General features: G+C 43.5%; 2 protein-coding genes, 1 long non-coding RNA gene and 1 pseudogene across 8 annotated transcripts; 2 read left to right on the top strand and 2 right to left on the bottom strand.

The window, feature by feature from the left end:
* Positions 1-38514: 38514 nt before the first annotated feature.
* On the bottom strand, positions 38515-62323 carry LOC106579858 (indoleamine 2,3-dioxygenase 2-like). 3 transcript variants are annotated; one of them, XM_014160153.3, is made up of 10 exons: positions 62112-62323; positions 61067-61162; positions 60552-60671; positions 42006-42124; positions 41618-41632; positions 41309-41408; positions 41108-41225; positions 40967-41018; positions 40684-40832; positions 38515-40372 (listed from the first exon to the last, which is right to left on the bottom strand). In XM_014160153.3, the coding sequence occupies exons 1-10, from the start codon at positions 62202-62204 to the stop codon at positions 39909-39911; spliced, it is 1326 nt and encodes a 441-aa protein (XP_014015628.1). In that variant the 5' UTR covers positions 62205-62323; the 3' UTR covers positions 38515-39908. The 3 variants fall into 3 exon arrangements, with proteins under 3 accessions (XP_014015628.1, XP_014015629.1, XP_014015631.1); XM_014160154.3 differs by having other exon boundaries at positions 61067-61275; positions 62112-62316; XM_014160156.3 differs by lacking the exons at positions 60552-60671; positions 61067-61162 and having other exon boundaries at positions 62112-62321.
* A 2927-nt stretch (positions 62324-65250) lies between these two features.
* On the top strand, positions 65251-74118 carry LOC106579859 (uncharacterized). Of its 2 annotated transcripts, none has more exons than XR_014381822.1 (5): positions 65251-65400; positions 65896-66588; positions 72419-72724; positions 72895-73058; positions 73629-74118. It is a non-coding gene; the product is annotated as an uncharacterized LOC106579859 (long non-coding RNA). The 2 variants fall into 2 exon arrangements; XR_014381823.1 differs by having other exon boundaries at positions 72471-72724.
* A 3744-nt stretch (positions 74119-77862) lies between these two features.
* Positions 77863-78636, bottom strand: LOC145862471 (general transcription factor II-I repeat domain-containing protein 2A-like; annotated as a pseudogene).
* A 3075-nt stretch (positions 78637-81711) lies between these two features.
* Positions 81712-98175, top strand: rhobtb2a (Rho related BTB domain containing 2a). 3 transcript variants are annotated; one of them, XM_014160152.3, is made up of 10 exons: positions 81712-82086; positions 86774-86975; positions 87326-87429; positions 87541-87726; positions 87962-88905; positions 89087-89205; positions 89398-89548; positions 89811-89899; positions 90079-90189; positions 90354-98175. In XM_014160152.3, exons 1-10 carry the CDS (start codon positions 82025-82027, stop codon positions 90402-90404), a joined length of 2019 nt encoding a protein of 672 aa, XP_014015627.1. In that variant the 5' UTR covers positions 81712-82024; the 3' UTR covers positions 90405-98175. The 3 variants fall into 3 exon arrangements, with proteins under 3 accessions (XP_014015627.1, XP_014015620.3, XP_014015622.3); XM_014160145.3 differs by having other exon boundaries at positions 81716-82086; positions 90079-90184; XM_014160147.3 differs by lacking the exon at positions 81712-82086 and adding an exon at positions 82693-83791 and having other exon boundaries at positions 90079-90184.
* Positions 98176-144179: the final 46004 nt, after the last annotated feature.

The raw sequence follows: 144179 nt of genomic DNA on the forward strand, positions 1-144179 counted from the left end.
TATGCAAAAAAAGCTTGTTCTTGGTAAAAATACAAAAGAAAAGATTAAAGCCACTTAATTAGTTAGGAAATGTAATTTTACATTGAACTTAATGTCCTTTTAATTTGGGGTTTTACTTTAGATTTCTCAGTGAAATGTGAATTCTTTCAGAGGGCAGATTATATTGTGGCGCAGCGGTAGAGAATGGGAGTTTATAGCTGTATGTGTTTCATCACTAGCCCAAACAGTCAGATGAATGGTAGAGCTATTTGAGCTTGGCCTTCACTTTAGTGGTGGCCTCTGTGATGGCAGCTTTCATAAAGAAAAGGATCGAGAACATTTGGACTGGTCTGTTGATCCCATGAGAAGGCCACAGTCTTTCTGAAAGTGTGAATAACACTCTTAAACCCTGTTGTCTCTGTCAAAGTTTCATAAAATGAAGCAATGAAAAGAGTAAAGTTTGGAACAGAAAAAAATGAAAGCACCAATTAAGGATAGTTATCTTTTTTGCACTTGAAACAATGCATTAATTTACTTAATTTGTATTCATGAACTTTTTAAACATGCTTTATGAAATGTCACTTATTTTATAACATTTTTTACATAAGAAGAACTGAAATAGCTTAATTACATAATCTTTGCATTTAATACATTTAGCTACTGCATTATACTGGTTTGCTGCTGCTGGCACTAGCAGTGATAAAGGACTTGGAGGAGACACAATAGCTTGAAGGAAGCTTTAATTTAAAATGGCACAAATTTAAAAAAGTGGTTTTATGTGGAAAAGGAGAGGTGTGCTTGCAGAAACAGACCCCTGCACTGGCTGGGACTTTATTTGGGCAAATATTTTCCATTAAGAAAATCACGAGCTTGTAAACACCTCTGTTCTGGAAAGCTTGTTGTGTCTGGGATGATAACCAGTCTGTTTGGATAGAAATATCACTCATTTTATTTTAACTGCCATACTTCTCCCATTGTGTCCCCAAAGGTTCTGAATGCTTCTACCCCAAAGCCATAAGACTGCTGAACAGTTAATCAAATGGCTACCCTGATTATTTGCATTGACCTGCTTTTTTTTTTGCACTGACATTCTTGCACTGGCTCTTTGCACACTCACTGGACTCTACCCACACATACTACACTAACACAAAACACACACATGCATATTAACACCACTTATACTAAGAGCAAAGGTAACTGAACTAAATGACTATCGCCCCATAGCACTCACTTCTGTCATAGTGAAGTGCTTTGAGAGACTTTAAGGATCATATCACCTCTACCTTACCTGACACCCTAGACCCACTTCAATTTGCTTACTGCCCCAATAGATCCACAGATGATGCAATCGCCATTGCACTGTGTAACCGATGTGAAATGGCTAGTTAGTTAGTGGTGGTGCGCGCTAATAGCATTTCAATCAGTGACGTCACTCGCTCTGAGACTTGAAGTAGGGTTTCCCCTTGCGTTGCAAGGGCCGCGGCTTTTGTGGCGCGATGGGTAACGATGCTTCGTGGGGTGTCAGTTGTTGATGTGTGCAAGGGTCCCTGGTTCGAGCCCGGGTTGGGGCGAAGAGAGGAACGGAACCTACACTGTTACATTGGTGCCGTGACCCGGATCATTGGTTGCTGCGGAAAAGGAGGAGGTCAAAGGGGGGGGGGGGTGAGTGTAACCGATGTGAAATGGCTAGTTAGTTAGCGGTGGTGCGCGCTAATAGCATTTCAATCAGTGACGTCACTCGCTCTGAGACTTGAAGTAGGGTTTCCCCTTGCGTTGCAAGGGCCGCGGCTTTTGTGGCGCGATGGGTAACGATGCTTCGGTGGGTGTCAGTTGTTGATGTGTGCAAGGGTCCCTGGTTTGAGCCTGGGTTGGGGCGAAGAGAGGGACGGTACTTACAACTGCACACTGCCCTATCCCACCTGGACAAGAGGAATACCTATGTAAGAATGCTGTTAATTGACTCTAGATCAGCCTTCAACACCATAGTATCCTCCAAGCTCATCATTAAGCTCGGGGCCCTGGGTCTGAACACCGCCCTGTGCAACTGGGTCCTGGACTTCCTGTCAGGGCGCCCCCAGGTGGTGAAGGTAGGATACAACACTTTCACTTCGCTGATCCTCAACGCACCCTTGTGATCCTCACAAGGGTGCGTGCTCAGCCTTCTCCTATACTCATTGTTCACCCACGACTGCATGGCCACACACGCCTCCAACTCAATCATCAAGTTTGCAGACGACACAACAGCTGTAGGCCTGATTACCAACAATGATGAGACACCTTCTCTCTGTAAGCCGAGGGCCCTGACAGAGTGGTGCCAGGAAAATAACCTCTCCCTCAACGTCAACAAAATGAGCTAGCTGATCATGGACTTCAGGAAACAGTGAAGGGAACACGCCCCGGTACACATCGACGGGACCCCAGTGGAGAAAGTGAAAAGCCTCAAGTTCCTCGGCATACACATCACTGACAATCTGCAATGGTCCACCCACACAGACAGTGTGGTGAAGAAGGTGCAACAGCACCTCTTCAACCTCAGGAGGCTGAAGAAACTTGGCTTGGCCCCTAACACCCTCACAAACTTTTACAGATGCACAATTGAGAGCATCCTGTCGTCTGTATCACCGTCTGGTACTGCACTGATCAGGGTCAGGGGCAGGCCGAGTGTTCAGGCAGGCGGGCTCAGTCAGGCCAGGCAAGGGTCAAAACCAGGAGGGTGAGAAAAAGAGAGAATGGGAAAAGCAGGAGCTGAGAACAAAAACGCTGGTTGACTTGACAAACAAGACGAACTGGCAACAGACAAACAGAGAACACAGGTATAAATACACAGGGGATAATTGGGAAGATGGGTGACGCCTGGAGAGGGGTGTAGACAATCACAAAGACAGGTGAAACAGATCAGGGTGAGACAGTCACGGCCTGTTGACCCCGCTATCATCCAGAAGGCGAGGTCAGTACAGGTGCATCAAAGCTGGGACCGAGAGACTGAAAAACAGCTTCTATCTCAATGTCATCAGACTGTTAAATAGCCATCACTAGCCGGCTTCCACCCGATTACTCAACCATGCACCTTAGAGGCTGCTGCCCTATGTAAATAGACATGGAATCACTTGCCACTTTAATAATGGAACACTAGTCACTTTAATAATGTTTACATACTGCTTTACTCATTTCATATGTGTATATACTGTATTTTATTCCACTGTATGCCACTCTATGCCACTCTGACATTGCTCGTCCTAATATTATTTATTTCTTAATTCCATTCTTTTACTTTTAGATTTGTGTGTATTATTGTGACTTGTTAGATACAGTATTACTGCACTGTTGGAGCTAGGAACACAAGCATTTCGCTACACCCACAATAACATCTGATAAATCAATCAAATGTATTTATAAAGCCCTTACTACATCAGCTGATGTCACAAAGTGCTGTACAGAAACCCAGCCTAAAACCCCAAACAGCAAGCGATGCAGGTGTAGAAGCACAGTGGCTAGGAAAAACTCCCTAGAAAGTCCAAAACTTAGGATGAAACCTTGAGAGGAACCAGGCTATGAGGGGTGGCCAGTCCTCTTCTGGCTGTGCCGGGTGGAGATTATAACAGAACATGGCCAAGATGTTCAAACGTTCATAGATGACCAGCAGGGTCAAATAATAATAATCACAGTGGTTGTAAAGGGTGAAACAGGTCAGCACCTCAGGAGTAAATGTCAGTTGGCTTTTCATTCACAGTATCTCTACCGCTCTTCCATTCTCTAGAGATTTGAAAACACCAGGTCTGGGACAAGGTAGCATGTCTGGTGAACAGGTCAGGGTTCCATAGCCACAGGCAGAACAGTTGAAACTGGACCAGTTGGACTGGGGACAGCAAGGAGTCATCAGGCCAGGTAGTCCTGAGACATGGTCCTAGGGCTCAGGTCCTCCGCGAGAGAGAGAGAATTAGAGAGAACATACTTAAATTCACACAGGACTGTTATTTGTTTTATTTTATATTATTTTATTTCACACACTTTCACACTCTTCACACATGCTGCTGCTAGTCTGTTTATTATCTATCCTGATTGCCTAGTCACTTTTACCCACACCTACATGTACATATTACCTCAATTACCTCAACTACCTAGTACCCCTGCACATTGACAGAGTACCAGAACTCCTTGTATATAGCCTCGTTATTGTTATTTTATTGTATTACTATTTCCTTTTTCCACTAATTTCCTTTTTACCTCTGCATTGTTGGGAAAGGGCTCGTAAGTGAGCATTTCACGGTAAAGTCTGCACCTGTTCGTATTCAGAGCATGTAACAAATTAAATTTGATTTTGATTTGTATTTGCTCAAGAACAGCTCTCAAGCACCTACCTGTAAAAACATACTACCCCTAGCCACAACCTTACCTCCAACCCCACATTCTGTTGTATTGTTACTCCTATTGAAAAACTATACACTTGCCCTGGCTGTACTAAGGTTGTAGTTGGGGTTTGTAGTTTGCTGGTGAAAACTTGGGTAGGTTTGGTCTTCAGGTGCATATGGGGCCCTTGTCTGGTAATTATGACTCTACAATGTCACTTGTCAGCTCTGCACTTTTATAGTGGATGTTTGCTAACTTTAAAGTGCCTCCTGTGAGCACCCATTCAGCTGCCATTGTGCCAATGAGTTGAGTCACACACTTTGACATACGGCTGGTTGCATTTTCCAACATTAGCTGTCCTTTAAATATTTTCTGTGTTACTTTAATTTCTTCTCCCTTTCAAACTGAATTTAAAAAGCCTCGACTGGGGGTTTTCCTTTATTTGCAGACCACTATGCTAAATGTGATGTGTTTTAATCAAAATACCTTGGGTGAAGTTGTTACATTTTAGATTTTCTTGACTCTCTGCTATAATGTTTACTGTATTTCAAAACTATGTTCTGATTTCTGTTTGGCGAGAAAGGTTGTCAAGTGTTTAGGTCTTTAATTTAAAACAAATCACAATGTGTTGTACTAACTCTGTAATACTTTCGTATTACAGAGTTTAAACAGAACATTATTTCTTCAGTTTACGGTATTCATTTCCTGTACCATGTTCCCTTTACAGGGTGTGAAAGTCTGGAATTCATTTTCTGTTCCCAATCAGAATGGTCCAATCCAAAGGTTATATAACTTCATGTTACTGGAAAGCAACGTTTTTTTATGTGTAAAACTGTTACATTTTTATCTTTCAGCGAATGTCCTTGATTGTAAATATTAAGACCATAGTAATTTAATTATCTGTCTCATAAACACATCTTAGGTTTGCGAAAGCTGGATTTTATTTTGTATGACATTACTTAGGTTGAATAAGTTATTTTTCTCCTATGAAAATAAATACTTGAACTGAATAACACATTTGAATTCTTTAATAGTGGCATATTTTTTTTTATTAAAAAGGTCACATTTGCCTGGTTAACCTCAGTGCCTCACCCCTGATTGTAATAAGCAATGTGTGGCAATATCAAGAGTTTGAATGTTAGCCTTCAACTCTGAACATGAACTTTACGTGTCTGAATGCATTAGGACTGGGAGCTTACTCTGTTATGTTTTCTGTCTCATGACTATGTGTAGCCTCCCAGGCCTCCTTGCTTCTCCTTTTGTGAATCATTTACAGTAGAAACTGTTTTGGGTACAGTCAATATTTAAATGGCTGTGCTAATAGCAAGAAACTACTCCTATGAACACCTGCCCTCTGGAGCACTCAGTCATCAACGCTAATCATCCACAGCTTGCACAGGAAGCTGCTGAACTTCCTGTTCACTTGATTTCATTTCCCCGCCTGTTGCTGTTGCCTCATTGTTTTCCCTTGTGTTTCTTCCTCCATAAGCTTATTTTCTGTTCACACGCATATTTATTCTGTCTTATGAGGCTGCTCAGCCCTCCTGATTGGGAATATTGATTGTGCAGCACAGTTTAAATGGCCAACCCTCTAATCTGTATTAAATTGCCTTTCCCTTTCACACTTCACTTAATGGGTTCCCATGTGTTTGGAAAGCAGCTCAATCCTCACCTGCTCATATTTGGATCCATCAGAGGCTATTAGCACCCCAACGGCTGACTCTGTCTCCAATCTACCCAGGACATGCAGCTGCTTTCTGCACTCCACTTGACGATAACATTAGATTTAGCCCCTGTTTACTTAGTGCTGAAAACTGGACTATTATATCTAGAACTGTCAGGGCCCCTGGTGGTTCAGGGACAGTCTATAGATAGCATAGGGGGTTTAGGATTCCCTTAAGTAGATCATGGGGCAGTGGAGTGGTGTGAACATGTGACAGTGGTGATGTTGTGGAGATGCAGTATAGGAGCCGTATGTTGCAACTGCTGCCTTATCAAGTACTGTCTACAGGTAGAGGAAGTTCAATCATTGTGAAGTTTCTCTGCGTAAAGATACTCACAGTAATGAATGATGAGTTGGGTTTGTTTGGAAGGAAATTAAACTGGGAGAAAAGTAATTACACATGCACTTTGACACAATGTCTCAGTAAAAGGTTTGGAGTGAGTAACCAATGTGTCAGAGGCTCAGAGAACAATAGCCTGGCTATCATCTGGCAAGCGTTCTGTATAGGAGAGCACATGTTCTGTATGATGACAACTGTTCTTACACACATTAGAGACTCTAGGGTTGAAACAGGAAAGGATCGTGGCTTACTGTACTTTATCTTGGCCAAACAGTGCTTCCGACAAAACTATGATGAGTAATTTGTAAATGGGAAAGATGCCAATCCTTCCCTGTGGTTCCTTTCATCACTTGTGACTCAACATCTCTCATGTTGCATTATGGTGGATGTGGTGGAAGGCTACATGGATGGGTGACTTCCTACGAGTCATGAGTGAGGATGTTTGGCAAGTGTAAGTGCGTTTAACAATACCCGCTCTCATTCAAATCTGCCAAACAAGTCATTGTTAGATTTTTGCAGCCACTCTACCACTGTGCAAAGCCTCACATAATTTACTCATTATATACTGCTCAAAAAAATAAAGGGAACACTTAAACAACACATCATAGATCTGAATGAAAGAAATAATCTTATTAAATACTTTTTTCTTTACATAGTTGAATGTGCTGACAACAAAATCACACTAAAATAATCAATGGAAATCCAATTTATCAACCCATGGAGGTCTGGAGTCACACTTAAAATTAAAGTGGAAAACCACACTACAGGCTGATCCAACTTTGATGTAATGTCCTTAAAACAAGTCAAAATGAGGCTCAGTAGTGTGTGTGGCCTCCACGTGCCTGTATGACCTCCCTACAACGCCTGGGCATCCTCCTGATGAGGTGGCGGATGGTCTCCTGAGGGATCTCCTCCCAGACCTGGACTAAAGCATCCTCCAACTCCTGGACAGTCTGTGGTGCAACGTGGCGTTGGTGGATGGAGCGAGGCATGATGTCCCAGATGTGCTCAATTGGATTCAGGTCTGGGGAACGGGCGGGCCAGTCCATAGCATCAATGCCTTCCTCTTGCAGGAACTGCTGACACACTCCAGCCACATGAGGTCTAGCATTGTCTTGCATTAGGAGGAACCCAGGGCCAACCGCACCAGCATATGGTCTCACAAGGGGTCTGAGGATCTCATCTCGGTACCTAATGGCAGTCAGGCTACCTCTGGCGAGCACATGGAGGGCTGTGCGGCCCCCCAAAGAAATACCACCCCACACCATGACTGACCCACCGCCAAACCGGTCATGCTGGAGGATGTTGCAGGCAGCAGAACGTTCTCCACGGCGACTCCAGACTCTGTCACGTCTGTCACATGTGCTCAGTGTGAACCTGCTTTCATCTGTGAAGAGCACAGGGTGCCAGTGGCGAATTTGCCAATCTTGGTGTTCTCTGGCAAATGCCAAACGTCCTGCACGGTGTTGGGCTGTAAGCACAACCCCCACCTGTGGACGTCGGGCCCTCATACCACCCTCATGAGGTCTGTTTCTGACCGTTTGAGCAGACACATGCACATTTGTGGCTTGCTGGAGGTCATTTTGTAGGGCTCTGGCAGTGCTCCTCCTGCTCCTCCTTGCACAAAGGCAGAGGTAGCGGTCCTGCTGCTGGGTTGTTGGCCTCCTACGGCCTCCTCCACGTCTCCTGATGTACTGGCCTGTCTCCTGGTAGCGCCTTCATGCTCTGGACAATACGCTGACAGACACAGCAAACCTTCTTGCCACAGCTCGCATTGATGTGCCATCTTGGATGAGCTGCACTACCTGAGCCACTTGTGTAGGTTGTAGACTCCGTCTCATGCTACCACTAGAGTGAAAGCACCGCCAGCATTCAAAAGTGACCAAAACATCAGCCAGGAAGCATAGGAACTGAGAAATGGTCTGTGGTCCCCACCTGTAGAACCACTCCTTTATTGGGGGTGTCTTGCTAATTGCCTATAATTTCCACCTGTTGTCTATTCCATTTGCACAACAGCATGTGAAATGTATTGTCAATCAGTGTTGCTTCCTAAGTGGACAGTTTGATTTCACAGAAGTGTGATTGACTTGGAGTTACATTGTGTTGTTTAAGTGTTCCCTTAATTTTTTTGAGCAGTGTATATTGTTTGTAGTACTTTCCTATCTGCTTTCTCTCATACTTGGACTCAACTCAAGAACGTTGGTTCAACTCTAAGATAAATTGGATTCATCCATGAGCTAAGTATAGTAGACAACACAAACAGCAGCCTGAGATGTTTCCATTGTCTGTAGATTTTCTAATGGAGTTCAGGGGAACTTGAGCACACACAATGGTATTAATCTCTTTGTATTTGAAGGCCATGGAACTTCACTAAACTTCAGATATTTCTGAATGCTTCTTATATTTCTGATAGTAAAGGGTTTTGATAGAGGGCTAGGTCAACTACAATAAGAACATGCATTTATTTAAAACAGACCTGAAGATGTCCTCAACAATGTATTCTCCTTTTTGGCAATCCTTACTTGCAAATCACTTTCTAAGTAATACCCTCCATCAAATATGACTAGACACTATTGTAACCCAAATTAACAATATTATTTGTGTTAGCCAAATAATTAAAAGCTACTTTTGGCATGTCTAGCAAGGGTAAAAATATACTTTTAGTTCCAATGAATTGAGGTAGTGTACAGTGTTTTCTCTGTGTGGCAGTTCAGATCTACCTGATTCTAAGGTTGCTATTAGCAGCACTAATAAAGGCCATATTGTGGGAAAACTGGTTGCTAATGTGACCCGGCTGTGCCTTACTGACAGACGTTTCCACCAGCGGTGAAGGACCGAGGGGCAGCTCCACTTTTCTTTCTGAAGGAAAAATGGCATCAGCTCCCACAGTGCTGTAGACTCTTTACCTGCACTATTTTTAATAGCCTCACTATCTTGATGTCAAAGACAACTACATTCACTGGCTCCCAGAATGAACATGAGGCCTTGGATTTTCATTGACTCTGCAGCATGTGACTCAGCAAATATGCATTCAAATGTGCATTAGTCTTCTGGCATAATGCACAAAGTCCATGTGTTGTGTGTCCACCTCTACTTTTACAGTAGTTCTCTGCACCCATTGAGTTTTTCCATGCCGCCTTTGATGGTTCCTGTCAGTGTAGGTGTGATATTTACAAAACATCTCAGAAGTTGCAGGTATTAGCCTAATAAGATTTCCAGGTTGAAATCTAGATTCATGTGGGTTTCAGCTGTATACTTTCATTCTTTCGCTAATCCCAATGGGCACATCAAACAGAGAAGACTCTGAGGTGCTACAGTGGCCACTCTAACTCGTGCTAGTTAGACAATGTCCACCTTAATTACATTTCAACCCTCTAATTAACATCCAGCTCTTTAGCTTAAAGCCCGAGACACAACAGGAGTGCCTACCTTGGAACATGCCGGCCTCCAACCCACTCTAATGAAACAATCTTGTCTGCCGTGAGACCATCTACTTCAAACTGCTGCCGAGCTACTGCGTGACGGGCAATTTCTACTGGGCCTGCTTGGTGCCAGAGCAGCAGGTAAGGGGTGGGAAAAGAGCAGACTGGGCAGTGTGTGCACACAGCCGTAGCATCCTGCCCAGTAGGATAAAAAGGCCTTGCCCCTCACCCTTAAAAGCATAAAAGCAACTCTCCCTCCAACCACTTTGCTAATGATTCCTGTTTTATCCCTTTGTCCATCAAAATCTAAAGAATCTTATTTGAACCATATTTCAGCAGCACAGAATCTAGTGAGAGACATATTATTTTATTCATAATGAGAACAAAAATAGCTGTCAAATCCATTTGTGTCCCAGTGATTTTGAATGGCACCCTCTATGCTACATAGAAATGAGGCATGAGTCTCTTATCTAAGAGGGCATTTAGAATTGGGTTTGAACTGTCTGACCTTAACTGTCCTTCATTTGAAAGAAGCAAAATTACAAGAAAATCACAACGCAGTATAAACAAAAGTATCAGGAAGCTAAAACCCAAGGGAATTTCAAAATCTTAGTAGTTATGTGGGGTGGAGCAGGTGAACTCAAGTGCAGACTCAGACGAGGAGACCGGGATTAGTTAATCAAGGTATTTATTGAAAAGCAGGGGGAGATGGGGTGCAGGCCAGGGGGAGCTCATGCGGGTAGCAGGGAACCAGGAACTGAGGCTACGGCCAGGGCAAGGGGAGTAGGGGCAGGGTAAGCAGGTCCGGAGTAGAATCCAAGGCTGGGAAGCCGGAATGACGAGACGAGGGACTGGATACAGCGACCAGAGTCAGAGCGGACAGAACTGTGCAGAGAGAAACGCCGCATCAGGCTAGGGAAAACACCACAGGATAACAAGCTCTATGCAGGAACAAATGGCTTGCAATGCAAACTGACTGAGCAGAGGCCACAATCTGGCAGTGTGGAAGTGGCAGGGCTGAATATTTGTAGAGGTCTTGATTATTGAACAGGTTGCAGCTGGTGGGGATCTGCTCTGGCGCCAACAAACATCTCCACTCACACAATCAGATACACCCACACACAGAGGGAGAGGGAGAGAGCACTGGGGGAGTGGTGGCAGGTTAGGGAGACACAAGATGAGAAGTAGAGGGCGTGGCAGGGGCAGGCATAACACTTAGTTTCCAATACTAATATAACGCACTCCCTTTCTCTGAAAGCAATGGTTTTCATGCTGCAGTCCAGGGGGACATTCATTTACTGTACTGTAATTCCAAATGAATAGTTGTGTCTTCAGTAAGCATGTTTAACACCTTGTTAAATATTCTGGAAGGTAACATGTTGCTACTCTTAAATCTCTTCTATGAAAGGATAGCTGCCTAATACCCCCACAAACACTTGTGTCCCATGATCCACTGCTTAGGGAGTTCATAGTGTAGCTGAGGATCTCATTAGAGCTAGCATCTCAGTGGGACAATGTACTTTAGCATAATATCAACAAAAGAGCATCTGCCTTCACACTGCTACATACTCGACAACCTAGTTACAGTATGTGCAGGCCATGTGCTATAAATGGATCCATTTGTCACAGTTGTTTGAAAGAGCAGACCAAGATGCAGCGTTTTTGTAGTTCCACATGTTTTATTTAAATCAGTGAAACCGAATGCAACAATTAAACACTTTAAGTAAATACAAAACAACAAACCGTGATGCTGGAGGAACATAAACCTCAAAGAACAATCACCCACAAACACCTGTGGAACAAACCTAACTTAAATAGGACCTCCAATTAGAGACAACGACAACCTGCTGCCTCTAATTGGAGGTCATGACAAATAACATCAACATAGAAATACAAACCCTAGAACCAAAACATAGACATACAAAAACCAGACAAACACCCCCTGTCACGCCCTGACCTAATCTACCATAGAAAATAACAGTCACTATGGTCAGGACGTGACAGTACCCCCCCCAAAGGTGCGGACTCCGACCGCGCCTAAAAAAAAACAATACAAAGGGAGGGTAGGGTGGGTGACAACTGTCTATGGTGGCGGCTTTGGTTCCGGGCGTGGTAACCCCACTGCCCGCTGATCCCCCCGCTTCTGTATGACTGGGGGAACCATACCATGGGTTCTTGTCGAATGCTTCGGACCACCAACTGCCGCTGATGACTCCAGGCTGCAGATCGCCGCTGATGATTCCGGGCTGCAGACCGCTGCTGATGACTCCGGGCTGCGGACCGCCGCTGATGACTCCGGACTGCGGACCGCCGCTGATGACTCCGGGCTGCAGACCGCCGCTGATGACTCCGGGCTGCAGACCGCCGCTGATGACTCGAGGCTGCAGGCCGCCGTTGGTGGCGCCGGTCTGGGGAGCGTCGCTGGAGGCTCCGGACTGGGAGGTGTCGCTGGAGGCTCCGGACTGGGAGGCGTCGCTGGATGCTCCGGGCTGAGGAGCGTTGCTGGAGGCTCCGGGCTGAGGAGCATCGCTGGAGGCTTCGGGCTGAGGAGCGTCGCTGGAGGCTCCGCGCTGAAGAGCGTCTCTGTAGGTTCCGGACTGGGGACCTTCGCTGCAGGCTCCGTGCCATGGATCATCACTACTGGTTCCACACCATGGATAATCACTGGAGGCTTTGTGCCATGGATCATCACTGGAGGCTCCGGGACATGGGTTATCACTGGAGGCTTCGTGCCATGGATCATCCCTACAAGCTCCGGGCCATGGATCATCACTGGAGGCTTCGTGCCTTGGATCATCCTTACGGGCTCCGGGCCATGGATCATCACTAGAGGCTTCGTGCCATGGATTAACACTGCAGGCTCCGGGCCATGGATCATCACTGGAGGCTTCATGCCATGGATTATCGCTGGAGACGTCAGACCATTGACCATCATTAGAGGCTTCCTTCGGGGCGCTGGAACTGGTCTCACCGGACTGGGGAGACGTACTTCGAACCGCGTGCCCACAGCAGGCACCGGCCTTATCGGGCTATGGTGGCGCACTGGAGGTCTGCTACGTGGGGCTGGCATAGGAGGCGCCAGGCTAGTCACACACACCTTCAGGCTAGTGCGGGGAGCAGGAACAGGACGTACTGGGCTCTGGTGATGCACTGGAGGTTTGCTACGTGGGACTGGTATAGGAGGCGCCAGGCTAGTACCACATACCTTCGGGCTAGTGCGGGGAGCAGGAACAGGGCGTACTGGGCTATGGTGGCGCACTGGAGGTAGAGTGTGCGGAGCAGGCACAGGGTACACTGGGTCTTGGAGTAACACTGGAGGTCTGGAGCGCACGGCCTGCACAACCCGCCCTGGCTGGATACTCAACTCCGCTCGATCACTGCGGGGTGCGGGCACAGTTCGCACCGGCCTTTGTATGCGCCCTGACGACACAGTGCGCGTCACCGCAAAATACGGTGTCTGCTCCATCACTTGCTCCTCATAGTAAGCCCGGGAAGTTGTCTCAGGACTCCATCCTGACCCTGCCCAACTCCCCTTGTGCTCCCCCCAATTCTTTGGGGGGGCTGCCTCTCAGTCTTGCCTTTAGGTGCATTTAGAGCCTCCTCTCGTCGCTGCTCTGCTCTTACTGCCTCCACTTCTTCCCATGGACGGCGATTCCATCCCTTCTGGATCTCCTCCCATGTTCAGGATCCCTTGCCGTCCAATATCTGCTCCCATGTCCATTCCTCCTGCTGCTCCTTCTTACGCTGCTTGGTCCTTCTTTGGTGGGTGATTCTGTCACGGTTGTTTGAAAGAGCGGACCAAGATGCAGTGTTTTCGTAGTTCCACATCTTTTATTTAAATCAGTGAAACCGAATGCAACAATTAACACTAAGTAAATACAAAACAACAAACCGTGACGCTGGAGGAACATAAGCCTCACGAAGAACAATCACCCACAAACACCTGTGGAACAAACCTAACTTAAATAGGACCTCCAATTAGAGACAACGACAACCTGCTGCCTCTAATTGGAGGTCATGCCAAATAACACCAACATAGAAATACAAACCCTAGAACCAAAACATAGACATACAAAAAACAGACAAACACCACCTGTCACGCCCTGAACTAATCTACCATAGAAAATAACACTCACTATGGTCAGGACGTGACACCATTTGAAATGGCTTTACTGGAATTCCAGAACAGATTGTTCTGTCGTTACTGCTGTTTTCACTCCAGTCGTTTTGTTAATCCCACAAATCTTGACAAATAATTTTCCATTGGAGTAAATGAGATAAATTGTCGGAAACAGATTTGTCCTGCATAGTGGATGAATGGAATTTGGGAGAGCTAGTTGAGTGTTGGATTTATGACAGTAAAAAAAAAAAAAAAAAAAGTTGCACACAGGTCACAGTACACTGCCGTGTTACAAGAATCTGTTCAGAGTAATTACATTTTATAGATCTTCTTTGCTTGAAGACTGGGGTTGGAAAGTGAAGATTCTGGCCCCTGCTGTGTGTGTGTGTATGCGTGTGCGTGTGTGAGAGAGTTGGAGAGCGAGAGAAACAGGGAGAGGGAGGTGCAAATACCAAGCATGTTAACTTGTCTACTCATTTTACCATTAGGCCATTTTAAATTAGTGTGTTGGGTCTGGCCAGACACACTGTCTTAATATTACTGGACAATGGAGGATCATTTTAGAGAATTATTTTGGGAAAATGGTCTCATTAAAATGAGAACAATAAACATGAAAGTATGGGCTGCAGAATATCAGGCAAGGAGAGTGGTGTGGTGTTGGATACACTGTGTGGAGGGCAAGAGTAAACTGCTGGAAGCCATAAATTAGGACACTTTATTTAGTGAGTGAGTCTCTTTAAGGAGTAAATGAGAGTTCTCTTTCTGTTCATCATAATTTATTTAATTAAATAAAACTGGTTTGTGGACATCATTGTGGGAACTCTTTCTGCTTCAGGTTTTTTAAATTAAGATCCCCATTAGCCAACAATGGCCACAGCTAGTCTTTCTCGGGTCCGGCACATAAATAAAAGATACAGTGCCTTCAGAAAGTAATCATAACCCTTGTCTTGAGTTATTCCATATTTTGTAGTGTTACAGCATGAATTCAAAAAGGAGTAAATATATGTTTTTCTCACCCATCTACACACAATACCTCATAATGATGATGTAAAAACATATTTAAATACAGAAATATGTAATTTACATAAGTATTCACACCCCTGAGTCAATACACGTGAGAATCACCTTTGGCAGCGATAAAAGCTGTGAGTCTTTCTGGGTAAGTCTCTAAGAGCTTTGCACACCAGGATTGTACAATACATTTTTTCAAGCTCTGTCAAGTTGGTTGTTGATCATTGCTTGACAGCCATTTTCAAGTCTCTCCATAGATTTCAAGAAGATAACTAGGCCACCCTGGAACATTCAATGCCATCTTGGTAAGCAACTCCAGTGTATATTTGGCCTTGTGTTTTATGTTATTGTACTGCTGAAAGGTACATATTTCTCCCAGTCTCTGTTGGAAAGCAGACTGAACCGAGTTTCCATCTAGGATTTTGCCTGTTCTTAGCTCTTTTCAGTTTATTTTTATCCCCCCCAAAAACCTCCCTAGTCCTTGCCGATGACAAGCATATCCATAACATGATGCAGCCATGGTTTGTGTTGCTTGCCCTAAACATACTTTGTATGCAGGACATAAAATGTGTTATCTCTTTGTCACATTTTTGGGCAGTTTTACTTTAGTGCCTTACTGCAAACAGGATGCATGTTTTGGAATATTTTTATTCTGTACAGGCTTCCTTCTTTTCACTCTGTCATTTAGGTTAATATTGTGGAGTAACTAAAATGTTGTTGATCTATCCTCAGTTTTCTCCTATCACAGCCACTAAACTCAAGACACAATTGGCCTCATGGTGAAATCCCTGAGCGGTTTCGTTCCTCTCCGGCAACTGAGTTAGGAAAGATATATTTGTAGTGACTGGGTGTATTGATAGACCATCCAAAGTGTAATTAATAACTTCATCATTCTCAAACAGATATTCAATGTCTGCTTTTTTACATTTTTACCCCTCTACCAACAGGTGGCTTTCTTTGCGAGGATGGAAAACCTCCCTGTTCTTTGTCGTTGAATCCACTTTGACATTATGGGGGGTGTAGGCCAGTGAAACCAAATCTCAATTTAATCTGTTTTTAAATTCAAGCTGTAATACCATTTTTGGGGTAAAAAGTCAAGGGGTGTGAATTTATTTGCATTTCTTTCTGTTGTTTGTAACTTATTTTTTTACTTATTTTGTACATAGTGTTGCCGCTACCATCTCTTATGACCAAAAATAACTTCTGGACATCAGGACTGCGATTAGTCACCACGGACTGGCAGAATCCTTTTTATCCTTTAACGAGTCTGGCGAGCCTGACGCGAATGATATACTGCTTTCTCGGGAACAGGCCCAGATCCCCGTGGATTGTGTGAAGAGGAGGCGGAGAAAAAGGGGCCAGAGGGCGGGCTGCCTTCTGAGAATTCGTAGGCGATCAAATAAACCCCCACTTCCTTCCATTCTGCTAGCAAACGTGCAATCTTTGGAGAATAAAATCGATGACCTACGCGGAAGACTAAACTACCAACGGGACATTCAACTGTAAAATCTTATACTTCACGGAGTTGTGGCTGAACGACGACACTATCAACATACAGCTGGCTGGTTATACGCTGTACCGGCAGGATAGAACAGCAATGTCTGGTAAGACAAGGGGCGGTGGGCTAAGTATTGTTGTAAATAACAGCTGGTGCACGATGTCTAAGGAAGTCTCGAGCTATTGCTCGCCCGAGGTAGAGTATCTCATGATAAACTGTAGACCTCACTATCTACCCAGAGAGTTTTCATCTGTATTTTTCGTAGCTGTTTACATACCACCACAGACTGAGGCTGGCGCTAAGACAGCATTGACTGAGCTGTATTCCACCATAAGCAAACAAGAAAACACTCACACAGAGGCGGTGCTCCTAGCAGCCGGGGAATTTAATACAGGGAAACTTAAATCCGTTTTACCACATTTCTATCAGCATGTTAATGTGCAACCAGAGGGAAAAAACTCTGGACAACCTTTACTCCACACACAGAGACTGATACAAAGCTCTCCCTCTCCATCCATTTGGCAAATCTGACCATAATTCTCTCCTCCTGATTCGTGCATACAAGCAAAAATTAAATCCGGAAGCACCAGTGACTAGATCAATAAAAAAGTGGTCAGATAAAGCAGATGCTAAGCTACAGGACTGTTTTGCTAGCACAGACTGGAATATGTTCCGGGATTACTCCGATGGCATTGAGGAGTACACCACATCAGTCATTGGCTTCATCAACAAGTGCATCGATGATGTCATCCCCACAGTGACCATATGTACATACGCCAACTAGAAGCCATGAATTACAGGAAACATCTGCACTGAGCGAAAGGCTCAGTGCGGAGTCCCGCTTTAGAGTCTCGCTTTCAAGGAGCGGGACTCTAACCCTGAAGATTTTAAGAAATCCCGCTATGTCCTCTGAGGAACCATCAAACAGGCAAAGCGTCAATATAGGACTAAGATTGAATCATACTACACCGGCTCTGATGCTCGTCGGATGTGGCAGGGCTTGCAAACCATTACAGACTACAAAGGGAAGCACAGCCGAGAGCTGCCCAGTGACACGAGCCTACCAGACGAGCTAAACTACTTCTATGCTCGCTTCGAGGCAAATAACACTGAAACATGCATGAGAGCACCAGCTGTTCTGGAAGACTGTGTGATCACGCCTATCTGCAGCCAATGTGAGTAAGACCTTTAAACAAGGCCGCAGGGCCAGACGGATTACCAGTATGTGTACTTCGAGCATGCGCTAACCAACTGTGTCCAAGTGTCTCCAATGACATTTTCAACCTCTCCCTGTCCGAGTCTGTAATACCAACATGTTTCAAGCAGACCACCATAGTGCCTGGGCCCAAGAACACTAAGGTAACCTGCCTAAATGACTACCGACCCGTAGCACTCATGTCTGTAGCCATAAAGTACTTTGAAAGGCTGTTAATGGCTCACATCAACACCATTATAATAGAAACCCTAGACCCACTCCAATTTGCATACCGCACCAACAGATCCACAGATGATGCAATCTCTATTGCACTCCACACTGCCCTTTCCCACCTGGACTAAAGGAACACCAGTGTGAGAATGCTATTCATTGACTACAGCTCAGCGTTCGACACCATAGTGCCCTCAAAGCTCATCAATAAACTAAGGACCCTGGGACTAAACACCTCCCTCTGCAACTGGATCCTGGACTTCCTGACGGGCTGCTCCCAGGTAGTAAGGGTAGATAACAACACATCCGCCACACTGATCCTCAACACATGGGCCCTTCAGTGGTGCGTGCTCAGTCCCCTCATGTACTCCCTGTTCACTCATGACTGCACGGCCAGGCACAACTCCGACACCATCATTAAGTTTTCCGATGACGCAACAGTTGTAGGTCTGATCACCGACAACTACGAGACAGCCTTCAGGGAGGAGGTCAGAGACCTGGCCGTGTGGTGCCAGGACAACAACCTCTCCCTCAACGTAATCAAGACAATGGAGATGATTGTGGACTACAGGAAAAGGAGGACCGAGCACGTCCCCATTCTCATCGACGGGGCTGCAGTGGAGCAGGTTGAGAGCTTCAAGTTCCTTGGTGTCGACATCACCAACTAATTAACATGGTCCAAGCACACCAAGACAGTCGTGAAGAGGGCACGACAAAACCTATTCCCCCCAGGAGACTGAAAATATTTGGCATGGGTCCTCAGATCCTCAAAAGGTTCTAAAGTTGAACCATCGAGAGCATCCTGACTGGTTGCATCACTGCCTGGTATGGAAACTGCTCGGCCTTCGACCGCAAGGCACTACAGAGGGTAGTGTGTACGACCCAGTACATCACCGGGGCCGAGCTTCCTGCCATCCAGGACCTCTATACCAGGCGGTGTCAGAGGAAGGCCCTAAAAATTGTCAAACACTCCAGTCAACCAAGTCATAGACTGTTCTTTCTGCTACAGCACGGCAAGCGGTACCGGAGCACCAAGTCAAAGTCCAAGATGCTTCTAAACAGCTTCTACCCCCAAGTCATAAGACTCCTGAACATCTAATCAAATGGGTACCCAGACTATTTGCATTGACCCCTCTCCTCTCCCTTTTTTACAACGCTGCTAGTCTCTGTTGTTATCATCTTTGCATAGTCACATTAATAACTCTACCTGCATGTACATATTAACTCAACTAACCGGTGCACCAGCACATTGACTCTGTACCGGTACTCCCCTGTATATAGTCTCGCTATTGTTATTTTACTGCTGCTCTTTAATTACTTGTTACTTTTATTTCTTATTCTTATCCGTAAGTAAGCATTTCACTGTAAGGTCTACTACACCTGTTGTATTCAGCACATGTGACTAATGCAATTTGATTTGATTAGAGGTCTTCACGGTTTCAAGAGACCCAAGTTTCCAAGATCTGAGCTGGGACCTGAGTGGATCCTATATTCTGACTGTTTTCTCGGAACTGGGTTGGGTCTGCTATACAGTGCTTTCAGAAAGTATTCAGACCCCTTGACTTTTTCCATATTTTGTTTCGTTATAGCCTTATTCTACAATGGATTCAATTGTATTTTTTCCCCTCATCAACCTACTGTACACACAATACCCCATAATGACAAAGCAAAATCAGTTTATTTGAAATTTTTGTGAAAATGTACATAACATTTTTTTTTTATATCACATTAACAGAAGTATTCAGACCCTTTACTCAGTAATTTGTTCAAGCACCTTTGGCAGCGACTACAGCCTTGTCTTCTTGGGTATTATGCTACAAGCTTGGCACACCTGTATTTGGGGTGTTTCTCCCATTATTCTCTGCAGATCCCCTCAAGCTCGGCCAGGTTGGATGGGGAGCGTAGCTGCACCGCTATTTTCAGGTCTCTCCAGAGATGTTCAATTGGGTTCACGTCCTGGCTCTGGCTGAGGCGCTCAAGGACATTCAGAGACTTGTCCTGAAGCCACTCCTGTGTTGTCTTGGCTGTGTGCATAAGGTCGTTGTCCTGTTGGAAGGTGAACCTTTGCCCCAGTCTGAGGTCCTGAGTGCTCTGGAGCAGGTTTTCATCAAGGATCTCTCTGTACATTGCTCCGTTCATTTTTCCCTCGATCCTGACTAGTCTCCCAGTCCCTGCCGCTAAAAAACCTCCCCACAGCATGATGCTGCCACCACCATGCTTCACCGTAGGGATGGTGCCAGGGTTCCTCCAGACGTGACACTTGGCGTTCAGGCCAGAGAGTTCAATCTTTGCTTCATCAGACCAGAGAATCTTGTTTCTCATGGTCTGAGAACTCTTTAGGTGCCATTTGGCAAATTCCAAGTGGACTATCATCTGCCTTTTACTGCGGGGTGGCTTCTGTCTGGCCACTACACCATAAAGGCCTGATTGGTGGAGTGCTGCAGAGATGGTTGTCCTTCTGGAAGGTTCTCTCAACTCCACAGAGGAACTCTGGAAATCTGTCATAGTGACCATCAGGTTCTTGGTCACCTCCCTGACCAATGCCCTTCTCTTCCGATTGCTCAGTTTGGCCAGATGGCCAGCTCTAGGAAGAGTCTTGGTGGTTCCAAACTTCTTCCATTTAAGAATGAAGGAGACCATTGTGTTCTTGGGAACCTTCAATGCTGCAGATATTCTTTGGTACCCTTCCCCAGATCTGTGCCTCGACACACCCTGCCTTGGAACTCTACGGACAATTCCTTCGACCTCATGGCTTGGCTTTTGCTCTGACTTGCATTGTCATCCATGGGACCTTATAGACAGGTGTGTGCCTTTCCAAATCATGTCCAATCAATTGAATTTACCATAGGTGGACTCCAATGAAGTTGGAGAAACATCTCAAGGATGATCAATGGAAACAGGATGCACTTTAGCTCAATTTTTTGTCTCATAGCAAAGGCTCTGAATACTTATGTAAATAAGGTATTTCAACGTTTTTTTATACATTTGCAAACATTTCTAAAAACACGTTTTCATTTTGTCATTATGGGGTATTGTGTGTAGAATGAGGATTTGTATTTATTTTATCCATTTTAGAATAAAGCTGTAACATAACAAAATATGGAAAAAGTTTTATTATCACCTTTGTTGATAATTAATGTAATGTATAGTAACCTCCAATATAATAACCTGTTCATATTTTCCCTATAAACAATAACTTGACTTGCTTCTAAAATGTCCTAAATAAATTGAATCAACTTTTGTGAAGGTTTGGTGTGGTATGGCTATTATTAGGCTTAGCTACTGCAGGCCTATGAAGGTTGTGTGCACCGGCACTCTCTCTGACAGTTGAACTTGAGGTGAGGAAGAATGTTTTAGGCCTACCAGAGTTACTTCTCTAATCTAACAATATAGTGCTTATCTTTAAAAAATATATTCTGTTCAAAAGTTAATGAATTAGCCTCCATCTGTACGCCTATATCTTTATAGCAAATACCTCGGCAAGACGGAGCTGCTCTTCCTCCCGGGGAAGGACTGCCCGTTCCATGATCTCGCCATCACGGTTGACAACTCCCTTGTGTCTTCCTCCCAGAGTGCTAAGAACCTTGGCGTGATCCTGGACAACACCCTGTCGTTCTCCACTAACATCAAGGCGGTGACCCGATCCTGTAGGTTCATGCTCTACAACATTCGCAGAGTACGACCCTGCCTCACACAGGAAGCGGCGCAGGTCCTAATCCAGGCACTTGTCATCTCCCGTCTAGATTACTGCAACTCGCTGTTGGCTGGGCTCCCTGCCTGTGCCATTAAACCCCTACAACTCATCCAGAATGCCGCAGCCCGTCTGGTGTTCAACCTTCCCAAGTTCTCTCATGTCACCCCGCTCCTCCGCTCTCTCCACTGGCTTCCAGTTGAAGCTCGCATCCGCTACAAGACCATGGTGATTGCCTACGGAGCTGTGAAGGGAACGGCACCTCCATACCTTCAGGCTCTGATCAGGCCCTACACCCAAACAAGGGCACTGCGTTCATCCACCTCTGGCCTGCTGGCCCCCCTACCTCTGAGGAAGCACAGTTCCCGCTCAGCCCAGTCAAAACTGTTCGCTGCTCTGGCACCCCAATGGTGGAACAAGCTCCCTCACGACGCCAGGACAGCGGAGTCAATCACCACCTTCCGGAGACACCTGAAACCCCACCTCTTTAAGGAATACCTAGGATAGGATAAAGTAATCCTTCTAACCCCCCCCCCCCCCCCCCCCCCCCCCCTTAAAAGATTTAGATGCACTATTGTAAAGTGGTTGTTCCACTGGATATCATAAGGTGAATGCACCAATTTGTAAGTCGCTCTGGATAAGAGCGTCTACTAAATGACTTAAATGTAAATGTAAATGTAAATGTAAATAGCAGTAGTAGCCTATCTGAGAAGTATAAAGAAACGCATGTCAATTTCGGGCCTAAGCTTGTCTCCTTTTTAAGATTACATTTTTTAACATGAATATCTTACAGTGGACGCCTAGACCAGGCTTATAGGCTTATAGGCTTATATGCATGCAATGCCCTGATGCATTTATCGCTCAAATCTCGGACTGAACCGTGATGTAGACAACTATTGTTTTAGGAAAGTAAAAAACAATAAAACAATAACAATAACATTTTGAATATGCTACACATCGAAACACAACAATATTTTTTTTCAATTTGTTATAGGCAGTTAAGGTCAATATCTCTTGTTTATTGCCTGCGCTGGCAGTGCCCAGTTGGAGGTTTCATTCTCTCTCTCTCTCTCAGATCTGAAAGGGTCTCTCGGATCCGAACCAGCAGGTCTTTTTTGGAAGGGGTCTGACTGTCCTCGGGTCCATTCAAAATGTCTCTCCGTTTAATTTTATTTTATTTATGCGTATCGGGTCGGGTAGGAAAGCCACCCGATTCAACTTTAAAGACCATTTACATACATTTAAAACATTAACATAGACAATACAGACATATATACAGTACCAGTCAAAAGTTTGGACACACCTACTCAGGATAAGTTCATTAGAGTTACCAGCCTCAGAAATTGCAGTCAAAATATATGCTTCACAGAGAAACAGACACATCTCAACACAACTGTTCAGAGAAGACTGTGTGAATCAGGCCTTCATGGTCGAAAAATAACCACTACTAAAGGACACCAAAAAGAAGAAGAGACCTGCTTGGGCAAAGAAACACGAGCAAAAGACATTAGACCGTTGGAAATCTGTCCTTTGGTCTGATGAGACAAATTTGAGATTTTTGGTTCCAACTGCCATGTCTTTGACTGACGCAGAGTAGGTGACCGGATGATACCCGCATGTTTAGTTCCCACCGTGAAGCATGGAGGAGGAGGTGTGATGGTGCTTTGCTTATGACACTGTGGGTGATTTATTTAGAATTCAAGGCACACTTAACCAGCATGGATACCACAGTATTCTGCAGAGATACGCCATCCCACCTGGTTTGCATTTAGTAGCACTATCATTTGTTTTCAACAGGACAATGAACTAACACACATCCAGGCTGTGTAAGGTCTTTTTGACCAAGAAGGAAAGTGATGAAGTGCTGCATCAGTTGACCTGGCCTCCACAATCACCTGACCTCAACCCAATTGAGATGGTTTGGAATAAGTTGGACAGCAGAGTGAAGGAAAAGCAGCCAACAAGTACTCAGCATAGGTGGGAACTCCTTCATGACTGTTGGAAAAGCATTCCAGGTGAAGCTGGTTGAGAGAATGCCAAGAGTGTGCAAAGCTGTCATCAAGGAAAAGGGTGGCAACTTTGAAGAATCTAATATCTAAAATATGTTTTGATTTGTTTAAGACTTTTTTGGTTACTACATGATTCCATATGTTATTTCATAGTTGTGATGTCTTCACTATTATTCTACAATGTAGAAAATTGTAAAAATTAAGAAAAACCCTGTAATGAGTAGGTGTGTCCAAACCTTTGACTGGTACTCTATGTCATGAGCACAGCCAAGCTAAATGCAGTAGGCCACAGATGGGTTGGGGAACTGTCAGACTTTAGGTTCGACATCAAGTACAGACCAGGCAAAGTCAATATAGATGCAGACACACTATCCCTTTTGCCCCTTGACATGTATGTAGCTCAATGTACAGCAGAATTGTCAGGTGAAGCTGTTCGTGCAACATGGCAAAGGAGTTAGGCAGCGCAGGGAAAATATTTAGCATGGGCCGCAGTCTCGCACTTGCCACAAGACCACGTGGAGGAACTGTATACTCGTGGACCCCTGTCGACTATCGACCACGGCAAGCTAGAAAAAAACGAATGATATCATCAAGCCATTGGAGAACTAATGAGACTAAAAGGAAAAAAAAACGGAATACTTACCAGGGAGGAAAGACAAGGAGTAAGTGCCGCTACCAAGAAACTGATGCATTGAATGGGGAAAAACTACACATTGACAATTGACTGGTTTTCCGGTACAGGAGTCCAAGACGCCAGCTAGTCTTACCAGTCCAGTACAAACAGATGGTGTTGAAACAACATCTTCATGATGACATGGGTCATGTTGGTACAGAGAGAGTGCTCAGGTCTGGCAAGGTTCAACTGGCCATTTATGAAGAGTGACATTGAGGAATATGTAACCAGGTGCTGCCACTGTATCAAGCAAAATAAGCCAGTCACACATATAAGAGCACTGATGGACAGCATCACCACATGTTCACCCCTAGAGGTAGTCTCTATCAACTACATGCATCTGGATGCCAGCAGAGGTGGCTTCAAGTACATACTGGTCATAATAGACCATTTAACAAGATTCGCACAAGCGTATCCAACCAAGAACAAGTCTGAAAGAACAGCAGCCGAAAATGTATTCAATGACTTCATCCCAAGGTTTGGATATCGCTCCAAGTTGCACCACAATCAAGGTCAAGAGTTTGAAAACAAACTCTTCAAAACACTGCAGCAAATGACAGGAGTGGGTCACTCATAGACATCTCCCTATCACCCTCAGGGTAACCTGACCGAAAGATTCAATAGGACCCTACTTCAGATGCGAGGAAAAGGAGATGGACAGGTGGAAAAAGCATCTTCCACAAGTTGTACATGCCTACAATTACACCAGACACGAAGTGACTGGTTACTTACCTTTCTACCTACTGTATGGTCACCACCCGCTCTTACCTGTGGACATGCTGTTTGGTCCGTCAAAAAAAGTGGGTTGAGAGAATGACCGAAGCATACAGAATTGCAACCGAGAACAGCAAACAGTCAATTGCAAGAGGCAAAACGTACTATGACCATCATTTGAGGGGAGTGGGTCTGCAACATGGATCTCCACCACCTAGTCAACTTCCCTGCAGACTTACTGCCACAGCCCGCACAGACAAATCCACCTAAAGAGAAAAGGCAAAAAAGCAGAAACAAAAGAGCTGAACAAGAGAGGGCGAAAGATGACCCTAACAATGATACGAAAGTTCAGGAGCACATTACTGGCTGAGAATACCTTTAAGAAAAGAGCAAAGAACAGACAATGTGAGACTTACCTGTGATCCTCAGAGAAATCCAGCCCGTGTAAGACCCACACAAGACACTGTACCGACCCAAGTTGTTGCACCTGAAATAGGAATCCAAAGACCAAAAGAATCCAAAGGAGAACAAGAAGAAGAATACTTACCTGCTGAACCAATACGGTCAGACACAGGAGATGGAAATGGACGAAAAACACATGTAGAAGAGAAAATACCCATATTGAACCGTGAGACAAGGCATGCACAGACACTTACTTACCAGACACTAAGTCAGCCATCCTTCCAGCCTCACACCGCAATCAACACTGTAGAGGTTTATGGGGTATCACCTATGCCAGTCTGGGGAATTACACTTTACCACATTACACAGCCTTACCAAACCCTACCCTACCCCAGACTAGTGCCTTACCATATTCCCACTTATGTGTACTAGGAAAGTAAGAAATAATCTAAAGTGAAGCACTTACTTGAGATGTAAATAAGGGTCAAATGTCAGGAGCCAATTTCCTTTTGTCAGGGAGCGTGTGATGCACACAAATATGTATGGTCATATATTTTATGTTTTATTTTGTTTGTTATTTTATGGAGCCATCCCTTTTATGGAGCCATCCGTATAATTTTCTAGGCCTCCCAGGTATTTGCATTGCAGGTAATGTATATGATTACTTCCGCTAGAGGGAGCTGTGACGTAAAATGAGGAGCGTTAGTGGGATTGTGAGGTCTTGGATGTTGCTTCTTTAATCTTGGAGAATGCTTACTACTGAACGCTACTAACTTTTCTCCATCTCATCATTCCATCCTGTTAATTCAGGTATATATTGTGCAAAAGTGCAATATGACTCACAAAATATTGGGATAACACGGTTAACTATATAATCCACGAGTTTGGTGATGTTTAAAGACAACTGAAAGGAGTTTTAACCAAGTGAAAAACTGGTTGGAAAGTAATGGAGGTTCACTAGGTTGGGAATACGGATATGCATCTGTTGGTAACAGATAAAGTTGAAGTCGGAAGTTTATGTACACCTTAGCCAAATACATTTAAACTCAGTTTTAAACAATTTCTGACATTTAATACTAGTAAAAATTCCGTCTTAGGTCAGTTAGGATCACCACTTTATTTTAAGATTGTGAAATGTCAGAATAATAGTAGAGAGAATGATTTATTTCAGCTTTTATTTATTTCATCACATTTCCAGTGGGTCAGAAGTTTACATACACTCAATTAGTATTTGGTAGCATTGCCTTTAAATTGTTTAACTTGGGTCAAACATTTTGGGTAGCCTTCCACAAGCTTCCCACAATAAATTGGGTGAATTTTAGCCCATTCCTCTTGACAGAGCTGGTGTAACTGGGTCAGGTTTGTAGGCCTCCTTGCTTGCACATGCTTTTTCAGTTCTGCCCACACATTTTCTACAGGGTTGAGGTCAGGGCTTTTTGATGGCCACTCCAATACCTTGACTTTGTTGTCCTTAAGACATTTTGCCACAACTTTGGAAGTATGCTTGGGGTCATTGTCCATTTGGAAGACCCATTTGTGACCAAGCTTTAACTTCCTGACTGATATCTTGAGATGTTGCTTCAATATATCCACAATTTTCCATCCTCATGAAGCCATCTATTTTGTGAAGTGCACCAGTCCCTCCTGCAGCAAAGCACCCTCACAACATGATGCTGCCACCCCTGTGCTCCACGGTTGGGATGGTGTTTTTCGGCTTGCAAGCCTCCCCCTTTTTCCTCCAAACATAACGATGGTCATTATGGCCAAACGGTTCTATTTTTGTTTCATCAGACCAGAGGACATTTCTCCAAAAAGTACGATATTTGTCCTCATGTGCAGTTGCAAACCGTAGTCTGGATTTTTCATGGCGGTTCTGGAGCAGTGGCTTCTTCCTTGCTGAGCGGCCTTTCAGGTTATGTCGATATCGGCCTCATTTTTCTGTGGATATAGATACTTTTGTACCTGTTTCCTCCAGCATCTTGACAAGGTCCTTTGCTGTTGTTCTGGGATTGATTTGCACTTTTCGCACCAAAGTACGTTCATTTCTAGGACAGAACACTTAACCTTCCTGAGCGGTATGATGGCTGCGTGGTCCCATGGTGTTTATACTTGCGTACTATTGTTTGTACAGATGAACGTGGTACCTTCAGGCGTTTGGGAATTGCTCCCAAGGACGAACCAGACTTGTGGAGGTCTACAATTTTTTTATGAGGTCTTGGCTGATTTCTTTAGATTTTCCCATGATGTCAAGCAAAGAGGCACTGAGTTTGTAGGCCTTGAAATACATCCACGGGTACACCTCCAATTGACTCAAATTATGTTAATCAGAATCTTCTAAAGCCATGACATAATTTTCTGGAATTTTCCAAGCTGTTTAAAGGCACAGTCAACTTAGTGTTTGTAAACTTCTGACCCACTGGAATTGTGATACAGTGAATTCTAAGTGAAATAATCTGTCTGTAAACAATTGTTGGGAAATTTACTTGTGTCATGCACAAAGTAGATGTCCTAACCAACTTGCCAAACTATAGTTTGTTAACAAGTAATTTGTGGAGTGGTTGAAAAACAAGTTTTAATGACTCCAACCTAAGTATGTAAACTTCTGACTTCAACTGTATGTGTGGGGTACATAGATGAGCTAATTAAAAAACACACTATTATTGCACAGAAAGTGAGTCCATGCAACTTATTAGGTGAGTATTTACTCCTGAATTTAACACAACAAAGGGGTTGAATACTTATTGACTGAAGACATTTCAGCTTTTCATTGATTTGTAAAAATGTCTAAACATAATTCTACTTTGAAATTATGGGGTATTGTGTTAGGCATCTAGTTGGATAGCCATGGGAGGTATCTTGTCCAAAAGCCATGTTTCAGAAAAACAGAGAAGATTGTAATTACAAAAGTCCAATTGATAGCAAATCCGAGATAAGAGCTCATCCATCTTATTGTCAAGTGACTGTAAATTGGCCAATAGAATGGAGGGAAGTGGTGGTTGGTTTTCCCTTCGCCGTTTCCCTTTTGCTTCTTTTTCACCAGTGTTTCGTATTGGGTAGCCCGAAGATTGGATCGGAGGTACATAAAGAGCCCAGGGCGGATGAGTCGAAGTTGAAGCCGAAATTGAGGTTACTGCCGATCTGATGTTCAAAAGTTTTTCTTGGTCATAAAAAAGGATAGCGGATACATTTTGTGCGAAGAAAATGAAGATAAACTTGCATAAGTTGGGTTGGAGCTCTTAAGACGGCAGCCATAGAGTACGGCGCTGTCTTGGCATAACTTCAGTGCTGAAGTAGTATTTCAGTTGGATTTCTCATTTTCTGTCCTGCAAGATCATTTCTGTAACAATTTTGTAATATGCTTATAACATCACCGTGGTAAGTCACAATATATGGTTTCCAGATATAGGGACTTGTAAATTGGCTGGCATAATATTAAAGTTTGATTTTTCATTTGGTTGTGTTTGGCCTGAGTGGAGGACATGTTTTGGCAGAATAGCAACTTAGAGTTCTCTGTAAATATGTTTCCATGACCTTAGGATTTGTCCAGGGAGCCTCTGAAGGAAGAGCATCATTTTTTTACACTGGCACTACATACTTCAAATACACTTAAAAACGTCTTAGGGATAAGGGGCAGTATTCGGACGTTTGGATGACTGAGGTGCCCAAAGTAAACTGTCTGTTACTCAGGCCCAGAAGCTAGGATATGCATATAATAAGTAGTATTTATTAGAAAACTCTAAAATGTCTAAAACTGTTAAAATAATGTCTGTGAGTATAACAGAACTGATAGAGCAGGCAAAAACCAGAGGAGAATCCATCAGGAATTTTTTGTTGAGGTCACCACTGATTGAAATGGCTGTCTATGGGAAGGAATACCTCCCAGATTGCAGTTCCTAGGGCTTCCAGTAGATGTCAACAGTCTTTAGAAAGAGTTTCAGTCTTGTTTTTTGAAAAATGAGCCAGAATTTGTAGTTTTTATAGTTGGCTCCCATTTTGGCTGTAGTATTGTGGCTCGCGTGGATGAGGGCACGCTCTTCGGTATTTGTCTCTGGTAATGAACATACTATTCTCCGTCTTAAATTGGATCATTTATTTACATAGTAGGGTACCTGAGGATTGATTAGAAACGTTGTTTGGACGAAGTTTATTGGTAACTTTTGGGATTCCTTTCTATGCATTTTGAACAAGGGAAACCGGTGGATTACTGAATCAAGCGCACCAATTAAACTGACTTTTTTGGGATATAAAGAAGGACTTTATCGAACAAAACTACAATTATTTATGTAGCAGGGACCCTTGCGATTTCAAACAGAGGAAGATCTTCAAAGGTAAGGGATTTATTTTATCGCTATTTCTGACTTTCGTGACGCCTCTGCTTGTTTGGAAAATGTTTGTAAATGCTTTTGTACGCGGGGCGCTGTCCTCAGATAATTGCATGGTATGCTTTCGCCGTAAAGCCTTTTTGAAATCTGACAAAGCGGCTGGATTAACAACAAGTTAAGCTTTCAAACGTTGCAAGACACTTGTATTTTCATGAATGTTTAATATTAAAAATTTTGTATTTTGAATTTCGCGCTCTGCAATTTCGCCAGATGTTGTCGAGGTGGGGCGCTAGCGGCACGCCTAGCCCAAAGAGGGTAATTACCTAGGTGGGTTTACAAAGCATGGCTTGGTCTAACCAACGTACCAAGCTATTGTCACACTATACCCATTAATATGTTCTTTGAATGCGAGTGTCCTTTTAGAGTTGGAGAAAAGTGCATCAACATATGTGCTCCCCTCCTCAGGGTCTTCAGGTCTACAGTGTATCTGCAGTGCACTTCTCTAGCATCCCCTTGTCCTGTCGTGTGCAGCCCATCCTCATCCTGCCGTGGCACAACGGACGTCCTGATACCCTGCAAGGAAGTGTAACGGCTGTCGTGAGAGAGAGTAGACCAAAGTGCAGCGGAGTTAGTGTTCATCATTGCATTTAATAACAGAAAGAACACTATACTAAAGAAAACCGACTGCCAAACAGTCCTGTCAGGTGCAAAACACTAACAGAAACAATTACCCACAAAACCCAAAGGAAAAACATGCTCCTTATGTGTGACTCCCAATCAACAACAACGAACTTCAGCTGTGCCTGATTGGGAGCCACACACACACACGGCCCAAAACAAAGAAATACAAAAACATAGAAAAAGGAACATGGAACACCCACCCAATGTAACACCCTGGCCTAACCAAAATAAAGAACAAAAAACCCCTCTCTATGGCCAGGGCGTTACAGGAAGAGGAATATTTTCCCAGGGAAGTTTGGGATGACCCCTGCGGCATGTTCTTACAATACCATCTCACTGTAGTTCCACTCTAAAGAACCCATCCCTTACATAAATAAGACATCACTATGGATTAATGAGGTTTATCATTACCACGCAGAAAAGCTAACTGTACAGTGTGTCCTTACAGTGCACAATGTTCTTGACTGTGCGTGCACCACCATGGATGCCTTTTCTCTGTCTGGAGTTAGAATCACTACATCCTCTCTCTCTCTCCTGTCCTAGGGTTTATTATCAAACTTTTCGTCATATATCGTCAAGGCAATATATTACACTAAGCTATTATATCAGTGATTTCTAGATTCATATACACTCAACAAAAATATAAACGCAACACGTAACAATTTCAAACATTTTACTGAGTTAGAGTTCATATAAGGAAATTAGTCAATTTAAATAAATGCATTAGGCCGTAATCTATGGATTTCACGACTGGAATACAAATATGCATCTGTTGGTCACAGATACCTTAAAAAAAAAGCTAGGGGCGTGGATCAGAAAACCAGTCAGTATCCAGTGTGACCACCATTTGCCTCATGCAGCGCAACACATCTCCTTTGCATAAGACTTCGCATCAGGCTGCTGTTTGGGGCCTGTGGAATGTTGTCCCACTCCTCTTCAATGGCTGTGCGAAGTTGGTAGGAACACGCAGTCGTGCACGTCAATCCAGAGCATCCCAAACGTGCTCAATGGGTGACATGTCTGAGTATGCAGGCCATGGAAGAATGGATATTTTCAGCTATCAGGAATTTTGTACAGATCCTCGTGACATGGGATGGTGCATTATCATGCTGAAACAGGAGGTGATGGCGGCGGATGAATGGCTCAACAATGGGCCTCGGGATCTCATCACGGTGTCTCTGTGCATTCAAATTTCCATCGATAAAATGCAATTGTGTTCATTATCCATAGCTTATGTCTGCCCATACCATAACCCCACTGCCACCATGGAGCACTCTGTTCACAACTTTGACATCAGCAAACCACTCGCCCTCACAACGCCATACACGCTGTCTACCATCTTCCCGGTACAGTTGAAAACTTCATCCATGAAGAGCACACTTCTCCAGCGTGCCAGTGGCAACCAAAGGTGAGCATTTGCCCACTGAAGTCGGTTAGAATGACGAGCACACAAATTAATTTACCAGACGATCCCACAGGTGAAGAAGCCGGATGTGGAGGTCCTGGGCTGGCGTGGTTACATGGTTGTGCAGTTGTGAGGCTGGTTGAGCGTACTGCCAAATTCTCTAAAACGACATTGGAGACAGCTTAGGGTAGAGAAATATACATTCAAATCTTTGGCACAGCTTTGGTGGACAATCCTGTAGTCAGCATGCCAATTGCACACTTCCTCAACATGAGACATCTGTGGCATTGTGTTGTGTGACAAAACTAAATATTTTAGAGTGGCCTTTTATTGTCCCCAGGTGATCATGCTGTTTAATCAGCTTATTGAATTGCCACACCTGTCAGGTGGATGGATTATCTTGGCAAAGGAGAAATGCTCACTAACAGGGATGTAAATAAATTTGTGCACAGAATTTAAGAGAAATAACATTTTTGTGCATAAGAAACATTCCTGGGGTCATTTATTTCAGCTCATGAAAAATTGGACCAACACTTTAATTAAATGTTGCGTTTATATTTTTGTCCAGTACTTTCTGATCAGTGATATAAGCATATGCTCTATATGCACAGGGATGTATTTTTGTTTAGTTTATTTTTTTATAGCTAAGTCTTGTATAAATGGGCCACAGCTCTAAACAGATGTCACTCAACCTGAAGCACAGCCACAACATGACTTGGTTTGGAACAGGCAGGTGTTTAAACACAGCCTAATGTTGATAGATATCTCTGGTTCTTGAGTATTTGCAAATTCATTACCCCCACAGATGATTGGTATTTATCTTCCATTACATACTGTGTAATCTACCCAGTTTCTACCCTATCTCACAGTCATGCTCTCCATATTAAGCTATGCATCTTTTAGTGTATCTGTGTACAATACTTGTAGGCGTGTGGGGGCGTGTGAGAGATAGAGAGAGAATGAGAGAGACAGAGAGATATTGGAGAGATGAACATTCCCTCTCAATGCTGGAGAGCCCCCGGGAGCTTCCTGTAAGTTTGTTAAAAACCCGGATGAGAAGCTTTTGATAACATAATTGTGTGGGCGCCAGCAGGGAAGGTGACATTAGGTGCAACCTTTAGTGGAAGAGGAAGTCAATCAGTGGAGCAGGAGGGAGGTGGACAGGCAGCAGTAAAACGAGTGATGGGACAGAGGAGGAAGTTCAGTGGGATTGCACATGGGAATCTCTGGCTATAGGTCAGACAGAGCACTATGCAGGTAGTCACAGGTGTTATGACTAGAGAGTCATGTGACTGTGTGTGTGTGTGTGGGGGGGGGGGGTAGTGTTTGTGTGTATTAAACTGTGTGTGTTGCTGGCGGGGGGGTCGACGAGCTTCATTAGCCATGATTTTTTTTTATGACAGGAAATTTGCTTTAAAACTACACAATTTTCTCCCAACCTCATGGTAAAATGTGTGGAATGTCAGGAAATTAGCTCAGGGATTCTTGAAAGTTGTGATAATCCTTGTCCTTGTTCATTTTTATAGTATAACATTTTTATTTTGTTGCATTATTTGACTTTAAGGAACAGATTGGTACAAAAAAAATGGCAATAATGGATATTAACTGAAACATTCTCATATGTACTTTCTTGCAATAGCCCTCTGTGATTTTTAATAATATTTATCTCAAAACTGTGATTCCTAAAAGATGTGTCCGGAGATTTGGTCAACACTGTAAGATTTCTCTAAAATCCTAAATTAATATTAAGACAAATATTTGTGGGTAAAACAGGTGAGATTGTCCTGTCTTTAAAGATTACCTGAACTATAAAACAGCAAAAACAAATCCCATCCTCATGGCAAAATTTGTAAAATAGCATGAGATTAGCTATAAATCTGATTTCGTGCATGAGATTAGCTATAAATCTGATTTCGTGCATGAGATTAGCTATAAATCTGATTTCGCAAATAAAAACGATTTGTGAAACTGTGCTAGGCTACGTGTGTGTGGTGTGTGTGTTCATGACTGTAAGTGTGTGTGAGAATATTGGCACTGTCTTTGTTCCACACCTGGCCAGTGAGTCACTAGTGGTGTCAGTGTGAGCCACTATGCTCGTCACTCTGGTCGTGGCTCTCTTAACCTTACAGACAAAAGGCTCTGACGTACTCAGGCTCCTACTTACCCTGTGAGGGGAGTCGCCTTGAATGCCATGTATTCTTCTCCCTTCCCAGGGTGGCTCATTTTATAACGACTGGGAAAAAACCTATTGGGAAACCTTTAATCAACCCCGAAGGTGAATTGTGAAAACATTTTGGTTTTCTTGTATGTAATTAAACAGATTATGAAAGTTTTCAGGTTTTGTTAAGGGAAGTGCAATATAGTGTTCACTGTCTTTAACCGCAGTTTTTACTAATTGTATATTATCTTATGGAGGAAAGACTACTGTTAAAGGGATTTGTAGCAACAATACAGCAGCCCTAGGTTGACTTCTACGGCCATAGGTAAAAAGTTTAAAATGCGGTTTCACCATTTACGTTTTTTATCATCGTGATCACAAATGTTTTATAGCATGTATGACATCACAGTCAATACAATGGACTCACCTTCAATGAACAACGTATGAAAGAATAAAGGGTGCGTGTATGTTTTTGTGTGTTTGGGTCTCACGTCCCCCGAAACCAGCCACTGTTGTAAGATCCTCTGAACCCTCTCCCACATGGCAGACAGGCCCAACAGGTCCAATCACACAATGAACACATCCTTAGTGATTGCCAGTGTTTACCGGCGGGTTGTCAGGGACTCCTCTGCTCTGAGGTAATAAGGAAGGGGATTATTTGCTTTGGCTGCAGAAGAGGGCTCTGTAATCAGATCACAGTGACATATGAGTGCAGTGTTTGTACTTTTTGCCACCCAGCGCTCTCCCTCTCTTCTTATTCTCTACTCTCCTATCCCTCCCTCCTTCGTCTGCCTCCCTGTCATGTTTTACACTCAGTTTCTCAGATTGTAAAAGAGGTCTGCATGAGTAAGAACAGGAACTCTTTCCTTCTGTTTTGCTTGTTTAGTGAATAGAAATGGTTTGAATACAGCCTCTAAAACCATGGCTTTTTGAGACAGATAGCTGAGATCAATTTCCTCACAATGACAATCTCTTGTTTTTGTATGTCCTCCCTATTCAGTATATGGGAGAAGAGAGTGGGTAAGATAGATCGGTCAGGTTTGTGGAATTGGATTTCCATGGCAGATTGCCACACATCACCAGTCTTATCTGATGGTGCAAGTCTGTTATTGTAATGAAACGCCAATGGAGGCGAGCCAGGAAAGGTGAAGATGATACAGCACACAGGCCATTCATGGCACAATCAAGCTCTTTATTTCTCTGTGTTTTCCATGCTCTATCACTCCAGGAAGTGATAGCTAGGGCATGTAGGGGGTGTATGTGGGCAGGAGGAACGATGGTCTGTAGGAGTGAAGAAATCTCTCTGATAACTGATGGAGCTTCAATCCACTGCATTGTGCATTGTGCTCTGAAATAACTCTCTGATGGAGATAGAACTCCTTTATATAGAGGACTGAAAATGGCAGTTTATATCCACTGTGCTAAAAAGGTCAGTGCCCTACTTGGACCTACATTGTATACACGATGACTACAGACATTTTAAGAATAAGCCTGTTCCTGAACACTTGTTTCCATTCCTTGCTAATTTGAATTTAGCTAGGCATGTCTCTAATAGAATTTGATGTTATCCTTTTTTCATCCCATTATTCTAATACCTCTCTAAAATAAGATGAAAACCAAAAAAACAGTAAATGTCTTAGGAGCACACATGCCTCACCGGGACCATGTGGCAGATAATGGAAGGTGTGGACTGTCCATTTCCTCAGTTGCATATTATGTAAAATGTAAATTGCCAGTAGTCACCCTCTCCTCTGTTGCCAATATCTCTCTCTCTCTCTCTCTCTCTCTCTCTCTCTCTTCTCATGGTTCCACCTGTCACCAGAGGGCGACAGCGACTGTTGTCATAACTATCCTGTGACGATCTGAAGGATCAGGTTACAGTGGGTTCGCTCTAGAGCGTACTCTCTCTTGTAGAGGGGGAGAGCGGGAAGACTGCTGTTTTATGCCGGCCATAAAATACGCTGCCTCTATGATCTGTAGTGTTCGAGATTGGAATGTAAACTGTGGAACACAGAGAGACCCTTGGACATCAAAAGTTTGAATGATTAAACAATATTTCTATTTTTGAGAATGTGGGAGTGGTCCGTGGACACTTAAGGGACAGTCATGACGAAGTTGTTTCATTTGGTGACCTCAGGAAAGACAGGAGACCCACATTACTGTATCTCTGTTTGTGTACACTTTTCAATTATCAGATTTACATCTAGATAGATGTTGGATAAAATTAATGAGTAAATATGAAATTATTTGTGAAAAGATGTAATGTGATGTTAGCCTTCTAAATGAGTATGGATTTTCATATAAAGTTGAACTAGTCAGTGGCCACACCCCCGTGAGCCAGACAGCACATCAGGCATCATGGAACCGCCCTTTTCTACTCCAGAGTATAAAATCACCCATGACAAAATGTACATTTCATGCCAAAGAGACCCGTGGTAAGCCGGATGTCTCGAATGGTTAAGAAGACCAGAAAATATGGAGCTGACGCTACATGTTGAAATGGTTAAGAACTACAACTCTATAGGCCCATGAGACCAGACAGTGTGTTGTGTTGGCAACACAGCTGGAAATGGATCAACTCTGAGCCTATCGATCACTACAGAATATGAGAAAATCCTAGACATAGAATTACTAGTCTGCAGCTGGAAATTACGTAAGTCTAGTACGAGAATACCGACAACCGTAGAAGCATCTATTCTATGCAATTGCCATCTGTACGCCTGACGTATCCATACAACAGACACTATCCAGAGCCACGGACAAAGCTACAACCACGAAAGACGTGACTTCTGGGGAGTTAACCAGAGACTCTCTGATGAACTGACTCTCCAGCAGACGGGCCGGCGATTCCAACAGAGAAGACAACAACGACATACGAGCGTAAAGATATGCATTGCAATTATTTTCGAATGAGCGGCCGTTCATGTGCAAAGGATTAGCATTTCAATGAATATAATTATAAACTGTGCGTAGTGAATCCATTTTGTCTCTCCCGCTCTTTATCTGTCCCCACACCTTTCCATTGTCTACCAAGCCGTCATACCGGTTTAACCCACTAGGGACTTATCAATGGATTGTGTTAGTAACCAATAACTATATTGTTTATGTATTTCTGTTTTTTTAGTTAGTTAGTAAATAAATAATTAAGCCAATTTGTATATCGCTGATTCATTATGGAGGCTAGGTTTCTTGCAGATATCCAAGGGTTTGCGACATTTAGTAATGAGAACTGATGAGGTAATAATAATACATTAATACAAGACCATACTCTATAAGATATGAAAATATCTGAAGAGTCGATTCGGGAAATAGAGACTCTAAACATTTTCCCATGGTGACCCAACTTCCGAGTTAATTAAGTTGATATGATTAGTTTAATCACATAATAATACAATGGGGCCCCACGAGGGTGCGTTCTCAGCCCTCTCCTGTACTCCCTGTTCACCCATGCACGCTTCCAACTCAATCATCAAGTTTGCAGATGACACTGCAGTGGTAGGCCTGATTACCAACAACGACGAGACGGCCTACAGGGAGGAGGTGAGGGCCCTCGGACTGTGGTGTCAGGAAAATAACCTCTCACTCAACGTCAACAAAACAAAGGAGATGATCGTGGACTACAGGCTCCAGCAGAGGGAGCCCCCCACATCCACGACGGGACCCCAGTGGAGAAGGTGGAAACTTTTAAGTTCCTCGGCGTACACATCAAGGACAAACAGAAATGGTCCACCCACACAGACAGCGTGGTGAAGAAGGTGCAACAGCGCCTCTTCAACCTCAGGAGGCTGAAGAAATTTGGCTTGACATCTAAAACACTCACAAACTTTTACAGATGCACAATCGAGAGCATTCTGTCGGGCTGTATCACCGCCTGGTACGGCAATTGCACCGCCCTCAACCACAAGGCTCTCCAGAGGGTAATGCGGTCTGCACAACGCAAACTACCTGCCCTCCAGGACACCTAGAGCACCCGATGTCACGGGATGGCCAAAAAGATCATCATGGACAACAACCACCCGAGCCACTGCCTGTTCACCCCACTATCATTCGGAAAGCGAGGTCAGTACAGGTGCATCAAAGCTGAGACCGAGAGACTGAAAAACAGCTTCTATCTCAAGGCCATCAGACTGTTAAACAGCCATCACGAACATAGAGAGGCTGCTGCCAACATACATACTCAAACTCTGGCCACTTAAATAAATTGACTTAATAAAGGTATCACTAGTCACCTTAAATAACGGCACTTTAATAATGTTTGCATATCCTACATTACTCATCTCATATATATATACTGTATTCTATACCGTCTACTGCATCTTGCCTATGCCACACGGCGTCGCTCATCCATATATTGATATGTACATATTCTATTCATCCCTTTACATTTGTGTGTATTTGTGTGGATAACGTAGTTGTTGTGAATTTGTTAGATTACTTGTTAGATATTACTGCATAGTCGGAACTAGAAGCACAAGCATTTCGCTACACTCGCATTAACATCTGCTAACCATGTGTATGTGACAAATAACATTTGATTTGAATTACACATAAAATAACAGTCTTCACATTTAATGATAGTCACAGACACCATCCTAGAGACATTAACGACACTCAGGTGTGTCCAATTTATTCATTATGATTTCCCTGTTAAAAGAGGTGTGTTTCGGGCCTCCCGAGTGGTGCAGTGGTCTAAGGCACTGCATTGCAGTATTAACTGTGCCTCTAGAGATCCTGGTTCGAGTGTAGGCGCTGACGGCCGCAACCAGGAGACCCATGGGGCGGCACACAATTGGCCCAGCCTCGTCCGGGTTAGGGATGTCCTTGTCCCATCGCACTCTAGCGACTGCTGTTACGGGCCTGCACGCTGACACGGTCGCCAGGTGTTCGATGTCTCCTCCGACACATTCGTTTGGCTGGCTTCTGGGTTAAGCGGGCATTGTGTCAAGAAGCAGTGCGGCTTGGCTGGGTTGTGTTTGATAAGACATGGAAGTTGCAGCGATGGGACAAGACTGTAACTACTAATTGGATACCACGAAATTGGGGAGAAAAAGGAGTAAAAACAAGAAGCTTGAATTGTTTACCGTGTGCGGTCGTTTCCTGAGTGAGTTTGCGAGACTTAGTGTTTGTTGTTTTTCCAAGTGTACTGTTATCCTGCAGCTAATGTTTCTCAGTAAAGTATTATGTTTATCCTGAACCACTGATTCTTCGTCTGGTCTTTTTTCTGCACCTGGGTCCAACCTCACCACGTCACAGCTCTCTCTCTCTCTCTGTCTGTGAGCCATGCTGTACGAGTCAGTGCCCAACTCTGGTGTCTCTGGGCACTGCAGCTTTTTGTGGGACACCTGCTCTTTGCTGACAGTGGAGGTTGTATTGCAACAGGTTTATATTAGTCATCATGATGAACTGCAGGGACCTTCAATTACTTCTTTAGCAAAAACTCCCAAACAGGACATTTAGGACAGGTCACATAAAATAGGAATAAAATACAGAAGTAGGTTTACAACTATTTCAATAACAAACCCTAACTATACTGTCCGTGATGACATATGAAATCAGTACTCAAATTACGGTTAAGTATCACCCTGGTTGTATGTATTAACTGTCAGGTCATGATAAGCTAACTTTCAAAACTTTCCTCAGTCTGCCCTGGGGATCAGGGAGTTGCCCTGGGGAGTTTTCTGACTATGACCAAATGCCATTCAGGATTTGGGGTTGTGGTATGAGCACAGTCAGTCTGGACTAGTCATCCAATATATTTTACATTCAATTTTAGATTGAATAAAGAGATTAGTGGTTGCATTTAATGGAAACGAACACGGATTGTTTAAATTAAGGATTGAACTGAAAGAGTGGCATCATTTATAAAGAGCATGTCAATAACACTGGGACTCGTTTAGTCAGACATCAAACCTTGTCATGCACAAACCTCTCATAATTACAAGTCATCTCATTAATTTATTAAACACACTGTAGGTATAAAAGTGTCTCTAAAATGTGTTAGATTGCAGATGTGTTTGATGAGTTGTGTATTGTGTGTTTTGAGGTTGTGCTCCATTTGTGCTCTTCTGCATGGCCCTGTTGTCCAGAGGCAGGGAGACGTCCCGTGTGCGGTCCCTCACAGTCTTTAGGAAGCTCATGATGCCCGAGCCGCCAGTGCCCGTCTCCTCCAGAGCCGTGGGCGCCCTGCTGACAGTCTCCTCTTGGGAACTGTTGCCCTGGCTTCGCAGCTGGCGGGCACGGGCAGCGGGCACGGTGATGAAGCGGCTGACCACGTTGATGTGGTAGCTGCGGAGGGCCATTAGCTTGGTCACACATAGCTGAAAAGCTGCGGTCAAAAGCTCACTGGCCTCCTGCTGGACAAAGCCTCGCAGGGAGGGCTGCAGAGATATGTCCTGGATTAGATGCTTGTGGGAAGAGGGCATGTAGTTTCTCATACGGGTCAGAAAGGCTCCTGTACAAGTAGAAAGCATATTCACCCTCAGTGGAAATAACATCATCAGGAGACCTTTGTGTTAAAAAATATGTCTATGTAAAATATAATGCCATGCCAATATGTTGTAGACCTGCAGCCACATACAGTATGTATAACACAACTCCACCATCATAACTCTTTATGGTTTAAGTGAACACTTCCTTATTGCCAAAGAAAACATCTGTTAAGATGTACTTATTAACACAGCCATTTGTATCTCTGCAAAACATTTATTAATTATTGTGTGGTAATATTGACTCCTCTGGACCTGTCTAATTTTCCTTTCTTACCACAATTTTCCTCATGTTTGACTCCTAGCAGCTCATCAAAGCAGTGCAGCAGACTGCTCTGGGCAGCACTCCCACCAGAATACTCCATAGGCTCTGCCTGGATGCCTTCATACACCAAACCAGCTGGCATGGATGAGTTATCTTTCCACCTGATCCACACACATACATTATGAATACAGTCATATTTTACGTGTCATTAACTTCTGTCAGACAACTAAGACAATTCACTTCTGCCAGACTCATTTTGTATCGTTTAGGCCTACTAGGGGTGTTCAGTACTTACCCAGACAGATAGATCCTTATAATGCCATAGAAGACTTCTGGCTTGACATACGCTGGAACATAAGATACATCTATATGCTGAGAATGCAGGTGAACTGGACTGAATATCAACACAGTAAAACATCTGTTTCAGTTGTAGTACCATGCATCAGTTTGAGTGCATCTGTCATGCCCTCCATCGCCTGGCTGATTTCCTCTAGTGCACTTGTCACCGTCTCAGCATCACCACACTGGACCCCATTAATAACCAGAGGAATACTCTGAAACACACACACATTAACAATGTCACTCAGAATTAGGCATCTCATTTTACAGCTCTGTGTGTTTCAGAAGAGGCCTTCACCTTGATGGCTGGCACTGCAGCCAGCTCCACTAGCAGAGTGACCATGAAGAACCCCCTCACACTGTCCCCACCAGGCAGAGTGACAAGAAGCTCCAAGTTCCTGGGAGAGCGATGAAAACAACAACTATCACCATGGCCACAATGACAGCTGGTAGAAGAAGTTAACATTCCTGCAAACATTTCAGAAGATTGTTAGATTGCAATAGTATGATTTCAAATGTCAGCGAGAGCCAACGAGCAAAGACTATTGGAATGTGTGGAATCTACAAATACAGCTGGTTGGAATCAATTATTCAAGGCAATACTTACTCCATGTCAAATGGTCTGGTACGGGAGATGAGGTGGTGACATGAAAAAGAAACACATTTCCCTTAAATATCACTGAGACAAAAATATAACAGAAGAGCAGATAATAATAATTTGGGGGGTGCTTATCTTTGTCCAATTTCACACAGGTAATGTGTTTTTTGCATATCCCACTCTCCCTGAGAAACCCACAGAGAGTGGGGTCATGGCTAGGGTCTGCTATTCAACAGCGAACCTGTAGCAATTAGGGTTAAGTGCCTTGCTCAAGGGCATAGCGACAGATTTTTCACCTTCTCAGTTTGGGGATTCAAACCAGCAACCTTTCGGTTACTTGCTCTCTAACCGCGAGGCTACCTGCCGCCCCGGAGAATCTTGATTATTCAAAACTTACCCATGTGGATCCCTCTTCTTCCAGTTAGCCAGTACTGCGTCTGCATGGGTAAGGATGGGAGGAAGGCCTAGACTCTGAGACACCTTCCAGTATGGAATGGCCAGGTTGCGGGGGAGCATCTATTGGGAGATAAGAGTTCATATCAGAGGGACATGCAATTATTTTCATGATACTCTCGGTGCATTGCATGATGCCTGGGGTTGTTTACAGATAGTCAATGTACATATAGTAAGTCCCGAAAATGTTTGCATCCAGTAACTATTTGTTGATGTTCCATATCTCAAACCTGAAGGTGCCAAAGTTGCTTGATAATTTCACCTTTGATTTACAGTTGGACGATATTACAGTTTTTATCAATCGCGTTCAAGCATTCTTTGGAACAATGTTTTCGATTTTCAAAATAGAGTTGACAAGTCACAGAACTGGGGGCTTTTATAAAACAGTAAATGCATTTTCAAAATGTAGTTGCATTCTAAAAACATAAATACATTCCTCAAAACTATATACCGTCAAAATTGCAAATGTATACTTCTCTTGAATCCATGCAGACAAAACAGAAAGTTATCTCTAAAAAAATCCCAGTAGATCAATACATTTTCTTTGCAGTCATTAAATCATAACGATCCAAATTGGAAATATACAGTTGAAGTCGGAAGTTTACATACACTTAGGTTGGAGTCATCAAATGTCACGGTCGTGATAATGGACGGAGCAAGGCGCAGCGTGTGTTGAGTTCCACATCTTTATTTGCAGTGAAAACTTTAACAAAAAACAATAAACATACAACGAACGTGAACTACGTGGTGCTGAATGCCCTCACACAAAACAATATCCCACAAAAGCAAAAACGATAATCAGCTGTCTCTAATTGGGAACCATACTCAATCCCAAACATAGAAATAAATCGACTAGAACACCCCCTAGTCACGCCCTGACCTACAACACCATAGAGAACCAAGGGCTCTCTATGGTCAGGGCGTAACAGTAACCCCCCCCCCCCCAAAGGTGCGGACTCCGGCCGCAAAACCTGAAACCAAATGGGGAGGGTGGGGGGGGTGACTAGTGTCGGTGGCGGCTCCGGTGCGGTTCGTAGCCCCCTCCAAGACCCCGGATCCGGCTATGGCGCCGGCCTGAACGCCGTGCCTGGACTGGGAATCGGCGCAGAGGAAGGCTCCGGCCTTGGAGCGGCACGGGATGCTGTGCCTGGACACCGGCGCAGAGGAGGGCTCCGGCCATGGAGCGGGACTGGACGCCGTGCCTGGACTGGGCACCGGCGCAGAGGAAGGCTCCTGCCATGGAGCGGGACTGGGCACCGGTGCAGAGGAAGGCTCCGGCCTTGGGGCGGGACTGGACGCCGTGCCTGGACTGGGCACCGGCGCAGAGGTAGGCTCCTGCCATGGAGCGGAACTGGACACCATGCCTGGACTGGGCACTGGCGCAGAGGAAGGCTCTGGCCTTGGAGCGGGACTGGACGCCGTGCCTGGACTGGGCACCGGCGCAGGTTGCACCGGACTGGTGACATGCTCTTCAGGGCGAGTGTGGGGAGCAGGCACAGGACGTACCGGGCTGGGGAGGTGCACTGGAGGCCTGGTGCATGGAGCCGGCTCTGGTTGCCCCGGACTGGTGACACGCTCGTCAGGGCGAGTGCGGGGAGCAGGCACAGCATGACAAGTCATTTTTCCAACAATTATTTACAGACAGATTATTTCACTTATAATTCACTCTACCACAATTCCAGTGGATCAGAAGTTTACATACACTAAGTTGACTGTGCCTTTAAACAGCTTGGAAAATTCCAGAAAATTATGTCATGGCTTTAGAAGCTTCTGAATCAACTGGAGGTGTACCTGTGGATGTATTTCAAGGCCTACCTTCAAACTCAGTGCCAAGACCTCAGAAAAAAAAATGTAGACCTCCACAAGTCTGGTTCATCCTTGGGAGCAATTTCCAAATGCCTGAAGGTACCACGTTAACCTGTTAGGGCTAGGGGGCAGTATTTACACGGCCGGATAAAAAAACGTACCCGATTTAATCTGGTTATTACTACGGCCCAGAAACTAGAATATGTATATAATTATTGGCTTTGGATAGAAAACACCCTAAAGTTTCTAAAACTGTTTGAATGGTGTCTGTGAGTATAACAGAACTCATATGGCAGGCAAAAACCTGAGAAGATTCTGTACAGGGAGTGCCCTCTCTGACCATTCCTTGAGCTTCCTGGCTCTGTTTATTGAAAACTGAGGATCTTTGCTGTAACGTGACACTTCCTACGGCTCCCATAGGCTCTCAGAACCCGGGAAAAAGCTGAATGATGTAACTCCAGCCCCTGACTGAAAAACATTATCGCCTTTGGTAAGTGGTCTATCAGAGGACCATCAGACTGAGGCTCGTGCACGAGGGGATCCCATGTTTTTATTTTCTCTCTCTTTGAAAGTAAACACGCTTTCCCGGTCGGAATATTATCGCTTTTTTACGAGAAAAATGGCATAAAAATTGATTTTAAACAGCGGTTGACATGCTTTGAAGTACGGTAATGGAATATTTAGAATTTTTTTGTCACGAAACGCGTCGTGCGCGTCAACCTTCTTTACACTTCGGATAGTGTCTTGAACGCACGAACAAAACAGAGGATATTTGAACATAACTATGGATTATTTTGAACCAAACCAACATTTGTTATTGAAGTAGAAGTCCTGGGAGTGCATTCTGACGAAGAACAGCAAAGGTAATACAATTTTTCTTATAGTAAATCTGACTTTGGTGAGGGCTAAACTCGGTGGGTGTCTAAATAGCTAGCCCTGTGATGCCGGGCTATCTACTCAGAATATTGCAAAATGTGCTTTCACCGAAAAGCTATTTTAAAATCGGACATAGCGAGTGCATAGAGGAGTTCTGTATCTATAATTCTTAAAATAATTATGTTTTTTGTGAACGTTTATCGTGAGTAATTTAGTAAATTCACCGGAAGTTTGCGGGGGCTATGCTAGTTCTGAACGTCACATGCTATTGTAAAAAGCTGGTTTTTGATATAAATATGAACTTGATTGAACAAAACATGCATGTACTGTATAACATAATGTCCTAAGATTGTCATCTGATGAAGATCATCAAAGGTTAGTGCTGCATTTAGCTGTGGTTTGGGTTTATGTGACATTATATGCTAGCTTGAAAAATGGGTGTCTATTTCTGGCTGGGTACTCTGCTGACATAATCTAATGTTTTGCTTTCGTTGTAAAGCCTTTTTGAAATCGGACAGTGTGTTTAGATTAACGAGAGTGTGTAAAATAGTAATATGTTTGAGAAATTGAAGTAATAGCATAAGGTATTTGAATAACGCGCCACAGGATTCCACTGGCTGTTACGTAGGTGGGACGATTTCATCCCACTGGCCCTAGAGAAGTTAATCTGTACAAACAATAGTACGCAAGAATAAACACCATGGGACTACGCAGACGTCATACCGCTTAGGAAGGAGACACGTTCTGTCTCCTAGAGATGAACCTACTTTGGTGCGAGAAGTGCAAATCAATCCCAGAACAACAGCAAAGGACCTTGTGAAGATGCTGGAGGAAACAGGTACAAAGATATCTATATCCACAGGACAACGAGACCTATATCGACATAACCTGAAAGGCCGCTCAACAAGGAAGAAGCCACTGCTCCAAAACTGCCATAAAAAAGGCCAGACTACGGTTTGCAACTGCACATGGCGACAAAGATCGTACTTTTGACAAATCTCCTCTGGTCTGATGAAACAAAAATAGAACTGTTTGGCCATAATGACCATAATTTTGTTTGGAGGAAAAAGGGGGAGGCTTGCGAGCCGAAGAACACCATCCCAACCTTGAAGCACGGGGGTGGCAGCATCATGTTGTGGGGGTGCTTTGCTGTAGGAGAGACGGATGCACTTCACAAAATAGATGGCTTCATGAGGAAGGAAAATTGTGGATATATTGAAGCAACATCAAGACATCAGTCAGGAAGTTAAAGCTTGGTCGCAAATGGGTCTTCCAAATGGACAACGACCCCAAGCATACTTCCAAAGTTGTGACAAAATGGCTTAAGAACAACAAAGTCAAGGTATTGGAGTGGCCATCACAAAGCCCTGACCTCAATCCCACAGAACATTTGTGGGCAGAACCGAAAAAGTGTGTGCGAGCAAAGAGGCCTACAAACCTGACTCAGTTGCACCAGCTTTGTCAGGAGGAACAGGCCAAAATTCACCCAATTTATTGTGGAAGCTTGTGGAAGGCTACCCGAAATGTTTGACCCAAGTTAAACAATTTAAAGGCAATGCTACCAAATACTAATTGAGTGTAACTTCTGACCCACTGGGAATGTGATGAAAGAAATAAAAGCTGAAAGAAATAATTCTCTACTATTTTTCTGACATTTCACATTCTTAAAATAAAGTGGTGATCCTTACTGACCTAAGATATGGAATTGTTAGTGGGATTAAATGTCAGGAATTGTGAATAACTGAGTTTAAATGTATTTGGCTAAGGTGTATGTTAACTTCTGACTTCAACTGTAACTATTAAAAGGTGCAGAATTATTGGTAATGACTCTCCTCTTATGCACATTTCACCAAACACTTTCATACATATTGTCACGCGAAGCAGAACAGGTGAACCCAAGAGCAGACTCAGATGAGGAGACTGGGATGAGGTAACCAAGGTATTTATTGAAACACGGGGGGAAGATTGAATGCAGGCCAGGGGAAGCTTGGACGGGTTGCTGGAAACCAGGTGCGGAGGCTGAAGCTGGAGCGAGAGGTGTGGGGACAGGGTAAGCAGGTCCGGAGGGGAATCCAAAGGAGCGTAGAGTGGGGAATCGAGGACTGAGTAGCAGGACAGATGAGAAGTCGGACTGGAGACAGGGACCAGAGTGGGCAGAACTGTAGCGGAGAGGAAAACAGCGTCAGGCAAAGGAAAACAGGCACAATCGGAACAAACAGCTAGAAACATGGACTGACTGGGCAGAGATTACGATCTGGTAGTATGGAAGTGGCAGGACTGAGTATTTGTAGAGGTCTTGATTATGGAACAGGTTGCAGCTGGTGGGGATCTGCTCTGACTCCAGCACACCTGTCTCTGCCCACACAATCACACACACACAGAGAGGGAGAGAGCACTGGGGGAGTGGTGGCAGGTCAAGGAGACACCGGATGAGCACTAGAGGGAGTGGCAGGAGCAGATGTGACACACGTTAAATCAAATAGGATTCCTGATCAAGAAGAAAATGGAAAACAAGCACGTTGTGTGCAGGATTTATTCAAATAAAATTGTATTTGTTACATGCGCCGAATACCATGTAGATCATGCAATATTTACTAACGAGCCCTTTCCCAACAATGATTTAAAATGTATGAAAAACTTGCAAAATAAAAAAAGGAAATAGTAACACAATAACATTTTTATCATGTGAATATATAGACGGAGTACCGGTACAGAGACAATGTGCAAGGGTAGAAGGTAGTTGAGGTAATATGTACATGACAAGGGTAGGTGACAACACATCTGCCACGTTGATCCTCAACACGGGGGCCCCTCAGGGGTGCGTGCTCAGTCCCCTCCTGTACTCCCTGTTCACTCATGACTGCACGGCCAAGCACGACTCCAACACCATCATTAAGTTTGCCGATGACAGTGGTAGGCCTGATCACCGACAATGACGAGACAGCCTATAGGGAGGAGGTCAGAGACCTGGCCGTGTGGTGCCAGGACAACAACCTCTCCCTCAACGTGATCAAGACAAAGGAGATGATTGTGGACTACAGGAAATGAAGTACCGAGCACACCCCCATTCTCATCTACGGGGCTGTAGTGGAGCAGGTTGAGAGTCCACATCACCAACAAACTAACATGGTCCAAGCACACCAAGACAGTCGTGAAGAGGGCACAACAAAAGCTATTCCCCCTCAGGAGACTGAAAATATTTGGTATGGGTCCTCAGATCCTCAAAAGGTTCTACAACTGCACCATCGAGAGCGTCCTGACGGGTTGCATCACTGCCTGGTATGGCAACTGCTCGGCCTCCTACCGCAAGGCACTACAGAGGGTAGTGCGTATGGCCCAGTACATCACTGGGGTCAAGCATCTTGCCAACGAGGACCTCTATACCAGGCGGTGTCATAGGAAGGCCCTAAAAATTGTCAGACTCAAGCCATCCTAGTCATAGACTCTTCTCTCTGCTACCGCACGGCGAGCGGTACCGGGGCACCAAGTCTAAGTCCAAGAGGCTTCTAAACAGCTTCTACCCCCAAGCCATAAGACTCCTGAACATCTAATCAAATGGCTACCCATACTATTTGTACTGCCCCCCCCCCCCCCACTTTACGCTGCTGCTACTCTGTTATTATCTATGCATAGTCACGTTAATAACTCTACCTACATGTATATATTACCTCAATTACCTCAACTAACTGGTGTCCCGCACATTAACTCTGTACCGGTACCCCCTCCTATATAGCCTCACTATTGTTATTTTACTGCTGCTCTTTACTTATTGGTTACTTTTATTTATTATTTTTTAGGTATTTTTCTTAAAACATCATTGTTGGTTAAGAGCTTGTAAGTAAGCATTTCACTGTAAGGTCTACACCTGTTGTATCCAGCGCATGTGACAAATAAATTTGATGTACAGTGCCTTCAGAAAGTATTCATACCCCTTGACTTATTCTACATTGTGTTACAGCTTGAATTAAAAAAATATATATCTTACCTATCTACACACAATACCCTATACTGATAGTGTTTTTAGAAACAGGTTTTTAGACATTTTTGCAAATGTATTGAAAATTAAATACAGATATGCAATTTGCATAAGTATGTAAATGCATGGCAGGGAGCTCGGTCCCAGTGATGTACTGGGCCGTACGCATTACCCTCTGCAGTACCTTATAGTCAGATGCCAAGCAGTTGCCAAACCAAGCAGGGAAGCAGCCAGTCAAGATGCTCTGAATGCTGCAACTGTAGAACTTTGAGGATCTGAGGGCCCATGCCAAATCTTTTCAGCCTCCTGAGGGGGAAGAGACTGTGTTGGTGTGTTTGGACCATGATAGTTCCTTAGTGTTGTGGACACCAAGGAACTTGACACTCTCGACCTGCTGTACTACAGCCCCGTCGATATGAATGGGGGTGCGCTCGGCTATCCATTTCCTTTTGTCCATGATCATCTGCTATTTCTTGCTGACTTTGAGGGAGAGATTGTTGTCCTGGCAGCACATTTCCAGGTCTCGGACCTCCTCCCTATAGGCTGTCTCTTCGTCGTCTGTGATCAGACTTACCACTGTCGTGTCGTCGGCAAACTTAATGATGGTGTTGGAGTCGTGCGCGGCCACACGGTTGTGGGTGAATAGGGAGTAGAGGAGAAGACTAAGCACGCACCCGTGAGGGGCCCCGTGTTGAGGGTCAGCATGGCAGATATGTTCTTGCCTAACCTCACCACCTGGGGGGCGGCACATCAGGAAGTCAATTTGTGGGTTCGATTACAGCTCAAAATGGCCACAAACAAAATGGACAGAAACAAAGATCTACGGTAGTGTAGAATAATAAATGATAAATCATGCAACTATTATTCTCAAGCTAACCAAAAGCATTTAGCTACGACCGCCTGTTCTCGCCATTTTCAGTTGAATTCATCTAATTTTCTTTCATGGCAACTCATAAGCAGGCCATGTCCTATTTGTTTCATAGTCAATATAATCATATTTCATGACAGTGTAATGGTTAGCTTTTTTTACAGAAGGATGAAAGAAAACAATATATCTGTCAGGGAATACCATTCTGATATGTCAGATAAAGAGTTAGACCAGAACGTCAGGGCCATTAAAACAAGGATGCCCCATGCAGGCTTTAGAATGGTCAAAGGAAGTCTCCAAGCAATGGGCCATCGTGTACAATGGTGAATAGTTAGGGAGTCTTTGCAGCGTGTAGATGGTGCAGGTATCATTGCCTAAATGATCTAGCTTCATTGCATTGCTCGGCAAAAATACTTTCACGCTGGTATAAATGATTCGGGAGACAGATGCAGGAATACGTTTTTTTTTAAATAACTTATTTCGGCTCATTGGGACCCTAGCGTCCCACCTCGACAACATCCGGTGAAATTGCAGAGCGCCAAATTCAAATTACAAAAATAGTAATAAACATTCATGAAAATACAAGTGTTATACATCGGTTACAAGATTAACTTGTTAATCCAGCCACTTTGTCAGATTTCAAAAAGGCTTTACAGCGAAAGCATACCATGCGATTATCTGAGGACAGCGTCCCGCTTACAAAAGCATACAAACATTTTCCAACCAAGCAGAGGCATCACGAAAGTCAGAACTTGCGATAAAATAAATCACTTACCTTTGAAGATCTTCCTCTGTTGGCAATCCAAAGGGTCCCAGCTACACAATAAATGGTCATTTTGTTCATTAAAGTCCCTCTTTATATCCCAAAAACTCACTTTTGTTGGCACGTTTTGTTCAGTAATCCACTGGCTCAAAGGTGATCAAAACATGCAGACGAATACATCCTAATAGTACCGTTAAAGTTCGTCGAAACATGTCAAACGATGTTTATAATTAATCCTCAGGTTGTCAATTATCTAAATAATCGATAATATTTCAACCGGACAATAGCGTATTTAATAGAAAGGAAAAAGAATGAAGAGCGTGCACACAGTCACACGCGCAATCCAGTACTGCATGATTCCATAGACCACTTACCAAAAGGTCTTATTCTTTGTCGTTTTTCAAAAACAAGCCTGAAACCATGTCTAAAGACTGTTGACATCTAGTGGAAGCCATAGGAACTGCAATCTGGGCGCTAAACCCCTATATAGTCAATAGGCTTTCAATGGAAAACCACTCACATAAAAAACAATCCCATTTCCTGGATGGATTTTCCTCTGGTTTTCACCTGCCATTTCAGTTCTGTTATACTCACAGACATTATTTTAACAGTTTTAGAAACTTGAGCGTTTTCTATCCAATGCTTCCAATTATATACATATCCTAGCTTCTGGGCCTGAGTAACAGGCAGTTTACTTTGGGCACGTCAGTCATCCGAAATTCCGAATACTGCCCCCTAGCCCAAAAAGGTTAAGGCCAAATTACGGCGTGCTGTGTAAAGGCACGGGGACGAAGACCAAGCAATCACGTAACAAAAACACAGGGTTGAAACTCAAACGAAGAGCGAGGAGCACCTCGAATAAATAACACAAGCGCACAATGATACCACACGGGACGAGACCCGTAATCATCTGTGCAATACACGTGGCACGAAAGCCAAAACACAGCACAGGTACTCACACGATCAACGGACATTGGAACAATAATCAACAAGCCCAATGGAAACCAAAGGGTACACTTATACAAGTACTAATCAGTGGGAATAGGGGACAGGTGTGTGTAATGAAAGTTCCAGAGGGATCCATGACAGCACCCCCCCTTGACGCACTGCACCAGCAGTGCAACGACACCGGCCTTGAGGACGATCACAGAACGCAGTGCGGGTCGATAAGGACCCGATGCAGCTGCCGAAGTTGCGTCGTCATTGGACGGGCCACTTGCCGCTGCCAAAGTTGCGGCGGTGTCGGACAGACCAGTAGCAGTGACGTCGGACGGACCGGTTGTGGCGGAGTCAGACAGGCGAGTTGTGGCTGCTGAAGTGGCGTTGCCGGACGGACCCATTGTGGCGACGTCGGACGGCTTAGTTGCAGCTGCCAAAGTTACGGCGGCGCCAGACGGACCAGTCGCAGCGTCGTCGGACGGGCCATTCCCGCTGTCTCCCTTAATGGTCGATTATTCTGTCACGTAGGTATGAAGGGATCGGGAGACAGGCACAGTGATCCGTAATAGTTTTAATTTCTTTACCCAAATTACTGCGTGCCGTGTAAAGGCATGGGGACGAAGACCAAACAAACATGTAACAAAAACACAGGATTGAAACCCAAACAAAAGAATGAGGAGTACCTTGAATAATTAACACAAGCGCACAATGATACCACACGAGACAAGACCGGTAATCATTTGCGCAATATATGTGGCACGAAGCCAAAACAACACAGCACAGCTACTCACACGACCAACGGCCATTGGAACAATAATTGACAGCTCAACGTAAACCAAAGGGTACACTTATACAAGTACTAATAGGTGGTAATAAGGGACAGGTGTGCGTAATGAAAGTTCCGGAGGGATCTGTGACAAATTCTCTGTTCCTGTTCCTGCTCAAAAAAATAAAGGGAACACTTAAACAACACAATGTAACTCCAAGTCAATCACACTTCTGTGAAATCAAACTGTCCACTTAGGAAGCAACACTGATTGACAATAAATTTCACATGCTGTTGTGCAAATGGAATAGACAACAGGTGGAAATTATAGGCAATTAGCAAGACACCCCCAATAAAGGAGTGGTTCTGCAGGTGGTGACCACAGACCACTTCTCAGTTCCTATGCTTCCTGGCTGATGTTTTGGTCACTTTTGAATGCTGGCGGTGCTTTCACTCTAGTGGTCGCATGAGACGGAGTCTACAACCCACACAAGTGGCTCAGGTAGTGCAGCTCATCCAGGATGGCACATCAATGCGAGCTGTGGCAAGAAGGTTTGCTGTGTCTGTCAGCGTAGTGTCCAGAGCATGGAGGCGCTACCAGGAGACAGGCCAGTACATCAGGAGACGTGGAGGAGGCCATAGGAGGGCAACAACCCAGCAGCAGGACCGCTACCTCCGCCTTTGTGCAAGGAGGAGCAGGAGGAGCACTGCCAGAGCCCTGCAAAATGACCTCCAGCAGGCCACAAATGTGCATGTGTCTGCTCAAACGGTCAGAAACAGACTCCATGAGGGTGGTATGAGGGCCCGACGTCCACAGGTGGGGGTTGTGCTTACAGCCCAACACCGTGCAGGACGTTTGGCATTTGCCAGAGAACACCAAGATTGGCAAATTCGCCACTAGCGCCCTGTGCTCTTCACAGATGAAAGCAGGTTCACACTGAGCACATGTGACAGACGTGACAGAGTCTGGAGATGCCGTGGAGAACGTTCTGCTGCCTGCAACATCCTCCAGCATGACCGGTCTGGTGGTGGGTCAGTCATGGTGTGGGGTGGCATTTCTTTGGGGGGCCGCACAGCCCTCCATGTGCTCGCCAGAGGTAGCCTGACTGCCATTAGGTACCGAGATGAGATCCTCAGACCCCTTGTGAGACCATATGCTGGTGCGGTTGGCCCTGGGTTCCTCCTAATGCAAGACAATGCTAGACCTCATGTGGCTGGAGTGTGTCAGCAGTTCCTGCAAGAGGAAGGCATTGTGCTATGGACTGGCCCGCCCGTTCCCCAGACCTGAATCCAATTGAGCACATCTGGGACATCATGTCTCGCTCCATCCACCAACGCCACGTTGCACCACAGACTGTCCAGGAGTTGGCGGATGCTTTAGTCCAGGTCTGGGAGGAGATCCCTCAGGAGACCATCCGCCACCTCATCAGGAGCATGCCCAGGCATTGTAGGGAGGTCATACAGGCACGTGGAGGCCACACACACTACTGAGCCTCATTTTGACTTATTTTAAGGACATTACATCAAAGTTGGATCAGCCTGTAGTGTGGATTTCCACTTTAATTTTGAGTGTGACTCCAAATCCAGACCTCCATGGGTTGATAAATTGGATTTCCATTGATTATTTGTGTGATTTTGTTGTCAGCACATTGAACTATGTAAAGAAAAAAGTATTTAATAAGATTATTTCATTCATTCAGATCTAGGATGTGTTATTTTAGTGTTCCCTTTATTTTTTTGAGCAGTGTATAATGTCTCCATCAAATCTAAGAAGTTATTTTAACTTTTTTATTCTTACTTATTCGTAGACAAATGTTCAATGATGTATGAAATTGGAGTTGTTCATCAACTGGTAATATATAAATAAAGAAGCAGGTTAATAGTTTAAACATTTCCCTTTTAATTCCAATGCTTTTTTTCAATATACAACATTGTCATCTTTGGCGGTATAGATGGATTTTCAAGGAAGGTAAGTATATTTTTTTGTATGCATATTGCATATTTCCCATCACCTAATGAACAACCACAATACCAGTCTGGTGTTAAGCTTTCTGTGCTGTATTGACTTATCCTGAAAATGACATCTGCTGCTTTAGATTGAACGGTCATATCTCAGTTATTGTTTTCATATCTACACAAAATAAGCTATTGTCTTTACTTTCAGAGTGCGAGCTGATCAACGGGTCGAAAATGTAGATATTGCCAGATGTATGTTCACTGTCCGAGGAACAGGCCGTGGAAGCTTTATTGCTGGAAAAAGTGTCCATAACCAGAGGTAATTAAACTGTTCTGTGTTATTTTTCTTTCTTCATCTCTACCTGTCTTGTTGTACATGGAACCTGTCTCACATGCATTAATTAAAAAATCCTTAGGATGTCAGCTGCAAATTTTCAGATTTTCACAACATAAACACTCAGCCATTTTCACTTGATTATCAAGCCCCTGTTGCTGCCAAGTCATGATTTCCCTGGGGGTTAGCCTTGCAATAACCAAGTGGTGAGACACATAGCCCTCTATATTTAAGTGTTTCAGGTACACTCAGATAGGTGTCTGCGTCACATACAGTCAGTAACCACTCACAGTGGCACACACAACTTGCATTTCTATAACCTCGGACCCACCTCAGTGTTCACTATTCATGGAGCAAGAACACAGGACCACAGAGATTAGGTTCCTGCCCTCCACAAAACCTTTTCTTTCTCTCTGTTAGCGTGGAGAGATGTTATAGAGAGATGTTTGGAGTGCTGTGACATGTCAGTACTACAACTTGCTGCACAATTTGGAGGAAGCCTTGACCTGTCAAATTCTATCCACTGTGTGGGATATGTGTTCTTACCTCATCTGCAGGCAGGTCTGCAGCATTTCACAGAGAGTTGGAATAATCACCCTTTAAGTACAGAGGCGAACCTGACACCTCACCAGCTGTTGCCTTAGCACTACACAACTGATTCAAATGATCAAGTCATCATCAAGCTTCAAGTGGTATTTATGTAGTCAGTTGTGATCTGGTAATGTAAAAGTCTAATAATGACATTATCTTCTATTGTTTGTCCTCATGTGTCTGTTTTTCAGCATAAAGTACTCTGTAGCCAGTTAGTGTGGACACCAGGTGAGACTACACACACAGATTCCTGTTGAACACTGTCTCTTTAACCACCTTATTTTCTCAATAACGGTCTCTCTCCTTCACTTCATCCCTCTCCCCGGTCTCCCTAAATCATCTAGGTTATATCAGTTGTGTTGGTGAACTCCGCTCTCATCTGAACTGGCTGACACAGTGGGTACAGCATGATCATAGGTGAGAGGTCACTTGGTCGAGTCAACAAGAAGTATTATTAAAGAGATGCTTTACATTGAAATACAGATAGAGATGTAGTAGTCCCAGAGTTAATGATCCAAGGTCAGTTTTGCATTTCACCTCCTAATGATTATGACTGACAGTGTTAGAATAAAACAAAAAAAAGCTTTAATTATGATCTCTCTCTATCCATCTGTCTCTCATCTGCAGGTATGTTTTGATGTGAGAGAAGAAGCCAGTCCCGTCATCGCCAACTCACCCGCTCTTAAGATAACCTTCGGGCCGAATGGGAGCCCAAGGCTGGTTAGAAGACACCTCTAGAGACACTATGTAATTGTGATGGACTGAGAGAATATTAGGGTAGCACTGTAATTCATTAATCATATGCTGTCTTCCCTGCTCCTCTGTTTTACCTATTTTCTGTCTTCTACACCTCTCTCCCCACCTCCTCTTTCTTCATCTTTTTTTATAATGCACACCATATGTGCATTGAAGTACAGATTGAACTTGTAGTTATAATATAATATTACAATTATAATATTTATAATGCATGTATTGTATTTATAACACCTGGATAATGAACTTTCAATAAAGTGTTTCACATTCTCCACTGGTTGAAATTAAGTATCTCATTGAAATATTACACCTATCCTGTGTCCTCAGATTAATGCAAATGAAGGGAGTTAGATATGCATAGGAAGTGTAGTTTACAGTTTTTTTCTGTATATATGAATTACAACTCAGCCTTTACTTAAATCATGTTTCAAGTCTATTGCATAGTTACAATGTGTAATAATTGATGTCCCAGGAGCGGTAAAAACTGTTGAAGTGTATAATTGTAATACATACTGTACACGCAGACAAAGCATCATTGAAAGAATGGAGTTTGATACACCTGGTATTGGATATGACTGAAAAAGAATGTCTCACATAGATTCATACCTGAACTGCACCTTTATTTGCCAAGGAAGAGTACATGATCAGTGAATATATTCAATGTACAGGCTACAATGTGGGGATCTCCTGGTGATAATAACTACAGTACATGTAAACTCAGCAAAAAAAGAAACGTCCTCTCACTGTCAACTGCGTTTATTTTCAGCAAACTTAACATGTGTAAATATTTGTATGAACATGACAAGATTCAACAACTGAGTCATAAACTGAACAAGTCCCACAGACATGTGACTAACAGAAACAGAATAATGTGTCCCTGAACAAAGGGGGGGGGGGGGGGTCAAAATAACAAGCAGTATCTGGTGTGGCCACCAGCTGCATTACGTACTGCAGTGCATCTACTCCTCGTGAACTGCACCAGATTTGCCAGTTCTTGCTGTAAGATGTTACCCCACTCTTCCACCAAGGCACCTGCAAGTTCTCTGACATTTTTTGGGGGGGAATGGCCCTAGCCCTCACTACTCCGATCCAACAGGTCCCAAACGTGCTCAATGGGATTGAGATCCGGGCTCTTCGCTGGCCATGGCAGAACACTGACATTCCTGCCTTGCAGGAAACCACGCATAGAACGAGCAGTATGGCTGGTGGCATTTCATGCTGGAGAGTCATGTCAGGATGAGCCTGCAGGAAGGGTACCACGTGAGGGAGGATGATGTCTTCCCTGTAACACACAGCATTGAGATTGCCTGCAATGACAACAAGCTCAGTCCGATGATGCTGTGATACACCGCCCAAGACCATAACGGACCCTCCACCTCCAAATCGATCCCACTCCAGAGTACAGGCCTCAGTGTAACACTCATTCCTTCAACGATAAAGGCGAATACGACCATCACCCCTGATGCGACAAAACCGCGACTCGTCAGTGAAGAGCATTTTTTGCCAGTCCTGTCTGGTCCAGTGACGGTGGGTTTGTGCCCATAGGCGACGTTGTTGCTGGTGATGTCTAGTGAGGACCTGCCTTACAACAGGCCTACAAGCCCTCAGTCCAGCCTCTCTCAGCCTATTGCGGACAGTCTGAGCACTGATGGAGGGATTGTGCGTTCCTGGTGTAACTCAGGCAGTTGTTGTTGCCATCCTGTACCTGTCCTGCGGGTGTGATGTTCGGATGTACCGATCCTGTGCAGGTGTTGTTACACGTGGTCTGCCACTGCGAGGACGATCAGCTGTCCGTCCTGTCTCCCTGCAGCGCTGTCTTAGGCGTCTCACAGTACGGACATTGCAATTTATTTCCCTGGCCACATCTGCAGTCCTCATGCCTCCTTGCAACATGCCTAAGGCACGTTCACACAGATGAGCATCTTTCTGGGCATCTTTCTTTGGTGTTTTTCAGAGTCAGTAGAAAGGCCTCTTTAGTGTCCTAAGTTTTCATAACTGTGACCTCAATTGCCTACCGTCTGTAAGCTGTTAGTGTCTTAACGACCGTTCAACAGGTGCATGCATGTTCATTAATTGTTTATTGTTCATTGAAAAAGCATGGGAAACAGTGTTTAAACCCCATACAATGAAGATATGTGAAGTTATTTGGATTTTTACGAATTATCTTTGAAAGACGGGGTCCTGAAAAAGGGACGTTTCTTTTTTTGCTGAGTTTATATACAGTTGAAGTCAGAAGTTTACATAAACTTGTTTTAATGACTCCTACCTAAGTGTTTCAACCACTCCACAAATTGCTATAGTTTTGGCAGGTCGATTAGGACATCTACATTATGCATGACACAAGAAACTTTTCCAACAATTGTTTAGACAGATTATTTCACTTATAAATCACAATTACAGTGTGTCAGAAGTTTACATACACTAAGTTGACTGTGCCTTTAAACAGCTTGGAAAACTCCAGAAAATCATGTCATGGCTTTAGAAGCTTCTGATAGGCTAATTGACATCATTTGAGTCAATTGGAGGTGTACCTGTGGATGTATTTCAAGGCCTACCTTCAAACTCAGTGCCTCTTTGCTTGACATCATGGGAAAATCAAAAGAAATCAGCCAAGAAATCAAACAAGAAATCGGGCGATTTTGGAGCAGTGGCTTCTTCCTTGCTGAGCGGCCTTTCAGGTTTTGTCAATATAGGACTCGTTTTACTGTGGATATAGATACTTTTGTACCCATTTCCTCCAGCATCTTCACAAGGTCCTTTGCTGTTGTTCTGGGATTGATTTGCACTTTTTGCACCAAAGTACGTTCATCTCTAGGAGACAGAACATGTCTCCTTCCTGAGCGGTATGATGGCTGCGTGGTCCCATGGTGTTTATACTTGCGTACTATTGTTTGTACAGATGAACGTGGTACCTTCAGGCATTTGGGAATTGCTCCCAAGGATGAACCAGACTTGTGGAGGTCTACAATTTTTTTTTCTGCGGTCTTGTCTGGTTTCTTTTGATTTTCCCATGATGTCAAGCAAAGAGGCACTGAGTTTGAAGGTAGGCCTTGAAATACATCCACAGGTACACCTCCAATTGACTCAAATGATGTCAATTAGCCTATCAGAAGCTTCTAAAGCCATGACATACTTTTCTGGAATTTTCCAAGCTGTTTAAAGGCACAGTCAACTTAGTGTATTTAACCTGTTAGGGCTAGTATTTACACGGCCGGATAAAAAACGTACCCGATTTAATCTGGTTATTACTACTGCCCAGAAACTAGAATATGTATATAATTATTGGCTTTGGATAGAAAACACCCTAAAGTTTCTAAAACTGTTTGAATGGTGTCTGTGAGTATAACAGAACTCATATGGCAGGCAAAAACCTGAGAAGATTCTGTACAGGAAGTACCCTCTCTGACCATTCCTTGGGCTTCTTGGCTCTGTTTATTGAAAATGTAGGATCTTTGCTGTAATGTGACACTTCCTACGGCTCCCATAGGCTCTCAGAACCCGGGAAAAAGCTGAATGATGTAATTCCAGCCGCTGGCTGAAAAACTTTAGCGCCTTGGGTAAGTGGTCTATCAGAGGACCAGCAGACTGACGCTCGTGCACGAGGGGATCCCATGTTTTTATTTTCTCTCTCTTTGAACGTAAACACGCTTTCCCGGCCGGAATATTATCGCTTTCTTACGAGAAAAATGGCATAAAAATTGATTTTAAACAGCGGTTGACATGCTTTGAAGTACGGTAATGGAATATTTAGAATTTTTTTGTCACGAAACGCGTCGTGCGCGTCACCCTTCTTTACACTTCGGATAGTGTCTTGAACGCACGAACAAAACAGAGGATATTTGAACATAACTATGGATTTTTTTGAACCAAACCAACATTTGTTATTGAAGTAGAAGTCCTGGGAGTGCATTCTGACGAAGAACAGCAAAGGTAATAACATTTTTCTTATAGTAAATCTGACTTTGGTGAGGGCTAAACTTGGTGGGTGTCTAAATAGCTAGCCCTGTAGTGCAGGGCTATCTACTTAGAATATTGCAACATGTGCTTTCACCGAAGAGCTATTTTAAAATCGGACATAGCGAGTGCATAGAGGAGTTCTGTATCTATAATTCTTAAAATAATTGTTATGTTTTTTGTGAACGTTTATCGTGAGTAATTTATTAAATTCACCGGAAGTTTGCGGGGGGTATGCTAGTTCTGAACGTCACATGCGAATGTAAAAAGCTGGTTTTTGATATAAATATGAACTTGATTGAACAAAACATGCATGTACTGTATAACATAATGTCCTAGGTGTGTCATCTGATGAAGATCATCAAAGGTTAGTGCTGCATTTAGCTGTGGTTTGGGTTTATGTGACATTATATGCTAGCTTGATAAATGGGTGTCTGATTATTTCTGGCTGGGTACTCTGCTGACATAATCTAATGTTTTGCTTTCGTTGTAAAGCCTTTTTGAAATCGGACAGTGTGGTTAGATTAACGAGAGTCTTGTCTTTAAAATGGTGTAAAATAGTCATATGTTTGAGAAATTGAAGTAATAGCATTTCTAAGGTATTTGAATAACGCGCCACAGGATTCCACTGGCTGTTACGTAGGTAGGACGATTTCGTCCCACTGGCCCTAGAGAAGTTAAACTTCTGACCCACTGGAATTGTGATAGTGAAATGAACTGTCTGTAAACAATTGTTGGAAAAATTACTTGTCATGCACAAAGTAGATGTCCTAACCAACTTGCAAAAACTATAGTTTGTTAACAAGAAATATGTGGAGTGGTTGAAAAACAAGTTTTAATGACTCCAACCTAAGTGTATGTAAACTTCTGACTTCAACTCTACATAATAAGAAGGGTTGGTGAAAAACCTTGACTGTGTCATTCTCCCCCTCCTGCCACACGTAGCCCATGGTCATCACACTCAGGGCCAAATGGGCCAGACGCAGCTCTCTGTGGCTCTCCAGGAACCGGGTGTTCAGCAGGGGCATCTAAGTGAGTAAATGGAAGAATGGAGCTGACACTATATCACTTACAAATGTGAGTAATTATGAATACTCTGCTTGACACATTACCCATTTCACTTTTTTTGTATGTAAATGCTTCAGGCTATGTAATTTAATTTATTAAATTAATTATCTTCATGATCAAATTGGATTTATATTTTGTCATCTCTGCGCAGGTGAAGTCACACATTGTTATAAAAAGTTACTTTTTTATGTGGAACTGTCACCAAAAACTGTTGAATATATAAATCTATTTCATTTCCACTGTATAATGTGTTCCAAACCAAGTTTGTGGAATTCAACCAGGTGGTAGAATTCCAATCCATTCCCCCCTATTTGACCCGTTTACTGATCAGCTGAGTTTTACAGCATAGACTTACCTTGAGAATGTGGGAGCGCAGCGTGTGAGAGTAGATGAGCTCTGTAACATGCAGGGCAATGTCCATCCAGGGCTGGTAGTATGGCGGCAACTCTGTCTTTAGGGTATTGAGTCATATTGAAAGTGTCAATGTATTGTCCCTCAATTAATCATTTTGTTGGATGCTCTGTCTCGTATCAGGATAGGTTATGCAGAGTAGGCCACAAGCAACTGTGGAAAGTGTCAAACAAGCTTATGAAATTACAGTTATAAAATCTATTCCACGTATTTTATGTATTCCAAATGATGCCCTGGACATATCAGTAGTTAGAAAAGCAATCTTGCTGTTTCCTCATTGCATCAATGCTTTGCTTTATCAAGGATAAAGTTCACTAACAGGGCAAACACAAAGGATGCCAATTGCATGTTGTTGTGGAAACTAGATCCAAAGATTAAGCAGAGACTAATTTTATGGTATAAAAGTGAATCTTTTAATGCATACGAGCAGCGGCAAGGTAGATCCGTCTCTGATCGCAGTCAGGGAAGGAGCTCCAAGAGTCAATGATTAGATTTCCCTTATATAGTGGGAGGTGATAATACAATCATATTGCTACACAACAGTTATTTTACAGAAACAACAGTTCCAGAACACAATGGCCTTAACAGGAGTCTATGAAATGCATAACATCAAAGTCCAGCACAGAACAATAACATAACCCTTGAGAAGTGGCAACAGCTCATCCCAATTCTGCCTCAACAAAGTATAGCATGTATCAACCTTGCCTGGATTGGAATGCTCTCATCTGCACTCCAAATTCAAAAACACCAAGTCTTAACCACAGCTTGATTTGGGGGTCTCAGGGAAACTAATGTCACTGTCTGAGGCTGAGAAAGTTACAACCTGCTTACAACATTTACAAATATATCAATACTACTTACTTTCCACTTACTTTGATTTAACAAACAACATAATGACTATAAGCAAGAGTTGTAATGGGAAACAACTAATGACTGACACTAATTGCAAATGCAATGGGTATCCCAAAAGATAAGGAGGCTGTACCTACCAGGGGTGCAGGGAGGATGAAGCCAAACACCTCAGAGACATGGTAGGGGTCCAGAGAGAAAGGCTTCTGTGAGTCTGTGATAGTAGTGGCCATGGGGGCTGAAAGAGGATCCCTAATATGTGCAGTGATTGTCAGGCAGTTTAAATGATCTGGTAAGTATGCAAAGTGAGTCCATCCAGACCTCAAACTGTCTGGACCCCAGCACAGAGTTCACTTGTAAATCCTGTCAACAAAGATCTGCTTACACAACTTTTCTTTTTACCTTTAGCCACACTATTGCACAATGGTCTCATCACATCATGAGTTAGTAGTTATAGGGTTGAGTTTGACTTGACCTAGTTTGACTTGTACTGTTAGTCTATAAACATGTTTATGCGAGAAACGTGTTACAGTAAATTAATTACACATTGTTATTTTGATAACAAAAGAGCAGCTTATATAGCAGTGAAGAAAATAGTAACGCAGCAGCCTCATCTAGTGGAATAGATAACACATTACAATGGTTAGAATCACATGATTTCAGGTGATTTAGATGACCAAATCTCTGTACTTATTCACTTAAACCTGTTGAGGATAGGGGGCAGTATTTTCACGGCCGGATGAAAAACGTACCGTAAATTCCGGACTATAAGCCGCAACTTTTTTCCCAGGCTTTGAACCTCGCGGCTTAAACAATGACGCGGCTAATATATGGATTTTTCCCGCTTTCAATTTTTTTTCCCCAAAAAAACCACATTCTGTGACGTGCTCCGTTTTTTTGGCGGCATGAAGCTTTCATTAGACCAATGAAATTGCCAAACGGGTTAAGGTCAAATAACTTTTTTGTTTACTGTTTAGATTAAATCGAGCGCTCTCAAACTTCCCATCATTCTGATTACGGTAGTCATTTTGTCACCCTCATCATGGCAAAGACACGGAGAAATGCATATGATGCAGCTTTCAAGTTGAAGACGATTGATCTGGCTGTTGGAAAAGGAAATAGAGCTGCTGCACGGGAGCTTGGTCTTAATGAGTCGATGATAAGACGTTGGAAACAGCAGCGCGAGGAATTGACTCAGTGCAAAAAGACAACTAAAGCTTACTGCAAATGTTTTATTTTTCGTTAAAGCCTATTTATTTTTGTTACAAGCCGTGTTTCGTTAAAGCCTGTGTAAAGTTTATTTGTTTCAATGTACCGGCAGGCACCTGCGGCTTATAGACATGTGCGGCTTATTTATGTTCAAAATAAATAAAACATTTAATTCAGTGGGTGCGGCTTATATTCAGGTGCGCTTAATAGTCCGGAAATTACGGTACCCACATTAAACTGCCTACTACTCGGGCCCAGAAACTAGAATATGCATATTATTAGTAGATTTGGAAAGAAAACACTCTGAAATTTCTAAAACTGTTTGAATGATGTCTGTGAGTATAACAGAACTCATATGGCAGGCAAAAAACGGAGAAAAATCCAACCAGGAAGTGGGAAATCTGAGAATTGTAGTTCTTCTTTTGAATCCCTATCGAAACTACAGTGTCTGTGGGGTCACGTTACACTTCCTAAGGCTTCCATTGGCTGTCAACAGCCTTTTGATTTTTTTCCCTCCTTCTCCTGTTACTGGGCAGAGAATAGTAGCTCAGTCAATGAGTGGACTGCCTATGGACAAAGGGCTTGGTTATGCGCGAGCTCGCCGTTCCTTCTTTTTCTTCTGGAATGAATACGCTATTGTCCGGTTGGAATATTATCGCATTTTTACATTAAAAATACCCTAAAGATTGATTGTAAACAACGTTAGACATGTTTCTACGAACGGTAATGGAACATTTTGACTTTTCGTGTCTCGATTTATGCTCGCGCATTATGCCTTTGGATAGTGATGTAGTGAACACACGAACAAAACGGAGGTATTTGGACATAAATATGGAGTATTTCGAACAAAAATAACATTTCTTGTGGAAGTAGGAGTCTTTGGAGTGCATTCCACCGAAGATCAGCAAAGGTAAGGAATGATTTATAACACTAATTCAGAGTTTTGTTGATGCCAGAACTTGGCGGGTAGCTGTATAGCTTGCATTGATGGTTGAGCTATGTACTCAGAATATTGAACAATGTGCTTTCTCCGTAAAGTTATTTGGAAATCTGACACAGCGGTTGCACCAAGGAGTAGTGTATCTATAATTCTTTAAATAATTGTTATATATTTTGTCAACGTTTATGATGAGTATTTTTGTAAATTGATGTGCTCATTCACCGGAAGTTTTGGTGGGAATAAATTTTCTGAACATCACGCGCCAATGTAAAATGGGGTTTTTGAATATAAATATGAACTTGATCGAACAAAACATACATGTATTGTGTAACATGATGTCCTAGGAGTGTCATCTGATGAAGATCGTCAAAGGTTAGTGCTTAATTTTAGCAGTATTTTGGGTTTCTGTGACATCTCCTTGCTTGGAAAATGGCTGTGTGGTTATTGTTTGTCTATGTACTGTCCTAACATAATCTAATGTTTTGCTTTCGCTGTAAAGCCTTTTTGAAATTGGACAATGTGGTTACAGTAAGAAGTGTATCTTTAAAATGGTGTAATTGAAATTATTAGATTGTTGATGTTTTGTATTTCGCGCCCTGATGTTCCATTGGATGTTGGCTAGCGGAACGTCTGTCCTCAACAGGTTTTAAGCAATGTCAATTAACATATGCAATACCATTGTTTTAAGCAATGTTATGTTTAGGGTTATAGTAGCCAAAAACACACAGTAACACCAATGTGTTCATGAAAGTCAATAACTAATTAGTCCTTCCCAAGGGGGTTTACTGTTAACAATAGCAAAGCTTATTTATAGATGAGTGCACAGATTTGGGTGTGATGCAGCCTCTGGCACATTATTATTATTTAAAAACCTTGTGTCAATGCAACTAATGAATGTATAGTAATGTATTTTCTAACTGCCATTACAGAATTACACAATTTTGGATAATCAAGTAGGCCTACTCTGGCTTTTCTTTCCACACAAGGACATTTAATTATAAATTACTGCACTGGGCAAGTTCATTGAAACTTTGAACTCTAAAGGTCAAATGATCCTTCTGTCCTCTGAACAAAGTTAAAATATACCAAAACATGTGATTGTGTGTGTGTGTGTGTGTGTGTGTGTGTGTGTACACAATCCAGCACAAAGTGTAGCGAAGAAGGCAGTCAGGACCAGCCTAACAGAAAACAAAGTTTTCAATACACTTTACATCAAGGAGGCCAGTGAGTGACTGTCTGCATTCATGTCAGTATATCAACTGACCAACAGCTGTCTACAGGTATGCTTAGGCTATGTATTATGTCTACGTTTCTTACTTAATTTTGAATATACCGATGAGAACTCTCAGATCCCAATAAGTGCATTTACACATAATACTTACATGTGAGCTGGATGTGACTCTTCTGTCTACATTGGGTCCTCTGTATTTTATTGCTATTCATATTAACTTAAATTAATGTATCTGCTTTCAGTGCATCCACACTGTGCAGGCTTTTTCTTTTTTTCCAAATTTTATTCCACACTGGGTAGAAATATGTTCACAATGTGGCCCTGGCCACCTCTAGACTACACATCACCTCACTGATTTGACTCAAACTCTCAGGTACTTTCAAAAAAATCTCTTACTGTCTCTCTTGCAGTCTGTCTGCCTTTTAGAGGGATTTCCTAACCCCAGCGTACTGCTTTATATCAAAAGTGATGATAGGGCATTTGGTTGAAAAACGAATTAGAAGTGTATTGTAAATATTGTTTCTGCCATCCTTTATAATTTCAGCTGATGATCCTTGGAACACACACACCAGGCAGAGCCACAGCCAGTATGAGGGGTGGAAGTCCTGCCAGCTGCTGCCTGTATTTTTTACGAGTCACTAGAATATGAAGCTTCACCGAAAGAATAGGCAAGCCCAGGTTGTAGAATCTTGTGTGCATGACTTTCTACAGTGACAGCGCGTTTAGCCAATCTTCATGAAACATTCTATCTCCATAGCAGAGGTCCACTTTCAATCTGTTGCATTCATTTAATATCATTTATGTAGGGAAACTTGCCTTTCAAGCCCTCAACTTGTCATTCGTTGACAAGACTAAGTCTTGTTCAATGTATGAGTTTTAGTACCTTAGTCTGAATTACGAAAAGTGTATTTTGTTGTATGCTTAATGTCTGGCCTAAAGACACAACATCTTTTATATTATTTGTATTGCCTGGCAGGTTGGCATTCCTTTTATAAGAGGACAGCCAACCTGAGCCTCTCCCTGACACCTCTTGCATCCTAGAATGAGTAGCCAGATCCTAGAATGAGTAACCCGACTTTCTGTGGTCTTCACCCCAACCATCTAGCCACTGACCCGGCGAGCCAGCATTGTCAGACGCAGATGTGAAGCAGATGTGATTGACGACCACATACCCTTCACCAGGAGCAACACCAGACGAACTGGGAGCTCGACTGGACCTGTTAAGTCCTCGGCATTGGTGAGTCTGTGCAAACTGTGTGTGTGGTGGTGGAGGGCTGAGATACCAGCTGTGAGAGAAGAACCAGCTATGAGAGACTTGGGTGGTGGTGGAGTTACTGACCTGTGTGTGTGTGTGTGTGTGTGTGTGTTAATCCTGTGACTAGGGCTGTTGCTGTGACATTATTACTGCCACACTGGCTGTCATGAGTCATGACTGCAGTAAAATTCTATGTGACCAATGAATCACAGTAATCTCATTTTATGCACTCTCGACGTATTTTAGTAGTACCCAACTATCTAATTCTCATCAGGCCGCTAATGACCTGGTACTCGGGGCTCTATTGTCCCTCCATCAGGTCCTAATGGCCTGGTACTCGGGGCTCTATTGTCCCTCTAACCACTCTGATGTCAATGCAAATGCAATCAAAAATCACATCAAACTCATCAAAACGGTATGTGCTTTTAAAATTCATTTGAGCAATATGAGATGGATGGGAGTTCCATGCAATAATGGCACTATATATACACACACTGTACACTTTCTTGAATTTGTTCTGGATTTGAGGACTGTGAAAAGACCTCTGGTGTCCAGTCAGATGAGGTAAGTGTGTGTCAAAGCTGTGTGTAAATTGACTATGCAAAGAATTTAGCATTTTTTGCACATGAATGTTTCTTATAAAAAGAAGTGATGCAGTCAATCTCTCAAACTCTTAGCGAAGACAGACTGGCATGCATAGTATTTATATTATAACTCTAATAGGGAACGTGAGCTGGGTTTAGACCGTCATGAGACAGGTTAGTTTCAACTAGGTTTTTCTATGCAGCACTAGGCCACATGACTGGACAATAATCAAGACAAGACAAAACTGGAGCCTGCGGGACTTGCTTTTTGGAGTGTGGTGTCAAAAAAGCAGAGCACCTCTTTATTATGGGAAGACCTCTCCCCATCTTTACAACCATAGCATCTATATGTTTTGACCATGACAGTTTACAGTCTAAGGTAACACCAATTAATTTAGTCTCCTCAACCTGTTCAACAGCCACGCCATTCATTACCAAATTCAGCTGAGGTCTAGAGCTTAGGGAATTATTTGTACAAAATAGTTTATTACTGGCCACCCATATCAAAACTGACTGTAACACCTTGTTAAGGGTTTCAGTGACTTCATTTGCTGTGGTTGCGGAATCATCAGCATAAATTACCTGCCAGTGGCAGAGGGCCTAGAGAGCTGCCCTGTGGTACACCACACCCTACATGTTTGACTTTAGAGAGGCTTCCATTAAAGAAAACCCTCTCAGTTCTATTACACTGAACACAAATATATGCAACAATTTCAAAGATTTTACTGAGTTACAGTTCAAAGAAATCTGTCAATTGAAATAAATTCATTAGGCCATAATCTATGGATTTCACATGACTGAATACAGATATGCATTTGTTGGTCACATATACTTAAAAAAAGGTAGGGGCGTGGATCACAAAATCAGTCAGTATCTGGTGTGACCACCATTTGCCTCATGGAGTGCGACACATCTCTTTCGCTTAGAGTTGATCAGGCTGTTGACTGTGGAATGTTGTCCCACTCCTCTTCAATGGCTGTGTGAAGTTTCTGGATATTGGCAGGAACTGGAACACAATGTCGTACACGCCGATCCAGAGCATCCCAAACATGCTCAATGGGTGACATGTCTGGTGAGTTTGCAGGCCATGGAATAACTGGGACATTTTCAGCTTTCAGGAATTGTGTACAGATCCTTGCGACATGGGGCCACGCATTATCATGTTGAAACATGATGTTATGTCGTCAGATGAATGGCACGACAATGGGCCTCAGGATCTTGTCACGGTATCTCTGTGCATTCAAATTGCCATCGATAAAATGCAATCGTGTTCATTGTCCGTAGCTTATGCCTGCCCATACCATAACCCCACTGCCACCATTGGGCCCTCTGTTCACAACATTGACATCAGCAAACCGCTTCCCTGGTAGGGTTGAAACTGGGATTCATCCATGAAGAGCACACTTCTCCAGCATCAGTGGCCATTGAAGGTGAGCATTTGCCACTGAAGTTGATTACAACCCCAAACTGCAGTCAGATAATGCATAAATTCTTTGGTTGTGCAAACCCACAGTTTCATCAGCTGTCCGATTGGCTGGTCTCAGACGATCCCGCAGGTGAAGAAGCCGAATGTGGAGGTCTGTCCTGGGCTGGCGGGGTTACATGTGGTCTGTGGTTGTGAGGCCAGTTGGAAGAACGGCCAAATTCTCAAAAATGACGTTGGAGGCGGCTTATGGTAGAGAAATTAAAATTACATTCTCTGGCAATCGCTCTGGTAGACATTCCAGCAGTTAGCATGCCAATTGTACTCTGCCACAAAACTTGAGACATCTGTGGCATAATGTTGTGTGACAAAACTGCATATTTTAGTAGCGATTTATTGTCCCCAGCACAATGTGCACCTGTGTAATGATCATGCTGTTTAATCACATTCTTGATATGCAACAGCTGTCAGGTGGATGGATTATCTTGGCAAAGGAGATATGCTCACTAACAGGGATGTAAACAAATGTGTACATCATTTGAGAGAAATTGTAACGGTCGTCGTATGGAGTAGACCAAGGCGCAGCGGGTTGAGTGCTCATATTAAACTTTTATTGAACACTAAATAACAAAACAAGAAAACGAACGAACGACAAACAGTCTTGCAGGCTACACACAGCAATGCAAAAACAACTTCCCACAAAGGACAGGTGAAAACAGGGCTACATAAGTATGACTCCCAATCAGCAACAACGATGTACAGCTGTTCCTGATTGAGAGCCAGGCCAACAAAGAAATACACAACATGGACAGAGCCTAGAAATACAAAACATAGAACATAACCAAAAACCCCGGAATACTCTAAACAAACACCCCTCTACATAAACACATATCCCAACAAACCCCGAACCACATAAAACAAACACCCCCCTGCCACGTCCTGATCAAACTACAATAACAAATAACCCCTTTACTGGTCAGGACGTGACAGAAATATGTTTTGTCTGTGTATGGAAAATATCTGGGATCTTTTATTTCAGCTCATGAAACCAACACTTTACATTTTGGGTTTATATTTTTGTTCAGTGTAGATAGATCTGTTTCACCTGTCTTGTGCTTGTCTCTTATTTTTTCCCTATTATCCCCTGTGTATTTATACCTGCGTTTTCTGTTTGTCTTTTGCAAGTTCATCTTGTTTTGTCAGGTCTTACCAGCGTGTTTTCCGTTTCTCAAGTTTTAGTTTTCTAGTCTTCCTGGTTCTGACCTTTCTGCCTGTCCTGACACTGCCTGCCGTTCTTTCCCTGATTGACTCTACCTTGGATTACGAACCTCTGCCTGCCCCTTTGTTATAATAAATATTCTGAGAATCGAACTATCCGCCTCCTGTGTTTGCATCTGGGTCATATCCTGAGTCGTAATAGTACGAACTGGCCATGACTGAACCAGGTCCGCAACGCTGTCCCCCTTCAAGGAGCCACATTGGAAGACACAAGGAGTTACTTCATAAGCTTGTGGAGGGACTCCATACCTTGGCAGAATGCCATGACCATGCCTTCAATGCATTGTTGGAACAAATCAAACTACGCTGTAGATTTTCACAAGTTGGCCACCGAGAGTGCCTGGAACCCGGAGTCCATGTTCGACACCTTCCTTCACGGATTATCGGAGGTAATTAAAGATGAACTCACAGCCCGGGAGCTGCCCATGGACCTCGACTCCCTCATAGCCTTGACCATAAGGATCGATGGGCGGTTACGGGAATGCAGCAGGGAGAGGAGGTTTCCGGCCACACGTGCTCGTCCACGGGTTCCCCCTTGCCTCTGAAGAATCCCGGAAGTCCCAGATGCCTGCATTTCTGAGAGAATCCGATGTCACCTGAGTTCTCTGTCGACTAGCCTCCTCCGGAGCCCATGCAACTGAACAGGGCCAGATTGTCACCTGAGGTACGTTTACGCAGACTGAGCTCCGAAAGTTGTCTGTGTTGTGGTACTTCAGAACATTACATATCCACCTGTCCATTAAAAGACCAGGCTCATCAGTAGGTATGAGTATGCTGGTGGGCCATACAGGGAGTCTCCCATCTCCCATTACTCGTATTCCTCCCCATGCTATCCTGCTGTGGGGTGACCGGACTAAATATCTCCAGGTGCTCATTGGCCAACGGGAGCTTTATGGACGGGAGCTTTATGGACGCGACCCTAGTGTCGGAGCTGGGCATCTCCACACAACCCCTCTCCATTCCCATGGACGCCAGAGCATTGGATGGACTCTCTATTGGCAGGGTCACTCCCAGTACAGTTCCCATCAACCTGCGAGTGTCAGGTAACCACAGTGAGTCCATGCAGTTTCTGCTCATTGAATTTCCTCATGTACACATGGTTTTGGGATTGTAATGGCTCCAGAGGCAAAACCCCCTGATCAACTGGGCTATGGGTTCTATTCTGGGTTGGAGCCTGTTCTATCACGCGCATTGTCTCAAGGCAGCGCAGCCTGCCCATGGACATCCTCCTGCGGGCTTGGGAAAAGCCTCAGATCTCTCAGCCATTCCCGCGGAGTACCAGGACCTTCGGGAGGTTTTCAACAAGGTCCGAGCCACATCTCTTCCTTGGGTGGCAGCGTAGCCTAGTGGTTAGAGTGTTGAACTAGTAACTGAAAGGTTGCAATATCGAATCCCCGAGCTGACAAGGTTCAAATCTGTTGTTCTGCCCCTGAACAAGGCGGTTAACCCACTGTTCCTAGGCTGTCATTATAAATAAGAATTTGTTCTTAACTGACTTGCCTAGTTAAATAAAGGTAAAACTAAAAATCAACTCTACAACTGCGCCATTGACCTCCTCCCGGGGGACTACACCACCTTGGGGGCGGCTTTATTCCCTGTCTGGTCTGGAGACCAAGACCATGGAAGGGTACATTGAGGACTCTCTGGCTGCAGGGTTCATTTGTCCTTCTGCCTCCCCTCCTCATGGAGTTCATCTGTACCAGCTGATACAAGTAGGTATCCTATATTAGGTAGGCCAACTACTACTTGGATAGATAGGTGGAGGTTGCAAGCATAGAGAGGTAGATGTCTATAGTATCTAACTCTATGGTTGCAAGTCATTACAAGTCATTACTTTGCACTGATTCTCCTCATGGGCAGTACCAATATGAGTTTGACCTAAAAGTCATGTTACTGCGTGAGTTGCATTCCGATTCTTCACCCTTCTCCCAAAGTGTGCACACTTTCTTTCATGGATTTAGCAATGCTGGAAACTCCCTCCTGCTAATGCTTACACACCTATTCTATGCTTTTAAATCCACGATGAACAATGTGTAAGTGCACACTTCAGGAGAAGGGTGGAGAAGTGGGACGTAGCTATTGTGTGCTCTCTCAACCATTTCTAAGTCTACAGCATTATTCCAATTGAAGTAATACTTTCTACAGCATGGTAGGGTTCACGGTAGAGTTAAAATTATTGAATTAGATTCTTATTGTAATCCTATCCTCCACCACTGAGTTCTTGTGAGTTATTGTAAGTGACATTTTGTTTGTTTCTGTTTGCATACAGTAGTAAATATTGTCAATTGTCAACGCTATAGTAGTTTTATTAGAACCGCACGGGACAGTACCAGAGACTCTGTAAGGGGGCTGATTATCTATGATATGGACTGGAATCAATCTGATTCTCCTGAGTTCCTGTTGTCTGACTCTGAAAGGTACAACAATATTTTTGAGAGGAAAAGCCTTTCCTATATTAGCGTATTTGCTCCAGTCCAGACCTGACATTGTGCCTTTCAACTAATCTATTTTGTGTTCCAACCCTTAGGAAACTATGACAAGGGAGTGGTTCAGCTGACTAACGTCATTGCTGTCTGCAGACAACCCCAGCAGCTGCTCCAGCACACGGCCCCCTCCTGCCTTCCAGTGGTTCAGCTGACTAACGTCATTGCTGTCTGCAGACAACCCCAGCAGCTGCTCCAGCAGACGGCCCCCTCCTGCCTTCTAGTGGTTCAGCTGACTAACGTCATTGCTGTCTGCAGGCAACCCCAGCAGCTGCTCCAGCAGACGGCCCCCTCCTGCCTTCCAGATGTGTAACGGCTGTCTTCTGTAGAAATGGACCAAGGCGCAGCAGGTATGTGAATACTCATCTTTAATTAAAATAAAGGAGTAGAGCATCCACTTAACAATTCAAACAATATATACGACAGGAACAGTTTTGCAGGCACACAACACGCAGTGCAAAAACAACTACCCACAAAACCAAGTGACAAACATACTCCTACATATATGACTCCCAATCAGGAACAACGATCCCCAGCTGTTCCTGATCAGGAGTCACAAGACCAACACAGAACAATCACACACACAAGACTGCCACGTCCTGACCCCAAAACTACAACAACAGCTCCATCTGCTGGTCAGGACGTGACAAGATGCTACTGACCAAGCTACCCTCCATCAGCCAGGTGAGGATGCTCTCCCATGGGAAGCTAGGGCTGAAAAATTACTTGGTGCCCTTAACCATCTTCTTCCAATGATCTGCACTTGTTAACCCCCTTTGTGGATTTAAGGCAATGGATTGCTACCACCATGGTTGGGGGGATTTCTGCCATATTCCTTACACTACCAGTTCATTCCTTTTCAAGCCCATGAGGAGGATTATATGAATGCATACTTCGGTTTAGGGGTAGTGGGTCGGCTTGGTCCTGATTCTTTACCCTTCCTCCCAAAGTGTGCACTAGTTCAGTGGTCCTCATTCTTGGCGCTGAAGGGCAGCAGTGTGTAAATTGTCGTCCCTACCAGTGCTATAACAAACACCTAATTGAACTACAATAAGACCATACTTGGGTAGATTTAGTGAATTAATGGTTGGTTGTGACAACATGCATTAAACCCAAGCATACAGTTATTGTGAACAATAAAAAAAACTAATCGAATTGTGACTTGTGCACTTATCGTTAGTTGTACATTGATCATCAGTGTTATGTTTCCACTCATGTTAACCTTTTTGCATAATTTGTGCTCCTTTTTCACAGGTGGTTCTGGCTGATGACCTGTCTCCATTGCTGAGAAAAGCCGATGAGGAATATCACTTCGTCCCCAATATTACTACTAAAATGTCTAACTGTACCGATGAGAAAGGAGGGCAGACTTATCCATTGTCACCCAACTGTGTTCAGTCAAGTTTACAGTGCCAATTTGTTACCAGGCACATGTTTAACAAGGCATTCTGCGAATAGAATTACAATACAGAAATGTTCTTGCTCTTTAGTGAAATTATACCAACGTTATGTTGGAAACCATTAACAAGGAAAACGAGTTATCAAGGAAATTGTAACCCGTTTCTTGAACACCATTGATTCTAAGAACAATAAGTGTTACCTGTAAGACAATTTTTGTATCACAGGTCTCCAAGTGTACAGTAGGTGTATATCCTTAATAAAATAATTTGTGATAACTAATTGTGCAGACTGATTGCCATGGCATGGACATGACAATTCAGTTAATAAATTCAACACCAATCTGCTTTATGCTTCGGATTTTTAAGTCGACATTAGCAACAAAAAAACTCTATACCAGACCTGGGCAATTATTTTCCATAGAGGGCCAAATTATTTATATACATATATATATACACACACACACACACACACACACACAGTTGAAGTCGGAAGTTTAAATACACTTAGGTTGGAGTTATTAAAACTCCACAATTTCTTTGTTAACAAACTATAGTTTTGGTAAGTCGGTTAGGACATTTACTTTGTACATGACACAAGTATTTTTTTCCAACAATTGTTTACAGACAGATTATTTCACTTATAATTCACTGTATCACAATTCCAGTGGGTCAGAAGTTTAAATACACTAAGTTGACTGTGCCTTTAAACAGCTTGAAAAATTCAAGAAAATTATGTCATGGCTTTAGAAGCTTCTGATAGGCTAATTGACATAATTTGAGTCAATTGGAGGTGTACCTATGGATGTATTTCAAGGCCTACCTTCAAACTCAGTGCCTCTTTGCTTGACATCATGGGAAAATCAAAAGAAATCAGCCAACACCTCAGAAAAACTATTGTAGACCACAAGTCTGGTTCATCCTTGGGAGCAATTTCCAAATGCCTGAAGGTACCACGTTCATCTGTACAAACATAGTACGCAAGTATAAACACCATTGGACCACGCAGCCGTCATACCGCTCAGGAAGGTGACGTGTTCCGTCTCCTAGAAACGAACGTACTTTGGTGCGAAAAGGGCAAATCAACCTTGTGAAGATACTGGAGGAAACAGGTACAAAAGTATCTATATCCACAGTAAAACGGGTCCTATATCGACATAACCTGATAGGCCGCTCCTCAAGTAAGAAGCCACTGCTCCAAAACCGCCATAAAAAAACAGACTACGGTTTGCAACTGCACATGAGGACAAAGATCGTACTTTTTGGATGAATGTCCTCTGGTCCGATGAAACAAAAATAGAACTGTTTGGCCATAATTACCATCGTTATGTTTGGAGGAAAAAGGGGGGTCGCTTGCAAGCTGAAGAACACCATCCCAACCGTGAAGCACAGGGGTGGCAACATCATGTTGTGTGGGTGCTTTGCTAGATGGCATGATGAGGAAGGAAAATTATGAAGATATATTGAAGCAACATCTCAAGACATCAGTCAGGAAGTTAAAGCTTGGTCGCAAATGGGTCATCCAAATGGACAATGACCCAAAGCACACTTCCAAAGTTGTGGCAAAATGGCTTAATTACATCTAGATGTTCCGCTAGCGGAACGCCTCGCCAATATCCAATGGTAGAGCGTGGCGCGAATTACAAACTCCTCAAAAATCCAAAAACTTCCATTTTTCAAACATATGACTATTTTACACCATTTTAAAGACAAGCCTCTCCTTTATCTAACCACATTGTCCGATTTCAAAAAGGCTTTACAACGAAAGCAAAACATTAGATTATGTCAGGAGAGTACCCAGCCAGAAATAATCAGACACCCATTTTTCAAGCTAGCATATAATGTCACAAAAACCAAAACCACAGCTAAATGCAGCACTAACCTTTGATGATCTTCATCAGATGACACTCCTAGGGCATTATGTTATACAATACATGCATGTTTTGTTCAATCAAGTTCATATTTATATCAAAAACCAGCTTTTTACATTCGCATGTGACGTTCAGAACTAGCATACCCACCGAAACTTCCGGTGAATTTACTAAATTACTCACGATAAACGTTCACAAAAAACATAATTATTTTAAGAAATATAGATACAGAACTCCTTTATGCAATCGCGGTGTCCGATTTTAAAATAGCTTTTCGGTGAAAGCACATTTTGCAATATTCTGAGTAGATAGCCCGGCCATCATGGCTAGCTATTTTGACACCCACCAAGTTTAGCACTCACCAAACTCAGATTTACTATAAGAAAAATTGGATTACCTTTGCTGTTCTTCGTCAGAATGCACTCCCAGGACTTCTACTTCAACACCCAATGTTGTTTTGGTTCCAAATAATCCATAGTTATATCCAAGTAGCTGCGTTTGTTCTTGCGTTCAAGACACTATCCGAAGGGTGACGCGCCGGTGCGTATCGTGACAAAAAAATTCAAAATATTCCATTACCGTACTTCGAAGCATGTCAAACGCTGTTTAAAATCAATTTTTAATGCGATTTCTCGTAAAATAGCGATAATATTCCGACCGGGAGACCTTGTTTTCGTTCAAACACTGAAAATGTAAAATGGACTCTTCACATGCACGCGCGGCCCGTGTCATTGTTCTCAGATCGACCACTTTCCAAATGCCCTACTGTTTTTCGCCCAGGGACTGCAGAGTCATCATTCCCCGTTCTGGCGCCTTCTGAGAGCCTATGGGAGCCTTAGAAAATGTCACGTTACAGCAGAGATCCTCTGTTTTCAATAAAGAGGCTATAGAAGGCCAAGAAATGGTCAGAGAGGGCACTTCCTGTATAGAATCTTCTCAGGTTTTGGCCTGCCATATGAGTTCTGTTATACTCACAGACACCATTCAAACAGTTTTAGAAACTTTAGGGTGTTATCTATCCAAATCAAACAATTATATGCATATTCTAGTTTCTGGGCAGGAGTAATAACCAGATTAAATCGGGTACGTTTTTTATCCGGCCGTGAAAATACTGCCCCCTATCCTAAACAGGTTAAGGACAACACAGTCATGGTATTGGAGTGGCCATCACAAAGCCCTGACCTCAACCCTGTAGAAAATTTGTGGGCAGAACTGAAAAAGTGTGTGCGAGCAAGGAGGCCTACAAACCTGACTCAGTTACACCAGCTCTGACAGGAGGAATGGGCCAAAATACACCCAACTTATTGTGGAAGCTTTTGGAAGGCTACCCGAAACGTTTGACCCAAGTTATACAATTTATAGGCAATGCTACCAAATACTAATTGAGTGTATGTAAATTTCTGACCCACTGGGAATGTGATGAAAGAAATAAAAGCTGAAATAAATCACTCTCCTATTATTCTGACATTTCACATTCTTAAAATAAAGTGGTGATCCTAACTGACCTAAGACAGGGGTTTTTACTAGAATTAAATGTCAGGAATTGTGAGAAACTGAGTTTAAATGTATTTGGCTAAGGTGTATGTAAACTTCCGACTTCAACTGTATATATATGCTGTAAATCACCTCCAGACATCCTACTTATCTTACTTTTTTAATTTGCACAGAAATAAACCAAATCCATGTTCTCCTTTTGGTAGGTATTTTCATTATTAAACATGCAATGAACTACACGGAGGGAAAGTACACTGTGCATTCAACACCACGGACAGAACTCTTGTTAAAGGGTATGAACAAAAACACAAGAAAGAGAGAGCTCAACATTACATTTAAACTACTCAATCAATGTGAGGACTGAAGTCTCTGATGGGCATTGACTACAGCAGTGAAGTCAAGTATAGTTTCTGATGTCGCTATGCGCAGGATTGCTGAGAGGTGAAAGTCAGTAAGAGATGATCTGTGCCTTGACTTGTTATATTTCATCACTGAAAATGTCTGTTCCCCAAACAGTACAAACATCTTCTGAGCTTTACTCCTAATCTTTGGAAAGTTTTGTTCATCAAGAGATGCATAGAACCTTGTCAGTGACATTGTTTTGTATAGTTATCCAATCACTGCAGCAGACTGAAGATCGATAAGCTCAAGTTGCAGGTCAGTGGAAGCGTTATCCACATTGAAGGTGAAAGGAGAGGAAACCAACAACATGTCATTTTCCAACACTTAGAAGTCCTCAAAACAAAGAGAAAACTCACCGTTCAAAGCACGCACCAGCGATGTCTACTTCTCCCGCTGGTCGTCTGATAGGGAACAGACTAGTAGTGTCGGAAGGCGGGTGAGATTGTTGGCTTCTACTTGGCGGGTCAGGAGGAGTAATTTTCCTTTGAAGGCTTTGACAAAGCTGTACATCTGACGTGCAAAAAGGCCCTTCCCTTGTAGTTTGGAATCCAGTTCAATCATAAGGACCATGTTGTCCACAGTGAAGGCAAAATCAGCCAACTATTCTTTATCTTGCAGTTGAGGGAAATCCACATATTTTCCTTTCATTTGCAAAAACTCAGCAATCTCCGACTTCAGGTCCCACACCCTTTTAAGCACCTTCCCCAAATCCAGCCATCTCACGTTTGTGTGGTAGGGGAGATCTGCATGACCTGTCTCTGTCTCTTCCAACAGTGAGACAAACTGCCTGTGGTTTAAAGATTTTGCTCTTATGAAGTGTACCACTTTAGTGACTGTATCCACAGCATGGCTCATTTTCAGAACACATTTACAGAACACCTCCTGGTGAATAATGCAATGCAGGGAAATAATTTTCTGATCTGGGTTCAGCTCAGCTATTTGATCTTGTATCTTTTTCAAATGGCCAACGTTTTTTCCTGTTAAGTTTGGGCACCCATCAGTGGTCACACTGGATAACTTTAAAAAACTCAGTCCCAGCTTTGCCACAAATGTATTAACCTCTTCCAATAAATCTTTCCCTGTGGTTGTGCTCTTCATTGACTGCACTGAAGCAAGCTCCTCTGTCATTTCAAAGTCTGGGGTTATGCCTCGTAAGAATATCAACAACTGCGATGTGTCACATGCATCACTGCTCTCATCCAGGGCCAAGGAGAAATAGGTGAAATCCTTTACCTTGTCTTTCAACTGTATCAAGCAGATCTTTGCCATTTCCAAAACGTAGCAATGCTTAAGACATGGATTTCATGTTGTAATGTTAACAATACAGCAGCAGCGCCTCTTCAACCTCAGGAGGCTGAAGAAATTTGGCTTGTCACCAAAAACACTCACAAACTTTTACAGATGCACAATCACCGCCTGGTACGGCAACTGCTCCGCCCACAACCCTAAATTTCCGCTCTCTCCACTGGCTTCCAGTCGAAGCTCGCATCCGCTACAAGACCATGGTGCTTGCCTATGGAGCTGTGAAGGGAACGGCACCTCCGTACCTTCAGGCTCTGATCAGGCCCTACACCAAAAAAAGGGCACTGCGTTCATCCACCTCTGGCCTGCTCGCCTCCCTACCTCTGAGGAAGCACAGTTCCCGCTCAGCCCAGTCAAAACTGTTCGCTGTTCTGGCACCCCAATGGTGGAACAAGCTCCCTCACGACGCCAGGACAGCGGAGTCAATCACCACCTTCCGGAGACACCTGAAACCCCACCTCTTTAAGGAATACCTGGGATAGGATAAAGTAATCCTTCTAACCCCCCCTTAAAAGATTTAGATGCACTATTGTAATGTGGTTGTTCCACTGGATATTATAAGGTGAATGCACCAATTTGTAAGTCGCTCTGGATAAGAGCGTCTGCTAAATGACTGTAAATGTAAATGTAAATGTAAACAATGTACCCAAAAGTAGTTCAAATTAATGTTTCATTTTATTACCTAAACAAAACTTGTTAAAACAGCGAAATTGGAGCGGAAACCAGCAAGGTTTGCGTAGCGATGATGAAAAGAACGTCATTTTGGCTGTTATGATCTCCAAAATTCTAATCATTAGGTCATCACACTGTTGATATAGCAACGGACGCTAAAAGTTCACCGAATTCCATTGTGACGTGGAGGGGGACACTATTTCCTCAAAACGTTCTACAGCTGCACCATTGAGAGCATCTTGACTGGCTGCATCACCACTTGGTATGGCAAATGCTTGGCATCCAACCACAAGGCGCTACATATGGTAGTGCGTACAGCCTAGTACATCCCTGGGGCTAAGCTCCCTGCCATCCAGGACCTCTATATACCAGGCGGTGTCAGAGGAAGGCCCTAAAAATGGTCAAAGACTCCAGCCACCCAAGTCATAGACTGTTCTCTCTGCTACCGCATGTTAAGCATTACCGATGCTCCAAGTCTGGAACCAACAAGACCCTAAACAGCTTCTAAACCCAAGCCATAAGACTGCTAAATAGTTAGTTAACCAAATAGCTACCTGAACTATCTGCATTTACCCTTTGTGCACTAACTCTTTTGACTCATCACATACAATACGCAGTTGCTACTGTTTATTATCTATCCTGTTGCCTTGTCACTAGTTATATGTACATATTTATCTCAATTACCTTGTACCCCTGCACAATGACTCGGTACTGAAGCCAAGTTATCCTTACTCATTGTGTATATATTATTACTTGTTATTACTTTTCTAGGCAGCGAAAGCAGCGAAAGCAAAGGTCAGAGTAACATAACCAAAGCTAGAAAAAATAATTGATTAAGAGGGAAGCACTTTTGAAAAGGTTTCATTTAAAAAAAATAGTGCATTCATTTATGTTTCATACCGAGGTCAATTTTGTTTTATATTGGATATTCTGTGGATATTCTTTCGCCAATAGCTATTAAACCAAGCATGCCATAACTATGAAGATGGTGTGTTCTGAATCAGGGGTGGATGGAGGAAAATCCACACTTAAAAAAAATAATATATATAGTAAGATTTTGGATTTCATTCTTCAATAGCTCTTACACAAACGTGCCATGACTATGAATATGATATATTTTGAATCGGGGAGGATGGACAAAAATCCTTTATTTTTTTTCCTTTCAATTTTCAATAGCTCTTACACAAAGCGTGCCATGACTAGTATAAATACCGCTTAAAATTGTATGATATTGCAATAATAATAATAATACAAAGTTTTTGTCCATCCTCCCCAGATTCAGAATATATCGTTTTCATCTTCATGGCACGATTTGTCTAAGAGCTATTGAAGATTGAAATCCGAAATCGTATTATTTAAATCAAAAATCAAATTTTGATTTAACCTTTATTTAACTAGGCAAGTCAGTTAAGAACAAATTCTTATTTACAATGACGGTCTACCCCGGCCAAACCCGGACGATGCTGGGCCAATTGTGCGAAGGCCTATGGGACTGCAGTGACGCCTCTTGCACGAGATGCAGTGCCTCAGACCGATTTTTCTCTATCTGATTCAGAATATACCATCTTCATAGTCATGGCACGCTTGGTTCAATAGCTATTGACGAGAGAAAACCGAATATAAAACACATTTTAACTCGCTACAATACTTTTGTTTTTGCATTTCAAAATTATTTCCTTGCGATATTATTTATTTAGCACTCAATGGTTTGGGGTTATTCATGTTTTGCTTTCAATATCATTATTTTTGTTTGCAATACTAAGAATGTTGTTCTCAATGTCAAAATGTTTGCTTAATATTAAAGGCACAAAAGTCATTCCATACAGTGAGCTCTGTGTTTGGTCGATCCCTGAGTCCAGGTTGCAGCGAGTGATCATAAAATCGAATTCAAATTCCAGGACCAGAACTGTATTGACTCACAGTGCCACACCATGGCAGTCATAGCAACTTGTGACTGGTAAGTCCAGTCATCACATTATGTTTGAAATAGTCTACAGTTTTATGAGGTAGTTATACTAGTTATACTAGTTGATTGCTTATTTTAGACATGATCTTTGAAGTTTGGGCATAACCTTAATCATTATATGTCACATAGGCCGATAGTAGCCTAGCCTAGCCTAGTCTTTACAGTAGAATGTGAACCAAAAGTTACAGCAGCTAAATCGGCTAGCCTACGTTCGGAATGGGATTTTCTGGAGATTTGGGGTGGACCACAGTTTTGTAATGAATGGGTTTTTTGTTTGTGCGCGTGCCTCTATAAAAAGCTACGTAGGTGACTGGAGGTAGTTATTTGACGCTGCGTGGCGGAGGCTGGAGCTGCTGTTGACGGTACATACAGACTCAAAGCCCACCAGTGTCCTCGGTCACACAGTGATGATACGTTTATTATTTTTACCAAGTGGATTTTTCTAGTGTCTTGAGCAGCTGGTCGCCTATATTTAATCCACTAAATTTAACATTGCTGCGAAGATGAAGTTCAAACCAGGCTACGGTCAGGTGCAAGCCGCATCCCATGGAGCCCTCTTCTCGGTCTCAAACATCGGTCAATCCGATGCACCACTTCCTTATGTTGCGGTAAGGATAGGCCAATGGGTTAGTAGCCTATAATTATAGGCTATAATTATCGATACTTTGGCATGCACCTCAATAACACATAATGGCACAATAAGGAATCACTGGGTGTTACATAACGTAATGCAGTGGATCCGAATGACCAGTGACTCGGCTTGGTGGAAAACGCTTTCGCAGCAACCTGGGTGAATGCTATTAGCTAAATCCTTCTTAAATTGAACGTATGATGAGTTCTTGGCGCGGCTATATCCTATTGTAAAGACGCTATCATATGATCTATATGGCTATTTTATCCAATGAACGAAATCCTCTTAAATAATGTGGATTTTGGGCTATGATCTTTCAAACTTAGGCTACTAGTTATGACAGTCTAGTTTGCATCTAAAGCTGCTTAACTAAATGGTCATAGGCTCATTAGAATCTATACTAAATCCATAGTATAACTAAATAACTACGGCATTCTTCCTTGCAGACAAGATAGGCTAGTGCTAGACTTGCATATTTTATGCCACAGCCTGACGGACAGTTGGGTGGCCCCGGCGTTAAACAACGAGAGGTCTGAACTGCAGCTAAAGTGCCTCAGTCAGGTCTTGCTGATTGATGACGGGACTATCGGTATTTGCTAAAAGCAGTCTGCTTCAGACCGTGGCCAACATGCCAAACGAGAGAGAACGTCATTGGACTAAGGAATTTATTCTGCCAAAACAGTAGCATGATCATCAGTGATCCGGTAAACTGGCAATCCACCCCTGACTTCAGTGTGCGCCGACGTCCAAGATCCCCGCCTTCACCCATTCTGTAACTTAATATTGGAGCTATTTCATATGAATTGGCGTGCATTTTGAGATAGCCACTGTGAGACGATCCAATAATAGCCCTATATTGGAACTCAACCCACAGAGACCAAAAATACCTACACAGCAGTATACACTCGAATTTCGTCGAAACTCAAATGTCATCAGTTTCGCCGTGCTCATTGTGAAAAACAGTTGCATTGTTGCAACTCCTCGTTCTGGAGGTTGACTGGGTGTGCCTTTTTATAAATGAATATCACGAGGCAGATAGGAAGGACAACTGGTATGTTTTAATAATTGGCTTTCATTCACATGTGAAATTTCCCACGGTATAGTGGCTGGCTTGTTATGCTATGCTATTTTGTTGCCTCATGGTGCAGTCTGGCTGAGTCTGAACACATTGTTTACATTTTTGCGCGTGGCTGTCAGTCTACCATGGTTCCCCAATCGGTAGCCTGCGGACCAAATTCGGCTTTCTGACCATAAAAAACTATGTATAGCCTACTAAATGTATATATTTAACAATTATTCCAACTCGTTAATATATAGGCATATGTGATCGTATCCCAATGTAAATCAAAGTTAGAAAGTATTCTGTTTTTGTCAAATACTGTAGGCTATCTATTTGGGATTCTTGCGGTCTATTTGCCGTGTAGTCTACAAATTCTAACTATGTTCCGGCCCCCGAACTTCCGCTCAAGGAAAAATCGGCCCACGGCTGAATGTAATTTGGGACTCCTGGTAAACCTTATTCAGTTGCCATACCCCGTTAGAGTATAACGGGGTTACGATAGGTCTATGTTCTGTCAATCTATTGCCCATTGCATGGGTTAGCAGGGTATGACACAGAAGCAAGTCTGGTTCCCTTGGAAACTGAATAACGAGATCAGCAACCACCATTTTTGAGACGTGAGGTGAGGAAAAGTAGCCTGCCTATGTTTACCAATTCTCTCTATTTTATTTAGTCAGTGAGCCTTATTTGTAAATGGAGGATGTCCGTCTGACCTATGGTTAGATAGAGCTTCTTAGCAAGCCTAGAAAACTTAGACACTGCAAGGGAGGAATGCTTATATATGACTGATGGTGTAAATTAATCAAAAGAAAGATGTTGGTGTGAGTATTTTTGTTTAAAAAAACACTGTTATTCTGCATTGCCAGGCCTATTGGTAAGACCATGGCTGAATTTACTGAATGACATGCTTTGGTTTCAAGCGTTTTGTACAGGACTGTGATTTCAGCTGGATCCTTGCATAATGGCACTCCCTGTGGTCTGTTTTATTTGATCAAAGATGTATCTTATGGGGTAACAATGTGAATCATATACCATTTTGTTATGTTGAAAGTGGGTTATGTTGGAGAGAGATTGTGATGCTATTACACCTTGTCCAGGTAAATGTAATGTCCTCTCCTGTCAGTAAAACTTGGAATTTTAATCTGTATAAAATGAGAAGTGTCACATCCTGACCAGTAAAAGGGGTTGTTTGTTATTGTAGTTTGGTCAGGGTGTGGCAGGGGCTGTTTGTTTAGTGTGTTTAGTTTTTTGGGGGGGCAATGTTCTATGTTAGTATTTCTATGTCTGTCTATTTATTCTATTTCTTTGTTCAGGGTTTTTGGTTTGGCCTTCAATTAGAAGCAGCTGTTCTTCGTTGCTTTTAATTGGAGGCCATATTTAAGTAAGGTTTTTTTTTTTTTGTCACTGTGGTTGTGGGTAGTTGTTCCATGTATAGTGTGTTGCCTTACAGGACTGTCGTCGTCAATTGTTTGTTATTTTGTTAAGTGTTCACGTTTCCTTCTAAAATAAAAGATGAGTATACACATTCCCGCTGCGTTTTGGTCCACTCAATACGACGAACGTTACAGAACTAGCCACCAACAACGGACCAAGCAGCGGAGGAAGGAGCAGCAGAGGTATCTGGAGTCGTGGACATGGGAGGAAATTTTGGACGGGGCAGGACCATGGCACCAGGCTGGGGAGTACCGACGCCCTAAGGAGGAGCTGGAGGCAGCCAAGGCGGAGCGGTGCCGTTACGAGGCATTATACACGCTGATTGGCAAGTGCGAGAGGCAGCAGAGAGCACACGGGGAGTGTGGCTAGGTCAGGCAATAGACCTGAGCCAAGTCCCCGTGCTTATTATGGGGAGCGTTTGGTGGGGAGAAGAGCGCCGGTCTATGCGGAAGTGCGCACGATCTCGCCCATACGCACGCACAGTCCGGTGCGAGCGATACCAGCCCCCTGTAAGTGCCGTGCTAGAGTGGGCATCCAGCCTGGGAGAAGTGCGCCGGCACAATACATCTGGCCACCAGTGTGTCTCCTGGCTCCAGGCTACCCTGCGCCTGCTCTACGCACGGCAGCCATCAGTACTCTGCACAGCCCAGTTCGCCCTGTGCCAGCACTCCGCCCGTGCAGGGCTACTGTTACAACCCAGCCAGGATGGGTTGTGCAGGTTGTGCGCTCCAGACCTCCAGTGCTTATTCATGGCCCAGTGTATCCAGTTTCTGCTCCTCGCACTAGCCTTGAGGTGCGTGTCCCTAGTCTGGCGCCTCCAAAGCCAGCACCACGCACCAGGCCTCCAGTGCGTCAGCCCAGTCCAGTACGTCCTGCTCCTCGCACTAGCCCTGTGGTGCGCGTCCCTAGTCTGGTGTCTCCAAAGCCAGCCCCACGCACCAGGCCTTTAGTGCGCAGTCCCCGTCTAGAGCTTCCGGCAACGGCCCACAGTCCGGAACCGGCGGCGACGGCCCACAGTCGCCCTCCAGTCCGGAGCTCCCAGAGTCGCCTTCCAGCCCGAGGTCTCCAGCCCAGAGACTTCTGTAGGGGTATACAGGCATGAGCTTTCAAGGGGGGTGGGCAGGCTAGTTTATGGACCTAAGCCTGAGTAGTAGGATTGTGGAAGGGGGGGGGGGTGTAGCACAAGAACTGTGTTGTGTTTGTGTTTTGTGGTGCATCTGGGGTCTGCACCTTTTGGGGGGGGGGGGGGGTGTACTGTCACGCCCTGACCAGTAAAAGGGGTTGTTTGTTAGTGTTGTTTGGTCAGGGGGTGTTTGTTTAGTGTGTTTCTGGGTTTTTTGGGCAATGTTCTATGTTAGTCTATTTCTATGTTCAGGGTTTTTTGTTTGGCCTTCAATTAGAAGCAGCTGTTCTTCGTTGCTTTTAATTGGAGGCCATATTTAAGTAAGGGGTTTTTGTCACTGTGGTTGTGGGTAGTTGTTCCATGTATAGTGTGTTGCCTTACAGGACTGTCTTCATCAATTGTTTATTTTGTTAAGTGTTCACGTTTCCTTCTAAAATAAAAGAAGATGAGGATACACATTCCGGCTGCGTTTGGGTCCACTCGATACGACGAACGTTACAACAGGACTCAGATCCTGCCTGAGTATAACCAAGATGAAGGACAAATTGGGTTAGCAGAGTCTGTGCTTAATTTCAGGAACACGTCCTACTTGACTTCCAGAACTCTGAAATCACCAGGACGTCTGTTAAAATAGAGTAAGGAACGTCAGGGACCTTCTGAATTGGCACAGGCACTCAGCCACATTTTGAAGGCAGTCACAAGACTGACCATTGATAGCACTGTATACAGTGTGAGCAATGCAGATGAATCAGAGTCAGGGCTTATTGCAATATTGATCCCTCATACTGTTGTGATCAGAAGGAAGAATTCATTGATGGGGGTCAGAGGGGTTGTGATGAAGTGTAGTGTTTTGAACAAGCTCCTCAGTACATCTGATATTTCATCTCCAGTCGATTGATTGTTTTTGCATTATCGAGAGGTTAACCTGTAAGTAAGCATTTCAATGCACTGTGTACTACACGTGTATCATGTGTATATAACTAATAAACAAACTTGAACTTCATCCTTAGGTAAAATGCCAAACTCTGCTTTTCTCTGCCCTGACAGGCCCCAGTTGATGGATTCTGACATGGACTATGAGAGGCCAAACGTTGAGACTATCAAGTGTGTGGTGGTAGGGGACAACGCTGTTGGGAAGACCCGCCTTATCTGTGCCCGAGCCTGTAATGCAACACTGACTCAGTACCAATTGCTTGCTACGCATGTACCCACTGTCTGGGCCATAGACCAGTACAGAGTTTGCCAGGAAGTGAGTAGTGGAGTAACCCTTTTTGATTGTTATTTAATGAAAAACTTTATCTAAAACATATCCATTTGTCTTTTTTATAACATGTCTAATGAACTTGCTGAGAAAAGGTGCAGCTGCATAGTCTGAAATTAAGTGTTTGATCCACCAGCCAACTTGACCGTGAAGGAAAATAATACTGAAATCCTCTATTTTAAGTGCTACAGTTGTGTAAAACCTTGTTGCACTTTGATTAACCTGCAACACACAATGTTTACTTTGGGCTTAGTGCATTAGACTGGTGATCAGGTGTTAGTTTCAAACCCTGCTGTTGGTAATGTACGTGGATGTCATGGGTGTGTCTCTCCGGTCAGGTTCTGGAGCGATCTAGGGATGTGGTGGATGAGGTCAGCGTGTCGTTGCGACTCTGGGACACGTTCGGGGACCATCACAAGGACCGACGATTTGCATATGGAAGGTGAGATCAGTTGACCTCCTTGTTCACTCATACGAATCATGGAACTGGTGCAGTGTAAACCTAGTGGACATTTCATCTCTGTCCCTCCCGTAACCCCACTCATCACTGCAGGTCAGATGTGGTGGTTCTATGTTTCTCCATCGCCAACCCAAACTCCCTGTACCATGTGAAGACCATGTGGTACCCTGAGATCAAGCACTTTTGCCCCCGGGCTCCAGTCATCTTGGTGGGCTGCCAGCTGGACCTGCGTTATGCTGACCTGGAGGCAGTCAACAGGGCACGACGGCCACTAGCAAGGTGCCCTACAACTACTAAGTCCAGTGCTTTCAATCTCAAGTACTGCTTTTCAACTCAAGCATCTCAATTTTAAATTTGATAGCTTGTGATTTATATATTGATTGTGTCACCATTAGAAATGTAGGTTCCACATTTTACTAAGATTTGTAAACAATATACACTGTTATTTACCCTCAGGTTGATGCTGCTCTGAATCTTGTTAATGTTTGGCCTTTTTATGGTCATGTTCTTTCAGACCGATTAAATCCAATGAGATTTTGCCTCCAGAGAAGGGCCATGAGGTGGCCAAAGAGCTGGGAGTGCCATACTACGAGACCAGTGTTGTGGCTCAGTTTGGAGTAAAGGACGTATTTGATAACGCCATCCGAGCCGCCCTAATCTCACGGCGCCACCTGCAGTTCTGGAAGTCTCACCTGCGCAATGTGCAGCGACCCCTCCTCCAGGCCCCCTTCCTGCCTCCCAAACCCCCCCCTCCCATCATCACTGTACCACCTCCCCCCACCACCACCGAGGAGCATCCTGACCGTCTTCTAGAGGACCCCCTGTGTTCCGATGTCATCCTGGTCCTACAGGAGAAGCAGAGAATCTTCGCTCACAAGATCTACTTGGCCACGTCCTCCTCCAAGTTCTATGACCTCTTCATCCTGGATGCCCGACCTGAGGAGTCTGAGCGGCCCACGCGCGCCACCGCTCTGTCTGGCCGCGAGATGCTGATGCGGGCTGCAAGCTTCGATGTGTGTGAGAGCACTGACGAGGGCGACAGGACCAACCTGCGGGCCTGCACCAGTGATGGAACCCTGAGAGACTCTGAGGGAGGCCGGAGAGGCAGACTGCTGTCTACCTTGAGCAGAGCTTTTGTCAGCATTCAGGAGGAGCTGGTGGATGACCCAGTGACCTACAACCCCAGGCCTATGACCGTGGTGTACATGGACCAGTCCATGCAGCTGGGGCCCTTCCGCGCTGTGCTGCGATACCTGTACACGGGCCAGCTGGACGAGCATGAGAAGGAGCTGATGCACATTGCACACATTGCTGAGCTGCTGGAGGTCTTTGACCTGCGCATGATGGTGGCCAATATTCTTAACAACGAGGCCTTCATGAACCAGGAAATCACCAAAGCCTTCCATGTACGACGAACCAACAGAGTCAAAGAGTGCCTGGCCAAAGGCACCTTCTCTGGTGAGAGCACATGCAATTCTGAGAGCTTTTGTACACTCTGTGCTATTTCCGCTCTGGGATACAGAGGTCTGGAGATGGGAAAGAACATGCTGTTCAAAAACGGTATCAACCTTTGACAGGACTTAATAAATAATAGAGGAAGAAGAAGGTAATGGCAGTATGATTTCTCTTTGTGTTCCAGATGTAGCGTTCAAGCTGGATGATGGAACGATCATGGCCCATAAGCCCCTGCTCATCTCCAGCTGTGACTGGATGGCAGCTATGTTTGGGGGGCCCTTTGTGGAGAGCTGCACCAAAGAGGTAAGACAATCCTTTTCACCCTCTCACTGGAGCTACAGTGTGTTCCACTGTTTTCTTTTCTTAAACCTTGGTCTTGATCATGTGCACAATAACAAGACCTACTGCAAGTCCCCTAAATAACCAGATAAACAAACATCACAATAAAATTCACTAGGGAAGGAAAACCTGATGTTGCTCTGTCTGTTGTCTCAGGTGCTGTTTCCCAACACAACTCGCAGCTGTATGAGGGCTGTGCTGGAGTACCTCTACACTGGGCGTTTCTGTTCCCGCACTGACCTGGATGCCATGGAGCTCATTGTTCTCGCCAACCGTCTTTGCCTCCCACACCTGGTTGCACTTACAGGTCTCTAGTTGTTTTTGCGTACACCCTCTTAAACAAAGCCACATCTGTTGGCAAGACCTGCGCTCACATTGTAGACACACAGAGTATAACATGCACTTACTCTCTCTTCTCTTCAAATAGTGTCTATTAGGCTAGTATGTGTGTTCAGAGAGCTGTCTGTTCTAATATTTCTGTTACTTGGCATAAGTCTGTTGTGAGATAGATTTGGCAATATAATTCTGTTGATCTAGGTGATCTCCTGCGTGTTATGCCTCTGTTACAGAACTCTACACAGTGACAGTATTGATGGAGGCTGCTATGATGGGGGCTGATATTGATGGAGATGTGCTGGTGTACCTGGAGATGGCTCAGGTAAGATGGAGCCCTTGTTCATATTGCAGTTCTATAGGTGTATATATACTTAATACTGTTTTTCTCCAATATCACAAGATTTTCTAATTCTAATTTGTTTAACAAGTGTTGCACTTTTAAATGTAAGCTGTTATCATGTGCGGAATAAGGTCTTCTATAATGTCTTGTCTCTCTGGCAGTTCCACTGTGCCCAACAGCTAAGTGGCTGGTGCCTTCACCACATCTGCACCAACTATAATAGTGTGTGTCGCAAGTTTCCTCGAGACATGAAGGCCAAATCTACAAGTAACGTAAATACTAGCTAAAGATATGTGCATGAAACTACAACTTTCATTTAAATCTCCCATTGACATCAATGCAGGATGTTTTGAGAAGTTATCATTATCTTAATCATTTGTCTGCATATCTGTCTGCATTTAATCTTGCTAACGTTGTTGAGCCATGCCTCTTTCAGACAACCAGGACTACTTTGAGAAGCACCGCTGGCCACCAGTGTGGTTCCTGAAGGAGGACGACCACTATCAAAGAGCACGGAAGGAGCGGGACAAGGAGGACTTCCTGTACCAGAGGAGGCAGTGTAAACGCAAGTGGCTCTTCTGGAACCTTCCCTCTGCCAACTCTTCCTCTTCTGGTTCCAATGCTGTCATCTGATTGGCTCTCAGGGTACAGGCAAGGCCCACTGTGGGGATGACTTGGGAAAGTGGAGCATCAGCACTGTTGGCCAGACACTAGGCCCCCTCATTAAGGCCCTCCTTCATTTCTCTTTTTGCATCTGCAGCCAAGCTACACTCTCCCGGGTTTGCAGGGTCAGCTAAATCAAATAATGAACAAAATGAGCCTCTTTTGCTTTTTGTGTTAGCATATCCTGTCACATTGCAGTGCAGAGACCATGAAGCTAAAACCTTAAAGCTCAATGACTTCAACCTTATGAACAAGGCAAGGTAAATGCTGGTGCAGGTGACTGCTCAATATGGTGTTGATATTCCTGCATACACCACCAGGAGGAGAACGGAGGAAGTTATGAGAGGGATTTGCATCAGGTTACAGAACTGTGATCCTAAGCTCATGATAAACATTGACTGACTTGAATTGACAACCAAGTGCTTATTAGCTGCAACAGACAAATGGCAAAGACCAATGACCAGCAAACCAACACAGAAATCAAGTCTCAGTGATACAACACTTTGCCTTTAAGTGTTTGTACAATCTACCAAACCAGGATGTGTACAGTAAAATTATAACCACTCCTCAACCAGAAATATCAACAAAATGCATTACGTCTACATTACGATTAATCTATTAATGTCATGTAGGGCATCGTCTTAGACCATCTTCCCATTGGAAACCACTTTCTGTACAGAATTATGTTTTAAATAGTGGAGGTTTGACTCCTTTACAGTTATTACATATTTTAATGTTTGTATACAACTTGCACAGCTGACGTTGATATGAGTGTATACACGACCAGTGTTCTTGTGATGCAGGGGTTAAAGTGCTCTGTCACAACGACGGGTTTCCATCATATGGATGACACATGAGGTTTGATAAATGTATAGTACCAGTCAAAAGTTTGGACACCTACTCATTCCTGGGTTTTTCATTATTTTTACTATGTTCTACATTGTAGAATAATAGTGAAGGCATCAAAACTATGAAATAACACACATGGAATAATGTAGTAACCAAAAAAGTGTTAAACAAATCAAAATATATTTTATATTTGTCACGTGTGCACCCTCTCCGGCCTCTAGGTCCCCAGGCTGCTCGTAATGGCGCACACCTGTCACCAGCATTACGCGCATAATGACACTCACCTGGACTCCATCACGTCCTTGATTACCTACTCTATATACATGTCATTCCCTTTGGTTTCATGTCGGTTCGTGTTTCTTGTTTTGTTCATTTATTTATTAAATATATTCACTCCCTGAACTTTCTTCCTGACTCTGTGTACAACGCTACAATATTTGACATTCTTCAAAGTAGCCACCCTTTGCTTTGACAGCTTTGCACACTCTTGGAATTCTCTCAACCAGCTTCACCTCGACTGCTTTTCCAACAGTCTTGAAGGAGTTCCCACATGCTGAGCACTTGTTGGCTGCTTTTCCTTCAGTCTGCGGTCCAACATCCTAAACCGTCTCAATAGGGCTGAGGTCGGGTGATTGTGAAGACCAGGTCATCTGATGCTGCGTTCCATCACCCTCCTGCTTGGCCAAATAGCCCTTACACAGCCTGGAGGCGTGTTGGGTCCTTGTCCTTGTCCTGTTGAAAAACAAATGATAGTCCCACTAAGCACAAACCAGATGGGATTGTGTATCGCTGCAGAATGCTGTGGTAGCCATTCAGGTTAAGTGTGCCTTGAATTCTAAATAAATCACTGACAGTGTCACCAGCAAAGCACCCCCACACCACCACACCTCCTCCTCCATGCTTCATGGTGGGAACCACACATGCACAGATCATCCATTCACCTACTCTGCGTCTCACAAAGACGCGGCAGTTGGAACCAAGAATCTCAAATTTGGACTCATCAGACCAAAGGACAGATTTCCACCAATCTAATGTCCGTTGCTTGTGTTTTTTGGCCCAAGCAAGTCTCTTCTTGTTGGTGTCTTTTTAGTAGTGCAGCAATTTGACCATGAAGGCCTGACTCACAGTCTCCTCTGAACAGTTGATGTTAAGATGTGTCTCTCACTTGAACTCTGAAGCATTTATTTGGGCTGCAATTTCTGAGGCTGGTAACTCGTGAACTTATCCTCTGCAGCAGAGGTAACTCTGGGTCTTCCTTTCCTGTGGCGGTCCTCATGAGGGCCAGTTTCATCATAGCGCTTAATGGGGTTTTGCGACTGCACTTGAAGAAACTTTAAAAGTTATTGAATTTTTCTACATTAACTGGCCTTCATCTCTTTAAGTAATGGTGGACTGTCGTTTCTCATTGCTTATTTGAGCTGTTCTTGCCGTCATTTGTTAAAAGACCATCTAATGTATACCAACTCTACCTTGTCACAACACAACTGATTGGCTAAAATGCATTAAGAAGGAAAAAAATTCCATAAATTAACTTTTAACAAGGCACACCTGTTAACTGAAATGCATTCCAGGTGACTACCTCATGAAGCTGGGTGAGAGAATGCCAAGAGTGTGCAAAGCTGTCTTCAAGGCAAAGGGTGGCTGCTTTGAAGAATGTCAAATAGAAAATATATTTTGATTTGTTTAGCACTTTGTTGTTTACTACATGATTCCATATGTGTTATTTCCATAGTTTGTCTTCACTATTATTCTACAATGTAAAAAATAGTAAAAATAAAGAAAAACCTGGAATGTGTAGGTGTTTCCAAACCTTTGACTAGTACTGTGTGTATGTATATATCTCAGCAAAAAAAGAAATGTCCTCTCACTGTCAACTGCATTTATTTTCAGCAAACTTAACATGTGTAAATATATGTATGAACATAAGATTCAACATCTGAGACATAAACGGAACAAGTTCCACAGACATGTGACTAACAGAAATTGAATAATGTGTCCCTGAACAAAGGGGGGGTCAAAAGTAACAGTCAGTTTCTGGTGTGGCCACCAGCTGCATTAAGTACTCCTCCTCCTCCTCATGGACTGAACCAGATTTACCAGTTCTTCCTGTGAGATGTTACCCCATTCTTCCACCAAGGCACCTGCAAGTTCCCTGACATTTCTGGGGGGGGGAATGGCCCTAGCCCTCACCCTCCGATCCAACAGGTCCCAGACGTGCTCAATGGGATTATGATCCGGGCTCTTTGCTGGCAATGGCAGAACATGGACATTCCTGTCTTGCAGGAAATCACGCACAGAATGAGCAGTATGGCTGGTGGCACTGTCATGCTGGAGGGTCATGTCAGGATGAGCCTGCAGGAAGGGTACCACATGAGGGAGGAGGATGTCTTCCCTCTAACGCACAGCGTTGAGATTGCCTTCATTGACAACAAGCTCAGTTTGATGGATGCTGTGACACACCGCCCCACACCATGACGGACCTTCCACCTCCAAATCAATCCCGCTCCAGAGTACAGGCCTCGGTGTAACGCTCATTCCTTCAATGATAAACGCGAATCCGAATATCACCCCTGGTGAGACAAAACAGCGACTCATCAGTGAAGAGCACTTTTTGCCAGTTCTGTCTGGTCCAGCGATGGTGGTTTGTGCCCATAGGCGACGTTGTTGCCGGTGATGTACCGATCCTGTGCAGGTGTTGTTACACGTGGTCTGCCACTGCGAGGACGATCAGCTCTCCGTCCTGTCTCCCTGTAGCGTTGTCTTAAGCGTCTCACAGTACGGACATTGCAATTTAGTGCCCTGGCCACATCTGCAGTCCTCATGCCTCCTTTCAGCATGCCTAAGGCACGTTCACGCAGATGAGCAGGGACTCTGAGCATCTTTCATTGGTGTTTTTCAGAGTCAGTAGAAAGGCCTCTTTAGTGTCCTAAGTTTTCATAACTGTGACCTTAATTGCCTACCGTCTGTAAGCTGTTAGTGTCTTAACGACCGTTCCACAGGTGCATGTTCATTAATTGTTTATGGTTCATTGAAGAAGCATGGGAAACAGTGTTTAAACCCTGTACAATGAAGATCTGTGAAGGTATTTGGATTTTTACCAATTATCTTTGAAAGCCAGGGTCCTGAAAAAGGGACATTTATTTTTTTGCTGAGTTTATGTATGTGTATATATACAGTTGAAGTCGGAGGAATGGGCCAAAATTCACCAAACTTATTGTGGGAAGCTTGTGGAAGGTACCCAAAACGTTTGACCCAAGTTAAACAATTTAAAGGCAATGCTACCAAATACTAATTGAGTGTATGTAAACTTCTGACCCGCTGGGAATGTGATGAAAGAAATAAAACCTGAAATAAATATTCTCTATACTATTATTCTGACATTCCACATTCTTAAAATAAAGTGGCGATTCTAACTGACCTAAAAAAGGGAATTTTTACTGGGATTAAATGTCAGGAATTGTGAATAACTGAGTTTAAATGTATTTGGCTAAGGTGTATGTAAACTTCTGACTTCAACTGTATATATGTATAGGGCAGGGGGGAATTCATATTTTGTGTAGGGGAAAAAAAACACTCCAGGCCACACTTAAATGTCTAAAACTAGATAGAAAGCATGTAGAAATTATAATGGACATTTTAGAAAATATTTAACTGCCCTTTTTCTGGCCCACAAATAGATTTTGACAAACAAATTGGTCATTAAAAAAACGGTGCAGCCCTCTGTTGAATTTCGAAATCCCGATGTAGCCCTTGGGCCAAAAAGTTTTCCAGCCAATCTGAGATCAACTTAAGTTTCAGTCATGGGATTTTTTGTTGTTGCTTTAACCCAAGTGTGATGTGCTCTTGTGACGTGTGGCTACTTGCCAGAAAAGGGCTTTCTTTTACACAGCCACATTCAACATCTTTTGACAAGACACAAGAGAACCTCATTCACAGAGTATCGTTCAGCATTTACTTTTGGAAACGCCATCAAACACAAACGAAGCTCACCACTAGCTATTTGTTGCAACAATGGAATGGCTTTGCACTACCAAGTTTTCTGCGTCCTGATGAGAAGAGCACCGAGGCTACTACAGTGCTGTACACAGGTGTCTGACATATGCTGCAAACAATCTAAATATGATTGGAGAGCTCATAGGATGAGAATAATAGCAGCACTGCAAGACAAGTTTGAAAGGAAGATGAGTTGAAATTCTTAGAGCAGGGGTGTCAAATATACAGCCCGCGAGGGAGTCCAATCCAACCCAGGGCAAAATGAGTTTGACACACCTGCCTTAATGTACACTGAAGAGATATATGTGAAGATATCTGAAGTGTATGTTTATCTCCCTGTTGTCATTTCACCGAAGACAACCCACAGTATTGTTTTGATTTATAAGCATGGTGCTCATTGAATATTGAGTATTTACAGCAGGTGTATATATATTACCAAAAAAAACTTTACATGAAGTTGTCTCCATTACATAACAGTGCCCTTGAATTACTATAGAACGATGGTGGTAACTGACTGGAAATAATATGTATGTATAACAAAACTTTACTTGTTTCATACACATACTTATGAATGCTGCTAATTTATTATCAAAGAAATTTAAAATCCATGTTTTGTGCTATTTGGGCAACTTAATGTAGTGTGATAGTCTACTAGATTTCTGTTTGTTTTATGGATAGTTATTTGTAATTTTCACTTTTCTCCAAATGCTTGTGCTGACCTCTGGTTACATGTATGGTATGCAGGCAAACTGCTTTGAGTCAAAAGAAGTGGCACTACAGCTTGGGAATGAAAATATAACCTGGAGCACCCTCCCAGCTAATATAATGTAGGCTACTGAGAAGCATTTCGTTGTGAAATAATACAAAAAAATAATTATAGACACTAGACATTGGATTTTGTAGGATATTGTAGGATAATTGTAGGATATTGTTCTCCTCCATGCATTTCGAAATTATAATCCCTTATGACACCCTCAAAATGAGCTTTCCAGTCATTTAAATGCCATGACTCCACTTACAAAGCTAACATTATATCTCAAAATGTTGCTTAAATCTTCATTTAATGCAATTTAACTGCATGTACATGGCTGATCTGTATAATCTGTAATTTAAGGTATAGATAATGGAAGTATAGGTAGGAGCACAAGCCAATAGCTTTACATTTTTAGATAAAGTTCATATGTGATTTTTTGCTATAATCTAATTGAAAAAGGCAGTTTTGACATATGTATCTAGTGAAAGGATAAGTCACTTGGCATACCATCCCGACTCATAACCATTTGAATCATCCTGTATTGTACTGTACATCAGAGTACGTAGGCTTGATTGTGGTCAATGTTCTGTTTTGTCAAATAGTGAAATTATTCATTGTGTTGTAATTGTTGGACTGAAAAATGGTTCGTGTTGAAATAGTTGAACGTCCTCTATTTTTTTGACTGGTAAATGTTGCATCAATTAACCACTGTCTCACTTTGAAATATTGTGTAAATCATATGTTTTATAGAATGTACCCTTAGATCATTTGACGTTTTGATTCGGGCCTAATTCTTTCCATTAGTTTAATCCATTCCACTTGACAATTGACATTTACATGCTGTGGTTGAAATGCATTTGATGCACTGCATCCAAGAAGACACCTCATGCCTTAATGTATAGTGTGTGTGAGACATCGACTGTAGATGGTGTTACTGTGGTCTCTAGTTTGTGTGTACTAAAGATGTCAACGTACCATGGTACTGAAGGCTTTGTGTATATGTAATTGTACATATCTGAGTATGGAATCAATGTGTGTACACTTGAGAGAATCGTGAGCTCTGCTTTTGTTATTTTAGTTAGTGTTTAGGTTTATTATTTTCATGCTCTGAATGGAATGTTTAGTAGTAAACCATTTTTTACCATTCTAATATCACACCAATAGATTAACACAATGACAAGCCCACTAGAAAACATACTCATCGGTTGGAAAATTCAGCACACCCCCATCAAATGAATGCAGAGAATACCAATTCTAATTTGTTTCCTGATCATGAACTCCACTGTGGAGAAATACCAGTATTATCATTTCAATGGATGGTATTGACTTGGTGTGGGCATTAAAAGTTGGATTATAAATCAAAAGCATAGATAATGGCCAATTCTTTTTTTAGACTGCCTGTTATAATATGGCCGAGAAAATAAAACAAGCTTTTAGCTGTACATATTTCAGCATAGATAATAGCTGATTTTGTGCATTATGCAGGACATAGTGTTGTTAAAACCATAAATGCACACTTCATTATGTAGACTGATAGCCTTCTTCAATTTTCACTGAATTACATTATGGGGGTATGACATGTAGACCTACATAGCTCATGTGCGTAGATGAGTAGACAACATCAGGTGTTAAAAATTGAAAATATATTATGACTAGATTAAAAGAAAAGTTATAACTCCGAACTTTTGAAACTCTTTACCATAGGTGCTATATTACTGCTGCAGAGAAGCACAAACCAAAGGGAGCTTGTAGCAGCACCAGGACAAGAATCTGCTGCACAATCAATTGCATAGATATAAAGAAGCCTTCTATTGAAATGTTTTCTCAGTGTTAATAGCCTGGTCTGACATTTTCCCTCGTCAACAGGTATTTCTTTTTGTGTTCTGGAGAGTTACAGATGTTTGTATTGTTTGTTAAGAGCTGTAAATCTGGAGTTCTGTAGCATGTGTTCTTGAAATGTGTAAATAGTGTTATAATAAATCTAAAGTAGCAGCCTGCACATGGATGTCTCCGTTTATGACTTTGTATATTGAAACTTGTCCAATAGCCAAGCAGGACGTGAGTGAACGATCTCAACTGACACATCTCCAGTCATCTGTTGTTGCTGACAGGCTATGATGCTGCATGTGGTCCAAAGTGTTCGAACTCTCTGTGGCTGCTGGGCTTTCTGAGGTGCATCAGGTTGCAGGGATCAGGCCAGACTCTGACAATGAGCCCATTGGATGCTTTGTGCAAGTAAGCACTGTATCTTCTTGGGATGATCTAATGCCATGCCCTTTACCAATGCAGACGTTCTATGATCCTGCATTACTCAGGGATGAGATTGGAAGATGACTGCCTTGTGTAAGTAAACAACTGTCCTTTTCTTCATTGGGGGGTTAGAAGTGACTGATCGTCCCTGGGGATCGTCAACTCAGAGAGAAGATCAGCAAAGAACAGGGTTCTCTATAGATAAAATACAACTGCCTAGCCAGCGCAGAGAAAGGTGAGAGGAATCTATAATGCATCTGATTCCAAAATATCATTTGAATTAACTTCTTTATTTTAACACTAGAGCGCACTAAAGCACATAGAAATAGATCAAGTCAAATTGTTATAATAATTATTCAGGCCTCAGTCAGTGAATGCAGTGATGATGAGCAATTTTGTTGTCTTCGGTGTGTACAATAAACATATTCATCAAACTCTTTAATTAATGATACAACATTAGGCTTGTCACTATTTTTCACTCTGGTTCGTCTCTGAGGCCTTTCTTTACGTTCTTCTCCTTTGTCAGTGTTGTTATAACCAATGTTGACCAGAGGGTGGTGCAAGCACCCTATATTTTACACAAATGTTTCTTAGCCTAAATGCTGAAGATGCATTGTGATTTGAAATCATCTTTTATATAGATTTGATGTGTTATATACAGACTTAAATTACTGATGATTAAATGTTGATTATTATACAGTACAATAGGCAAATAAATTGATCACTGTATTATTTGTTTTCTGTGATAGATACAGATTATTCAGTAATTCAATCATAGAACATTTTTATTTTACTGGAATAAAATCAGTGTAATATACAGTATGATTCACAACATCACTAAGATCTGGTATAATATGCTTTAAAATAGTAGAGACCGGTGTATGTAACAGCATACATTCATTTATTATTGTATTATCACTATGGATTTGACTCAGAGTTGCAAAATGCGCATAGAAAATCTGCAGATTTTCAAGGTACAATGTGGAAATAATATTTTTTACATTTTATATACTGGCAAACTATGGAATAATCGTACTGTCATTTATCATGTCACAAAAGGTGACACCACCAGCACATCCCTTGATAAGCATTAGCCTACTCATATTTTAAATGCATTCGGCATTAGCACCAAAGATAAAGACGTGATGTGATAGGGAACAAAATACAGTTTATCAATAGCTCTTAATGTCACAGTAAAAAGAGACAATGGTTTGAACAGGTGTGAAGACCTGCAGGTGTACCGATGAGCAATGCATTACTTTTGTAATGGACCCAATGGCAAGTGTGGTTCAGTTTGAGAGATGGAGTTCAAAATCTAGAGCCCCTTGTGAAACTAAAGATGAAACAAAATCAACTCTGACAAAATCTCGTATCTTTAAATCAAAAACTAAAATTGAAAGCCACCTCGATTTAGGAGGTAGTTTATAAATTCCAGAGCTAAGCAGTCTAGCTTGAACATGATCTATTGCCCTTATGTCGGCCAAACTCCAATTGATGTATGGTCGTATTATCTATAATGCTGTCTTACATGATTCCCTTTTGGTAGAAGACAGCAAAACAGATTACATGTTATATCAAATCAATACAAACTTTATTTACTGGGCTTTGAAATGTAATTCCCTTTTTCCCTGACACTTTTAAAAACACATACAGTACTACCTGAGGCTTGAGCAGGAGGGTTCATGGAGGTTGTGTACTACTGTACTGCACACATGTGTTTATTCTGCGGTAGGTAGGTAGGTCTACAGCCAGTCTGCTTGCTGTCACTGTAGTGCTGCCAGCAGTGCCGTTAGGGACCGTTACAGCAGCCAGTGGCTGAGGAACAGAACAGAGCTCCAGAGCAGCGGTCAGTCACTGTCAGGCCCGCCCACTGTGACACCCTCTTCATTACCCCGATGCTAGCCTGCTGAGTAATTGTAATGGAGCAGAATGGGAAGAAGCCCAGCCAACCATGCCTCTAAATAGGCTTTTATTACCAGAAACAAAAGCAAAGGCACACAGAAACAACATATTTCCTTGTCCTGGGCTATAAAGTAATGATTCACCAAATAACTTGAACTTAGTTTCCCATTCGGAAAGGCTGTCTATATGTTGTTGCAATGCATTTTGAAATGACTAATTGAGCCGTAAATCACCATAAGCATCTATTATGTGGATGTGAAGTGGTAATGATATAACATGATGAGGTGAAATGCTTGTTGATAGCACTAGGAGTTTGTTTCAGTTGGCTGTAGATTTAAAAACCTAAGTGCTGTGACACATTTCTTTATATTTAACTTTTTTGAAGTCATAAAGTCTAAATGACTTTAGGGTGGCAGGTAGCCTCATGATTAGAGCGTTGGACTAGTAACTAAAAGGTTGCAAGACCGGATCCCCGAGCTGACTAGGTAAAATTCTGTTGTTATGGCCCTGAGCAGTTAACCCACTGTTCCTAGGTCATCATTGAAAATAAGAATTTGTTCTTAACTGACTTACCTAGTTAAATAAAGGTTAAAACATTTTTTTTTTTAAATGAGGGTCAAGAGTGGACTATAGCCAAACTCCTTAGGAGTGATTGAAGTTATGTTTATCACTTAATGATAACCAATGGGGAATATATTAGAATCACAGAATCACCTTGGGAATGGTATACTTCAATCTATTCCACAGAATGCTAGTCTTTATAACACCATGGGCCATTAAACACACACAACAAGTGTTTTGCTGTTATGTGGATGACATTCACCATCTATTGCTATAATGATACACGTTACAATGGAAAACATTTGTTGGCTCACCACCGTCAATCCATTAGACGTGGTTAAGACTTGATGTAGCCTCTTGTGCAGCTACACTACTTGATCTTGTGAGCTTTGCATTAAGGTATCCGTTGTGTATCAACTTACAGTAACTGTAAGATTGTAAATACATTTCTTCAGCTTTTCTTAAGCAAATCTTCCCACTGGAGTTCTCTTCACTTCTTTGGTATTCTAAAATGCAAGTCAGTTGTGGAGTTTGTTTTTTGAGGAGGGCCCAGAGCCACAGGGCACAGTCTTAGGCATGGGGGATTTTAGTTTTTGTGGAGACTTTCTTGCATCTGGTGGAGGGTATGAGGGCTTAAACCATTACTACGATTAGAACTGCCTCACTATGATCTCTTGAGCTTGCTTACTGCTGCTAATATCTTTTTCTCTCTCTTTCTCTGTCTCACTCTGTGTGAATGATTTGTTACGCTTGGCTAAACCATGTGGGGGCGTTAAGAGAGGATTTAAATGTGACGATCCCCCTCCTCTTTTCTTGGTGAATCTCAGTGTTCTTTTCTGCAAGCCTCTGATGACGACAGGGCAGCATTAAGCCTGGCAGTGCCCACGACAGGCTGCCGTCTCAGTGCTAGCTGCCCACTCTCAACAGCCTTGGCATGGTGGAGAACGCGAGGGTGGGGTTCCTCTCCAACAGACCCTGTCATTCCCAGGAAAGCCTACACGTCCACCCATGCAGGATTCCTGAAAGATCTTCCTGTTGGGGATGTGAGAGTGCAGAGACAGGGATTTTAATTTCTGTAGGCGATTGTCCTTATTCAGTGGAAGAGTCAGGGATGTATATTTAGACGTCTAAAGACACTTTGCATACTATTAGTTATCATTACATGAGACCCAAGGTCTGCAAATGAAACGTGATGTCTGTCTAGTTGTAAATCCAGTGTCATCAGGTGGGTGTAGTTGGCTGGTAGGATTACACCAGCTCATTTAGCCAAGATTCAGGGTGTTTATTTCCCTAGCTAATGTTCCAGTTTGTCATAACAACAACCTTGTTAAGCTGACCCGTGACCCAATTTATTCAGTCATCGTCCATTCTTACGCAACATGTATGATTCATGCGAGGCTCTGAAGAGTAAAGAATTACAACCTCTCTTACCAGAAGCGCAGGATTGATTATGCATAATCAGTTGAATGTTGAGAGGCAATAAGCCACATAATCCGAGTTTCCACAAAGATGAATGATTTACATGTTGTGTCAAATGTAAATCCCCCCCCCCCCCCATACTACAAAGCCCAGATAGGTTAACACAGGCTGCCATGCTATGAAGTTTGCCCTTGGTGAGTGGGCCACTGTGTTGGGTTGAGGTGAGGTGTGCGCTGTGGTGATACTCCAACCTGCTCATTTACCCCTCTTGACCTCTCTGTATTCTTCTCTCTCTCCACTCCTCTCTTTATCTCTCTCTTCTTCTCTCTCTTTCTCTATCACTCACACACTCACCCACTCAATCATTATGACTTGTCCTGTTGATACATTACTGCCAGTATCCTCTGTTCTTTATTTATCTTTCTTTCTCCTTCCCTCTCTTTTGCATAGTGATAGGAGCTCATGTAGTAAAACAGTATTACACAGTGGATTTGAGTAAAATATGATTTCAATTACCATGGAGTTGTGTTTTATCACCATGCGGGGATAAGGGAAGATCAGGGGAATACCCATGTGGTGTGAATGGCTAAGGCCAGGTTAGTGTGCAAGCAGCAGTATTAGAGGGGAAAGTCATGTGAAAGTGATACTTGATACACAACATGTTGTAAATCCTGGACTAAATGGAATATTGTCCAAATCTTGGCTGCTATCATAACCCTGGTCATGCCTTTTCATAATGATCAGTTTTGCTTAATTTTGGTGGGAAAACAGTAAGAATCAAGAGCAAAGACAACTGAAGGAGGAGGATGAAAAGACAATCAGTGCTCAACCTGTGGTCTCTGTCAATATTATTCAAATGGAAGTACCATCTTTCCGTTTCAGTCAGTTCATATACATTGACTCTCAGATCTGTTTGAACAGAGATTCATAATCGGCACAGGAAAGTGCATTTGCTGCTGTGGATGCTAGGATAAACATACAAGATTAAATGTCTATTTATATGAGGGCACAGAAACCATCTAGCGTTGTAGCTAGACCACAGCAGCAACCTCAGCCACCTTCAGTAATTAGCACTAAGGATTCTGTAAGGATTCTGTCACCTTCAGTCTGGCGTTAGGCTCATGAAATGTGCCCAAAAATGTCACATAAGTTCAAGATGTTTTTAGTTAGTTGTCTGTGGCCTCACTGAGCAGTGCTGTGAAATCCAACAGTGACATTTCAAATCATGCTTGTTTTATTCAGACTCTTTCAAGCTAGTGCCTCCTTTTGTCTTATACTGTACCTTTCTCCAAGGCGTCTCTTCTCTATTCAGACAGAACTATTGGATTTAAACTTTCCCTTTGAGGTTGTCACTCACATTTCTGAGTGATGATAGAGTTAAAGAATATAAAGTTAACAGCCTACGAGGAAGCTTTGGCTCTGTGGAATTTTTCCAAAATTGTAATGTGCTTCTCATCCGTAGTCCAGCTTTAGGTTTAGTTACAGTTCTGTCCCAATCCTCTGATTCACCTTCTTTAAGAACATCCTCATCTCCCCTGGTGATGTTATTGTCTCAACTCCGTTTTGTGGGTTCTTTATTTTCCCCAAACACAGTATTTGTTTTTATCTGCTGTGGAGTATCTTTTTGCTACAATTGACCAGTGTTTGCTAGTATAGACTTCATCCGAAATGTAGAATAAAGTTATTATTTATGTTAAAATAGTTTTTAATAGCAATTTTGAACCCAATTCATTTTGGAAACAAGTGGAAGTTTTGAAAGCAGGACTAACTCGTTCTCTTTCAGAGACGTTAGTTTATGAAATGATAACCACAGTGCTTACATGAAAGGTGGATGAAATGTACTTGAGTGAAATGAGGGAAAAAAAACTCTCGACTCAACTTGTTATGCACCTGCCTCAAATGGGGTTGTAATTGCTGTATTGTGTTCATGTACTGCACTGTACGGAAAGTTAGAGTTTGTAGAGCGAGAAGATTTGTCTAATTGAAATAAGAACATCTCTTTCCCTTGTCCAATTAAGGAAGTAGCTTTGATAGGCCAATATTTATCTGTTTATTGTCTATCTGTTCCCGAGAGTGGTGACCAAGACATGATTATGTTAAATGAATCCATCTCTTATTTAAAAGAAAACTCTGATTGATCTGAGCTGGCTTTGTTCCTCTCCAGAGAATGCAGTTGGTGATACGACTTAGCAGCCATCACCTTCTTGTCATTCCTCTGATCCTGTGGTTTGGAAGAGGTGGAAATGGTATGCAAATTATTTGTTAATCCCTTTACATTATTTTTGTTCCATTTCTCCCTTTCATTTTCACACTCAACAATTTCGAGCGCAATTTCTATGTTTAACAGAATGGCAAACTGACAGGCAGACACCTTCTCAGTTCCACAATTCATCTGATAGAAAAGGATTGACAATAAATCCTGCGTTGGGAACATACCTGATCACCTGATTGAATTTTATATATCTCAGTAATAAATGGAAAACATGATTTTGATTTTGATAAGCCAAAATCATTGCCAGGGAAACCAATCAACCAATGAAAACACATGTGTAAATCCAATGTTTATTGAAATAGTTGTAGTGAATTTACCAGATTTCAAAACTATAGAAATATGGCACATACTCTGACAGGATAATACTTTTATCTAAAGCATCATTAAAAGTTTAAGCTACTAAGTGTGACAGGATAATACTTTTATCTAAAGTATAATTAAAAGTTTAAGCTACTAAGGGATATAATTTCCATATTCCTTTCACCATACCTACTTAGATATCTCTCATACTTTTACCAATAGATTATGAACCCTTTGAAAATACCAACATTTCATGGTCAAAATTAAGACCATATATTGGCACAGGCAGGATAAGACAAGACAACCAAATCAAATTAAAGAGTAGCATAACGGAGATATGAGATTGTGACCTGTGTTTTGTTGTCCTAAGGGTTGGTGTTAAAATAATAAGAAAGAAGTGGGATGGTCTTATATCCAAGAAGCTTAAAATGCAAAATCTCGAATAAGCCTTATTTTCCTCAGCCAATGGCATGAGATTTTGGAGGGTTTGTGTTGATCGTCTGAACTGACGCACACACCTCCCCTCCCTAAATAAAAACACCAGAGCGGTTTATGTGGCTTTAAAAAAACATGTATCTAGACATTTATCCAGTTTAATCTTCTTAACATATTAAAGTGATTTGCATTACCCTGAAGTGGCTAAAGCTGTATCGAGATCATCCCCTTTAATGCACTGAGACCTGGAAGGCATTGTGGACATTGTGGACTCTTCAATAAAACAGAGGTGGGCAAGAGTCAACTTTCTCAGCCGTGGAGATTTGGCTCTATTGATAACTGTTGCACTCTCAGTCGGTGTCGTTCTGCACGTGTCTCTGCCAGAACTGCCCACACTGTAAGGTGGAGGGTTGAAGCTCTCAGCTTTTGAGCTGCACTGAAAGAGCTTTCTCATAAAGTAGGTGTTGGTGAGATGCTTTGAGGTTTTTTGTTCGGTAAATGTTATGAGAAGTTAGAAAACTGAGGCATAACCACAGTGCAGGCATGATTTCTCTGTATGCCAGTGCACATCTGTCAATAGGTTTTGGCACTTCTCAAGTGGAGGATGTTCTTAACCTTTTCTCCAGGCAGGGTAATAGCTCTGGGCCGGAATCGGTAGTGACAGCTACAATGTTGTCTTTTCAATCTCGGCTCCACTGTCTGGACACTTGGGAAGCCTTGGTCACAACAAAGTAACTGATCCAAAACTGAGCCCTTATGTGCTGCGATGTGCTACGTCCAGGCTTTGCTGCCAGGCATTTCCTCACCAGCTAGTGACTATCCCACGTTGCATTCCCCATTTATTGTCATAATTTCATCTGATAGTGTTAGCATCAAAGTCACTTCACAGTGTAATAGATGTTGAGATCTTCATAGTAAATTAGGGAATTTTTTCTTCTCATGCTCTAATCAAAAAGCTCTGATGTCACTGTCAGTAAAAAAAAAATGTGTTTCTCGAAAGCTGTTAAAAGGATATTATCGTTCTTAATTGCATCAATTTACTCTTTATTTTCTAGGGCGCATTGGGTTTATTGGCTATATCAAATTAAGCTGATGATACTGTCAGAGTGAATCTGAAAAATACTTGTTCTAACCTTAGTTAATTAATGCATGTCCCGAGTAGAATGCAGTGATCACATCATGAGAACTGTCATTCTTCATTTCAGGGTGTTTTCACATATAGTCCTCTTTAAAAGAACCCATCTCAGTTCTCTTTAAAGTGAACTCTCGGGTGGAAAAAAAAGCAAAATACCTTGGTTCTCTTTGTATTCACACTGCCCTTGCCTTTGAATGAGGACTCAACTCTTTTGCCAGTTCACTTCACCTATTTTGTGGTCCGAGTCCGCTTTGCATTCACATTGTTATGTTTAGAAAGGAACCAAGATCTTTTCCAATATTCGCCGAATGCACGCTGGGTTTTTACAAAGTGCAGGACCAGCCATTCTATCAGAACATATTATGAGACAGCTAGATATACCTACTTACATTTTGGAAGCAATAGATTGCATTTAGTTAAAGATGAGACATAATAATTATAATCAGAAGTGAATATTAACATGTAAATATTATTGGTAACATAATACATATCAGAAGAATAACTGCAGAACAAATAATGCTGTAATTGAAAATTGTACACCCAATATAGGCTACTGCCCCTTTAAGAGCAAGCATTGATTTTGTACCCTATGCTGTGACCAAATAATATTTGTTGTCTTCTCACACTATTCAAACCCTCATTCGAATAAACAGCTTATGAAGCTCTCTTAGCCTAAATATCACATATTGCAAACAAATAACCTGAACATCGTGTCAGTACAAAACTCCACACATATTTTGTAATGTCTGTGCATCCTTGACAATTGCTAATCAATATCCAAAAACAGCACAAATATTTTAATGGCAGGGGAAACGGTGTTGCAGTAATATAGTGTGTGGTGCTGGAATAATGACAAGTGAACCTGGGGAGCTTTGTGTTCACATTGCCCTAAAAAAGGGGGTTCCCTTTTTTAGGGCAATGTGAACACAAAGCTCCCCTCTTTAAGGAATTCAAGTGAACTGAACTCAGACCACCTCTCGAGATGGTCTCAGTTCGGTTCTCTTCGGGGACTCTTTTGAGAGTCTGAGTTCCTTTGGAGTGTTCACACTACACAAAAAAATAAGTGAACTGCACTGAGTTCCCAAGAATTGGCTAAAAGGGACCAAGTGTGAAAACACCCTCATTATTTTCCTATTTTAACCCTTTAACTGCTTTTGTATGTTGTGGACATGTTCTGTCAAATATTTCCTCCAATTGCTTTCCTGTTTATAATGTAGCTATTCCTCCACAATTCTTGTCAGTCTGCTGTGTTAAAATGTTGGCCTCTTACTCTAGTACTGTACTTCGTCTAGGACACTGAGAGATGGTAGAAGAGCAGCTGTTTGTAGCGATCCATACAGGATCTTCATCTCAGTCAACATGGCTGAGTTACTCACTTCACACAAACCACCAGTGGTTGCCTCTTTTCATATTGTATAGAATTGGGGAAATTATTGAAACTTGAAGACAATTTTTCTTATTTTCCTCAGTCAACCATGAATACCTAGTTTGAAAATGATAGTTTTTTCTGGCTTTGTTTTTATTTCTTTATTCAAATCCTATTGAGTGGTGCTTTAGGTTCTTCCTTGAGTAAAAAGTTGATATTGAAGAGGAAGAAAGGACTTGTGCTGGAATGTGGATTTCTCCCTCCCGTGAAATCCTAATTGTGCCTTGGAGGGCTGGTAGTATGTAGGGTATCTCTGCTCAGCTCAACAGGATTTGTGTCTGTGTATGTTGGAGTGTCTTTCATGGATGTGGATATAACCCTAAGTGGTTGATTCCTCGTATTTTCCACTAGGCTGATCCTGTGCATCTGTGCAGCTTTGTGCTGAACACATTGGACCTTATTTTTTGGGTTGCTACTGTTTAAAAAAGGACCGATTTTTGTCATGTACAGAGTAGAGACTGAGAGCTGGGCATCATTTCAGTTCAGTACAATACATTATCAGGTAGTCGACGCTTGGTTGTGGAACAACCACATAAGACAGCTAAGCTCTTGTCAGTATGGTTAATGGCCAGAGTGGACCATTAGATAGCAACAGAGCAGACATCAGGTCAAGACTCAGGCCACTGGTTGACCCCAGAATTATTGCTTTGTTGTCACGACTTCCGCCGAAGTCGGTCTCTCTCCTTGTTCGGGCGGTGTTCGGCGGTCGACGTCACCGGCCTTCTAGCCATCGCCGATCCACTTTTCATTTTCCATTTGTTTTGTCTTTGTCTTACACACCTGGTTTCAATCCCCCAATTACCTGTTCATTATTTAACCCTTTGTTCCCCCATGTTTGTTTGTGAGTGATTGTTTCTATGTAGGTAGATCTGTTATTGTGGGCTCTGTTTTTGTATTGCATTTATTATATGTTGAGTAAAATACGTTTATTTACTCTTATCTGCTGTCCTGCGCCTGACTCCTATACACCAGCTACACATAGACCTCCTGACAGAATCACTCACCCAAAAGAATGGAGTCAGCAGGAGCAGACGCCCTCCCTTCAGAGATAGAGGAGCGCACCCAGCAGCATGTGACCATATTGCAACATCTGGGCACCGCCATGGATCGCGTGCTGCAGAAGATGGATCGTTGGGAGAGAGGAGGAGGTCGTCCAGCGCCTAAACCAGCCCCACTACAGCAGGTCCCACTGTCCACCCCTCCTTCACCCAGTTCCAGCGGGATTCGGCTCACGCTCCCGAGGAAGTATGATGGGACGGCTGCCAGATGCCAGGGGTTCCTACTCCAGCTTGAGCTCTACCTGGCTACCATCCACCCGGCTCCTTCGGGACGTGAGAGCGTGTCCGCCCTCGTCTCCTGCCTCTCAGGCAAAGCCCTGGACTGGGCCAACGCCATATGGAGTGAGGGAGATGCAGCGCACAGGATTTTGCATTGGACTTCCGGACTCTAGCTGCCAGCGCGGGATGGAACGACAGGGCCCTGATCGATAACTACTTGTGCAGTCTACGCGAGGACGTCCGTCGGGAGTTGGCCTGCCGAGACACCACCCTCACAGTGGACCAGCTGGTGGACATGTCCATCCGACTGGACAACCTGCTAACTGCCCGGGGACGTCCGGATCAGGGCTGTCAGTTCCATCCCCCAGCACCTCCGCTCCAACGCCCATGGAGCTGGGAGGTGCTGCACTTAGGGCGACCGGAGGAGGGGCCATTACTTGCACCATCTGTGGCTGCAGAGGGCACACTGCTGGTCGGTGCTGGGGGGGGGGTTTCAGGGAGTCGAGGCAGCAGGCAGGGCACTATCGTGTCACCCCAGGTGAGTCGGCACCAGAATCACCCAGAGCCCCCGGTTGCTCACATGTATGTGTTTATTTAATTTCCTGAGTTTTCCCTGCATTCCCGGCATAAAGCGCTCGTAGATTCAGGCGCTGCTAGGAATTTTATTGACCGTTCATTTGCCCTTAGTTTAGGGATCCCCCTTGTTCCTGTAGATATGCCCTTCCCTGTGCCCGCCCTAGATAGTCGACCATTAGGGTCAGGGCTGATTAGGGAGGCCTTCGCTCCACTAGACATGGTTACGCAGGAGGGTCATAAGGAGAGAATCAGTCTCTTCCTTATTGATTCTCCTGCGTTTCTCCTCCTCCTCCTCCTGCTGGGCCTACCTTGGTTGGCCTGTCACAACCCCACTATTTCGTGGCAACAGAGGGCTCTCAAGGGGTGGTCACGAGAGTGCTCAGGGAGGTGTGTGGAGGTTTCCATCGGTGCGACTACGGTGGAAAGTCCAGATCAGGTCTCCACCGTGCGCATCCCCTCAGAATATGCCGATTTGGCTCTCACTTTCTGTAAGAGGAGGGCGACTAAATTACCACCTCATCGACGGGGGGATTGTGCGATAAATCTCCTGGTAGACGCAGCACTTCCCAGGAGTCACGTGTGTCCTCTGTCACAGGAGGAGACGGTGGCTATGGAAACATATGTCTCCGAATCCCTGGGGCAGGGATACATTCGGCCCTCCACTTCACCTGCCTCCTTGAGTTTCTTTTTTGTGAAGTCGAAGGATGGGGGTCTGCGCCCGTGTATTGACTATCGAGGTATCAATCCGATCACTGTGAGGTACAGCTACCCGCTGCCTCTCATCGCCAGTGCAATCGAGTCAATGCACGGGGCGCGCTTCTTCACAAAATTGGTTCTCAGGAGCGCTTACAAACTGGTGCGTATCCGAGAGGGGGACGAGTGGAAGACGGCATTTAGTACAACCTCAGGACACTATGAGTACCTCGTCATGCCGTACGGGTTGATGAATGCTCCATCAGTCTTCCAGGCCTTTCTTGATGAGATTTTCCGGGACCTGCACGGGCAGGGTGTAGTGGTGTATATCTACAACATTCTGATATACTCCACTACACGAGCCGAGCATGTGTCCCTGGTGCGCAGGGTGCTTGGTCGACTGATGGAGCATGACCTGTACGTCAAGGCTGAGAAATATCTGTTCTTCCAACAGTCCGTCTCCTTCCTAGGGTACCGCATTTCCATGTCAGGGGTGGAGATGGAGAATGACCGCATTTCAGCCGTGCGCAATTGGCCGACTCCCACCACGGTAAAGGAAGTGCAACAGTTTCTAGGGTTTGCTAACTACTACCGGAGGTTTATCCGGGGTTTTGGTCAGGTAGCAGCTCCCATTACCTCACTGCTGAAGGGGAGACCGGTGTGGCTGCAGTGGTCGGCTGAGGCGGACAGGGCTTTTGGTCACCTGAAGGCTCTGTTTACCTCGGCTCCCGTGCTGGCTCATCCGGATCCCTCTTTGGTGTTCATAGTGGAGGTGGACGCGTCCAAGGCTGGGATAGGAGCCGTGCTGTTTCAGCACTCGGGCACGCCACCAAAGCTCCGCAACTGTGCTTTCTTTTCTAAGAAGCTCAGCCCGGCGGAGTAAAACTATGATGTGGGCGACCGGGAGCTGTTGGCTGTTGTCAAGGCTCTGAAGGTGTGGAGACATTGGCTTGAGGGGGCTAAACACCCTTTTCTCATCTGGACTGACCACCGCAATCTGGAGTACATCCGGGTGGCGAGGAGACTGAACCCTCGCCAGGCAAGGTGGGCCATATTCTTTACCCGTTTTGTTTTCACTCTGTCCTACAGACCAGGTTCCCAGAACGCTAAGGCAGATGCACTGTCCCGGATGTATGACACAGAGGAGCGGTCCATGGATCACACTCCCATACTTCCGGCCTCTTGCCTGGTGGCACCGGTGGTGTGGGAGTTAGACGCGGACATAGAGCGGGCATTACGCACAGAGCCCACTCCCCCCCAGTGTCCAGCTGGGCGCCTGTACGTTCCGTCTGCTGTCCGCGTCTGCTGTCTGCTGGGCTTTACTCATCTCCTATGTAAATTCAGCACACAAAGAAATCTCCTCTCACTGTCAACTGCATGTATTTTCAGCAAACTGAAAATGTGTAAATATTTGTATGAACATAAGATTCAACAACTGAGACAAACTGAACAAGTTCCACAGATATGTGACTAACAGAAATTGAATAATGTGTCCCTGAACAAAGGGGGGGTCAAAATCAAAAGTAACAGTCAGTATCTGGTGTGGCCATCAGCTGCATTAAGTACTTCAGTGCATCTCTTCCTCATGGACTGCACCAGATTTGCCAGTTATTGCTATGAGATGTTACCCCACTCTTCCACTAGGCACCTGCAAGTTCCCGGACATTTCTGGGGGAAATGGCCCTCACCCTCCGGTCCAACAGGTCCCAGACGTGGTCAATTGGATTGAGATCCGGGCTCTTCACTGGCCATGGCAGACACTGACGTTCCTGTCTTGCAGGAAATCACGCACAGAATGAGCAGTATGGCTGGTGGCACTGTCATGCTGGAGGGTCATGTCAGGATGAGCCTGCAGGAAGGGTACCACATGAGGGAGGAGAATGTCTTCCCTGTAATGCACAGCTTTGAGATTGCCTGCAAGGACAACAAGCTCAGTCCGATGATGCTGTGACACACCACCCCAGACCATGACAGACCCTCCACCTCCAAATCGATCCCGCTCCAGAGTACAGGCCTCGGTGTAACGCTCATTCCTTCGACGATAAACGCGAATCCAACCATCACCCCTGGTGAGACAAAACCGAGCACTTTTTGCCAGTCCTGTCTGGTCCAGCGACGGTGGGTTTGTGCCAATAGGCAACGTTGTTGCCGGTGATGTCTGGTTAGGACCTGCCTTACAACAGGCCTACAAGCCCTCAGTCCAGCCTCTCTCAGCCTATTGCGGACAGTCTGAGCACTGATGGAGGGATTGTGCGTTCCTGGTGTAACTCGGCATTTGTTGTTGCCATCCTATACCTGTCCCGCAGGTGTGATGTTCGGGTGTACCAATCCCATGCAGGTGTTACACGTGGTCTGCCATTTCAATTTATTGCCCTGGCCACATCTGCAGTTCTCATACCTCCTTGCAGCATGCCTAAGGCACATTCACACAGATGAGCAGGGACCCTGGGCATCTTTCGTTTGATGTTTTTCAGAGTCAGTAGAAAGGCCCCCTCTAGTGTCCTAGGTTTTCATAACTGTGATCTTAATTGCCTACCGTCTGTAAGCTGTTAGTGTCTTAACGACCATTCCACAGGTGCATGTTCATTAATTGTTTATGGTTCATTGAACAAGCATGGTAAACAGTGTTTAAACCCTTTACAATGAAGATCTGTGAAGTTATTTGGATTTTTACTAATTATATTTGAAAGAAAGGGTCCTGAAAAACAGATTTTTTTCTTTTTTTTGCTGAGTTTATATACTTTTTTATATTCTATTATATTTTAGTCAATGCCACGCCGAGATTGCTTGTTCTAATATTTATATATTTCTTAATTCCTTTCTTTTACTTTTAGATGTTTGTATTGTTGTGAAGTGTTAGAGCACTGTTGGAGCTCGGAACACAAGCATTTCGCTACACCCGCAATAACATCTGCAAAAAATGTGTATGTGACCTATAAAATTTGATTTCAACATTGTTTTCTCGTTTTTTTCCCCCATCAAAATGTGTTTTTTGCCTTCTAGAACAACTTTCATGTGCCTTAACAAATCAAATCAAATTGGATTGGTCACACATATTTAGCAGATGTTATTGCTGGTGTAGCAAAATGCTTGTCAAACTTGTACGCCATATATGAATACAATTCTTAAATTACAAGCCTAGTTGGTTTAGCCATGATTGGCTGAGATAATGGATGGGCTGGACATGCCGAGAGAAGTTTGGATTGGTCTGCCATGTAGCATTCTTCTGCCTATACAATGAGCTGCTCAGTATGAGTAGATAATCCTTGTTACCATGACTTTTTGTAAAAATATAACGTTAGCCATGGAGAACGGAAAAATGTTGATGCTGCTCTCAATAACATTGCTGCCCTGAATTTAGCAGGCAATATGGACAAAGATCAGTGGGAGAAAGTTGTGAAGGACTACTTTCTGTACAAAGTCAGTGTGAACCAGTGACTTGACACAATGCAGGCCAAACAAGCTGTACAAGCAAAACAACTTTGATAAAAGGGTTCCAGCCTGTCATGAAGCGTCCATCCATGTATGCGGGTAAAAGTCTAGCTACATTTTCTGATATTATACGTGTCACGTCCTGACCAGTAAAGGGGTTATTTGTTATTGTAGTTTGGTCAGGACGTGGCAGGACGTGTTTGTTTTATGTGTTTCGGGGTTTGTGGTTAATGTTCTATGTTAGTATATTTCTATGTTCATTCTAGTCTTTCTATTTCTATGTGTAGTTTATTTGGGTTGACCTTCAATTGGAAGCAGCTGCTCCTCGTTGCTTCTAATTGAAGGTCCTATTTAAGAGGGGTGTTTTTTCTATGGGATTAATGGGTAATTGTTCCTTGTGTAGTGTGTTCCTTACAGGACTGTTTGTTCGCGTTGTTTTTTTTTTGTATTTAGTGTTTTATTACGTTTTCTTCTAATTTAAAAAAGAAGATGAGCATTCACATTCCCGCTGCACCTTGGTCCATTCCTTATGACGCCCGTGACAATACGTTTCTAAATTTGTCAGTCTTTTTCATTGCAAGTTAAAGCATACTGCTAGCTAGCTAACATTGAAGCTAGTTGGTTAGCTTTAGCTACCTACTTAAATAAATGTGATATTTTTGTTGTTGGTTAAGGGCTTGTAAGTAAGCATTTCACTATAAGGTGTTGTATTCGGTGCATGTGACAAATAAAATGTTATTATTTCAGTTTATGAATTTTTTGAAAAAAATCCTAAAAACTGTTTTTGCTTTGTCATTATGGGGTATTGTGTGTAAATTGATGAGGGGAAAAAATTATTGAATCTATTTTAGAATAAGGCTGTAACGTAACAAAATGTGGGAAAAGTCAAGGGGTCTGAATGCTTTCGGAATGCACTGTGTATATAATGTTCTATTGGTTTCAAGAATTTTGTATAATAATTAAAATAAAACAATTTTAGGTTTTGAATCAGGCGTCGTTTTGCGTATAGTTCATAAACCACCTGCCATGGAATTGGTACATTGCAAATCTCTTCCCAACTATTTTGCAATCTATATAGCACAGCTGTCAATTATTTTGGTCATTATCACAATTTTCTTTAACCAATTTTAGTCTTTAATGCAGGACTGACAGACAAGTTCATCACTTTTCCCCCCTTCCGCTTGCGGTAGTGCTGCAATTAGTTGGTTGTATTTTTTATGGATTATGGATAATCCTGAATGAATTGTGAATAATGATAAATGAGAAAGTTAGAGGGTCAAAGATCATACCCCCAAGACATGCTACCCTCCCTTGCTATTGGTAATGGTGAGAGGTGCGCATGTCTTAGGAGTATGATCTTTGACCCTCTGTGTAAGTGTAGGTAAGAATCCAAATTGTGATATTTTTTTCCATTGTGTGTGTGTGTGTGTGCATCCATGTCTGAGTATAGCTAACTCCTAGAGCAGAAACATCAAGATAACACAATACAATTCTGCTTTTAGAGCAGTAAAGTCTAGGCCTAGTTGGGTTTACCCGAGCTGCTCCTTAAGCAGCAACATGAAGATAACACATTAGCCTAGGGTTCTGTTCTAAGAACAGCAACGTTGATAGTTTACCTAAGCTGCTTCTAGCACAGCAACATCAGAATAGCACTGTAGAGTTCTGCTATTAGGGCAATACAGTCTAGATCTACTTGAGCAGCAGTGCTGATAGTTTACCTGAGCAGCAACATCAAGTTAACACAGTACAGTTCTGCTCTTAGAGCACCAGAAGTCCCAGTTGACTCAAACTGGTCTTAGAGCAGCACTATTTACTGTGGTTGACACAGGTATTTTACAAGAGCAGCAGCTCTCCCTGTTCATTCATGCTGCTAGTAGAACAGCAACATAAATAATTTAGCTGGCTAGCTAATTAGCCTGCAGGTTTAAATGGTTTACTAGCAAGCTAGCTTGGTAACATAAGGTTAAACCAGTTGACCTAGCTCGCTAGCTAGCTTGGTAAAAAAGGCTAAACTAGCTAACATTAGGTAGAAAAAAAACATTTTAGTAACTAACTTTAGCTTGCATCACATTTAGTATCTAATCAATTATTTAGACTAGCTAGAAAACAGGACATGAATTTGCTAAATTAAAAACTTGGTAGCTATATATAACTTAACTTCTTGCTGCTCATTCCTGCAGAACTTTGTCCTCCTCTTCTTCACGTCACCCTCCTCTGGTCACCCTGGCATCGGTCGGATGGTGCGTTGCCTTAGTGGGAAGTACTGGTGGTCCACCTTGGCCAAGGACGTGAGGGTTTATGTTTCCTCCTGCTCGGTGTGCGCCCAGTGCAAGGCTCCCAGGCACCTGCCCAGAGGGAAGTTACAACCCCTACCCGTTCATCAATGGCCGTGGTCGCACCTATCGGTGGACTTCCTGACAGATCTTCCTCCATCACAGGGCAACACCACGATCCTGGTAGTTGTGGATCGGTTTTCTAAGTCCTGCCGTCTCCTCCCTTTGCCTGGTCTCCCTACGGCCCTACAGACTGCGGAGGCCCTGTTTACTCACGTCTTCCGGCACTACGGGGTGCCTGAGGATATAGTGTCTGATCGGGGTCCCCAGTTCACATCGAGGGTCTGGAGGGCGTTCATGGAACGTCTGGGGGTCTCGGTCAGCCTCACCTCAGGTTTTCACCCCGAGAGTAACGGACAGGTGGAGAGAGTAAACCAAGATGTGGGTAGGTTTCTGCGGTCATATTGCCAGGACCGGCCGAGGGAGTGGGCGGCGTTCATCCCCTGGGCAGAGATGGCGCAAAACTCACTCCGCCACTTCTCCACTAACCTCTCTCCGTTTCAGTGCGTACTGGGGTATCAGCCGGTTCTGGCACCATGGCATCAGAGCCAGTTTGAAGCTCCTGCGGTGGACGAATGGTTTAAGCGCTCGGAGGAGACCTGGGACGCCGCCCATGTGCACCTGCAACGGGCCGTGAGGCGGCAGAAGGCGAGCGCCGACCGCCACCGCAGTGAGGCCCCGGTGTTCGCACTGGGGTCCGGGTCTGGCTCTCGACCCGAAAACTGCCACTACGCCTGCCCTGCCGTAAGCTGGGTCCGTGGTTTGTGGGGCCATTTAAAGTCCTGAGGAGACTGAACAAGGTAAGCAACAGGTTACAGCTTCCCCCAGATTATCGCATTAACCCCTCGTTCCATGTGTCTCTCCTCAGGCCGGTGGTGGCTGGTCCACTCTGGGCCTTCAGTACTTCGTGGAGTGGGAGGGGTACGGTCCGGAGGAGAGATGCTGGGTGCCGGTGGAGGACGTCCTGGACCCTTTGTTGCTACGGGATTTCCACCGTCTCCATCCGGATCGCCCTGCGCCTCGTCCTCCAGGTCGTCCCCGAGGTCAGTGTCGGCGCGTTGCTGGAGCCGCGCGTCAAGGGGGGTTACTGTCACGACTTCCGCCGAAGTCGGTCCCTCTCCTTATTCGGGCGACGTTTGGCAGTCGACTTCACCGGCCTTCTACCCATCGCCGATCCACTTTTCATTTTCCATTTGTTTTGTATTTGTCTTACACACCTGGTTTCAATCCCCCAATTACCTGTTCATTATTTAACCCTCTGTCCCCCATGTTTGTTTGTGAGTGATTGTTTCTATGTAGGTAGGTCCGTTATTGTGTGCTCTGTTTTTGTATTGCATTTATTATATGTTGAGTAAAATACGTTTATTTACTCTTATCTGCTGTCCTGCGCCTGAGTCCTATAAACCAGCTACACATAGACCTTCTGACATTTGCATTTATCTATGTAAATCCAGGATAAGATGACTTCTGCCTGCAGCTACTGACTCCCCAGGTCAAGCATGCCTGTGTCCGTCAGAGGTAGACAGGTTATGGATGACAGTCAAACAAGGATGAAAAGGACACATCTGCTAAGATTATGTGCTTTGGTGGTTAATTGTGTTCTGAATGGGGTTCAGACCTTAAGATCAGTGTCAGTTCGATAATCTATCTGTTATGCCTGACCTCACATATCGCTCTGTTTTCATGCACTTATCTTAGAATTTCGTAAAAGATGCTTTATTCAAATGAATGGTGGAGGTTAAAGGAGATTCAGCTTGTGGAGTGTTCAGTAGGATGATATATGACCCCCGTGGGGAGAGGCCAGAATGAAGCTGTGTGTGGAGCTGCTTTGTTTGTTGTGTCTTTATCAGTGTGTCAGGCAGGCGGAGAGGGAGAGCATTCTCTGTATGAATGGACCCTTGAACCATAAACCTGCATCTCGTCTGATAACACTTTCAGTATTGTGAAATCTGTGTCATTCTGCCCTGTGTCTTCCTCTCAACAGGGCTTTATATATATTTGTTTAATTTTACCAGGCAAGTCAGTTAAGAACAAATTCTTACTTACGATGACGGCCTACCCCGGCCAAACCCTAACCTGGACGACACTGTGCGCCACCCAATCACGGCCAGTTGTGATACAGCCTGGAATCGAACCAGGGTCCGTAGTGACACCTCTAGCACTGAGATGCAGTGCCTTAGACCGCTACGCCACTCGGAAGCCCTGATATATCAACACTTACTAAATTAATGTCATGCCACGGGGAGGATCATTTTGAGCCTGTCCTCCGAACTAAGGCTTTTCGTTCTTCTCTCAATAGTTTTATTGCAGTTTCTTTTTGAGGTTGAGATTGAAGGGGTTAAAAAAACAAGAGAGATAACCTCTAAGTCTTTTCGTGTTTTACCCATTTACTGTTGTGTTCATTTATTAGTGTTTACATTTTGTTTTTACTCAGCCATGACTTCAGTCATGCACTGACATCTTAGCTCTCTACCTCCTGTTAGGTGAGATGAGTGCTCCTTGAACTATTCAGCGCCTTTCTGATCACATGGCCCTGATTGTCAGACTGGTGGGCTGGTGATACAGTATATGAACACAGACTGTGCTTGTCTGGTTTGAATACGTCAAGCTTCCAAGCCCTGGTCACTCCTCTCTCCCAGTCTCGCAACACCCAGCATCGCCCACTGAAACCAGAGACTCCCAGAGACATACTGAAAAATCCGTCCCTGTGAACTGGCAGGCTGGACCTGGTTCAGGCCACACACACAGGCACAGACTGCACTGCCCTCCCTCTGATAGACACTAAGCTCCGTCACCCTACAGTACACTCTAAGACAGTATGTAGATGTCTTCTGGTGGCTGTCCATGAATGGTGTCAATGGCGTCTTCCTACACAGACATGAGTAAACAGAGGGCACAAGCAAATGTGGGGAATAATTGACACTTTCCCACTGTATAGTGCATCAGAAGCATTCATGAATCATGATATAGAGAACATGGAAGGCATCCAGGCTGGTGAAGCACACAGTGCCTGTGAACAGCTCTGACACCTCTGATAGGCAAACAGAAGGGGGTTTTGGGAAAGAAAAATCTTGGGGTAATTTTCCAGACTATTTACTTAGTTATAGACACAGTATGTACTAATTACTCATGACTCACTTTTTTCCTGTCTAAAGCAGCAAGACTGTGTTAATTATTGTCATTATTATAAGGGGCTACGACATACAGGTGGGGCGGGGGCTGAGTTCTGACATTAATTGTCCAGAGATCACGTTGAGATCACACTGTTTTGTTTCAGCAGTGTAAATGTAAAAGATGTGATAGTGTTCCACACTGCCCCCCCCCCCCCCCCCCCCCATTATCACAAACGGAAAAAAGGTTGCCATAGGAACCATATACCTGCCTGGAGTCAAACTAAAAACCCATTTCCAATATATGTTTATATTTAGAATATCCCTCTCAGAGGTAAGGATATGAGACAGCTCTCAGAGACCTTATTTAATTGTCTTCAGGCAGTTATAGCTTTGAAATATAATCTTTCCCGATATTGGGACTTTTGGAGGACTAGCTGTTTTGAGTGCACTTGTACCAAGTGTATTTCTTTGCTGCAAAAATCCTGGCACTGTGTACATAGAGATTTTATTCATCGCTGGATTAAAATGATATGGTGTCTTAAATAGATACGCTTCTTTTTTTCTCTATTTCAGTTATGCATTTCTCCAAATGTTTTTTGCATGATGTATAGGCCTACATGTATTCATTTTGTATTTACATTTTCCTCCTCAAAATGATTGTCTACTGAGACTTTTAGCGGCACTCACATTCCCCGTTAGTGTGCTCCTCCACAATCCAACCAAATGGCAGCACAACACTATAACCTTTCGTATAAAGTAAGTATGATAAAAATAGTAATTATGGATTTCAGTCCTGTGTTGTTATTTACCTCGTTCTGTATGTTGAGCTCCTTGTACTGCAGAGCTACATGTCAAAAAGATTTCTCTTTGCTCCATTTACCATATGTTTTTTCTTTGTCTGAGGTGTTGAATATGCTTGTGCCTGTTACATACAAGTACCTGTTAATGCCAGTTACTGTGCATGAGCATGTGCATTTTGCAAAAATGCATTCATGGTGGTGAGTAGGTGTGTGTGTAGAGCTACCAGAAGAAAGTGTTGAAAGCCCCAGCTAGCAAGATCACATCCAGGGTGACTAACAAGCTTAGAATGAGCTTGACTGTTTTCGCAAGCATTGGTATGGTGAAAAGAGTCAGGAATCATACTCTAGGCTTCTACTAATTCCATACCCCCCCCCCCCCTCAAGCCTCAGACAGACTGAACTATACTACACCTGGTTAGCTGATGCTACAGTATGGTGTTGGGAACCAAAGAAATACACTTCCACCAGGAAAAACAAGAGGAGCGGTTGATTTTAGGACATGGGGATTTGAACATTTTCAGAGATAGCTGTTCTTATTTGTTTTGTTTAGGGTTTGGAGTCCTTTTTTAAATTATTTTTTATTTAATTTTTTTACAGTGGTTAAGGGTGAGTGGATAATTCCTATACAATAGCTTCAGGTGTTATATAGGAATTATATACATCTAGGAGTTATATACATCTCTGAAATACCAGTTGTTTAGTACTGGTAAATCTGTAAACTGTAATTGACATGGTTCCCATGTTTTAATTTTTTTATTTCACCTTTATTTAACCAGGTAGGCTAGTTGAGAACAAGTTTTCATTTGCAACTGCGACCTGGCCAAGATAAAGCAAAGCAGTTCGACCCATACAACAACACAGGTTACACATGGAATAAACAAACATACAATCAATAATACAGTAGAATAAAGGTGTGGGAAAGTTATGATGATCATATGTTGACCCTGTGATCATTCATGTCCCTATGAATTATGGTGACATGATGATGCACCAAATCAACAAAAGAGACTGGAGCTCAGTGTAGTGTATAACTAGATCGCTGTCTGCGGAGCATGTTAAAGTCTGGCTGTGGTTAGGTGAGTGGAATGAAAAGAAAGGCGTTAATGTGATTAAATATTCATGTAAACTGGTGTTTCACATTCCCCTGTGATATAACTCTTGAACTGGTGCATCTTCATACTTGTTGACTTTGGATGTTGTGTTGTGTCTTAGTTGATGCATCGTAGTGCCAGATCTGCTTTTCCTTTGGCCATGTGGCTCCTGGAGCTGTGGTTCCACGAGCCACTCCACCCTCTTCTTCTGTGTAGGAGGCAGGCTGAGTTAAAAATAGGCACGTTTGGAGGTAGTGGGCAGTCCTTCTCAGAGTGGGAAACAAGCAGAGCATTAGATTTCATTGGTACAAACTCTCTGGCAACTTGCTCAATTTGGATCGAAATGATCATGAAACAGTTGATTAGTTACCAATAAAAGATACAAATATATACTTGCTATACTGTAATTAGCGTATTACCCTTTAGGCCCTCTGCATTTAGATGTTCTAGCATTATTCGGGCAGTTAGCTGATGCGGAGCTCTGAATGGCAGGGAAGCTGAGTCTGCTAATTGCACCAGCAGAGAGTAAAGCACACTGCCCAATGATAACAATGGCCAGCAAATTACAGCATATGTCACTTCTTGTTTTCACCAAATGGTTCTAATGGTATTTATATGCATTTTGTACGTGTGTAGAGCAAGTCTCACTCACTCATCCTCCACTCATTTCCTTTAGGCGTCCAATAGACCGCTACTTTGGTGATGGAGGTCAGATCCAACTCCAGCAGAGTTAATCATTGACTCACTTGAGCATTGTATCTATCAGTGGCAATTTTTGCATGTAAATCTTGGTGGGGCTGATTTGCTTAAACAAATGTGGTTTCTACTGACTATTGGGATGTACAAACTATGGAATATGGGGATGATTAAGACATTGATGAGCGAGCTAAGACGGACGTAGTCAATGTAACTATTTGTTCAGAAGTTTTGAAATGTACAGCGACAGAATTCAGAACATGGGTCGTTCTTACAGTATTCTCCCTCTACACCAAGTCAGAACTGTAGGATAACTTTAGGGGGCATATAGAGGACGATGAAAGCTCTTACAATATTCAATAATGACATGTGTCTAAAACAGGCAATAGGCTACATGTGCACCACCAAGTCAGAACAGTAGGCTAAGTTATGAGGGGAAAAGGGACCAAATTATTAGGGTGAGGCACATGGGCTACTAACAGCTTACTTACACAACATACACTAAGTATTACTTTCTTAGCTACAGTATACATATCTTCCTGGCATATTACATCATTTATGCAGCAGCATACTAGACATTTTTGGACACACCTTGTTGTGCTGTACTCACTTGAACAGGATTTTGTCATCAAAGTCTGGCATTCTGTGGATTTATGGTGCTTTCAAGACAACTGGGAACTCTGAAAAAAACAAGGTCAAATCATGATGTCAGTGACTTCAGGTCGGAGCTCTAAAAATAGACCCGAGTTCCCAACTTGCAATCTGAGTTGGATGACCGTTCAAACGTATTTTCCCAGATGGAGCTAATTTCTTTCAGAGTTCCCAGTTGTCTTGAACTCACTGAAGTCTAAGATTTCCCAGTTCCGAGTTTCCACTTGTTTTGAACGTAGCAGAAGTCATGCTGGATTGACAGCATGGCCAGTGTTGAATGTTTATCCTTTTAAGCTTAGAAGAGAGACCCTAAAACCCAGACTTGGATCAAACACCCACTCCACTGAATAGCAGGCTAGTGATTGCTTTGCAATGCTTGCAGTTAGCCACTGATTCCTTCCAAACCACTCATTGTTGAATTTGCGATTTCCAACTGTGTGTGTGTAATGTTTAAGTCCAATGGCCGATGAGCACCACCAGTAGATTGTAGCCTTGATTCATGATGATAACTGCTAGCTTGCTAGCTAAGTCCAATCAAAGCTACGATAGATATAATGTGATTTGACATAATTGTATCTGTGGCCAATGACCTTGAGCCTTCTTGGATGGCCACTTCTAACGTAACTCTATGGCAGCACCCAAGGGGCTTGAATTTTTGAGCTCTTCCCATATATTTTGCGGCGAAGTACAGTAGTGTCCCCATGCAAGTGACAGAACACTGAGCCAATCACAGCGCACCTAGAAAACATTACCAACTCCTACGCTCCGCATTTTCCACTGCATGCCTCACCACCAGAGAAAGCGCTGAGCTATGCTGAAACACTTGCATTTGGAGCTGCCTTACTCAAGAAAGCAAAAAAAGACCAAGTTTGTATGAGGCTTTATTAACTCAATGTTTTTTGTGTTTTTTTTTTAATTGTTTGCAAACTGATATGTGACACGTATTAATTGCCAAAATAACATGCAAACAGGCAACAAATGTTTTTATTTTTTATTTTTATTTCGCTACTGCTCTCTATGCTCTCTTTTCTGCCTGAGCTTTTCCTTTTCTCTGAGATGTTTTTTGGCCAAACAGTGTGACAAGTTGTGTGCAAGGTGAATCATTAATTTGTCCAAGTCTTGTGATATGTCATCCTCCTGCACTCTGATCCATATAGTACAATGATCAAGAGGATGATTAAGGGTCGATGTCTCATATCATGCTAAATATAAAGCGGCTTATTAGTCATTCAAAAGAACCAGTTCAAGAAACCATTTAAAGAAGAATTTAGAGTTTCAGTTGGAGAAGAGATGGGTTTTCATGGGAAGGACTGTTAGAATATTTCTCTGAGTGGTTTCCTGCACCCAATTCATCTTGTCCAGATTACTGTACCTCCCTTTGTGACTGGCAGAAAGGGGGGTTGTGCACTGGCAGTTGTGAAGTGGAAGAACGAGGTTACGAAGCCTCTGCGCATGTGAGGGGGAGCTGTTATTAATGACAATAAGGCCCCCCTCACCCCTAAGGTTGGTGACCTCTAGCTGAGTTCCAGCCAGAAACTGCACACCACCATGTCCTTTCAACATGGCCACTGTCCTGCTTCTATCTCCATCTCATCTATGGGCCCCCTGCTCCCACCACTCCCTGGACAGAATTCAATTACTGCTGGAGTCCTGACCTCTGACCTGTCTCCCCCAGGATGAACCTCATCCTCTGACCCTGATAAGAACAAGTGGCCAAGACCACAGTTAACCTTCCCCATGGCTCCCTCCCTCCCACCTCCCCTGTTCCGCTCTCTCTCTCTCTCTCTCTCTCTCTCTCTCTCTCTCTCTCTCTCTCTCTCTCTCTCTCTCTCTCTCTCTCTCTCTCTCTCTCTCTCTCTCTCTCTCTCTCTCTCTCTCTCTCTCTCTCTCTCTCTCTCTCTCTCTCTCTCTCTCTCTCTCTCTCTCTCTCTCTCTCTCTCTCTCTCTCTCTCTCTCTCTCTCTCTCTCTCTCTCTCTCTCTCTCTCTCTCTCTCTCTCTCTCTCTCTCTCTCTCTCTCTCTCTCTCTCTCTCTCTCTCTCTCTCTCTCTCTCTCTCTCTCTCTCTCTCTCTCTCTCTCTCTCTCTCTCTCTCTCTCTCTCTCTCTCTCTCTCTCTCTCTCTCTCTCTCTCTCTCTCTCTCTCTCTCTCTCTCTCTCTCTCTCTCTCTCTCTCTCTCTCTCTCTCTCTCTCTCTCTCTCTCTCTCTCTCTCTCTCTCTCTCTCTCTCTCTCTCTCTCTCTCTCTCTCTCTCTCTCTCTCTCCACCAATCTCCAGACCTGTTAGGCTTCCCTTCCTACTGCCTAATGTGTTGATGTGGGACAGCTGGAATGATTGCTGTGTGCCTCTCATCTGTTTGTCCAGGTGTGTATGGCTTAATAAGTATATGTTGGATGTCATTGGTTGAGTACAATTTGATCTGTTTTGCAGTTGTTGCTTAGTCTTAATTAGATGTTTTAGGATTGCAGTATTATTTCATGTATCTGAAGGAGTATTTATTGCATTTAACATTAAAACCCCTATTTTTCCAGGGCTTTTCAAGGGGGAGAATTTTCTGTATTTACAGATCGATCCACCAACCTTGTTCTAAGCTGCAGTCGATGCTTGTTAAGCCATCACCGTCTCTTAATCACAACACAGATACCTGTTAATTACCAAAAGAGTTCAAGTGTTTTTGCTATTTAAAGAGGGATTTGAGATCGATGCGTTGCTTTGCTCTGGGTCGAGCGGTGAGCACAGTTGACCGTTTAATGAAACGTTGTGGGTTCTGCCAGCCTCTGCTGAAGGAGAGGAAGAACACAGAGGATAAAGCAATGGGGATATTAATAGGCAGCTGCATGGACGACACCGTTTCCTATTGGGTCAGGGATAAACCATGAACTTGTAAACTCACAGAGGGGCCTCTCTCTCCCAACTCCCCTCCCTCCATCTCTCTCCCACCCTCTATAGTGTCATCAGTAAGCAGAGAGCTGAGCTCAATAGCCCATGCAGCTCTGCGAGAGCAGCGATTAGACATCTATCAGATTCTCAGCCCCAGTAGAGTTCACTCAAAGGTAAGCCAGTAGTTTACACCCTCTGAGACAACGGGCTTTCTCAGCTTTTGTTCTTCCCCATCCTCTGTGTTGCAAGTACTGTACCTCTGCATTTGATGGTTATCTACAAGAGAACCATTGTGTGTCTTGGCTTTGTCCCCCGTTGGTAGATTCCTGTATTCATATATGAGTCAAAAAAGTATGCATTTGATATAAAAATATGGACATTAGCACTAGCAGTAGTAGACAATGTACCCTTCATCCTCCTTCATTCCATCTCCACTTTGAGAAATATGAATATGAAGAGATACTTCCTTCTTCCTCCCATAGGAGAGTCCAACAGACCCAGCCTACACCCACACCCAGACCCAGCCCACACCCAGCCCAAACCCAGCCCAATCCAGACCCAGACCAGACCCACTCCCAGCCCAGACCCAGACCACACCCAGACCACACCCAGCGCAGACCAGACTCAGCCCAGAACATGCCCGCACCCAGCCCAACCCATACCCAGCCCAGACCCAGCCCAACCCAGCCCCAGCCCACATCCAGCCCACACCCAGCCAAACCCAGACCCAGCCCACACCCAGACCAGACCCAGCCGGCTGCAGGGCTAATTAAAGCCGCCCGGTGTCCAAGACACAGTCCCAGAGGGCCGTTTTGCTGTGATCACAGCAGGCAGTGGGAGGTTAATCCCAAGAGACTGCAGGCTCAATCTCCCCGCCTCCAGCCTGCACCCCAGGCTAGCACACTCCCATTCTGTCTAATGGCCCATTGGAACAGCATGGCCTGGAGCTCACACCTACCCTGATTTTCCCTGGCTCCATCGCTCTCGGCCCAGCTTGTTAGGACACTGTGAGGTTCCATGGACAATATCAGAGTGGACAGTCAACCCCTGTCACCTCCCACAGCCATTTGAATAGGCCAGCCATCACTTACTGGGGCTATGGATCACAGAACATAATCTGCATCAACACAGAACGCACTGGAGAGAATCCACTCAATGCTAATGAAAGAAATGTAAGGGATAATAGATGAAATGACCATCAACAATAACCTTTGTTTGCCACAATGTTCATCTGAAAAGTGGAGCTACAGACAACTTTTAATGGTTCAACCCTAAGACATCTATTGAGATCAGTTCACACACATTGCCCTCGCATACTGTGGGTAGTGAATGGTTTAAATAGGACAATGGGTTGAGAATTAAAGTGGAATGATTGTTTGAGGGACAATAGTCTATGTGTGTGTAATCTGTGTGTGTATGTGCACTTAAACACTTAATTGGTATTAAAACATGAAATTGTATATTTTTTTATATGCTGTATTTATTTATTTTTTTGCACCCGTAGTTTTTATTTTATTTCAGAAGGCAGGAAATATGCATCTGCTTTTCCCTGGAGTCTTTTGAGCATATCTGTGTGTAATTAATGTGGATTTTGACAGATGGAAGAAAAAAAACTGTCCCTGTAAGAGAGAAGGAAGGGTACATGCCACAATGTGTGAAGTGCAGACATGGAGGGAGCCTCTTTTTCCTCCAGAGTGCCAGCTGGACTAGCCAGCTCCTTACAGGTAACACACACACACACACACACACACACACACACACACACACACACACACACACACACACACACACACACACACACACACACACACACACACACACACACACACACACACACACACACACACACACACACACACACACACACACACACACACACACACACACACACCACACACACACACACACACACACACACACACACACACACACACACACACACACACACACACACACACACACACACACACACACACACACACACACACACACACACACACACACACACACACACACACACACACACACACACACACACACACACACACACACACACACACACACACACACACACACACACACACACACACACACACACACACACACACACACACACACACACACACACACACACACACACACACACACACACACACACACACACACACACACACACACACACACACACACACACACACACACACACACACACACACACACACACACACACACACACACACACACACACACACACACACACACACACACACACACACACACACACACACACACACACACACACACACACACACACACACACACACACACACACACACACACACACACACACACACACACACACACACACACACACACACACACACACACACACACACACACACACACACACACACACACACACACACACACACACACACACACACACACACACACACACACACACACACACACACACACACACACACACACACACACACACACACACACACACACACACACACACACACACACACACACACACACACACACACACACACACACACACACACACACACACACACACACACACACACACACACACACACACACACACACACACACACACACACACACACACACACACACACACACACACACACGAGAGTTTTGCTGACCATTATAGCTGGGTTTTTGTCTTGCATGAGAAAACACATATTGAGAGTTGAGATTAGTACTGTGTATATTATTGTTGTATTTGTTTTCCCCTTTCTATCCCAGGTAACATGAGTTGCTGTAGTTTATTTTGTTGTCGTATGAGGTGCTGCTAGAGCTTTAAAGATCACATTTGACCAAGATACTCCTAATCCACTACTTAAATTGCATTAAATTGTGTGTATACAGTGCTGTTTGAAGGAGTGCTATTTTTTGAACTCATCTTTGTATAATTTAAGTATTAATGTAGCTACATTATCGCGCTGTCTTTGCCTGGTAGCAAAAACAAATGAGGATTACAACGGTTGAGAAGGCAACAGGTCATGGTTGGTAAGCTGCCCAGGGGGGTCAACGATGGAGTCTGTCTCTGACAGGCTGTGGAGGAGGCTCCATTGTTATTGGTATGTTTGGGTATTACCTGGAGGCACTATCGCTGAGACTACAGCATTATCCTATTATTAGGCTTAGTTGTTTACGCTTATTGCTCCTTGTCAGGTAGGTAAAGTATCCCACTGAAGATTTGTATTTCCAAAAATGTTTATTTCCACGACTACAGTCTTGTCTCATTCAGGTACACCAGCTTACGATAATAATAATACTTTTCGGAGGTCTTAAGAATCTCTAGATAGGACACAACAAACCGATTGTGAAAGCAAGTGTCAACATCATGTTATCTTGTATAAAGTGACAGTGGTGGTCTTCACTGCACCACCAAAACAGGGTCTGAAATGTGATTGGCTGTTACTGTCAGAGCAACGTGTTTCCCCTATACCTGCTCATTCCCCAGCAGCACATATAGCACCGTGCTCATGTCTCCTGTCTTAATTACTGCATGGAGACCTTGTGAGTTTGGACTAGCCTTGATTGATATCTCTGTTTGCAGAAAAAGTGAACATAATAAAAAAAATCCCATCATATGGTCTGACAGATTTTGGGCACAGAACCAGGGATGACAAATGTGCTCTAGCAATAATTCAATCTGCTCACATAATTCTCTAACTTTGAGGGACAGACAGAGTGGAATATTTTGTGCAATTAAAACGCCAAGTTATCGTCCAGTGACTGTGATCAAGTGTTTACTTGAGATGGTTTTTCACAAGAATTACCCACTGACAGATTGAAGGGAGTAAAGATACACCAGAAGGGACAGAATGATAGCATGAATATGTTCACAACTACTTAGTTAATGTAACCTCCAACACTCCATTGTTGATAACTGACAGGCTAGCTGCAGCAGTATCAGATCCAAAACCTCCTCATTAAATGAATGTTGGAAGTCACTTTTTATACAATAGTGTCTATCTTTTTTGTTTTCATGGGGAAAGTAATGTTTCAATGATGGTTGACCATGACGCTCCCAGCTGTAGTAAACCAACTTGCTCTCACTGGAGGTGCTACCTGGTGGCGGACATAAAGGTAAGCAGCCAAATAAAGTTGGGTATGCCATTTTCAACACTTACTGGACAGGACATCCAAACCGGATACAACATTTAAATTCAAGGTCTGTCAATAATATTCAGCCTGTATCACATACAGAATGTCACTGTTGTAGTTAAATATGCCATTCTGTGATACCTGTAAGATTTTGTTTCCTGAATTGGAGACTAGGTTGCAAGGCTTAAATCGTATGAATGGTAGAGTTTTTAAGCTCACCATGTTAAAAAGGGGAAGCAGTTTTTCATATCATGCATCTTGTGTAATAAATGCCTGTGACAAAAGTGTGGGAGTAAGTCACACTAAATGGCGGGGAAAGTTTGTGAGGCCCTGTCAGCAGCAATTTCCCTCTGCTGCTGATCGAGAGTCTGGGACGTGTCAATGCAAGCGTGTGAGACTGTGATTGAGGAGAGCAGCATGCGTGGCGAGTAGAGGAGCAGGCTCTATAGAGCTGTGGGCCTTCAGCTCCCCCTCCAGTGGAGAGATCTTGGCAGAACATCCTCCCTTCATCTGTTCCCCGAGGCAGAGCAGCTCCTCCAATGATCCACACTTCTCCATATTTTACACCCCCGAAATGGGCACTGTTCCGATCCCCCTATTTTTCTTCATGTTTTCCTCATCTTCATACATCCATTTGTTTTCACGTTCCTGCGTTCTCACGCCAAATGCGTGTTAAGTTGTTCATTGCCTCAAATATTTTGAGGTTTTGCAGACATTTTTGAATTCCACTGCAACCCAGTGATTAACCTAGTTGATTAGCACTAGTGACTTGAAGAGCATCCATACAAGCAACAGAGAAGCTTTGACACATTTTGCTTCTCTTTGTTATCATAGAGGCTTAATGTAATCTATACAAATGTGATATGACTGGGCTATTTGCCAGTATTATAATCCATAATGCTCACTAAATGAAATTGAAAACTCAATATTGTGATTTATTAGGCTGTTCATTTGCATCGCATCATACTGTATTTTGAAAGTTCTATATCTTGAAAACTTGATTGCTGACACGCAAAACATTTTAGAGCTGTATCAACAGTGGACTAATGAAACAAATACAAAATATAGTTTATGAGTGGTAGGTATTTGTTTCCTTGAAGCTTTGGAGACACAACCATGTTCTTGCTTGATTTTCAAAAAATGTCCTAGTATTGATGATTAATCATTAGTATAATGATGACAAGTTCACTAACTGTTACAATCCACTTTGTTACAGAGCAGTGACCTAATTTAGATGAGTTCTCATACAATGCCTTCGGAAAGTATTCACACCCCTTGACTTTAATTAAAAATGAAAAGCTGAAATGTCTTGAGTCAATAATTATTCAACCCTTTTGTTTTGGCAAGCCTAAATAAGTTCAGGAATGAAAATGTGCTTAATAAGTCACATAATAAGTTCCATGTGTGCAATAATAGTGTTTAACATGATCTGTAAGATCCCTCAGTCGAACAGTGAATTTCAAGTACAATTTCAACCACAAAGATCAGGGAGGTTTTTCAATGCTGGATACAAAGTGTTGTTTGGGGCAAATCCAACACAACACATCACTGAGTTCCACATTTCATATTTTCAAGCATGGTGGTGGCTACATCTTGTTATGGGTATGCTTGTCATCGGCAAGGACTAGAGAAGCAACATCCTAGAGGAAAACCTGCTTCAGTCTGCTTTCCAACAGACACTGGGAGACAAATTCACCTTTCAGTGGGACATTTACCTAAAACACAAGGCCAAATATACACTGGAGTTGCTTACCAAGACGACAATGAATGTTCCTGAGTGGCCTAGTTACAATTTTTATCTTAAATCATTTTTTAAAGAATTATATTGTATGACCAGAAGTGCAAAGCTCTAAGAGACTTACCCAGAAAGACTCACAGTTGTAATCACTGCCAAAGGTGATTCTAACATGCATTGACTCAGGGAGTTGAATACTTATCTATTCAAGATATATCTGTTTTATTTTCATGTTCACATTTTTCTTCTACTTTGACATTACAGAGAATTTTCTGTAGATGAAAAAAATGACAATTAAATCTATTTTAATCCCACTTTGTAACACAACAAAATATGGAAAAAGTCAAGGCGTGTGAATACTTCCTGAAGGCACTGTAGCTGACAATATCATACTCCACCATTAACTTACAGTACACCTCCCTTTGCTCTTTTTTTTAAAGGTCCTTACTGTCTGGTCACTTGACCAGTTGAGAATAAACAAATGTATTTTAGGTGCGCTGACAGACAACGTCTCTGCCAGCAATTCAATTTCCTGTCACTTGTGTGGGCGTTGACATGGATTACCTGCGTGGTGATTGGCCAGTGTGGCAGGATGTTTGGGTGATGGTGGCTGGTGGTTGGTCAGGGGGGTTAATGAGGATTCTGAGTGATGCCTACCCTCAGTGGGAGGTGTTTAATTGCTGGGAATGACTAGGTGACATCATATAACCTCAGTTTAGTTATAACAATTGTGGTTGTAAATGTGTTTAATTATTTCTAAATACCTTTGGGGGTTTACACTAATATACTGCCTTCAGAAAGTACACCTAGAATTTTCCAAATTTTTTTGTGTTACAAAGTGGGATTAAAATGTATTTTTATTGTCATTTTTGGTCAAAGATCTACACAAAATACTCTAATGTCAAAATTATAACATTTATAACATTTATGAAAAATGAAACACTAGTATATAGTATCTTGATTAGATAAGTATTCACCCCCTGAAATAATACATGTTAGAAACACCTTTGGCAGCGATTACAGCTGTGGGTATGTTTGGGTACGTCTTTAAGAGCTTTGCACACTTGGATTGTACAATATTTACCCATTATTCTTTTTAAAATTCTTCAAGCTCTGTCAAGTTGGTTGTTGATCATTGCTAGAAAGCCATTTCCAGTCTTGCCATAGATTTCAAAGCTGATTTAAATAAAAATTGTAACTAGGCCACTCGGGAACATTCTATGTCTTCTTGGTAAGCAACTCTAATGTAGATTTGGCCTTGTGTTATAGGTTATTGACCTGCTGAAAGGTGAATGCATCTCCCAGTGTTTGTTGGAAAGGAGACTGAACCAGGTTTTCCTCTAGGAGTATGCCTGTACTTAGCTGTATTACATTTCCTTTTATCCTGAAAAAACTCAAGACATTTTAGCTTTTCATTTTTTATTAATTTCAACAACTTTCTACAAACAAAAATTCCACTTTGACATTGTAGGGTATTGTGTGTAGATCAGTGACACAAAATCTGAATTGAATCCATTTTAAATTCAGGCTGTAACACAACAAAATGTGGAAAAAATAAAGGGGTGTGAATACTTTCTGAAGGCAATGTATGTACAGGTAATGTTCAAATGAATAACCCTTGTATTTTTACTTTCTTTAGGATACATTTTTTTCAGAAGAATCTGACCATTCTCTGACCCTTTATTGAATATAATATATGTTTGTAAAATTCAGCAAGTAAAGTAAAAACCAAGATAGCGGTAGAAATATGTTCTTGAAAATGTAAATTAGGTCATTATTTGTCTGCTGCTTTTTCAGGTATTTCTTTAAGTAAGACCATGGGTTACCACTGGTCACGCCATGCTGTTAGCTGTCGTCAACATTACTACACATTAAAGTTATTTACTCAATGAAATTGGCACTTAGTTGTTGTTTTTTTACCCCTTTTGATTTGTGTCAGTTATTCAATATGCATGGGGGTAGAGGTGAATGTGGAATCCGGGGTAAGGTCAGAGGTAAAACTGTTTGAAAATGAATATGCTCATTCCCAATAGTTAGTTAGTAGCCATACTCCATATACAGTCAATTCCAAAATTATTGGCACCCTTGATCAAAAGCAGCAAAAATAATATAAATTAAATAATACAAATACAGAGCTATATTGGATGCTCCAAAAAATGGGACAATTGTATTATCTTATACTAATATGATTGCTCAGAGAAATAGATTTTGTTTAACAAGTAAAACAAATCATCTAAAAATATATGTGTCAAAAATATTTGCACCCCAAAAGATTCTGCATCAACATTCTACTTTTTAAAGTTAATCACAGTTTAAGAAATGGTATTGTGGCCTTCCTGTTTAACTGGGGTATAAAAATTAGGTAACAAGCATGTACAGTCCCGTTGTCACCATGGGGAAATGCAAAGAACTCACAAATGAAAAGAGACAAATGGTTGTTGACTTTCAGATAAATCGGTACAAACAAACTACTGAAAAAGCAAATATACCACTTACCACTATTAGGGAAACAACTAAGAAGTTTAAAATTCTGGAACAGTGGTAAACTTGCCCGTATCTTGTTCCCACACACATTGTGTGGACAAGATACACCCTTATTCTAAAATGTATTTTTTTTTAAAGTATCATCAATCTACACACAATACCCCATAATGACAAAGCAAAAACAGGTTTTTAGACATTTTTGCAAATTTATAAAAAATACAAAATGGAAATATCACAATTAAAATCAAATTTTATTGGTCAAATACACATATTTAGCAGATGTTATTGCGGGTCTAGCGAAATGCTTGTGTTCCTAGCTCCAACAGTGCAGTAATATCTAAACACTCTTCACAACAATACACACAAATCTAAAAGTAAAATAATTGAATTAATTAATATACAGCTGAAGTCGGAAGTTTACATACACCTTAGCCAAATACATTTAAACTCAGTTTTTCACAATTCCTGACATTTAATCCTCATACAAATTCCCTGTCCTAGGTCAGTTAGTATCACCACTTTATTTTAAGAATGTGAAATGTCAGAATAATAGAAGAGAGAAGGATTTATTTCAGCTTTTATTTCTTTCATCACATTCCCAGTGGGTCAGAAGTTTACATACACTCAATTTGTATTTGGTAGCTTTGCCTTTAACATTTTTAACTTGGGTCAAACTTTTCGGGTAGCCTTCCACAAGCTTCCCGCAATAAGTTGGGTAATCACCCATTCCTCCTGACAGAGCTGGTGTAACTGAGTCAGGTTTGTAGGCCTCCTTGCTCGCACAAACTTTTTCAGTTCTGCCCACACATTTTCTATAGGATTGAGGTCAGGACTTTGTAATGGCCACTCCAATACCTTGACTTTGTTGTCCTTAAGCCATTTTGCCACAACTTTGGAAGTATGCTTGGCATCATTGTCGATTTGGAAGACCCATTTGCGACCAAGCTTTATCTTCCTGATTGATGTCTTGAGATGTTGCTTCAATATATCCACATAATTTCCATCCTCATGATGCCTTCTATTTTGTGAAGTGCACCAGCCTCTCCTGCAGCAAAGCACCCCCACAACATGATGCTGCCACCCCCATGCTTCATGGTTGGGATGGTGTTCTTCGGCTTGCAAGCCTCCCCGTTTTTCCTCCAAACATAACAATGGTCATTATGGACAAACAGTCTCATCAGACCAGAGGACATTTCTCCAAAAAGTACGATCTTTGTCCCCATGTGCAGTTGCAAACCGTAGTCTGGCTTTTTTTATGGCGGTTTTGGAGCAGTGGCTTCTTCCTTGCTGGGCGGCCTTTCAGGTTATGTTGATATAGGTCTCGTTTTACTGTGGATATAGATACTTTTATACCGGTTTCCTCCAGCATCTTCATAAGGTCTTTTGCTGTTGTTCTGAGATTGATTTGCACTTGTCTCACCAAAGTGCGTTAATCTCTAGGAGACAGAACACGTCTTTTTCCTGAGCAGAATGACGGCTGCGTGGTCCCATTGTGTTTATACTTGCGTACTATTGTTTGTACAGATGAACGTGGTACCTTCAGGCGTTTGGAAATTGCTCCCAAGGATGAACCAGACTTGTGGAGGTCTACAATTATTTTCTGAGGTCTTGGCTGATTTCTTTTGATTTTCCCATGATGTCAAGCAAAGAGGCACTGAGTTTGAAGGTAGGCCTTGAAATACATCCACAGGTACACCTCCAATTGACTCAAATGATGTCAATTAGCCTATCAGAAGCTTCTAAATCCATGACATCATTTTCTGGAATTTTCCAAGCTGTTTAAAGGCACAGTCAACTTAATGTATGTAAACTTCTGACCCACTGGAATTGTGATACAGTGAATTATAAGTGAAATAATCTGTCTGTAAACAATTGTTTGGAAAATTACTTGTGTCATGCACTAAGTAGATGTCCTAACTGACTTGCCAAAACTGTAGTTTGTTAACAAGAAATTTGTGGAGTGGTTGAAAAACGAGTTTTAATGACTCCAACCTAAGTGTATGTAAACTTCCGACTTGTATAAATATTATATTGAGCAATGTCGGAGGGACATTGACTAAAATAACATAGAATATAATACAGTATATACGTATGATATGAGTAAAGCAGTATGTCAACATTATTTAAACATTATTCAAGTGACTGGTGTTCCATTATTAAAGTGGCCAGTGATTCCAAGTCTATGTATATAGGGCAGCAGCCTCTAAGGTGCAGGGTTGCGTAACCGGGTGGAAGTTGTCTAGTGATCGCTATTTAACAGTCTGATGGCCTTAAGATAGAAGCTATTTTTCAGTCTCTCGGTCCCAGCTTTGATGCACCTGTACTGACCTCGCCTTCTGGATGGTAACAGGGTGAGCAGGCCGTGGCTCAGTTGATTGATGTTCTTGATGATCTTTTTGTCTTTCCTGTGACATCGAGTGCTGTAGGTGTCCTGGAGGGCAGGTAGTTTGCCCCAGGTGATGCGTTGGACAGACCGCACCACCCTCTGGGTACATAAGTATTCAGACCCTTTACTCAGTACTTTGTTGAAGCACCTTTGGTAGCAATTACAGCCTTGAGTCTTCTTGTATTGACGATACAAGCTTGGCACACCTGTATTTGGGGAGTTTATCCCATTCTTCTCTGCGGATCCTCTCAAGCTCTGTCAGGTTGGATGGGGAGCATTACTGCACAGCTATTTTCAGATCTCTCCAGAGATGTTTGATCTGGTTCAAGTACGGGCTCTGGCTGGGCCACTCAAGGACATTCAGAGACTTGTCCCAAAGACACTCCTGCGTTGTCTTGGCTGTGTGCGTAGTGTTGTTGTCCTGTTGGAAGGTGAACCTACGCCCTAGTCTGAGGTCCTGAGCGCTCTAGAACAGGTTTTCATCAAGGATCTCGCTCTACTTTACTCTGTTCATCTTTCCCTTGATACTGACTAGTCTCCCAGTCCCTGCCACCACAATGCTTCACCGTAGGGAGGGCGTCAGGTTTCCTCCAAACGTGATGCTTGGCATTCAGGCCAAAGAGTTCAATCTTGGTTTCATCAGACGAGAAAATCTTGTTTCTCATGGTCTGAGAGTCCTTTAGGTGTCTTTTGGCAAACTTCAAGCGGGCTGTCATGTGCCTTTTACTGAGGAGTGGCTTCCGTCTACCACTCTACCATAAAGGCCTGATTGGTGGAGCGCTACAGAGATGGTTGTCCATCTGGAAAGTTCTCCCATCGCCACAGAGGAATTCTGGAGGTCTGTCAGAGTGACCACTGGGTTCTTGGTCAGCTCCCTGACCAAGGCCCATCTCCAAAGAATGTTCAGTTTGGCTGGGCGGCCAGCTCTAGAAAGTGTCTTGGTGGTTCCAAATTTCTTCCATTTAAGAATGATGGGTCCACTGTGTTCTTGGAGAACTTCAATGCTGCAGAAATCTTTTGGTACCATTCCCCAGATCTGTGCCTCGACACATTCCTGTCTCGGAGCTCTACGGACAATTCCTTTGACCTCATGACTTGGTTATTGCTCTGACATGCACTGTCAACTATAGGACCTTATATAGACAGGTGTGTGCCTTTCCAAATCATGTCCAATCAATTGAATTTACCACAGGTGGACTCCAATCAAGTTGTAGAAGCACCTCAAGGATGATCAATAGAAACAGGATGTACCTGAGCTCAATTTCGAGTCTCATAGCAAAGGGTCTGAATACTTAAGTAAATCAAGATTTTGCAATGGCCATCTCAGTCTCCAGACTTGATCCCATTAAAATCCTGGGGTTTGAATTGAAGAGGGCAGTCCATAAGCGCAGACCAAAGGATATTAAGTATCTGGAAGGATGTATGGAGGAATGGTCTTCTTAACTGAAGCCTCATTAGAGAAAGCATGCTAACAGAGCAAGGACATGCTTGCTCACTCAAAGGGCTGAGTCTTTACTGTATCTAAAGGACCAGTTTTTCCCTCTCGCTAGCACATCTGCTGATAGAATGTCTCTTCATCCTGTGCTAGCTCCCATGCCAAAATCCACTTGTATTTCAGAGGGCTACTTTAAATGTCAACATATTTTATTAATTTGAAACAACACAGTTAAATTAACATTTCTGTCGCTTTCTGTTTTCATTGTCTTTCCTCGTCCATTGAGGCAATGAAGAAAATACATGCTTTTTGATGATATTTATCAACTATTGTTACCATACAACCATTATTAGCTGGTGCAGCCTGTTGCCATACAACCGTTAATAACTAATGTGACTGAGCTGTGTAATTGCTGTTTAAACCTCATATCTTTGAAGTGGAATCATGAAATGTACATCTCAGGGTTCTGTGATTCTCTTGGCTCAGGTCATCTGTGCTCTTTCACTCAGCCCTCTGTGTTTGTGGCGGCTCTTTCTCTCAGCTCCAATTATCTCAGCATTGTGTATCGCTGTCTCGCATATTTAATTGTTCCCTACAGCTCCCTTCCTCTCTGTCCTCTTAGCTGTTGTTTCTCTATGCAAGCTGATCTGAATTGCATCAATTCATATTTCTGATTCGTTTTTCAGGAGTGAAAACTATTAAAGACTTCAATATATATAGTCAATTGCTCTTCTGCTCTGACAATGCGGGGTGTGCTGAGTAGATCATTTCAAATTAGTATTTTATTTTACAGTGATGTTTTATGAGTACATAGAGCTGAATTACATTTTGAAAATAGGGTTCTCACTTTATTGTGTATCAACTTGCGGTAAAGATGTGATTTGGTTAGAGCAGATGGTGAATCGGTTTATAGCTGTGTATTTGATGAGCTGAAATATCCCCCAGTTTATTGCTCACTCCAATTGACCTCTTAAGCTAAATGAAATTTAGGATACCCTAAATAGTTTGCGGTGTTTTACATCAATCATGGACAATCCTCAACAGCTTGTTCTCTCTGTGACTAACTTGGCTTCCAGATTGTGTGCCTCTCACTCCCTCTCTCTTCTCTCCCAAAGTCTTAATCAATTCTGATGTTCTTGTATTGTCTTGCAGCGATAATTAACAAGCAAGTCATTAGTATCTAAAAAGAGCCTGCTTATGTAAATACACTGTTGTTGGATGTAACAGGTTTTTGGTTTTTAACCCTCATCCTCCAGCTACAGTTTGCACTTTACACAGCTCAGCCAAGTTATACAGAAACTTAGAAAAAACTGTAGTTTATTATTGTTTATGTGGTATACAGCACCTTTTTGAGTCTAAGCCTTTGGGGAGGGGGGGTTCTACTAAGCTAACATATGGAATTGTTTTAAGATGGTTATACCTTGGATCATTTAGCTATTTGATAGTTTTTTTTTATGATTTGATGAAATAACCTTACTGCTATTAGCCCATAGAAACACATTGAATAACACGTTCATACATGGCAAAACAGATCATCGAAAAATAAATAAAATGGAAGCATGTTTTGATGTGTCTGTCCTATATCTTTTTTGGGGGGGACCCATATTTAACCCCTTTGTTTTTGGCACATTCTACCCCCTATTAACTTTTGTTCATTTTGGCCACCCAGTACTGGGTTACCTTCAGAAGACTCTTGTGAAGCTTATGGGGGTCGTAGAGCAAAACAGCCCATGTTCGTGAGAGTCTCAGCTTTCGATGGTGGGGTCATATTCGTTTTTTTAGCTCAAACTGTTCAGACTTAACAAAGGACTTTGTTAGAAGACCTGTTTAGAGTGGGGACGTCGGTGTCACTGACTTGAGACGACTCCCATGAAGCTTCTGGGTGTCGTAGAGCAAAACAGCTTGGACTTCACAGACGTTTTCGTGAAAAGTAACTTTTCGGCATCCGCTCTTGTCTGGCAAACACAGATTTCTGAACCGCCTGTCTGCCGCATAGTCGAATGGCTGACACCGGCGGATTCAATGGATTTCTACACAGCCCAGTCTCTAGCGTAAACACTCATGGTTTTATTTAAGAAAACGTGATGATATCACCAATTTCCACGCGGGCGATATACGTCAGAGGGTTTTAATGGATTGCAGATATTGTGATAGCATACAACCTGAAGCTAATAATGCACTATTTATATGCAGCACCAAGCCAAACTGTGCACATAGTGACTGTTACCTTCCATGTAATGTGGTCTGTGTGTAGCTTGTGAAGAGGAGTCAGGCGCAGGACAGCAGATAAGAGTATATAAACATAATTTACTCAAAATAGACACATATAATACAATAAAGCGAGCCCACATAACGGACTGTCTTACATACAAACAATTACTCACAAACAAACATGGGGGAACAGAGGGTTAAATAATGAACAAGTAACTGGGGGATTGAAACCAGGTGTGTAAGACAAAGACAAAACAAATGGAAAATGAAAAGTGGATCGGCGATGGCTAGAAGGCCGGTGACGTCGACCGCCGAACGCCGCCCGAACAAGGAGAGGGACCGACTCCGGCGGAAGTCGTGACAGTACTCCACCCCTTGACGCGTGGCTCCAGTAGCGCGCCGACACCGACCTTGGGGACGACCCGGAGGACGAGGTGCCAGGACGATCCGGGTGGAGACGGTGGAAATCCCGCAGAAACGAAAGGTCCAAGACGTCCTCCACCGGCACCCAGCATCTCTCCTCCGGACCGTACCCCTCCCACTCCACGAGGTACTGAAGGCCCCTCGCCCGAAGCCTCGAGTCCAGGATGGCTCGAACAGCATACCCCGGGGCCCCCTCGATGTCCAGAGGGGGCGGAGGACCCTCCCGCACCTCAGACTCCTGGAGTGGACCAGCCACCACTGGTCTGAGGAGAGACACAAGGAACGAGGGATTAATACGGTAATCTGGGGGAAGCTGTAACCTTTAGCATACCTCATTCAGTCTCCTCAGGACTTTGAATGGCCCCACAAACCGCGGACCCAGCTTACGGCAGGGCAGGCGGAGGGGCAGGTTTCGGGTCGAGGCCAGACCCGGTCCCCCGGTGCGAACACCGGGGCTTTACTGTGGTGGCGGTCGGCACTCGCCTTCTGCCGCCTCACGGCCCGTTGCAGGTGCACATGGGCGGCGTCCCAGGTCTCCTCCGAGCGCTTAAACCATTCGTTCACTGCAGGAGCTTCCATCTGGCTCTGATTCCAAGGTGCCAGAACTGGCTGATACCCCAATACGCACTGGAAGGGAGAGAGGTTAGTGGAGGAGTGGCGGAGTGAGTTTTTGGACATCTCTGCCCAGGTGATGAACGCCGCCCACTCCCCCGGCCGGTCCTGGCAATATGACCGCAGAAACCTACCCACATCCTGGTTTACTCTCTCCACCTGTCCGCTACTCTCGGGGTGAAAACCTGAGGTGAGGCTGACCAAGACCTCCAGACGTTCCATGAACGCTCTCCAGACCCTAGACGTGAACTGGGGACCCCGATCAGAGACTATATCCTCAGGCACCCCGTAGTGCCAGAAGACGTGAGTGAACAGGGCCTCCTCAGTCTGTAGGGCCGTAGGGAGACCGGGCAAAGGGAGGAGACGGCAGGACTTAGAAAACCAATCCACAACAACCAGGATCGTGGTGTTGCCCTGTGAGGGAGGAAGATCCGTCAGGAAGTCCACCGACCGGTGTGACCACGGCCGTTGTGGAATGGGTATGGGTTGTAACTTCCCTCTGGGCAGGTGCCTGGGAGCCTTGCACTGGGCGCACACTAAGCAGGAGGAAACATAAACCCTCACGTCCTTGGCCAAGGTGGACCACCAGAACTTCCCACTAAGGCAACGCACCGTCCGACCGATGCCAGGATGACCAGAGGAGGGTGACGTGTGGGCCCAATAGATCAGACGGTCGCGGACAGCAGACGGAACATACAGGCGCCCAGCTGGACACTGAGGGAGAGTGGGCTCTGTGCGTGACGCCCGCTCGATGTCCGCGTCCAGCTCCCACACCACCGGTGCCACCAGGCAAGAGGCCGGAAGTATGGGAGTGTGATCCATGGACCGCTCCTCTGTGTCATACATCCGGGACAGTGCGTCTGCCATAGCTTTCTGGGAACCTGGTCTGTAGGACAGAGTGAAAACAAAACGGGTAAAGAACATGGCCCACCTTGCCTGGCGAGGGTTCAGTCTCCTCGCCGCCCGGATGTACTCCAGATTGCGGTGGTCAGTCCAGATGAGAAAAGGGTGTTTAGCCCCCTCAAGCCAATGTCTCCACACCTTCAGAGCCTTGACAACAGCCAACAGCTCCCGGTCCCCCACATCATAGTTTCGCTCCGCCGGGCTGAGCTTCTTCGAAAAGAAAGCACAGGGCGGAGCTTTGGTGGCGTGCCCGAGCGCTGAGAGAGCACGGCTCCTATCCCAGCCTCGGACGCGTCCTCCTCCACTATGAACGCCAAAGAGGGATCCGGATGAGCCAGCACGGGAGTCGAGGTAAACAGAGCCTTCAGGTGACCAAAAGCCCTGTCTGCCTCAGCCGACCACTGCAGTCGCACCGATCCCCCCCTTCAGCAGTGAGGTAATGGGACCCGCTACCTGACCAAAACCCCAGATAAACCTCCGGTAGTAGTTGGCAAACCCTAGAAACTGCTGCACTTCCTTTACCGTGGTGGGAGTCGGCCAATTACGCACAGCTGTTAATGTGGTCATTTTCCATCTCCACCCCTGAAGTGGAAATGTGGTACCCTAGGAAGGAGACGGACTGTTGGAAGAACAAACATTTCTCAGCCTTGACGTACAGGTCATGCTCCAACAGTCAACCAAGCACCTTGCGCACCAGGAACACATGCTCTGCGCGTGTAGCGGAGTATATCCGAATGTCGTCGATATACACCACTACACCCTGCCCGTGCAGGTCCCGGAAAATCTTGTCAACAAAAGCCTGGAAGACTGATGGAGCATTCATCAACCCGTACGGCATGACGAGGTACTCATAGTGCCCTGAGGTGGTACTAAATGCCGTCTTCCACTCGTCCCCCTCCTGGATACGCACCAGGTTGTAAGCGCTCCTGAGATCCAATTTTGTGAAGAAGCGCGCCCCGTGCATTGACTCGATCGCACTGGCAATGAGAGGCAGCAGGTCGCTGTACCTCACAGTGATCTGATTGATACCTCGATAGTCAATACACGGGCGCAGACCTCCATCCTTCTTCTTCACAAAAAAGGAACTCGAGGAGGCAGGTGAAGTGGAGGGCCGAATGTATCCCAGCCCCAGGGATTCGGAGACATATGTTTCCATAGCCGCCGTCTCCTCCTGTGACAGAGGATACACGTGACTCCTGGGAAGTGCTGCGTCTACCAGGAGATTTATCGCACAATCCCCCCATCGATGGGTTGGTAATTGAGTCGCCTTCTTCTTACGAGAGCCAAATCGGCATATTCTGAGGGGATGCGCACGGTGGAGAACTGGTCTGGACTTTCCACCGTAGTCGCACCGATGGAAACTCCCACACACCTCCCTGAGCAATCTCGTGACCACCTCTTGAGAGCCCTCTGTTGCCACGAAATAGTGGGGTCATGACAGGCCAACCAGGGTATGCCCAGCACCACAGGAAACGCAGGAGAATCAGTAAGGAAGAGACTGATTCTCTCCTTGTGACCGTCCTGTGTAACCATGCTTAGTGGAGCGGTGGCCTCCCTAATCAGCCCTGACCCTAATGGTCGACTATCTAGGGCGTGCACAGGGAAGGGCATATCTACAGGAACAAGGGGGATCCCTAAACTATGAGCAAATGAACGGTCAATAAAATTCCCAGCTGCGCCTGAATCTACGAGCGCCTTATGCTGGGAATGCGGGGAAAGCTCAGGAAATGTAATTAACACATACATGTGAGCAACAGGGGGCTCTGGGTGATTGTGGTGCCGACTCACCCGGGGAGACATGATAGTGCCCTGCCTGCTACCTCGACTCCCTGAGGAACCCCCCCAGCACTGACCAGCAGTGTACCCTCTGCGACCACAGCTGATGCAGGTAATGGCCCCTCCTCCGTTCGCCCTAAGTGCAGCACCTCCCAGCTCCATGTGTGTCTTAGCGGAGGTACTGGGGGATGGAACTGACAGGCCCCGATTAGGACGTCCGTGGGTAGCCAGCAGGTTGTCCATCCAGATGGACAGGTCCACCAGCTGGTCCAATGTGAGGGTAGTGTCTCAGCAGGCCAACTCCCAATGGACGTCCTCGAGCAGACTGCACCGGTAGTGATTGATCAGGGCCCTGTTGTTCCATCCCGCGCTGGCGGCCAGGGTCCGGAAGTCCAAAGCGAAATCCTGCGCGCTCCTCGTCCCCTGCCTCAGGTGGAACAGACGTTCCAGGGTGAACTCTGCGTAATGGTCCAACGCCGCGTCTCCTTCACTCCATATGGCGTTGGCCCACTCCAGGGCTTTGCCTGAGAGGCAGGAGACGAGGGTGGACACGCTCTCACGTCCCGAAGGACCCGGGTGGACGGTCGCCAGGTAGAGCTCAAGCTGGAGGAGGAACCCCTGGCATCTGGCAGCCGTCCCATCATACTCCCTCGG

The sequence above is a fragment of the Salmo salar genome, chromosome 20 (assembly GCF_965601325.2).
Source record: "Salmo salar chromosome 20, fSalSal1, whole genome shotgun sequence".
NCBI classification, from domain to species: domain Eukaryota; kingdom Metazoa; phylum Chordata; class Actinopteri; order Salmoniformes; family Salmonidae; genus Salmo; species Salmo salar.

Coding starts and splice junctions, on each gene's coding strand:
- LOC106579858 (XM_014160153.3), bottom strand. CDS start 62,204: ATGGCCACTACTATCACAGACTCACAGAAGCCTTTCTCTCTGGACCCC. Junction 40,833..40,966: donor ATAAGGATCTATCTGTCTGG/GTAAGTACTGAA, acceptor TGTGTGGATCAG/GTGGAAAGATAACTCATCCA. Junction 40,373..40,683: donor CAAACATGAGGAAAATTGTG/GTAAGAAAGGAA, acceptor CTACTTGTACAG/GAGCCTTTCTGACCCGTATG.
- rhobtb2a (XM_014160145.3), top strand. CDS start 82,025: ATGGAGCCCTCTTCTCGGTCTCAAACATCGGTCAATCCGATGCACCAC. Junction 89,900..90,078: donor TGTACCTGGAGATGGCTCAG/GTAAGATGGAGC, acceptor TCTCTCTGGCAG/TTCCACTGTGCCCAACAGCT. Junction 90,185..90,353: donor CATGAAGGCCAAATCTACAA/GTAACGTAAATA, acceptor TGCCTCTTTCAG/ACAACCAGGACTACTTTGAG.